Consider the following 144,179-nt stretch of genomic DNA (forward strand, 5'->3'; position numbering starts at 1 on the left):
AACAAAAAATGGGGAGGAAATTAACAAGAAGTTGGAAATTAAATACAAAGAACAAAAAGTATCGGGCAATACAGGCAGAAAAGTTGAATTAAAAGCAGAAATAAACTTACATGTGAAAGTAAGAAAGAAAGTCCATGAAAGTCTAATAGAAGTCATTGATCCAAGGAAACAAAAACTTTACTGGGAAGAAATCTAAAAAGAAAGGAAAATCTAATGAAAGTAAGATAAATGGTGAAGGAGAAAATTGCTTTTCTTTTCAGAAGTTGCAAAAGATTGCATTACTCACTTTTACGTATTTAGTCATACTTGTTGTCATTAAGTATTGAATGACACCACTTAGACTTTATACCATAAGTAAGGTTAAAAAATACATTCAGGAAAAGTAAGGCCCTGTTTTAAGAGTCTTCCAAGCAGGAACCACATGATCTTCCTTTATTGCACCTATAAGACGAACCCCTTGCTGAGGCCTATTCAGTTCTTTCAATCAAAGGAAGCATGTTAGCCTAAGGAACTAAAAAGAAACACATTGACCAGTCCCCAGAAGGTATAGTCCATGATTATATAACAATGCAAATTTTTAGGCATTCGTTTATTTGTGGGGGTTGGTGAAAATTTCTTGACTAGTAAGCTGAATATGAACTTTATTTAAAAATATAAAACAAGCCAGATTGTTTTAAAACAAGAATAATTTAAAAACTTTTAAAAAGGTGAAAATGCGACAAACAAGTTTTGTTAGCTATAAATAGGTAAGCTGTGCAGTACAGATCTGTAGCCCTGAAGTAATATTGTGTAGCATTAGCATATGGATGTCTAACACATTTGTCTGAAATTCCTGTCTCTGCCATTGTAGGCAGGCTGGGGCCATTGGAGGGAGCAGCATGCAGCAGCCCGGCCCGGAAATTGGCGCGGTCACGGCCTGCAAGACCATGAGCAGGCCGGGGCCATTGGAGGGAGCAGTATGTGGCAGCCCGGCCCGGAAATCGGCGTGGTCCCAGCCTGCAAGACCATCATCAGGAGGGGCGAAGGAACGGCAAGAGTCTGCAGAGGGAAGTGACCAGGGCCCAGGAGAGGTGTGAATCTGGGACCCAGAAGAGGCGAGGGCCCAAGGGTAGTATGGGCCAGCTCACACTGCGATATGTGTGCATGCTCGGTCTGTGCAGCAGAGCTGGTCTCCAGTTAGTCTTGGGTAATCCTTGCCACTGGACCAAGATCTAACTCTGTCAAGCCCATGTGGTGGCTGGTGTGCAATGGCCACCACATGTTAAAAAAATCCAAGCACAGGCATCTTCCACCCTTCACGATGTAGTTCTGGATCTGGAATATTAGGTCCTTCTTTGAAACACCAGTGAACTCATCTCTTTCTGGCATGGAAGCAAGTCATCCTCGCTTCGAGAGACTGCCAATGATGATGATGATGAGATGTATTAATTGGGTTAATGCCTCTGCTGGAATAGTGGAATGAGGAATTTTAAAAAACATACACTGTGTTCATGGACTTACTTATTTCCTACAGTGTAATAGTATAAATTAAGTTCTCTGAACTCACACCCAACAATACTCCAAATAAGTACAAGGTGAGGAAAGCAGAATATATAAGCTTAGAAACTCATTGTAGAAATTACAGGCATAAAATGGACATCTAAGCATGCAAAACTATGGACAATATGGCGCACATTCTGTGCCAGAAGTGCATTGCCCGCCATATTGAGAATTGCTCCAGTATAGGCATCCAGGCTCCGCACCTGAAACAGATGTAAAGCCTTTTGCATATGCTAAAATGACTGTTTTAGGACTCCTTCCCCAAACTGGGATATCCTGAACACAGCCAGTGTCGGATGTTCTGTGTTCAAGGAAAAGCAGCCTAACCAGCTGTCCTTAAAAGGATCGCTGGAGGCCTCCACCAAAAAGGTATGCTTTCCAAAAAATACTTGCCTGAATGTGGTGCAGGGAGGAGCTGGAGTGCTCCTCCAGGTTCCACAGCAGTTCCGAAGACCAATGCTGGGCCCCACTTGGCCCTTTCCCGGTTACCCCCGCTCTTCCAGGACCTACCTGAGAACTGCTGCCGGCATCACAGCGGTCTGAAATTGATGTCCAATTTGCCGGTGAGCTGCCTGGGGACACACATCTGGTGTCCGCAGCTAATTTAAATGAGGCTCAAAGCCCAATTATGATCGGGCCTCTCACCTACCCGTTCTGGTGCAGGGATCAGTCCCAGACCCCAGTTCCCCCCACCAGGCTGGCTTAAACCCGATTAAAAGAAAGATAAATACTACAGCTAAACTAGAGATCTTTGTTGAAATGGCACCATCAAACAATTCCTTGTTATGACAAGTAGGCTTCGGAACATAGGAATGTGCATGACTGGAAGAGACCATTTTAGTCAATCTGGCTGCCCCAAGGGTTGAAAATCAGAATGCACTGTTCATGAGTTATATCCCTCAAATCATTTTCTCTGCAACTGCCTGTCCAACTCCCTCTTAAAATTACTGATGTTATCAGATGCAATCACTTACCTGGTCAATCCATTCCAAACATTTACAATGCTCTGTGTGAAATAGTTATATCTTTTAGTTTACATTCCCTCTTCTGAACTTCAGGTTGTGGACTCAAGCTCCACTCCAGGACTTGAGCAAGCAATCTAGGCTGACACTTCAATGTAGTACTGAGGGAGTGCTGCATTGTCATATTGAAGCATTAAACCATTTGCCTGTTCAGGTGGATGTAAAAATCCCACAGCACTACTTGAAGAAGAACAGGGTTCTTTCCAGTATCTCTCAACCAATGCCAACAAAACAGAATAACTGACCATTTATTTCATTGCCATTTGTAGACTTCGTTGTGCACAAATTGTCTGGTACGTTTGCCTACAAATCAAAAGTGACTCCACTTGAAAGTAATTAATTGACTGTAAAGTGCTTTAGGACATACTAAGGATATGAAAGGTGCTATATAAACTGCAAGTTCCTTCTTTCTTCTCCAATGTCTCCTCGTTGTTGCTGTCAGGGCCATGGGAAACAGTTTCTCAGGATTCAATTTGCTGATATCCTTAAGTATCTTGAATACCTCAATAAAAACCTCTAAATCTTCTCTAATGTCAATAAATGCAGCTTCTGTCATCTCTCCTTGTAGTTCAGTTGTCTGAAGTCAAGTATCAGATGGGGAGCCTTTTCTTACCTTGATAATATGATAACCAGAGATGCACACAGTACTCCAAATAGAAATGAACCAATCAGGTTTACCCCTGTATGAGCTCAGAATCACACCCTGTGATTTATGTTATATTTTGCGCACTATTCAACTTGAGATCCGAAATTCCTTATAAAACACTGCCACACACTAGTGCCTCTGACATGTCTTCCATTTTCCTCAACCAAGGATTCTTCTCCGCTGTGGTTAACGTGGCCCTCGACCATGTCCGTTCTATTTCCCACACCTCTGCTCTCACCCCTTCCCCTCCCTCTCAGAACTACAACAGGGTTCTCCTTGTCCTAACCTGTCACCCCACCAGCCTTCACGTTCAATGGATCATCCTCCTCCATTTCTGCCACCTCCAGCATGAACCCACCATCAATAACATCTTCCCCTCCCCTCTCAACATTCCGAAGGGACCGCTCTCTCCGTGACACCCTGGTCCATTCCGCAGTCACCCCCAGCAGCCACTCCTCTTCCCACGGCACCGTCCCGTGCAAGCGCAGGAGATGCATCACCTGCCCTTTTACCTCCTCCTTTCCCACTGTCCAGGGCCCCAAATACTCCTTCCAGGTGAAACAGCGATTTACTTGTATTTCTTTCAATTTAGTATACTGCATTCGCTGCTCACGATGTGGTCTCCTCTACATTGGGGAGACCAAAGCGTAGATTGGGTCACCGCTTTGCAGAACACCTCCATTCAGTCGGTAAGCAGGTCCTTGAGCTTCTGGTCACCTGTCACTTTAATTCCACCTCCACTCCCACTCCGACATCTCTGTCCTCGGCCTCCTATACTATTCCAATGAAGCTAAACGCAAGCTTGAGGAACAGCACTCATCTTTTGTTTAGGCACTTTACCGCCTTCTGGACTCACAATCGAGTTCAACATTTTCAGACCATAACCTCTGACCAACTTTACTCTCTTTCCTCCTTTTTTTAAATTCCCCCCTCCCCACCCGATCTTATCTTTTTAAAAAAAAATTAGCTGTTTCCCATGGCAGCTGGCAATTATTCCGCCATTCACACCCTATCTAGACTAATCTCTTTCTAACTTCTGCCATTACCATCTCAAGTCGGCCCATCATCTCCTTTGTCTCTCTAATCTCTCCTGTCTTCTACCCTACCACAGACCTTGGCTTTTGTTCTTTCCTCTCTTCCTCCTTTCAGTGCTCCTTAAGAATCTGTTCATTTCAAACAATCGACAGTTCTGACGAAGAGTCATCGAACTGAAACGTAAACTCTGTTTCTTCTCCACAGATGCTGCCTGATTCACTGAGATTTCCAGCATTTTCTGTTTTTATTTCAGATTCCAGCATCCGCAGTATTTTGCTTTTGTATTGCCACACACTGCGTTGACTGGTTCAATGACCTATCCACCAATACCCCCAAATCTTTTTTCCATTCTTCAGCCAACTTCCAAATCGATTCATTTGCACCTGATCAGCCTGCTTTTGAATCTTTGACTGACAATTTTCTCTGTAGTATCTGTAATGAGTATAATACACAGGTTAGATTTGCTTAAAATAATTTAAATATACTGAACATGTTGTCATTTGTACTATCTACCTCATTCATGTGCTCCAAACTCCCATCCTCTTTAAACACCTCTTGAATCAATCACCTAGATGATCTCATCTGTCACAAATCATAGAATTCAAATGCATCTGTCTAACTCAAGTACCACATTTGGTTTTCGTGTCTCCTCATTTGAAATTGCAGAATTATGTACTTCTGAAGTCTTGTCTCCCATGTGTGAACTTGTGACTGAGGCCCACATTAGATGGATCCACTTATCAAATACTTTCACCCATTAATTGGTCTTTCGTAACATGTGAGATTACGCATTCCTGCTTCTCTGCTGTATCTGGGATACCTATTTCGAGCAAGGAGGCTCATCTTGAAATGATCTCATTAAATGTAATTTCCCTGAGTTACAACAGATAGAGGTCCATTGCCACTCTGTTCTCTTTTGTCGAGCCCATGGGTCCAATTTTTAAACTTCCACATTGGCCGCTGCACAGATCACAAGTATTTTGAGCCCTAAAAGGAAGCCCCGATTAAACACTGAAATTTGCATTGTTTATATAATATTTATAGGCCTAGAAATTTGGGTCATTTGTACCTCCGATTAGCACCCCTGGGGCAAATGACTTTGCGACCAGGCGCAATGCCGCGAATGACTTCCGCTAAATTTGGCGGGAGTTTAGCGGCGGCGATAACTCGTAGTGCCCCGCTCCGCTGTGCCGGCGATGCTGATGTCATCACCGTGCGCAGCACACTGTTAGCACCCTGGACCCTAAATTGGGTATCGCCCCCGAAAGCTGCGTCGGGTATTGACAGTGACTGCTTCAGGGGACGCTTACCCGGCAGCCGGCCACTCACGGAGCGAAACTTTAAGGGGAGGTGGGCTGCATTTTTTTTTTTAAATTATCTAAATTTTTCCCGCTGGTGCTTTGAACGCAGGGTCTGTACCGCGATTGATCAGCCCAGCACCCCAGCTTTCCAGTGGTCCAGATAGGACCCTTTTTTTGCTGCAGAATATGCAGCTTGGGCCCTTCCCTTTAATTAAATGAAGAGCCCCCCTATGCAGCAGCGCTACGCAGTCCAGTGCATAGCGCTGTGCCCTGCTCCAGAAGCGTCCGCCCCACTACCACCCCAGAAAGGAAGAGGAGCGCTTTATTTTGTGCACCACTTCCTTTCAGGGGTGGGAACCCCAGTTTCTCATGAGAGGCAAGACTTCTGCACCTGGCACAAAGTCTCGCGCCTTGCGAGTGTTAGCGTCCAATTTTTCCACGATAATGTCTTTACATTGTTCTTGTTGCTTTGTTCTTTGGAATAAATTTTTAAATTTCACTGCTGAAAATGAAAAAAAGAATCAAATGATCAAAAACCAACTGTATCCAAATAACACTAGGCCTTGTAACTATGTGCAGATGTCTGTAAGATTTGCTGATTCTTTAAAATTTAATGGGGGTGAAATTGATTTTGGGCAGCAGTGCAAAATGGGCGATAGCAAATCAGCAAACCATTTTATACACTACCTAATTTTCTTCTCCATTGAAGTCACCCCAACGAATCATTCAACCATTTTGAATCATCATAATGTTTTCAAATGTATTTTATCTATAATTTTACATACTAAAAGTGGCCAAAAAGAGACATTAATTGTAGGATTACAAAGCATCGTGTATTATTGAATAAGCTATATTCACAGGTGTAGTAGGGTAACTGCGATGAATACAATGTCACACTTACCGTGTGAAAAGAGTGCAATAAGATAGCATGATGCCTGTGATATTTGTTGTGTAATTCTCTTGTCATTATATTGGTTTGTATGAGCAAGGTAGGGATGAAAACTGAAACTAAAGTGTTAAATTGATCTAATGTAATTATACATTTCTTCATATCTAAATTGGGAGTAGTTTGTACCATTTTGTTTTGAAGTGTTCTTTAAATGGCCTTTCTCTTCAAAACTCAATGGTGTTTAAGCAGGTCTGATGACCGAGTGAATCCCTTCCCACACTCCGAGCAGGTGAACGGTCTCTCCCAAGTGTGAACTCGCTGATGAGTCAACAGGTTGGATGACTGAGTAAATCCCTTCCCACACTCAGAGCAGGTGAACAGTCTCTGCCTGGTTTAACCCGCTGGTGCTTTAGAAGTGTGGATGACAAAGTGACTCCCTTCCCACCCAACCTGCTGAGACACCATCGAGTTCACAAGTGACTGCGCTGGATTGGATTCTGCTGTTATTGCTGCTGTTATTCACATCCCTACAGAATCGCGTTCATTCTGTTAGTTGGTGTTTGTTTCTGCTGATGTTAATAACCCTTCAACAAGGCTGGAGTTTAATATTTTGATTTTTCAAACAACAGTGTGTCGATATTTGATGTCTCCAAGATAAGAGTAGACTAATTGATATCCTGTTACTGACTGCTCCATTTTTGATCGGGGCGGAGGAACGGTGAGGGATCGGGGCCCAGAAGAGGCGAGGGCCCAGAGGCAGCACAGGTCAGCCCACACTGCGATCTATGGATAGTAGATAGTATGGATAGTAGATAGCATGGAATGCGCCTGCGTCTGCGCACATTCTGAGGCTGAGCTCCAGGATATAGTCAATGTATTCACTGAGGCATATGAAAGCATGGGCCTTAAGCTTAACATCTGTAATACAAAGGTCCTCCACCAGCCTGTCCTCGCCGCACAGCACTGCCCTCCAATCATCAAGATCCACGGTGCAGCCCTGGACAACGTGGACCATTTCCCATATCTCGGGAGCCTCTTATCAACAAAGGCAGACATTGATGCAGAGATTCAACACCGCCTCCAGTGCACCAATGCAGCCTTCGGCCATCTGAGGAAAAGAATGTTTGAAGACTAGGCCCTCAAATCTACCACCAAGCTCATGGTCTACAGGGCTGTAGTAATACCCACCCTCCTGTATGAATCTGAGGCATGGACGATATATAGAAGACACCTCAAGTTGCTGGAGATATATCACCAACAATATCTCCGTAAGATCCTGTAAATCCCCTGGGAGGACAGGCGCACCAACATCAGTGTCCTTGACCAGGCTAACATCCCCAGTGTTGAAGCACTGACCACACTCGATCAGCTTCGCTGGGCAGGCCACATAGTTCGCATGTCAGATATGAGACTCCCTAAGCAAATGCTTTATGCAGAGCTCCTTCATGGTAAATGAGCCAAAGGAGGACAGCGGAAACATTATAAGGACACCCTCAAAGCCTCCCTGGTAAAGTGCGATATCACCACTGACACCTGGGAGACCGTGGCCGAAGACTGCCCGAGTTGGAGAAAGTACATCCGGGAGGGCGTTGAGTTCTTCGAGTCTCAACGCAAAGAGCATGAAGAGACCAAGCGCAGGCAGCGGAAGGAGCGCGCGGCAAACCAGCCCCACCGACCCCTTTCCTCAACGAATGTCTGTCCCACCTGTAACAGGGTCTGTGGCTCTTGTATCAGACTGTTCAGCCATCAAAGAACTCATTTTGGGAGTGGAAGCAAGTCTTCCTCGATTCCGAGGGACTGCTTATGATGATGATGAGTAAGAGCATGTGTGCTCACTAGGTCTGTGCAGCAGAGCTTAGTCTCCAGTCATCTTGGTTAACCCTTGCCACTGGATCAAGACCTAGCTTTGTCAAGTACGTCTGGTGGCTGGTGTGCAACAGCCACCTCACGTTAAAAGAATCCACGCACAGGCATGTTCCACCCTTCAATATGTATTTCGGGACCAAGAATGTCAGGTCCCTCATTGAAACACCTATGAACTCATCCTTTTTTGGTGTGGAAGCGAGTCATCCTCGATACAAGGGACTGTCTAATACTATACTAATCTCTTCAAAAAAAGCAAGACACATGCAGTGTGCCATTTTTTGGTGAGGCAAAGATTTTTATGATGAATATTGATGACTGGACCTAGGAATGGTGCCTGCTATTTTTGGTTGTTGCTTTCTTGAAGTGGTTTGATTCTATTTTTCTAGTACAGGTTGAACCTCCCTTATCCGGAATCTGGCCTGTTCTGGATCAGAGTTTTTTCTGGACGAGGGGTGGCCATGTTAAGTTGGATGCTACAGGTACTGAGAGCAAGGGGGTATCTGGGCTGGCTGGCTTGGGGCTGGGACTGCAGCAAAAAGATCATGGGGGGTGGAGCCAGGGTCCATGGATCGCGGGGTCAGGCCAGCGATTGCGGGAGTCGGCAGCGAGGAAGGACTTCAATTTGTTCCTGTCGGAGTTCTGCACATGTGCCACCTGGTGGCCGGGAATGGTTCTGGACGAGGGGTGGTTCCGGATAAAGGAGTTCTGGATAAGGGAGGTTCAACCTTTAGTTTTTACCTATATTCCTTTGGCGTCCACTGGAAGGATGTGAAATGCATGCAAACCCTAACAATCTAGTGTTGGGTATGCAGCAGATGTGATTTTATGAAGGGTCTTCCTGTAAACAACTTGTTTCATTTAAATCTGAAATTAGAGGATCTGAAGGTTGGACCTTTTAAAGTCGAATTTCTCAGTGCCTTGCCTCCAAATAATGTATAAAAATAGATGCAATGTGGAAGAAAAATGGGCGCTGGTCCTTTGCTCCCATTTTGTTCCCGAAGAGAAACTAGCAGCAGCCTGATCTTTGTTCACTGTTCACCGGAAGACTCTTCGCATCAGGGGTGTCTCAGGCCTCACCAGTCAGACGCAGGGACCCTACCCAAATTTCAGGCCTACATGTGTGATTATGTAAAGTGCAGAGTAATTTTTTTAACTGACTTTAAACAGTTAACAAATTGACAGCTCGGGATTCTATATGTTACTGCTTGAAATATAAATTTCCTCGAACTGAGTGCAGGGTAGTATTTATCATATTTAAATGGAAGTATATCTAATATAAAATATGTAAATTATAGTAATTATACATCACAATACATTTGTGCTACACAGTCTGAAAATGGCAGCTATTCAAAGTAGTTAATGTTTGGAGTGCACTAACAATTTTAGTGTGACTGAGTACTGCTGATAGCAAGCATACTCTTGTGAGGTTAAGTACTGCCATGTGATTATTCACAGTTTTGTTCATACCACTGACTATTGAGTTATGGAAACAAGTATGTCCTCATCTCAGGACTTAAGTATCGCATGCAGCATTTGAAAAAAAAGAACAATAATCATTTTTTTACATTAACCATTTTGCTGAAAAAAGAAAATTAAAATTATAATTGCTTTGTGTAATTTAGATTCTTCATTTCCCTAAATAGGCATCCCAGCTGCTTAATATTGTAAGTTTAGTTGCAGCTCAAGAGCCATTCTTATATTCTGGATAAGTATTACATTCTGAAAATGTAAATAAGCAGCAAATCAGAAGGGACAAAAAAGGAATGGGAATAATCACAGTAGAACCAGATACAATATGATGCAAATAATTTCATTAAAGCTACATTCAAAATATGTATGCAGTGTACACATGCATGCCACACACCTACACCCACACATAATAAGGTAAAGAAGTCACTGGTGGGAGTAATCTATAGGCCCCCTAACAGTAGCTACATTGTAGGACAAAGTATAAATCAAGGAATAACGGAGGCTTGTAAGAAAGGTACGGCAATAATCATGGGTGATTTTAATCTTCATATTGATTGGACAAATCAAATTGCCAAAGGTAGCCTTGAGGAAGAGTTCATAGAGTGTATTCTGGATGGTTTTTTAGAACAATACATTGCGGAACAACCGGGAGCAGACTATTTTAGATCTGAGACTAGATTAATTAATGATCTCAAACCAAAGGAACCTCTTGGGAACAGTGATCATAGCATGGTAGCATTTCAAATTCAGTTTGAGGGTGAGAAAGCTAGGTCTCAAGCTAGTGTCCTGAACTTAAATAAAGGTAATTACAAAGGTATGAAGGCAGAGTTGGCTAAAGCGGACTGGGAAAATAGATTAAAGGGTAAGACGGTAAATGAACAGTGCCAACCATTTAAGAAGATATTTCATAACTTACAGCAAAGATATATTCCAGTGAGAAAAAAAGACTCTAAGGGAAGGATGCACCATCCGTAGCTAACTAAGGAAATAAAGGATGGTATCAAATTGAAAAAAAAGGTATACAATGTTGCAAAGAATAGTGGAAGGCCAAAGGATTGAGATTTTTTTAGAAACCAGCAAAGGACAACTAAAAAATAAAGAGAGAGAAGATAGATTCAGAGAGTAAATTAACAATAAATATAAAAACAGACGGTAAGAGCTTCTACAGGTATATAAAAAGGAAGCGAGTAGCTAAAGTAAACTTTGGTCCCTTAGAGGATGAGACTGGGGAATTAATCATAGGAAACAGTTAAATGGCAGAGATTTTGAACAAATATTTTGTATCTGTCTTCACTGTAGAAGACACTAAAAGCATCCCAATAATGGATAATCAAGGGGCTATAGGGAGGTGGGGAGCTTAAAACAATCACTATCACTCAAGAAAAAGTATTAGGCAAATTAATGGGACTAAAGGTGGATAAGTCCATGGACCTGATGGCCTGTATCCTAGGGTCTTAAAAGAAGTGGCTGCAGAGATAGTGGATGCATTGGTTGTAATCTACCAAAATTCTCTGGATTCTGGAGAGGTCCTAGTGGATTGGAAAAGAGCAAATGTAACGCCCCTATTTAAGAAAGGAGAGAACAGAAAGCAGGCAACTATAGAGCAGTTAGCCCAACATCTGTCATTGGGAAATTGCTGCAGTCCATTATTAAGGAAGTGGTAGCAGGACATTTAGAAAATCATAATACAGTCAAACAGAGTCAGCATGGTTTTATGAAGGGGAAATTGTGTTTGACAAAGTTGCTGGAGTTCTTTGAGGATGTAATGACGTGGATAAGGGGGAACCAGTAGATGTCGTTTATTTGGATTTCCAGAAGGCATTCGATAAGGTTCCACATAAAAGGTTATTGCACAAGATAAGAGCTCATAGAAACATAGACACATAGAAAATAGGTGCAGGAGTAGGCCATTCGGCACTTCGAGCCTGCACTGCCATTCAATAAGATCATGGCTGATCATTCCCTCAGTACCCCTTTCCTGCTTTCTCTCCATACCCCTTGATCTCTTTAGCCATAAGGGCCATATCTAACTCCCTATTGAATATATCCAATGAACTGGCATCAACAACTCTCTGCGGCAGGGAATTCCACAGGTTAACAACTCTCTGAGTGAAGAAGTTTCTCCTCATCTCAGTCCTAAATGGCCTACCCCTTATCCTAAGACTATGCCCCCTGGTTCTGGACTTCCCCAACATCGGGAACATTCTTCCTGCATCTAACCTGTCCAGTCCCGTCAGAATCTTATACGTTTCTATGAGATCCCCTCTTTTCCTTCTAAACTCCAGTGAATAAAGGCCCAGTTGATCCAATCTCTCCTCATATGACAGTCCAGCCATCCCTGGAATTAGTCTGGTGAACCTTCGCTGCACTCCCTCAATAGCAAGAACATCCTTCCTCAGATTAGGAGACCAAAACTGAACACAATATTCCAGGTGAGGCCTCACTAAGGCCCTGTACAACTGCAGTAAGACCTCCCTGCTCCTATACTCAAATCCCCTAGCTATGAAGGCCAACATACCATTTGCCTTCTTCACCGCCTGCTGTACCTGCATGCCAACCAAGCTCAAGAGGTTGGGGGTAATGGATAGAGCATTAGCAAACTAACAGAAACAGAAAATTGGCATAAATTGGTCATTTTCAGGTTGGCAAACAGTTAACCAGTAACTAGTGCGGTGCCACAGGGATCAGTGCTGGCACCTCAACTATTTACAATCCATATTAATGATTTGGATGGAGAGACCGAGTGTAATGTAGCCAAATTTGCTGATGATACAAAGATAGGTGAGAAAGCAAGTTGTGAGGAGGACACAAAGAATCTGCAAAGGGCTACAGATAGGCTAAGTAAGTGGGCAACAATTTGGCTGATGGAGTATTTAAATTGAAAGAGATTACAAAATGCTGCAGTCCAAGGGCATCTGGGGGTCCTTGTACATGAAGCACAAAAAGTTAGCATGCAGGTACAGCAATTAATTAGGAAAGCAAATGGAATGCTGACCTTTATTCCAAGAGATTTGGAGTATAAAAGTTGGGAAGTGCTGCTGCAACTTACAGGGCATTGGTGAGACCATACCTGGAGTACTGCGTACAGTTTTGGTCTCCTTATTTTAGTGCATTGGAGGCAGTTCAGAGAAGGATCACTTGGATTATTCCCGAGATGAAGGGTTGAGCAGTTTGAGCCTATACTCATTGAAATTTAGAAGAATGAGAGGTGATCTTATTGAAACATATAAGATTCTGAGAGGGCTTGACAGGGTAGATGCAGAGAGGATGTTTCCCTTCATGGGGGAATCTAGAACTAGGGGGCGTAGTTTCAGAATAAGGGGTCGCCCATTTAAAGCAGCAATGAGGAGGAATTTCTTCTCTCAGAGGGTCGTGACTCTCTGGAATTCTCTACCTCTGAGAACTGTGGAGGCTGGCTCATTGAATATATTTAAGGTGGAGAAAGAGATTTTTGAATGATAAGGGAGTCAAGGGTTCTGGGGAACGGGCAGGGAAGTGAAGTTGAGGCGGAGCAGGCTCGAGGGGCCAAATGGCCTACTCCTGTTTCTATTTCTTACGTTTCTTATATTCTCTCGCACACGCATGTATATGGGGGGGTGGGGGGGAACGGGGCAGGGCAGTGTTTATGGTGGAGTGAACTTTCACAGTGCTTCACCCGATCTTCCATTATAACTTTGGCGGAAGAACCATAGAGACCCGGGAATCCGTTGTTTTTCCAAGCTTTCCGCAGCTCTTTTGTCGAAATTATGATGAATGTGTGAAAAACCACCTGAAGCTTCAAACCCGTATAGGCACGGAAAAGTAAATATGCCACTAATTTCCACAAAAATTCTTCTAATCAATCACTGTAACGTCAGGGGAAAATCCACAACAATGCAAACAGCATTCATGCTGAAGTGGCAAGAAATATTTGGGAGAAGTCCCATGGAAATTCAACCCCAATGAGTATTTTAACTCAAGGCTTCAATCAAAGAATCTTCTGTGGAAGGAAAAAGAATACATGCCCTGATAACCCATTTTAAGTGGTAAAATGGAATTTTTCAAAATCTTTGCAAAAGCATTCCCTAATTAGGTTTCTTTGCTTTGATGTATTTCCCTAAAAGAGATTTCTTTTAGTCAAACTCATGCTGTAAAATGCAATATCTGCTATATTGATGCAGTATGTTGGTACATTGTTGATCCAATACATACAATTCCTCACCAACAATGTGTTCTTTTATTCCTGCAACATTTCCATCTCCAGCCCATCTCTCCCCATCTACAAAAAGGTTAAACCATGCTTTTGTCACCTCACAGACAGACTTTATGCTGGTCTGCCCATTTCATGATTCATAATATGCAAAGGATTGATTATCCCTCCATGGGATCATAATCATAAGAGGCTGGCTGACAGTCCACACCGACAGTCCACACCGACAGTCCACACCGACAGGCCACACCGACAGTCCACACCGACAGTCCACACCGACAGTCCATACCGACAGACCACACCGACAATCCACACCGACAGTCCACACCGACAGACCACACCGACAGTCCACACCGACAGTCCACACCGACAGTCCACACCGACAGTCCACACCGACAGACCACAACGACAATCCACACCGACAGTCCACACCGACAGTCCACACCGACAGTCCACACCGACAGACCACACCGACAGACCACAACGACAGTCCACACCGACAGTCCACACCGACAGTCCACACCGACAGTCCACACTGACAGACCACACCGACAGACCACAACGACAATCCACACCGACAGTCCACACCGACAGACCACAACGACAATCGACACCGACAGTCCACACCGACAGTCCACACCGACAGTCCACACCGACAGACCACACCGACAGTCCACACCGACAGTCCACACTGACAGACCACACCGACAGTCCACACCGACAGTCCACACCGACAGACCACACCGACAGACCACACCGACAGACCACACCGACAGACCACACCGACAATCCACACCGACAGTCCACACAGACAGTCCACACAGACAGTCCACACCGACAGTCCACACCGACAGACCACACCGACAGACCACACCGACAATCCACACCGACAGTCCACACCGACAGACCACACCGACAGACCACACCGACAGTCCACACCGACAGTCCACACCGACAGTCCACACCGACAGACCACACCGACAGACCACACCGACAGTCCACACCGACAGACCACACCGACAGACCACACCGACAGACAGTCCACACCGACAGACCACAACGACAATCCACACCGACAGACAGTCCACACCGACAGACCACACCGACAGACCACACCGACAGTCCACACCGACAGCCCACACCGACAGTCCACACCGACAGACAGACCACACCGACAGACCACACCGACAGACAGTCCACACCGACAGACCACACCGACAGACCCCACCGACAGACCCCACCGACAGACCCCACCGACAGACCACACCGACAGACCACACCGACAGTCCACACCGACAGACCACACCGACAGACAGACCACACCGACAGACAGTCCACACCGACAGACCACAACGACAATCCACACCGACAGACAGTCCACACCGACAGACCACACCGACAGACCACACCGACAGTCCACACCGACAGCCCACACCGACAGCCCACACCGACAGTCCACACCGACAGACAGTCCACACCGACAGACAGTCCACACCGACAGACAGACTACACCGACAGTCCACACCGACAGACCACACCGACAGACCCCACCGACAGTCCACACCGACAGACCACACCGACAGACCACACCGACAGACAGACCACACCGACAGACCACACCGACAGACCACACCGACAGTCCACACCGACAGACCACACCGACAGACCACACCGACAATCCACACCGACAGACAGTCCACACCGACAATCCACACCGACAATCCACACCGACAGTCCACACCGACAGACCACACCGACAGACCACACCGACAGACCCCACCGACAGACCACACCGACAATCCACACCGACAGACAGTCCACACCGACAATCCACACCGACAGTCCACACCGACAGACCACACCGACAGTCCACACCGACAGACCACACCGACAGACCACACCGACAGTCCACACCGACAGACAGACCGACAGACCACACCGACAGTCCATACCGACAGTCCACACCGACAGACCACACCGACAGTCCACACCGACAGACCACACCGACAGTCCACACCGACAGACAGACCGACAGACCACACCGACAGTCCATACCGACAGTCCACACCGACAGACCACACCGACAGTCCACACCGACAGACCACACCGACAGTCCACACCGACAGTCCATACCGACAGTCCACACCGACAGACCACACCGACAATCCACACCGACAGACCACACCGACAGACCACACTGACAGACCACACCGACAGACAGACCACACCGACAGACAGTCCACACCGACAGACCACAACGACAATCCACACCGACAGACAGTCCACACCGACAGACCACACCGACAGACCACACCGACAGTCCACACCGACAGCCCACACCGACAGCCCACACCGACAGTCCACACCGACAGACAGTCCACACCGACAGACAGTCCACACCGACAGACAGACTACACCGACAGTCCACACCGACAGACCACACCGACAGACCCCACCGACAGTCCACACCGACAGACCACACCGACAGACCACACCGACAGACAGACCACACCGACAGACCACACCGACAGACCACACCGACAGTCCACACCGACAGACCACACCGACAGACCACACCGACAATCCACACCGACAGACAGTCCACACCGACAATCCACACCGACAATCCACACCGACAGTCCACACCGACAGACCACACCGACAGACCACACCGACAGACCCCACCGACAGACCACACCGACAATCCACACCGACAGACAGTCCACACCGACAATCCACACCGACAGTCCACACCGACAGACCACACCGACAGTCCACACCGACAGACCACACCGACAGACCACACCGACAGTCCACACCGACAGACAGACCGACAGACCACACCGACAGTCCATACCGACAGTCCACACCGACAGACCACACCGACAGTCCACACCGACAGACCACACCGACAGTCCACACCGACAGACAGACCGACAGACCACACCGACAGTCCACACCGACAGACCACACCGACAGTATATACCGACAGTCCACACCGACAGACCACACCGACAGACCACACCGACAGTCCATACCGACAGTCCACACCGACAGACCACACCGACAATCCACACCGACAGACCACACCGACAGACCACACTGACAGACCACACCGACAGTCCACACCGACAGACCACACCGACAGTCCACACCGACAGTCCACACCGACAGACCACACCGACAGACCACACTGACAGACCACACCGACAGTCCACACCGACAGACCACACCGATAGACCACACCGACAGTCCACACCGACAGTCCACACTGACAGACCACACAGATAGACCACACCGACAGTCCACACCGACAGACCACACCGACAGACCACACCGACAGTCCACACTGACAGATCATACCGACAGTCCATACCGACAGACCACACCGACAGTCCACACCGACAGACCACACCGACAGACCACACCGACAGTCCATACCGACAGACCACACCGACAGTCCACACCGACAGACCACACCGACAGACCACACCGACAGTCCACACCGACAGTCCACACCGACAGACCACACCGACAGACCACACCGACAGTCCACACTGACAGACCACACCAACAGACCACACCGACAGTCCACAACGACAGACCACACCGACAGACAGACCTCACCGACAGACCACACCGACAGTTCTCACCGACAGACTGACCACACTGACAGACCACACCGACAGACCACACCGACAGTCCACAACGACAGTCCACACTGACAGACCACACCGACAGACCACACCGACAGTCCACACCGACAGACCACACCGACAGTCCACACCGACAGTCCACACTGACAGACCACACTGACAGACCACACCGACAGACCACACCGACAGACAGTTCACACCGACAGACCACACCGACAGACCACACCGACAGTCCACACTGACAGACCACACCGACAGACCACACCGACAGTCCACAACGACAGACCACACCGACAGACAGACCTCACCGACAGACCACACCGACAGTTCTCACCGACAGACTGACCACACTGACAGACCACACCGACAGACCACACCGACAGTCCACAACGACAGACCACACCGACAGACCACACCGACAGACCACATCGACAGACAGACCACACCGACAGACCACACCGACAGACAGTCCACACCGACAGACCACACCGACAGACCGATCACACCGACAGACCACACCGACAGACAGACCACACCGACAGACAGTCCACACCGACAGACCACACCGACAGACCGATCACACCGACAGACCACACCGACAGACCGATCACACCGACAGTCCACACCGACAGTCCACACAGACAGACCACACCGACAGATCACACCGACAGACAGACCACACCGACAGATCACACCGACAGACAGAACACACCGACAGACCACACCGACAGCCCACCAACAGAATATACTGACTGCAACGCCACGTTTCCGCCTGGAATGTGATATTCGGTCCTGCCCTCTGCTGCATCGCCGGGTGTCAACAACGATGGCAGCAGGAGGCATTGTCATTTCGGTTGGCCACTTGAGGAGCAATATTTGAAGGCAGTGGTGGTCAGGTCGGGCAAACTTTATTCCCCGCACTTGTCTGATGCCTTCTGATTGATTTTCACCGATGATTTTTGCTCGATTACTCAGCTCACCACTCTCTTAGAATGCTTGGGGCTGTAATGCAAGTCAAGCAAGTCCCTTGATCCCACAGAGATAGCAATAAGAATATTTAAACCCATCATTGGTTCTTCCCTTTAAGCGAGGGAAGGAGCCTCCAATGCCGTCAGCATTGTACTGAACATTGTTCAGTGCTCTGCAGCTACCACCTCTCTCACACACTTTAGTGCTCTAAGGGAAGTGGTAGCACTTGATTTAATGCTCCAATTCCCTCTTGGAGCTCTAAAGCTGAAGTTCCCGGGAGTAGAAAATTATTTTCGCCAGGCTAGAGTTTCCCTAACCTGTTTTTCTGGCGCCCTCACCCAAGGTGCACCGCTTTTGTCCGCCTCCAAGCACGCCGAAAAAAGACGTCCATATTCTGGCCGCTCCCCAGCCTCTCTTTGGTCATGGCGCAGCGTGGCCCAATGGATTGGAGGCGGAGCCAGGTCCCGGCACTGTTTTCAGTGCCGGGACCTCTGCACATGCGCACTAGAGTCTGCGTGCATGTGCAGTAGATCCTGGCAGGCCGTTTCTGCAAACACGCGCTGCAGGCTGTGTAGGAAGGGTTCAAAGCATGCGTCCCTAGCGCTGGCCGAATGGGCTCCCTCATCGGTGGCCCGCTTCATTCCCTATTTTTTATTTGTTATTTACTGATTGATTTTGGTGCTTTAGGTACAGGGTTCCTTCTATTTTTTTATTTGTTATTTATTGATTGCTTATTACTTTGGTCTTGGTACTTTAGGTGCAGGTTCCTTCTATTTTATTTGTTAATTAATTGCTTATTACTTTTTGTGCTTTGTTTGGTGCTTGGTGGTGCTTTAAATGTAGTTACTTGCGCCGATTCCTTAACTCTAGGTAAGGTTTTTCTGTGCGGACAAAAGTGGCAACATACGCTGGCCTAAGTTAGTTTGGAGCAACTATTTGCTGGCCAAATGCCTAAAACAGGGTTAAGTGGCTGGGAACGCTCCCTTTTGAAAAAAAAACTGAACTAAAAAAAAACCTAACTAACTCGCTTACACTGACGCAAATTAAATGGCATAATTGCAACTTAAAAGATCGTCCAGAAAAATCAAGTTGCTCCAAAAAAAAGGAGCAACTCCTGGGGAAACTTTGGCCATAGTGATACAATGATGTCATCATGTCAACAATTGCTTCAATCGCCCTTCATTATTACTATTCTGTCCAAAAGCTATACATTATTTTATCAGAATTATTATGTACCTTTAATTCTAAGATCTAATATTTAGCAAATTAACATTATAAATCAAAGTAATAAATATGCAGATCTATTTATATCATACTCATATTTTTCACTCGTATTGTTACTCTGTTGCTTTGATTTAAATTGGACAGAATTCTCCTTTAGAATGAAAATAAAAGTATTAATCAAAGTTGCAGCATAGAATTTGGCTACTTAGCCAGAAAAGGTTTGAATCATGTTTGTGGGGCTAAAACTTAAAACACTTCAAATTGTTCTGGTGGAATCATAAGTGTGACTTCTTCGCAAAGATAAATAATGCTAGTATGATGCTACTGTTCTAATTCAAAGATAAATTAATCTAGCAGAAAATCTGCATAGTTATTAAAGGAAGTTATGACATACTTGTTCACTAAAAGCATCTGGAAATTAACAGAAATACACTTGTACATCACATGTTTAGTCAGGAAGCAGATTCTCTATTCTTGTATAAAATCCAAGTGAAATTTTCATCTGAATATTAGTGACAGACCTCTTATGGCAATCTTCTATATTCTTCAAATATGAGGCTTTGATAGATGTGATGACAATTAGTTGAAATGATACAGAATTTCAATTTCCACTACATTGTACCCACATTAAGTGCATGGTCTCTCTGGTTTATTTTCATTTTCAGTTCACTTTTTTTTCTAAAAATGTCTCATCAAACCATTGAAGGAATTCAAGTGTACATTTCCATGCATTAATGAAAACCACATGCATGACTAGTACTTCATTTGAGAATGAATATGGTCCATAATTTGACTTCAACAATTACTGTGCACTCCAAAACATTACTGAACGGCCATGAAGTATTACATGCATAAAAAACACTGCATTTCATAAATCTATTTTCAGTTTATAGAATGGAATGCACAGTTAGATTATTTGCCACAAGCAAAGGAGTGTGCATCTAATTGACCATGGATAGAACTATATCTTAAAATGTAAAAATTACTCCACAGGAGGTGTAAAATTCTGTCTTTTTTCTTCTTTGTAAGATCTATTTATAATCAATTTAAAATATGTACAATGATAAAAATTTGTGTTTGTTAAACCAAAAAAAATCATTTTAGTTTGAAAGAATCCCTGGGATATAACAAATGCGTCAGATAACAGAACAGAACATTTTTTTAAATTACAACTCAGATCTTCTGCTAATATTTTCTTTCCAATACATTGCACTTACAAAGTCTGCAGAAATAGTATCTATTCTCAGATTCTATAGGCTTAATTATTTAAAAAATGCACACAGAGCAATTCTTTGAACTTTCTGTTTTGGCAAAAAAAGATTGAAATGCAGATCACATTGTATGGAATGCTACAGGTTATTATTGGCAACGAAAGATCATGCCTGGTTGTTTCCTTATAACTCAATGCGGCTAATTGGAGTAAATTCTTCAGGTTAATTTTCTGTTTTATAAACACAATTTTTTCATCTTCAAAGCTTACTCTGTGATTTGATGTTGATGTTGTTTCTTGGTAGGTGACTATAGGGAAGGCAAGCGTGAAATGTATCAAATACTATAGGAAGGGGCAATTTGAGGGTATTATGGTATTTGGTGGACAGTGGGGAGTTAATACCTGTTTTTCCATCAAAATAAACCTTCCTAGTTAGGGACAAACCGCAAACTAAATTCATAAACCTGGAAGATCAGCATTGCTTTCTTATCAAAACAATTACAATTAACCTTTGGTCCAGGAAACACAAGTCTACTCATTCGTGCTTCGTTGAGGGCGACAGCAAAACTTATTTTTCCATCAGCAGCCCTTCCTGTTTTGACATGTGTTTAAGAATCAGAGACTGCATATGATATGACCCAGTAAATCTTCATTTTGGGGCTTTTGATTGGCTGAAACAAATGGCCTTTGTAGATCTTTTGCAAGTTCCCCCCACCTCCAAAAAGGGTAGAGGGAGCCAGGAAGAAATACAAGGTAATGAAAATATTTTAACATTGGTCTTCATAAGAAAATGTTGGAATAAGTGGTCTGGATAGAAAAAAGTAAACCTAATCTTGAATATTAGAAATAAGGAGAATGGAGGGCAAACAGAAATAATTAGTTTATTTTTTACATTTAAAACAGCTTTTATTTATTTTTGGAGTGTAGTGTTAATATTACAGTAATATTACCATAATGTTAGTGTCTGTTTCAATGCCAGGGTATGTAAGCTGGAAACTTAAAAAAAATCACCTGCCCACAGAGACTCCCATTTACTTTCACTAGTCTAAGAATTCATATATATCTTTAAATATTAAAGGATAGAATTTCCGCAGGGGGTTCTCCAATCTCCTATCGTAACATCAATGGAAGATTGGTGAACTCCAGAGAAATAGCATCAATGATTATTTATGTAATTGCTCCAAGGTTTCCGTGGAGATCAGAGAATCTCCTTCTCCAGTGCTGCAACACTCTTATCTCTGGACCACCCTCCCAATACTACCAAACCACACGACCCCTCCCAATCCCCATTTATAAATCTCTCCGCACTTGTCAGACCCCACCACCTCGCTTCCAGTGCTGTCAGGCCCCAGGATCATCTTTACAATGCTACTTAAGCATGCTGTAGCCATTTCCCCACTCCACACAATATCTACAACTTACCTACCTGCATCCTGGTACATCTTCCCTACCTTCCTTGGCTTTAAACAGAAATGTAAGAGAGAAAATTAACTATTTATTTAAATGATCATATAATTACAAACAATTTCCACACAGTTCAGGGAATTCAACCTGAAAACACTTCTACAATATTGTGAAATTAAAATATTATTTAACTTACTGAGTCACTATAAATCAGTGATCTGGATAGTATGCTGTAACACAGGGATAAAACAACATATACTCACAAGAGAGCTTCTAGTTTTTACTTATTATGCACAAGTCGCAAAAGCAGAATACTTAATAGAGATCTGTGGAATACCAAATGAATCCCATTCATGACAAATGCATTAATAATTCACTCCTAAATCTGGCACTGATCAGTAATTACATTTTCTTATACATATGCATATTTTCTAAGCTATAGCATCTGAATTGTTGAAAATGTTGGTACATTTATAATCATGCACATTGTAATGGCAGCAATGCATGCGTCCTAATTGCCAATAGCCTTTGAATTATGTAAAAATATTTAACCTGGACATGCTCTAGTTAATGCATAATCTCAATTAAAACACCATTTTCAATGATATAGATTGTATATATATAATGTTACGGTCTCAAGATTACAAAGGTACTGCACCAAAGGTAACATTATAGACTGATTTTACTTTAAAGTTTTGTGGGTTTGCGAGCAGGTGGGCAGTTAAAAGCGCTGAAATTGACAGCGCGTCAGGAAGCCAGCTTCAACCCAGCAGCTTCAACACGGCAGCTTCCATCTTTAACTCGGGCGCATTAATCAGCGCATGAGAGATGCCCTTGGGAGAGGTGGGTTACCTAATTATAGCAATTTACAGCTAGTTAAGAAGCTTTTAACAGCTGTTTTACCTGGTTTTGCAGCTATTACTGGATGTCCACAGGATTCCTGGGCTTGCTGAACCTCGCCAGTGAAAGTAAGACGAGACCACAGGGGCCATTGTGGGAGCTGAACAAATTAAATGTAAAACAATCACATAAATACTCACACATGCTTTCATGCCTTAGCGAAAGGCTCTTGCTGACACCTGATGTGTTGAGAGTTTGCTTTCAGGAGTTTGCAGGTGATTTCTACAACTTTTGAAGTCACTTTCACTATATTGGAAGTCACTGGGGGAAACATTTGTCCTCTTAGTGCCTCCCGTTAGCGCCAGTAGATGGTGCTAATGGAGCGTTAGGCCAGTATTGGCGGGGCGAGGCAAATTCAGTGCCACACGCCAAATCTGTCCTCCCCCTCCCCCCATATCACCGGGAACATCAACACCAGGTGAATTGTAACATCAGTGAGTGTGCAATGCTCACTGACCACCCGATTTGCTAAATTGATTCTCACCACTTACCTCAGCACCCGGAGTAAACACCAACAGGGAAGTTGGCATGAAACACCAGGAAGCCGGCTCCAGGGACAATATTTAAAGGGATCATCAGTAATCGTTCACAGCTGTCAGGTTAGTGCAGTTTCAGTGCTTTCTTGTCAGTTTCGTCCACTGCAACAGGTCATTCAATAATTTTAATGTTCTTTTGTATTAGGAGTCTTCTGTCAACTAAAATGTAGCTACGTTTATTCTTCAAAGATTTAAACTGTTATACTTGGTAACATTATGGGGGCTGAACTGGCATGCCTTCTCACCCTCCAGGATCCATGGCGGAGGGAGTGTAGGCAGCGAGACATGCACGCAAAGAGATGAGGAGGGACATCAGGGCTCTCATCAGGAAGCCTTACTCTCCGAGGGTATTCCGAGAGCACTTCTCCTACTTTCAATTAAGTGACAAGCAGTGTATTAGACGGCTCAACTTCATAAAGGAGGTGGTCACAGCCACCTCCTCCAAACAGACCTCCAGCCTCACACCAGGATGACTTAAAGCCCAGATAACGTTTGTGCACCACATCCCCATCATTCCATCCCTCTTGCACCGCAAAGCTGAAATGATAGACACCACAGAAGAATGGTAGGTGAACTAATAGGTTTATCAAAAATCAGCGAACAAATATTTACACCAAAAATATTAACTATTCACCCTTGTGCCTGTCGTTACTGTGCCTTTGCCTACTCCAGTGCTCCTACGAGTTGTTGGCACAGTGGCTGCAGCAGGTCAGGTGGAAGACTGCTGAGTGTCCATGCGGATACTTCAGATGGTCTTGCAGGATGCTTTCGACCAGCTCTGGGCCTGGAAGGACCGATTGTAGACTGCACCACCTCAGCATAGGTGGCAGCAGTCTGGGCTGGCTGGATGATAGGCAGCGATAAGGGCAATAGCGGAGTGGCATGGGAGCAGGAATGCTGCCATCCTGAGAGAGGACAGCAGGTTCCTACTCCATTGGCCCACTGTCGCTCCCCCGGGGCAGCGCCTCAGCAACCCTAGCAATCTTTTGGAGCACAGATTGTTGGCTTACTGCGACACGGTGAAAGCCAAGATGGCAGCAGTCAGAGCTTGCATGACATAACGCTGAGACTGCATGAGAGCAGTCAGAGATTGGATGCCACCAAGCATAGACTGCATTACAGTACTAAGATGTTGCGTCGCTTCCACCTGTGCTACAATGAAGCTGTCAGATCGCACGCAGCATCAGGTCTGGGTCACCACGGTCTCTCTGGGAGTCTACCATTCTTTGCAGACTGGAAATAATAAGCTCCATGGTGCACGCAGAGGCTGTGTAATGTTGGAGATGGACTCCTCCATGCTTCGTATCATTGCCAAGAGGCTCTCGGGCACTCTTGCCATTGCACCTATCATCTCCGTGTGCATGCCCATCTTCCTTCTTCTAAAGGCCTCCCCATCGAGGTCCTCATCTGAGTCCTGTGCATCAGAACTAGCATGCAAACTTGCCCTCAGAGGAACTGGCCCCCGAGCTAGCCTTTCCCCCAGCCTTGCTGCAGCCCACTCATCCCCGGTGCCTCACCTTGTGCAGATCCTGCTACTATACTAGGCTCTAAAGAATGCATAGTGCCAGTATCTGAGCAGGTGTCTGCAGGTGGGAGCAAGAAGATAACTAAAGAAAGAGTAGGGCCTATTAGAGACCATAGAGGTAATCTGTATGTGGAGGTGGAAGGCGTGGATATGGTTCTTAATGAATACTTTGCATCTGTTTTCACAAAAGAGAGGGGCAATGCAAACATAGCAATCAGGGAGGAGGAGTGTGAAATATTCGATGAAATAAACATAGAGTTAGAGGAAGTATTAAGGGGCTTAGCAGCTTTGAAAGTGGATAAAACCCCAGGCCCGGATGAACTGTATCCCAGGTTGTTAAGAGAAGCAAAGGAGGAAATAGCAGAGGCTCTGACCAGCATTTTCCAATTCTCTCTGGCTACAGGTGTGGTATTGGAGGATTGCTAATGTTGTACCTCTATTTAAAAAGGGAGAAAGGGATAGACCGAGTAATTACAGGCCAGTCAGCCTAACTTCGGTGGTGGGAAAATTATTGAAAGAAATTCTGAAGGACAGGATAAATCTTCATTTAGAAAGACACGGATTAATCAAGGACAGTCAGCGTGGATTTGTTAAGGGAAGGTCGTGTCTGACTAACTTGATTGAATTTTTTGAGGAGGTAACAACGAGGGTAGTGCATTTGATGTAGTGTATATAGATTTTGGCAAAGCTTTTGATTAGATCCCACATGCCAGACTGGTCACAAAAGTAAAAGCCCATGGGGTCCAGGTCAAAGTGGCAAGTTGGAACCAAAATTGGCTCAATGGCAGGAAGCTAAGGGTAATGATTGATCGGTGTTTTTTGACTGGAAGGCTGTTTCCAGTGGGGTTCTGCAGGAAGATATCAATGAACTTGTCAGGTGGGCAGAACAGTGGCAAATGGAATCCAGAGAAGTGTGAGGTAATGCATTTGGAAAGGGCTAATAAGGCAAGGGCATGCACACTAAATGGTAGGACACTGAGAAGTGTAGAGAAACAAAGGGACCTTGAAGTGTATGTCCACAGATCCCTAATGGTAGCAGGCCAGGTAGATAAGATGGTTAAGAAGGCAAATGGAATATTTACCTTGGTATAGAATGAGGTATAGAATACAAGAGCAGGGAGATTATGCTTGAACTCTATAAAACACTAGTTAGGCCACAATTGGAGTACTGCATGCAATTCTGGTCACCATGGGCCCAAGTTTCTCTCGGAGTTGCTCCTTTTTTTTGGAGCAACTAGATTTTTTTGGAGTATCTTAAAAATCGCATTCTCCCCATTTAATTTGCTAAAGTTTGCATAGTGCCAGTTTTTCTTTAGTTCAGTTTTTTTTCAACAGGGGGCGTTACCAGCCATTTACACTTGTTTTGGCCATTTAAGCAAGCTTAGTCAGCGAAAAGTTACTCCAAACTAACTTAGGCCAGCCTATGTGGCCACATTTGTACGCTCAGAAAAACCTTGCAGAGATTTAAGAAATCAGCGCAGGTAGCGAGAGATTGAGGGGGGGCGTGGGGGAGAAGGGAAGTGAGAGGATTTTGCAAAGCACTAAACACCTTCACAACAATATTAAAGAAGCATAAAAACCATCATCAATAATAAATGAAAAATAAATCAATTAATAAAAAATAGAAGTCCAACCGCCAACTGCAGCACACAGCGGCAAGCCCTTCAACCAGGGCTAGGGGCGGGATCTACACAAGTAGCACCGGGAGAGCCCTCAGGGGCAGGACACACAGCAATGGCAAGCTGCGTGGCCAGGGCTAGGGGCGGCAGGAGACACGCAACAAGCAGCAGGCTTTACCTTTAAAAATGGCCGATTGCCAATGTTAGTGAGCCATTGCCCATGCGCGCATGCTCCAACGCGCATGCGCAACACTGCTGGCACTCAGAAACACGCTGGGCCCTAACCCCGCACTCCTGCCAGCTGTGTTGACCCAGCACAGCCCTAGTTCCGCCCCCCCACTGGTTCTGCTGCGCTACGCCAAGGGCCTGCATCGTTCCAGCTGCGGGGAGAATACCATGGTAACTATTAGGCGCGGTTTTTGTTCTAAAAAGTCGGCGCACTTTATTTGCGTGGGGGTAAACTTGGACCCCATATTACAGGAAAGATGTGAAAGGGTACAAAGGAGATTTACGAGGATGTTGCCTGGACTGGAGAATTTTAGTTATGAGGAAAGATTGGATAGGCTGGGTTTGTTTCCTTTGGAACAGAGGGGATTGAGGAGAGACCATATTGAGGTGTATAAAATTATGAGGGGCCTAGATAGAATGGATAGTAAGGACCTATTTCTCTTAGCAGAGGGGTCAACAACCAGGGGGCATAGATTTAAAGTAATTGGTAGGAGGTTTCAAGGGGATGTAAGTGGAAATTTCTTCACCCAGAGGGTTGTGGGGGTCTGGAACTCACTGCCTGAAAGGGTGGTCGAGGCAGAATTCCTCACTACATTTAAAAAGTACTTGGGATGTGCACTTAAAGTGTTGTACCCTACACGGCTACAGACCAAGAGCTGGAAAGTGGGATAATGCTGGATAGCTCTTTGTCGGCCGGTGCGGACACGAAGGGCTTAAATGGCCTCATTCCGTGCTGTAAATTTCTATGATTCTATGCAGTGACGCGGTGTGTTCTACCTCCTCCTCTTCTCCCATATCGCTCTCTACAGTGCCCTCAAGGACAGGCTGCTCAGGTGCTTGCTGATTATCTGAAAGCATAAGGCACAAGAGTCAGATTAAGGTGAGGGGAGTGCGGCAGGAAGGGAGAAATGCATGCATACAGCATGATTAGCTGACAAGTGCAAAACACCTGAGGGGTGAGGGGGAAGTGGGATGTGAGAAGAAGGAGTAGGGATGAACATACCGTTGTTGTCCCCAAGGGGGTCAATGTAGCCGGTGGCCACACACCCACCACTCGGCGCCCAATAATCTGCAGCACTCGATGCTCCAGTGCACACAGTAGTTGGGTATCAGCTTGTCACCCACCTGTACGCTCTTGCTCCCTCCTGTTGTGAGCCATCTTGGTTTGCAAGAGAAAGGAAAGTGTGGGAGTGAGTGTGGAGCAATGTGTTTGGGTGATGTGCCGGCCATAGTTGAATAGCTGTCATTATGTGCAAGGTGTGAGATGTGGGTGTGAGTGTTTCTAGGTAGAGATTGTTGGTGAGTGAGTGCTGGGGGTGTGGTGCTTTGGGTAGTGTGTGAGGACAGTGGTTCCCTTGGTGGTATGTAGCATTTGTTGAAGCATTCACTCACCCTGACCACCCGAGTGAGGTTGTTAAATTTCATCCTGCACTGTGTGTGGGTCCTGGGGACAACAGTGCTGCCTGAGACATGCTGCGCTACCTCTCTCCACGCGGTGCGGAAGACTTATGGCGAGGGGCTCCTGTCACTTGTCGGGTAGAGCACTGCCCTCTGTCTCTCCACAGCAAAAAACAATGTTTAATTGGAGAATTACATAGGTTTACATAGGACATACAACACAGAACCAGGCCATTCAGCCCAACCAGTCCATGCCGGCCTTTATGCTCCCCTCGAGCCTCCTTCTGTCTGTCCTCATCTAAATCTATCAGCGTAACCCTCCATTCCCTTCTCCTTCATATGCTTGTCTAGCCTTCCCTTAAATGCATCTATATTATTTGCTTTAACTACTCCCTGTGGTAGCGAGTTCCACATTCTCACCACTCTTTGAGTAAAGAATTTTCTACTGAATTCCATATTGGATTTCTTGGTGACTATCTTATATTGATGGCTTCTGGTTGTGCTCTGCCCCACAAGTGGAAACATCCCCTCTGTATCCCTTCTACCAAAACCTTTTATAATTTTAAAGACCTCTAGTAGTTCACTCCTCAGCCTTCTTTTTTCAAGAGAAAAGAGACCCAGCCTGTTCATCCTTTCCTGATATGTATACCCTCGCATTTCTGGTATCATCCTTGTAAATCTTTTTTGCACCCTCTTCAGTGCCTCTATATCCTTTTTAAAGTATGGCGAGCAGAACTTTATACAGTACTCTAAAAGTGTGGTCTAACCAAGGTTCAATATAGGTTTAGCATTACTTCCCTACTTTTCAATTCTATACTTAAGCTGCGGGCATGGATCTGCCATGAGCACACCTGGTTCAGTCCTCTGGCTCCTTCGCCATGTTCTGCTTCTGCTTACTGAGACAACTGCACAGCTAGCAATGCTGAGAATGAAGTGCTGCAGCATCGATGAACCTCCCCTTTAAGTAATGAAAAAAGTTTGCAGCAATCATGACTTGCGACTAGACTGCACCTGATATTGGTCCACCCTTTGAGTGTAACGCCAATGAGCTTGGGTTTTAAGACTTGAATTAGGGCTCCAATCATTTTATTGAGCAGTGAACACAAATTCTGTGTGTAACCTGCTGCTAATTCTCTAACTTTTCTACTGACATCGACAATTCCTTGGCTAAAATGAATTTCTAGCCCACATTGGAGGATTGTGCCTCAGATCTCCACTTTACTTCTGTATATATCAGATCATTACACTGTTTCACCTTGGACCTCAGATGCGGACCAAGATGAGCACCAGCAGCAACAACACCAACAGCAGCCTTCACCTTACCGACATGCTGCTCCTCAGGAGAGAGGGGTGAGCACAGGGGTGTACCTCTCGGGAGGTGATACCCTCAACACTGGGTATATAGGCAGAGGATCAGCTTCCTGAACATGACTGAACTGCAGTGCCTCAGGAGCCTCAGGCTATCACGTCAGGACGTGGAAGACAATTGTAGCCTGCTGGAAGAAGACCTGCTGCTAAGTGGACCTGGTGGACACACCTTACCAGTGGCTGTCAAAGTCACCACGACCCTCAACTTCTTTGCCTCAAGCTCCTTCCAGGGATCTCCTGCAGACATTTGCAGGATTTCACAGTCGGCTGCTCACAAATGCATTACCCAGGTGACTGATGCCATGTTTGACAAGTCAGGCACTTATGTACACTTTGCTACTGATGAAGCCAGTCAGACTGAGCAGGCGCTCGGCTTTGCGGCCCAGGCTGACTTCCCTCAGGTGCAGGGTGTCATCGACTGCACACATGGCCATCAAGGCACCCCCACATCACCTAGGAGTGTTCATAAACTGCAAAGGCTTCCACTCCCTCAATGTGCAGCTTGTCTGCAACCACAAAAAGATTATCATTCATGTGTGCCAGATTCCTGCGGAGCTGTCATGATTCATTCATCTTGCGCCAGTACACTCTCCCTCAGCTCTTCGCACCTCCAATTAGACTTACCGGTTGGCTGCTTGGAGAGAAGGGCTATCCACTGAAGATGTAGCTGATGACACCCTTGAGAAGGACAAGCAATGAGATCAAAGAGCACTAAAATCAAAGGCAGATGATGACGTGATGTGTAATAGAGCAAGCAATCAGGATGCTGAAGATGTGTTTCAGATGCCTGGACAGATATGGAAGAGCCCTTCAACACGCATCAGCCAGGGTCTCCAGAATGATTGTGATATGTTGGGCAGCACAACATAGCGCAGCAGTGAGGATTGGAGCTGCAGGAGGGTAGCAAAGCACAGAGCCTCTTCGGAGGAAGATCAGGAGGAGGAACAAAAGGAATATGAGGAAGAGAAGGAAACTGAAGTGAACATGGCACCAGCAGCGGCACACATTGCTACCCGGAAACTCCGGGATGGCCTCATAATGGCACAATTTAGTTAAATTGCACCAGTGGCACCCAGATGCTGAACTAACTTTCTCCGTTCCAACCACAAAGCATTTCTAAAATGACCAAGCCATTCCTGTCATACATACGCATTGCTTGAAAGTAAGTAATGCCTCATCATTCAATCCAAATGACAAGGCCATTTTCCAGATCGCAGGCAGAAATGGACAAAATGGGAATGTAGTGCGTAGAAATAAATTTATGTGACTCATAAAGTGAACAGAAACTTAACTCTTTAACATTTTGGAACACACCCATGTGTATACCTTGTGTATCTGGAATTGTTTATTTTATGTATATGGGCGCCAAGTTTCCACACGCGGCAAAACAGGCGCCCCTCCGAGCTGGGCGCCCGTTTTTTGTGCCGAAAACGGCGCCTGAAAAAAAACGCGCTATTCTCGAGCGCTTTGCAGCTCGATGTCAGCTTGGCGCGGCACCGAGGGGGCGGAGCCTACCACTCGCGCCGATTTTGTAAGTAGGAGGGGGCAGGTACCATTTAAATGAGTTTTTTTCATGCCGGCAACCCTGCGCGTGCGCATTGGAGCGTTCGCGCACGCGCAGTGTGAAGGAAACATTGGCACTCGCCCATTTTTGTAGTTCTTTGTAGCTGTTCAATTTTTAACATTTTTTAATAAAACCACTTTGCCCTTCCATGATCAGCACTGAGGCTTCTTGCAGCTTTCTCCCACTGCCGTCGGTCGGGCCCTCACTGCCTCCCCCCCGCTCCGTCAGTCGGGCCCTCACTGCCTCCCCCCCGCTGCCGTCGGTCGGGCCCTCACTGCCTCCCCCCCGCTGCCGTCGGTCGGGCCCTCCCTGCCTCCCACCCCCTGCCGTCGGGAACGGCTGCCTCAACTTGTGAGGCTTCCTGCAGCCTTCTCCCTGCCTGAAAGACCTGCCTGAAGCACTTTCACACAGGTAGGAACATGGTTTATTTAATCTTTTCTTTGCTTATAAATTTTTATTCAGGTTGGATTTATTTGTATAATATTTGTATAAGTATAACTAAGGATTTATTGTAGAATGTAATGACTTCCCTTCCCCCCCCCCGACCTCGTTCCGGACGCCTAATTTGTAACCTGCACCTGATTTTTTAATGTGTAGACAAGGTTTTTTCAAGCCTACAAAAATCTTCACTTGCTCCATTCTAAGTCAGTTTGGAGTACGTTTTCACTGTGGAAACTTTCAAATCAGGCGTCAGTGGCCGGACACGCCCCCTTTTGAAAACAAAATTCTGTTCAAAAGTGAAACTGTTCTACCTGACGAGAACTGCAGAAAACTTAAATGTGGAGAATTCCGATTTCTAAGATACTCCGTTCTCCACCAGTTGCTTCTAAAAATCAGGAGCAAATCATGTGGAAACTTGGGGCCGTAATAACGCGATAGACTGAATACTGTAAATGAACACAGGTACAAACCTGGCTCTGCTTTATTAAGGCCCAAAGTGATTACATTACATGATGGCTTGCCTTTTATACTTGGGCCGCGCACACGTGCGTAAAGCCCAATGACCTCAGACAGTGGCACCACCTGCTGGCTAGTAACTCCAAGCATACATATATGACAATATCTCCCTTTAAGATATTAGTAACAGTCTTTTTACAAATTGAGACGGTCCGGGGCTTTCCGCTCCCAAGGTGATTGTCTCAGTTCAACTCCAGCCTTGTAAAGTAAACTCTAACATTGTTATTACCAATTTAAGGGTATCTAAGGGTTAAGGCATGGCAGGAGAGCTCGGTCACGTGATATGCTCCTCCTGTGCCATGTGGGAACTCAGGGACGCTTCCGGTGTCCCTGACGACTATGTGTGTAAGAAGTGTATCCGCCTCCATCTCCTGATGGACCGCGTTGTGGAATTGGAGCTGAGGGTGGATTCACTCTGGAGCATCCACGATGCTGAGAATGACATAAGTGGCACGTGTAGTGAGTTGGTCTTACCGCATGAGAAGGATCCACAGCCAGCTAGGGAATGGAAGACCAGCAGGAAGAGTAGTACAAAGAAGGTAGTGCAGGGGTCCCATCTGGTCATCCCCCTGCAAAACAGATACACTGTTTTGAGTGCTGTTGAGGGAGATGACTCATTAGGGGAGAGCAACAGCAGCCAAGTTCATGGCACCGTGGCTGGCTCTGTTGTACAGGAGGGCATAAAAAAGAGTGGGAGAGCGATAGTGATAGGGGATTCAATCATAAGGGGAATAGATAGGCGTTTCTGCGGCCGCAATCGAGACTCCAGGATGGTATGTTGCCTCCCTGGTGCAAGGGTCAAGGATGTCTCCGAGCGAGTGCAGGACATTCTGAAAAGGGAGGGAGAACAGCCAGTTGTCGTGGTGCACATTGGTACCAACGACATAGGTATAAAAAGGGATAAGGTCCTACGAGATGAATTTAAGGAGCTAGGAGTTAAATTAAAAAGTAGGACCTCAAAAGTAGTAATCTCGGGATTGCTACCAGTGCCACGTGCTAGTCAGAGTAGGAATCGCAGGATAGCACAGATGAATACGTGGTTTGAGCAGTGGTGCAGCAGGGAGGGATTCAAATTCGTGGGGCATTGGAACAGGTTCTGGGGGAGGTAGGACCAGTACAAACCGGACGGTCTGCACTTGGGCAGGAACAGAACCAATGTCCTAGGGGGAGTGTTTGCTAGTGCTGTTGGTGAGGAGTTAAACTAATATGGCAGGGGGATGGGAACCAATAAAGGGAGACAGAGGGAAACAAAAAGGAGACAAAAACAAACGACAGAAAAGAGATGAGTAAAAGTGGAGGGCAGAGAAACCAAAGGCAAGAAACAAAAAGGGCCACTGAATATAAAAGGGCTGCAGGAGGGGTCAAAATTAATAATCATGGTTTAAAAACTAGGATGAAAACACTCTACCGAAATGCACGCAGCATTAGAAATAAAGTAAATGAGTTGACGGCACAAATCATTACAAATGGGTATGATTTGGTGGCCATTACAGAAACATGGTTGCAAGGTGGCCAAGACTGGGAATTAAACATACAGGGGTATCTGAAGATTCAGAAAGATAGGCAAGAAGGGAAAGGAGGTGGGGTAACTCTGTTAATAAAGGATGATATCAGGGCAGTTGTGAGGGATGATATTGGCTCCAATGAACAAAATGTTGAATCATTGTGGGTGGAGATTAGAGATAGTAAGGGGAAAAAGTCACTGGTCGGCGTAGTTTATAGACCCCCAAATAATAACTTCATGGTGGGGCGGGCAATAACCAAAGGAATAATGGAGGCATGTGAAAAAGGAATGGCAGTAGTTATGGGGGATTTTCACCTACATATAGATTGGTCAAATCAAATCGCAGGGGTAGCCTGGAGGAGGAATTCATAGAATGCATACGGGATTGTTTCTTAGAACAGTATGTAACAGAGCCTACAAGGGAGCAAGCCATTTTGGATCTGGTCCTGTGTAACGAGACAGGAACAATAAACGATCTCCTCGTAAAAGATCCTCTCGGAATGAGTGATCACAATATGGTTGAATTTGTAATACAGATTGAGGATGAGGAAGTTGTGTCAGAAACGAGCGTACTATGCTTAAACAAAGGGGACTACAGTGGGATGAGGGCAGAGTTGGCTAAAGTAGACTGGAAACGAGGACTAAACGGTGGCACAATTGAGGAACAGTGGAGGACTTTTAAGGAGCTCTTTCATAATGCGCAACAAAAATATATTCCAGTGAAAAAGAAGGGCGGCAAGAGAAGAGATAACCAGCCGTGAATAACCAAGGAAATAAAAGAAAGTATCAAATCAAAGACCAATGCGTATAAGGTGGCCAAGGTTAGTGGGAAACTAGAGGATTGGGAAAATTTTAAGCAACAGCAAAGAATGACTAAAAAAGCAATAAAGAAAGAGAAGATAGATTACGAAGGTAAACTTGCGCAAAACATAAAAACAGACAGTAAAAGCTTTTACAGATATATAAAATGGAAAAATGTGACTAAAGTAAATGTTGGTCCCTTCGAAGATGAAAAGGGGGATTTAATAATGGGAAATGTGGAAATGGCTGAGACCTTAAACAATTATTTTGCTTCCGTCTTCACAGTGGAAGACACAAAAACCATGCCAAAAATTGCTGGTCATGTGAATGTGGGAAGGGAGGACCTTGAGACAATCACTATCACTAGGGAGGTAGTGCTGGACAGACGAATGGGACTGAACGTAGACAAGTCCCCTGGTCCTGATGAAATGCATCCCAGAGTATTAAAAGAGATGGCGGAAGTTATAGCAGATGCATTCGTTATAATCTACCAAAATTCTCTGGACTCTGGGGAGGTACCAGCGGATTGGAGAGCAGCTAATGTAACGCCTCTGTTTAAAAAAGGGGGCAGGCAAAAGGCAGGTAACTATAGGCCGGTTAGTTTAACATCTGTAGTGGGGAAAATGCTTGAAACTATCATTAAGGCAGAAATAGCGGGACATCTGGATAGGAATAGTGCAATCAAGCAGACGCAGCATGGATTCATGAAAGGGAAATCATGTTTAACTAACTTACTGGAATTCTTTGAGGATATAACGAGCATGGTGGATAGAGGTGTACCGATGGATGTGGTGTATTTAGATTTCCAAAAGGCATTCGATAAGGTGCCACACAAAAGGTTACTGCAGAAGATAAAGGTACGCGGAGTCAGAGGAAATGTATTAGCATGGATAGAGAATTGGCTGGCGAACAGAAAGCAGAGAGTCGGGATAAATGGGTCCTTTTCCGGTTGGAAATCAGTGGTTAGTGGTGTGCCACAGGGATTAGTACTGGGACCACAACTGTTTACAATATACATAGATGACCTAGAAGAGGGGACAGAGTGTAGTGCAACAAAATTTGCAGATGACACTAAGATTAGTGGGAAAGCGGGTTGTGTAGAGGACTCAGTGAGGCTGCAAGGAGATTTGGATAGGTTAAACGAATGGGCTAAGGTTTGGCAGATCGAATACAATGTCGGAAAGTGTGAGGTCATCCACCTTGGGAAAAAAAACAGTAAAAGGGAATATTATTTGAATGGGGAGAAATTACAACATGCTGTGGTGCAGAGGGACCTGGGGGTCCTTGTGCATGAATCCCAAAAGGTTAGTTTGCAGGTGCAGCAGGTAATCAGGAAGGCAAATGGAATGTTGGCCTTCATTGCGAAAGGGATGGAGTACAAAAGCAGGGAGATGTTGCTGCAACTGTATAAGGTATTGGTAAGGCTGCACCTGGAGAACTGCATGCAGTTTTGGTCACCTTACTTAAGGAAGGATATACTAGCTTTGGAAGGGGTACAGAGACGATTCACTAGGCTGATTCGAGAAATGAGGGGGTTACCTTATGATGATAGATTGAGTAGACTGGGTCTTTACTCCTTGGAGTTCAGAAGGATGAGGGGTGATCTTATAGAAACATTTAAAATCATGAAAGGGATAGACAAGATAGAGGCAGAGAGGTTGTTTCCATTGGTGGGGGAGACTAGAACTAGGGGGCACAGCCACAAAATACGGAGGAGCCAATTTAAAACTGAGTTGAGAAAGAATTTCTCCTCCCAAGGGTTGTGAATCTGTGGAATTCTCTGCCCAAGGAAGCAGTTGAGGCTGGCTCATTGAATGTTTTCAAGTCAAAGATAGATAGATTTTTAAGCAATAAGGGAATTAAGGGTTACGGGGAGAGGGCGGGTAAGTGGAGCTGAGTCCACGACCAGATCAGCCATGATCTTATTGAATGGCGGAGCAGGCTCGAGGGGCTAGATGGCCTACTCCTGTTCCTAATTCTTATGTTCTTATGTTCTTGGGCGAGCGTTGTGAGTCTGTTATGACTGGGGGCCGGATAGCCGATCTGATAGGAGTGGCAATGACCATGTCAGTGATAGTCCAGATTCATTGATGACAGCGAAGTCCTCTGATTACTGAGGATAGGTTGGTTGGTCACTGATTGTGTCTTCCTCAGACTGTTCTGGTTCATCCATGTGCCGCAGCTTCATCTGATCGACATGTTTCCTGCATGTTTGCCCATTCTTGAGCTTAACGATAAACACTCTGTTACCCTCCTTGACTGTAACAGTACCGGCGATCCACTTGGGACCTTGACCATAATTTAGTACATACACAGGATTGTTAACAGAAATGTCGCGTGACACAGCAGCGCGATCATGATACCACTGCTGACTTTGACGTCTGAATTCAACATGATCGTTCAAGTCAGGGTGGACAAGAGAGAGCTTGGTCTTGAGACCTCTCTTCATCAATAGTTCAGCAGAGGTGACCCCGGTAAGCGCATGGGGTCTTGTCCTGTAACTAAGCAATATGCATGACAAGCAAGTCTGCAGTGAACCTTGAGTTACATGTTTCATACTCTGCTTGATGGTTTGGACAGCACGCTCTGCTTGACCATTAGATGCAGGTTTGAATGGTGCTGACCTCACATGTTTGATACCATTGAGTTTCATGAACTCTTGAAACTCCAGACTAGTAAAGCAAGGTCCATTGTCGCTTACAACGATGTCAGGCAGACCATCCATAGTAAACATGACATGGAGGCTCTTAATGGTAGCTGTGGATGTACTGGATGACATGATTATACACTCTATTCACTTGGAATATGCATCCACCACAACTAAAAACATCTTTCCCAGGAAGAACCTGCAAAGTCGATGTGGATCGTGGACCATGGTATAGATGGCCACGACCACAGACTCAGCGGCGATTCCGCTGGTGCTTTACTTAGCTGCATGCAAGTGTTGCACTGATGCACACATGATTCCAGATCAGAGTCAATTCCAGGCCAGCATACATGAGACCTGGCAGTGGCTTTCATCTTGACAATACCGGGATCAGTGCTATATAGATCATGTACAAATTTCTCCTGCCTTTCTTAGGCATAACAACACGATTACCCCACAGTAAATAATCTGACTGAATGATAGTTCGTCTTTGCGATGGTGGTAAGGTTTGGTCTCATCACCCATTTGCTTGGGTATGGCAGACAAATCACCACTAAGGACACAACATTTCACAATCGATAATATCGCGTCCTGGCTGGTCCAGGTCTTAACTTGTTGAGCCGTGACAGAGATTCCTTCACTTTCAAAAGCATCCATAACTAACAGTAGGTCTGCAGGTTGTGGCGTCTGCACCTCCGGTGTGGGCAACGGCAGATGGCTCAGTGCATCAGCACAATTCTTGGTGCCAGGTCTATGGCAAATGACATAATCATAGGCAGATAATGTCGGTGCCCACCTCTGGATGCAGGATGATGCATTGGTATTGATATCTCTGTTTTCTAAAAACAATGAAATGAATGGCTTGTGATCTTTTTCCAGTTCAAACCAGAGACCAATCAGGTACTGATGCATTTTTTTAACCCCATACACACAGACTAATGCTTCTTTTTCTACCATGCTGTAGGCTCTTACCGCCTTTGACAAACTTTTAGAAGCATATGCAACAGGTTGTAGTTTATCTGACTCATTAGCTTGTTGGAGCATGCAACCAACTCCATATGACGAAGCATCACAGGCCAATACTAGATGCTTACACGGATCATAATGTACCATCAGCTTGTTAGAGCAAAGCAGATTAGTAGCTTTCTCAAAAGCTCTGTCTTGAGACATACCCCAAACCCAGTTGTCGCCTTTTCTTAGCAGCATGTGCAGTGGCTCTAATAAAGTGCTCAATCTTGGTAGGAAATGAACAAAGTAGTTGAGTCGAGCAAGGAACGAATGCAGCTCCGTCACATTCTGAGGCTTGGGTGAATTTTTGATGGCCTTGGTTTTCGAGTCCATAGGCTTAATGCCGTCAGCAGCAATTTTCCTTCCCAGGAATTTGACTTCCGGTGCCATAAAGACGCACTTCGAACGTTTCAGTCTGAGTCCCACTTTGTCCAGAAGATCTAGAACCTCTTCCAGGTTGTTCAGATGTTCGGCGGTGTCACGACCTGTGACCAGGATGTCATCTAGGGACGGACTTCAGTAGACTTGCCATGTTCCTCTGAAATATGGCTACAGCCGAGTGAATTCCGAAAGGACACCTGTTGTGGATAAACAGTCCTTTAGGAGTGTTGATGCACGTAAGTTTCTTCGACGACTCGACCAGCTCCTGTGTCATGTAGGCCGATGTCAGATCCAGTTTAGTGAATGACTTCCTCCCGGCTAGTGTTGCAAACAGGTCATCAGCCTTCAGTAGCGGGTATTGATCCTGTTTCGAAACTCGGTTGATCGTAACTTTGTAGTCGCCACAGATCCTGACGATGCCATCACTCTTCAACACAGGAACAATGGGGCAGGCCCATTTGTTAAATTTGACCAGTGATATGACTCCTTTACACTTGAGTCTGTCCAGTTCGAATTCGACCTTCTCCCTCATCATATACGGAATCGCCCGAGCTTTATGATGGGTCTTGCATCCGAGCCAACGAAGATCTGTACCTTGACTCCCATGAAATTGCCGATGCCTGGTTCAAACAGCGAGGGGAACTTGCTCAGCACTTGAGCACATGGAGTATCATCTTCCGATGAAAACACTTTGACATCGTTCCAATTCCATTTGATTTTTTTCTAGCAAATTCCTGACGAACAGCGTTGGACCATTGCCTGGAACAATCCATAATGGTAAATCATGAGCTGTACCATCATACGATACCTTGACGACTGCACTGGCAATCACCGTTATGAGTTCTTTAGTGTACGTAAGCAACTTGGCATTGACTGGACTCAGCTTCGGCCTCACAGCCTTTACAAATGTACTGTTTAAACCGACAATGATGAGACCGATTATTGCCCCACAATGCCAACATGGTGAAATCGGATTAATTCCCGTGGGCGGACTTTGGGCAGCCACAGGTTTCACATACGCAGTCGAATAGGCCCTGCCATATACAGCTCTGCCAAAGGATGATACAATCTTGCTTACAGTACTTGCCGAGTTGCGACTTTTCGATGATATCTGCTTTAAGTTTTAGTCCGTCATCAGGCAATTGTGATTGCCTTGCTCAAATCCAGCGTCTCCGCCGCCAGTAGCTTATGCAGGATCACCTCGTGGTTGATGCCAATTACAAAGAAGTCCCGCAGTATGTCTCCCAGCGCGTTTTTGAACTTACACGATCCAGCTAGATGTCTTAGGTCGGCAATGAATACCGACACATCCTGGCCCTCAGAACGAATGTGCTTGCAGAATTGATATCGTGAGATGATGATGCCTTCTTCTGGTTTGAGCTGGTCACGTACCAGAGCACACAATTCCTCATAGTTCTTGTCCGTTCGACTTGCAGGCGAGAGAAGATTCTTTATGAGTCCATAGATTTTCGGACCACAAACCGTGAGGAAGACCGCCCTGTGGCTAACTGCGTCAGTGGGTTCCTCCATTTTGTTGGCCACGAAGTACTGGTCCAGGCGAGCTACAAAATCTGCCCAGTCTTCTCCCTCCATGAATCTCTCCAGAATTCCAATTGTGCTCATTTTTTTGCATGCAAAGGTTCTTAAGTTACCTCGTCGCCAAATGTTATGTATGTAATAACTCGATAGACTGAATACTGTAAACTAACTCAGGTACAAACCTGGCTCTGCTTTATTAGGGCCCAAAGTGATTATATTACATGCTGGCTTGCCTTTTATACCTGGACCGTACACACATGCGTATAGCCCAATGCCCTCTGACAGTGGCGCCACCTGGTGGCTAGTAACCTCAAGCATACTTACATGACAGTTTAATCTTCCTTTTCCTATAACTCCAACGCCATGCAACCACTGTGCCTTCAGCAGAGGTAGAGGCAGGCTGGTCATTCCCTGCTCTGACTGCTTAGATACATTTTCCGGATGTTCTCTGGGTTTTGGAGCCTGTGATGGCCTCACCAATGACTGCTCCTCCTGCACCTGTGCAGAGGCAGACTTGGCCATCAGGATCCGAAGCAGCATGTGAGGCTCTGACTGAGGGGAAGGCAATGGGTGAGAAGTGTGAGTGCTTTGAGAAGAGCCCCTACTATCATGTCACATCCCAACATCATCTCTCTCATGACTCATCTGCACTTCCTTGCTAGCGAGGAGCTGGGGAGCACTTTGCTGCACATCAGTGGGGCGATGAACAGCCAACTCTAGGTTCCTACCATCCTAGATAAGGTTGCGTTCAGAGTCTACAGGCTGTTGGTTAGAGCAAGCATGCACTCATTTGAATGACAAGTTTGATGCTCCATGCAGGTGGCCAACCTTTCCATGGACAAATATATCATAGCTGTGGCCTGCAACATCATCCCAGTCATACTGGAGTTGGACTCCTCCATTGTCCGTGCAAGTGAGCGCATCATGGCTGGAACACCTGCCAGAGCCTTCTGCATTTTCTGTTGCTCCTCAACAAACATCTACTTTGTTGACTGCCTCCGAGGTTCAGCATTTTTGTTCAGATCATATTTCACTGGCCGCTTGAAGCATCCTGCACCCTCCGGTCAGGACACTCCACTGTTGCCCTATCTCCACCATCTGCCCCTGTCCACATGTGATGTGTGAAATACCAAATGACGGCACTACTTTCTGACTTAGTGGACCCACCAATGTGTGTATCCAGTATGTGTGTATCTGCACTGGTGCTTGGTGTGCATGGGGCACTTTTAGAGTCTGCAAACTCCTCTAAGGACTCGTCTTCCTCCTCTGGATGGACATTGGGGGGAACACTTGATGGGCCTGTGGAAGAATAACGACATGAATTAGAACTGTTATGATAAGAATATTTTAAGTTAACATTATGCACATGATCATATTTCACTGGCTGCTGACATCAAGTCACTATGAGTGACTGTTGTATGCCATGTGGCTCTATGATAGTTAATTCTGTCACCAGGTAGCTGGGAGCTCCCCCTCTTTCCATCTCCCACCAGCAGCTCCGCAAATTGGCTCGACTCCAGCGCCTCCTCCTCTGCTGAAGTGAATGGTGGAGGGCCACCACCGGTTCGCTGCCTCTCCTGTGTGTTCTGTGCTCTCTTCCCCTGTAATGAGGGAAACAAGAGTTCTTTGAGTGAGAGCCATGGAATGAATGGAAGGGATGGATGGGCAACAACTGTTGAGAGTGAATATGAGGGAGAGGCGTAACATTACATTAAGATGAGGGTGAGTGTCAGTGGTGGACGATCAGATGAGGATGTGCATAGGTGTGTAATGGGTGATGATGCATGTTGTAGGCATTAGGCACCTGCTGAATATATCAAAACCTAGGGCAACGGCACCTGTAGCATAAGGTTAGAACTACACCTGTAGTATAAGGTTAGAACTAAATATGTAACTCTAATACCATAAATGGCTACCCGTGAGTCCTCAAGGGATTTCTGTTAGCTGAAATGGACCGCATTCCTGGAAACTGATAATTGTTGTTTCCCACACACAGGAATAACAAGCAAATTCTGCAGATTCAGGCCTCCGAAGGAGAATGTTCTGGTGGATGTAAGAACAATACGACTCTGTAACAGAATTAAAATAAGGAGGCTACCCAAGGACAGTAAGATAAGGGAGGCCTGGACTATGTCTCAGGATACATGAATCGTTCCTAGCAACACACTCCTTAGCAACACATCTCTTAGCAACACATCTCTTAGCAACACATGAGCCATTTTATGTTTAGAAACTAACTCTATCTATTGGGCTAGTTGAATTCATAATCTATATGATTGGATAGTATCCAGCCGAAATGGGTTGATGTAACTGTAGTAAAAACTGTTGTAAAACATATAAAGATCCATGAAACCCTTTGTTCTGCGGAGAGAAGTGCCTGGATCCAGTCCTGAGGCTTCCTCCCCGCTGGCGTTAATAAAGGCCGCATTGGCGTTGGAACCAACTCTGAGTGTTGAGTGATTCTTCTGATAAAACACTAACACTAACAGTGCACCCGCAAGGTAGGTTGGTGTGAGAAGGGATGTGTAGGAGTAGGCTTGGGAAGATAAAGTAATGGGGTCGGGGTGATATGCACATCAGGATGTAGGGTAATCACCTTTCCTGACCTCATGAGGTCGGTAAAGTGTTTTCTACACTGTATCCAGGTCCTGCCAACAACACTCCAGCTGTCCATTTCTTCAGAGATCTACAGCTATGCCATCTTTGTCTGGCCAGCTGGCTTCTTCCTCCCATCAGTAGGGAACAGGATGTCCCTGCGGACCCTAACTCCTTGCAGTAAGATTTCCAAGGAGGCATCACTAAATCTTAGGGCAGTTTACTGTCTTCGAGTCTGCATTTTTCAGTTTAGAGTTTTAACAACCTTTTCTCAGAGAACAAACACACTATTTCACTCCAACAATCTGTCTTCAACTGACATCTGTGTATTGTTCCTTTAACTAGCTCAGCTGAAGACAAGTCAGACATGATGTAATCAGACCCGCTCCAGTTAATTGGTCAAAAAACCCAGAACTCTGATTCAATTGCAGTGGCTTTGTTAAGCTCTCCTCTGACATTGCGCCTCCAAGGTAAAAATTCAGCCCAATGTAACACATTGATATCAATGGGATCCAACCTACTATTACGAGACAGCCCAAATGGCACCTTGAATAAGAACATAAGAACATAAGAAATAGGAGCAGGAGAAGGCCATGTGTCCCCTCAGGCCTGCTGTGCCATTTAATGAGATCATGGCTGATCCGATCATGGACTCAGGTCCACTTCCCTGCCCGCTCCCCATAACCCCTTATTCCCTTATCGGTTAAGAAACTGTCTATCTTTGTCTTAAATATATTCAATGACCCAGCTTTCACAGACCTCTGAGGCAGCGAATTCCACAGATTTACAACCGTCTGAGAGAAGAAATTCCTCCTCATCTCAGTTTTAAATGGGCGGCCCCTTATTGTAAGATTAGGCCCCCTAGTTCTAGTCTCCCTTATCAGTGGAAACATCCTCTCTGCATCCACCTTGTCAAGCCCCCTCCTAATCTTATATGTTTCTATAAGATCACCTCTCATTCTTCTGAATTCCAATGAGTAGAGGCCCAACCTATTCACACTTTCCTCATAACTCAACCCCCTCATCTCCGGAATCAACCGAGTGAACGTTCTCTAAACTGCCTCCAAAGCAAGTATATCCTTTCTTAAATATGGAAACCAAAATTGTACGCAGTATTCCAGGTGTGGCCTCACCAATACCCTGTATAACTGTAGCAAGACTTCCTTGCTTTTATACTCCATCCCTTTTGCAATAAAGGCCAAGATTCCATTAGCCTTCCTGATCACTTGCTGTACCTGCATCCTATCCTTTTGTGTTTACCATGCACCAGGACCCTCAGGTCTGCAGCACTTTGCAATTTTTCTCCATTTAAATAATAACTTGCTCTTCGATTTTTTTATGCTAAAGTTCATAATCTCATACTTTCCAACATTATACTCCATCTGCCAAATATTTGCCCACTCACTTAGCCTGTTTATGTCCTTTTGCAGATTTTTTGTGTCCTCCTCACACATTGCTTTCCCCCCCATCTTTGTATCATCAGCAAACTTGGCTACGTTACACTTGGTCCCTTCATCCAAGTCGTTAATATAGAGTGTAAATAGTTGGGGTCCCAGCACTGATCCCTGCGGCACCCCACTAGTTACTGATTGCCAACCCAAGAATGAACCATTTATCCTGACTCTCTGTTTTTTGTTAGTTAGCCAATCCTCTATCCATGCTAATATATTACCCCCAACCCCATGAACTTTTATGTGGCACCTTGTCAAATGCCTTCTGGATGTCCAAATCTACCACATCCACTGGTTCCCCTTTATCCTCCCTGTTCGTTACACCTTCAAAGAATTCCAGCAAATTTGTCAACATGACTTCCCCTACATAAATCCATGCTGACTCTGCCTGATTGAATTATGCTTTTCCAAATGTCCTGCTACTGCTTCTTTAATAATGGACTCCAACATTTTCCCAACCAGAAATGTTAGGCTAACTGGTCTATAGTTTCTTGCATTTTGTCTGCCTCCTTTTTTAAATAGGGGTGTTACATTTGCAGTTTTCCAATCTGATAGGTACCTCCCCAGAATCCAGGGAATTTTGGTAAATTACAACCAATGCATCCACTGTCCCTGCCGTTACTCCTCTTAAGACCCAAGATGCAAGCCATCAGGTCCAGGTGATTAGCCACATTTAGTCCAATTATCTTACTGAGTACCACCTCCTTAATCATTTTGATTGTGTAAAGTTTCTTCCCCCCGCCCCCCCCTACAGCCCCTTGACTATCAACTGTTGGGATATTTTTAGTGTCCTCTACTGTAAAGACTGATACAAAATATTTGTTCAACATTTCTGCCATCTCCGTGTTCCCCATTGTTAATTCCCTGGTCTCGAGCTCTAAGGGACCAACATTCACTTTAGTCACTCCTTTCCTTTTTATATACCTGAAAAAACTCTTGTTATCTGTTTTTATATTTCGTGCTAGTTTACTTTCAAAGTCTATCTTCCCTTTCTTAATCATTTTTTTAGTCAATCTTTGCTGGCTTTTAAAAACTTCCCAATCTTCTGTCCTCCCACAAGTTTTGGCCACTTTAGTTTAATTGGATACCATCCCTTATTTCTTTAGTTAGCCATGGATGGCTATCTTTTCTTTTACACCCTTTCCTCCTCACTGGAATATATTTTTCTTGAGAGTTATGAAATTTCTCCTTAAATGTCCGCCACTGTTCATCAACCGTCCTACATTTTAATCTATTTTCCCAATCCACTTTAGCTAACTCTGCCCTCATACCTTTGTAATCTCCTTTATTTAAGCTTAGTCCGCTGGTTTGAGATCCAACTGTTCTCCTCACAAAACAGTCAATAATATTGGCAACACAGGGACCGTCAGAAGTTGCATATAGCACTGTCAAACACTATGGGGTAGATTTTCAACTTATTGCCCAGGGGTAAAACTCATGTTACAGGTCAGCCATCTGTACAGAAACTGTCCAATTTTAATCTCCACTGAAATTAATGGAAAGAAAAATCGGGTGGTTTCTATAATGGGCGTCGATCCGCAACACTAGGTCGCAAGTTAAATAATCTAGCCCATTCATGATCATTGTTCCAGTAAACATAAAAGAAAATCAAAAGAATGCATGGAAATAATTAAAAGCCTGCCACTAATGGAGAAAAGAATAATCCAGTGGAGGTCCTACGCAAGTTGCTGGTTCAGATAGAAATGTAAACAGAAGACAAAGAAGCAGAAAGTTCAAAAGTTTCCCTGCACAAAGAATTTCGAGGTTGACTTGTATGGTTTCAGCAGAGAACCATCAAGAGAACAGATGGAAAGACCAAAATTGTGCCCAACTTCTATCTAGCCACCATCCACCCACTGAACATGTTTACCTTACAGCTGCCATCACCCTAGGACAGTCCCACACCTAGGGGTCAAGCTTCCACAGGAGCTGCTTCTATTTTTTTGGAGCAACTAATTTTTTTTGGAGTATCTTAAAAGTCGCAATTCTCCACATTTAGTTTGCTCCAGTTTCAGTGAGTTAGTTCAGTTTCTTTTTAGTTCAGTTTTTATTTTCAAAAGGGGGCGTTACCAGCCACTTATACCTGTTTTGGCCATTTAAGCAAGTTTAGACAGCCAATAGTTACTCCAAACGAACTTAGGCCAGCGTATGTGTCCACTTTTGTACGCTCAGAAAAACCTTGCGGACACTTTAGAAATCAGGCGCAGGTAGCCAGAGATGGGGGAGGGGGGGAAGGGAAGTTAGAGGATTTTCCAAAGCACTAAACACCTTCACAACAACATTAAAGAAGCATAAGTACATTTAAAGCACTAAGCACTAAACAAAGCAATACATTTAAAGCACCAAGCACTAAACAAAGCACAAAAATAAACATTCAATAACAAATAAAAAATACAAGGAAAGCACCAAGACTTACAAAGCACTAAACAAAGCACAAAAAGTAATAAGCAATTAATTAACAAATAAAAAATACAAGGAACCCTGCACCTAAAGCACCAAGACCAAAGTAATAAGCAACCAATCAATAACAAATAAAAAATAGAAGTCATACCTTTATGTGAAGAGAAAGTATTTCTGTCAGCCTCTCTCTGTGTTTCTGTCCATGTCTCTCTCTGTGTTTCTGTCAGTCTCTCTGTGTTTCTGTCAGTCTCTCTGTCAGTGTCTCTCTCTCTGTTTCTGTCAGTGTCTCTCTGTGTTTCTGACAGTGAGGGATGGGGAGAGGGGGAGGGGGGAGGGGGGATTTTTTGAGGTAAAGAGAGACACACACACACGAAGTGTATTCAATTTGGTCAACAAAATAGCGCCGCGAACCTATATTGGATTGGTGCCAGCAGCTGTTGGTTGTTTGCCTTGGTTCGTTCAAAGATTGCTTTTCTGGCCTCAGCCAGCTTCGTAATTCAGCGCGAGCCAGGTCCCCATCTGCCTCGCCCCCTCTTGGCCTGTTCCTTCGCTTTCACACACTGCATGAAGCCGTCCCCACTCTCTGAATGCTTCATGTGCCCCACGCGCACAGGAACCCTGTTGCCGAGCATCTCCTGCCTTTGACTTGCTGGTTGACAATAATGCCTTCGGCAAGTTATGCTGTAAAGATCCCAATCTTGTCATAAAATATTCAAGATACTTTAAATCAAAGCGTGCGCCTCCACATAGGCACAGCCACTGAAATAATTCTGCTAGGGCCATTGGGGGCCTGCTCACATGAACGCGGCATTGGGGGAGCTCATTCGGCCAGGGCTAGGGGCAGCGTGCTTCGGGCCCCTCCCACACAGCCTGCAGCACATGCACACAGAATCTGGGGGCGAGGAGTTGCTGCACACTCTAGCACACGCTAAGGATTAGGCATGCTTTTTGTTCCAGAAAGTTGGCGGATTTCATGGAGGTGTGCTTTTCCAAGGGTCGATGGAAACTTGGCCCCCTAGTGACTGACATCCCAGCCAGCCCAATAGCCCACCGAGGGTATATTTGTCCTCCCACTCAATATGAATCCTGGACAACAATGCTCTCTGCTCAAAGTGAATCAAAACCTGCGAAGAGGATGGTACATTCCACTAAAGATGAAAATCTGGAGCGAGTGGAGGGAAGAGAAGTTCAGTTGTTCGCCACTGATGTAGATTCTCTGGCTTTGCTCCTCTGTTCCCATCTTCCTCCCCTGTTCCACCTTTTACTCCATCTCTTCTTCACTTTCTTCCCACTCTCACTCTCCCCTTCCTGTCCAACTCCCCCATCCCTTTTCCCCACCCTCTTTCTCTGGCTCCTCCCCTGCCTGGGTCCAATTATTTTCTTCTTGACCTCAATACTGCACTTGGTCTGGGTTGATTTTAACTTTAGGCCAGCTAATCGGAAGAGCATGCTGACCACCCACCTGTTCCTATTAACAGGAGGCCCAAGCTATTTCAAAGTCTGAGCCTCAATTCCAAGGAGCTGGCAAGCTGCATGCACTGAATGGGTGTTCCATTGCAACTTGCCGGTTTCAGTCTGGTGCAGTATCAGGTGGCTCGAGCTCTGTGCTGGCCCACAGATTGGTCCTGGAAGGGGGGAGAGGACAAAGTGGAGAGGGATGAGCCCAGACTGGCACTCCTGCTCCTCTTAGCTCCACAAAAATATTAGTTGGAAAAAGTTTTGGGACCATTTTCGGAGCAGCCAGCAGTGGTTCCTTTAATGACTGTGGGTTAGGCCTGTCCATGCCAGGACATAAATGTGGAACGCGCTCGATCCATGTATCCCTGAAAATTGCAATGGGGCCGAAACTATGTTATAGGAGCCTGATTTGAATACTAAAGAGGCCTAATGCTGAAACAGATGGGCTCTAGAGGCTGCCAACGGGAAGATCCATTTAAAAATGGCAGTGTCCGGGTTATCACTGTTATAGGGTTAGTAAGTCTTCCAATGCCATCATGAGACCATTTATGCCATATTATTTCAGCTAGTTAAAATCAGACCTCACCTCATGTGCAACACCACAGTGACAATGGACTTCATAAATAACTTGTGCTTGCAGCTTGTCAGTTATTTGGTCCAGTATTACTCACTATTGTCTTTTTCCCACACACTCTCTTATATCTCCTCTACCTTTTAATTATTGCTGGTTTGCAAAGCATTATTGTTAAGTTTTCTAAGCGGGACTTTAAACACATTGCCTTACAGTTCCTTCGATATTTCAATCATGATTAGAGGTATAAGGTAAAATGTTTGAGTACAAATTATAATAAAGAATGCTTCAGGTCTTTAGCTTTTGCATAATTTTTTTTTGTACCTTTTTTCAATTCAGATTCCATTTGATCATTAATAATTATCAGTAACCTGTAAATGCTATAATACAATGAACACAAGAAGACCCCTTTTCTTGTTCTTCAATGTTGAAATTCAGTTAACCTAGTCAAGAGTTTAGCCTTTGCAATCTATCATGAGAGAGCATTGTTCATGTGTAAATCATATGTAGGCATTTCCAAATGCTTTTATATTTTAATATAAAGTACACTCGCATATAACCCATACTTAACCACAAATTAGCCCATCTCTTTATAAGGCTCTGCAGTATTTAAAGAGATTTTCAGATACAACACTTGGTTGGAACAATTTCCTCTCAACACTGGGGATTGAATTTAAATCTATCCGTACCGATGAGATAAAAAAATATTCCTCTTTGCTGGCTATAAGGGTCCTAAAATGAAATAAGTTTGGTCAGTTTTATTTATGGCATAAACATTGCTTAAGCTTTTTTTCCCCAGGATTTCTGTAGCTCTTCAATTTAATGTACGGTGGGCAAGCAGGTAACCTCCACAAAAATGTACTTTGTTATGTTTTCCTTGAGGAATTCAGGTACATTAACGGTGGCATTTATATATTGGAATAGAACTTGCTGAAAAAATAATGTCTTCTTAACGTCGCATGCCATTATTAATGTGCAAATCAGTTAGCAGGTTCAGGAGATTATGAGACATGCTGTGAGTTGCTAATCTCCACAACTTGCTGGTTGATTTAGGCCACTACGCCATTTACGTCACACAAACAGCATCTCGCTCTTAGCCTCCCTGTGATTTTTAAGAATATGCTGGATTTACACGTTAATTGTCCATTAAAATCACCACAGAAATTTTAACAGTGTGATAATTGTTAATCTCTGGCCCAGGAAGTAAACAATTTAAACTGTGGAATCTAATTCCTTCAGGTAGTCAATTGTTATTGGAGATTTTTAAAATGTCAAATTTTAAAATTGTCATTTTTTTTTCTCACTTTTTCTTTCCTTTTTTTTTCTCTCTCTCAATCCAATGTTTTTCGCTCTTATTTCCTTTCTGTACATGATTTGACTCTAATTCTTAATCAAATGAGGTACACAAAGAAAAGTAGAGAGATGGAAAGAAAGATTGTCTGCAGCCCAGAGTACTTAAGGAAGTGGCCCTAGAAATATTGGATGCATTGGTGGTCATTTTCCAACAGTCTATCGAATCTGGATCAGTTCCTATGGACTGGAGGGTAGCTAATGTAACACCACTTTTTAAAAAAGGAGGGAGAGAGAAAACGGAGAATAATAGACCGGTTAGCCTGACATCAATAGTGGGGAAAATGTTGGAATCAATTATTAAAGATGAAATAGCAGCGTATTTGGAAAGCAGTGACAGGATCGGTCCAAGTCAGCATGGATTTATGAAAGGGAAATCATGCTTGAGAAATCTTCTGGAATTTTTTGAGGATGTAACTAGTAGATTGGACAAAGGAGAACCAGTGGATGTGGTGTATTTGGATTTTAAAAAGGCTTTTGACAAGGTCCCACACAAGAGATTGGTGTGCAAAATTAAAGCACATGGTATTGGGGGTAATGTACTGACGTGGATAGAGAACTGGTTGGCAGACAAGAAGCAGAGAGTCAGGATAAACGGGTCCTTTTCAGAATGGCAGGCAGTGACTAGTGCAGTGCCGCAGGGCTCAGTGCTGGGATCCCAGCTATTTACAATATAAATTAATGATTTAGATGAAGAAATTGAGAATAATATCTCCAAGTTTGCAGATGACACTGAATTAGGTGGCAGTGTGAGCTGTGAGGAGGACACTAAGAGGCTGCAGGGGGATTTGAATAGGTGAGGTGAGTGGGCAAATGCATGGCAGATGCAGTATAATGTGGATAAATGTGAGGTTATCCACTTTGGGGGCAAAAACACGAAGGCAGAATATTATCTGAATGGTGGCAGATTAGGAAAAAGGGAGGTGCAATGAGACCTGGGTGTCATGGTACATCAGTCATTGAAAGCTGGCATGCAGGTACAGCAGGTGGTGAAGCAGGCAAATGGTATGTTGGCCTTCATAGCTAGGGGATTTGAGTATAGGAGCAGGGAAGTCTTACTGCAGTTGTACAGGGCCTTGGTGAGGCCTCACCTGGAATATTGTGTTCAGTTTTGGTCTCCTAATCTGAGGAAGGACATTCTTGCTATTGAGGGAGTGCAACGAAGGTTCACCAGACTGATTCCCGGGATGGCGGGACTGACATATGAGGGGAGACTGGATCGACTGGGCCTGTATTCACTGGAGTTTAGAAGGGTGAGAGGGGATCTCATAGAAACATATAAAATTCTGATGGGACTGGACAGGTTAGATGCAGGAAGAATGTTCCCGATGTTGGGGAAGTCCAGAACCAGGGGACACAGTCTAAGGATGAGGGGTAAGCCATTCAGGACTGAGATGAGGAGAAACTTCTTCACTCAGAAAGTTGTTAACCTGTGGAACTCCCTACCGCAGAGAATTGTTGATGCCAGTTCATTGGATATATTTAAGGGGGAGTTAGATATGGCCCTTACGGCTAAAGGAATCAAGGGGTATGGAGAGAAAGCAGGAAAGGAGTACTGAGGTGAATGATCAGTCATGATCTTATTGAATGATGGTGCAGGCTCGAAGGGCCGAATGGCCTCCTCCTGCACCTATTTTCTATGTTTCTATATTTCTATTGGTTTAAGAGAGAAAAACAATCAGAAAAGTAAAGTAAGAAAAAAAATAAATGTTTAATTTTTACATTTTAAAATCTCCTATAATAGTTCACACTTATAATTGTTCACTTTCTGCACAAGACAGGTTAATTAGCAGTCATTAACAATTATCATGTCATTAAAAGGGTAATTATGCTGTTATTTACTAGACTTAACATTCCATGGTGAGTTTAATGGATAATTGATGTCCAAATGGAGCAACTCCATGAAAATCACAAGGAAGTTAAGGGCAAGATGGACCATGCAACTCGGCTGGCAACTTATGGTGAATCGCAATTCACTGGGCTTCTCTAATTCACTAAAAGTTGCTGGCTGATTTGCACATTAATAATGGCATGCGTTGTTCAGACTCCGTTTTGAAAATAAATAAAATCTGGCCCTTCTGCATTCATTGATTTTTTTTTGTCATTTTTTTCTCAGTAACTGAAATTTCTATGTGCAAATTAAGATTTAAAAATATATTTTTACAAACAATTAGAGGTTTTGCTTTTAAAATTCAACTTATTTTTAAAAACTTAAATTAAGATGAGCAAAGACTGTCTTTCTCCCTCTGCCTGTTTTCCTACCATCTATGTGTCTCTCTTTCACTCTGTCCCTACCTGACTTTCCAGACCCCTGTTTAGCATGGGAATAGCAGATGCCCCTGCTACTAGAGGCGCATCCAAGGTGCCTGCCATCTTTGAAGGCCCTTAATCTTGCAGAGGATTTGCCAGTGCCCCATGGAAAGACTTATAGGTATCCTTATGAATGAGACTGAATATATAAACTGGAGATTTTTTCTTCAGGGGTCTAGGCCTTCATCCCAGCTTAAACCCCCGGCTGGCCCCAAAAAACATAATTTGTCAGAGAGACACACCAGGGCCGAAATTGCCCCTCTCCTTAAGGCCTGTTACCACCGCAAATCGGCGGCCACGCTGCGGAGTGTAGTAGCCGTTGACTTTTGGTGGAATGGCCGCTGCTAGCCCAATTGCCCTCCCAAGTTTTCCTGCCGGTGTCCCGATCCCCCCCTCCCCACCGCTCTGCTGCTGCCGATCTGTGGTAAGCACGTCATCACCATATGCAACGCTGATCTGACCGCCCGACTGAGACATTCCCCTCTGAAAATCTTCGGCTTGCTCGACGGTGCCAAAGCAAGCTTTTTCCCAGTGTTCCAGCGAGGCTGTGACCTTCTGCAGTGGCGGTGCGGCTTCCCTTAAAGGGGAGGATGCACTGCCGCTGCCACCATGTTTGTTTTTTTGTCAGCCGGCTTCCATGTCAACCCGACAAATACGCCCCTGGGTTTGGACGGGCCACCAACAGGCAGCCTGGCACCCCTTCTTGGGTGTCAGGCCGCTGGACCGGCCGAAACCCTCCCTGGTGGCCCAGTGGCCCAGTTTAAAAATCGCGGAGGCTCTCCCCTTTAAGTGAAGGGTAAAGCCGTGGTGACACGGCGCCGTGATGACGTTATCATGGCGGTGACTCCGCTCTGCATCCAACTTCCGCCCCCATTATGATCGAGTTTTGGATGCATGGAAAAAAAAACAACGAAGAGCTGAATGTCGCGCAAGAGTCAACCTGAGTCGGCTGCGATAAAAATCATCAAAGCGGGGTGGGAGTGCCCCGTTTCGGGTGGAGGGCAATTTCTATCCCATCTTGTCTAACTCTAAGCCAGAGCTTACCTTCAAAACTTGTTGGCAGAGTTTTGCAACAACTGTATCAGAAAACTGAGTTTTCTGGCCGGTTAAGACTTTCAATAAAACAACTAAGGTTTAAAATGCGAGCTTCCAAAACCGCTTGCTATTTTCTTTTCATCACAGTAGTTCTCTGAAATTTGAGGTTATTGGTATTCATTTCTGTGTAAAGACATGTGTCGAGTGCCAGCAGGGAGCCTCACCTCCAGGCTGTGCATATCGAGCAACTTGCTGGCACACAGCCCACAATTAGTGGATATATATGGCTTGCAGGCAACTCCCACTGGCTGCATAAACTTGAACAAGAAGCTCCATTCATTCTATGTCCAGACGTTCAAGAAAGGCTGAGATCTTCAAATAAAAACATTAATGATGTGACTCAAAAACACAAAGTACAATTTTATTGATATGATTAATTGTGTTGTTGTGAAGTATATGTATTTTTTATGTCCTTATTAACTTAGAAAGCTTATTTTGGACATTGGAAATATCAGTTACCAAGAAAAAAATGCGAGCTGAAAACATTTTTTTGAGCAATTTATCGGTTGGGTTTCAGGTTTGGTAAATTTTTATGGGCTGAATTTTACCTAGGTTCTGTGGCGTGCGACGTCTGTGATGGGTCCTGGCCTCGCTGTTGACTCCAGTCCACTGTGCAGAATGATTTTCCCCTGATTGGGCTGCATTTGCCGGCCAATTGAAAAGAAGCGGGTCTGATGATGTCATTTGATGATGCGTCATCAGCTGGTTTCTGTAAGGGGGAGATGGGAAGGCTTCCTCTCCCACGAGCGGGCCAACTGATATAGAGGGTCGACGCTCGCCCCAGCCCACGTAGCAATTCTCGAAGTTAGCAGACAGAGACGGATGGCAAAGTATAACGATCTTTATTACGAACGTCGGGGAACACTTCTTATCACAGTCGCCTGTGAGTGGAGATGCTCCCCGAACAGCACAATCATACAACTTTTATACATTTCAAAACCCCTCTGTTCCCGGACAAGACCTCCCTAGATTTCTAATTGAACTACCTTATCAGTGCTACTTCTCTAATTGGACTACCTTATTAGTGCTACTTTGGATTGACAGGCCAAGACCCTCGTGACCGCTTTAGGCCGTGACTAGAATGACTTCATTAGGTCGGAATTTGTTATACATTTCCTTGGTGCCTGTGAGTCACCTCGAGCCTCTTCGCAAGGTCTTATCAATGTCTGTTTAGGTTCTCACATCGTATCCTGTCGGAATATTATTGAATTGATAACTTCTGGAGCCTTGGTACAAGGCCGAAAATAGGCCTTTTACCTCCTTATGGGCCATTGCAGGAACCAGCATTTTAACTCTTGTCCCGCTGGTACCCCTAATGCCAAATTTCTCTTACAGTTTCCTTATAGGGACCGTGTGCAAATTCATTTTGACATTTGTGCTGTCACTATTCTACAGCATTGGAGTGCTGCAAACACTGACAAGCAGTGCACAGAGGTGCTTGGCTACACCTAGGCTCTCCCATGACTCCCTCTATATACTTATGGAGGGATTCACAGCATGCAGGGAGGTTTTCTTCCCTTCCATGCAGACTGGTTGCACATTGCACAGAAGGACACAAGAAGGGATGGCATTAGGAGGACCAGCTGCAGTGGTGCAAACCTCTCAATGATCTCAATAGATCACAAAATGTTACTGCAAAGCCATACTCATCTTCATGCTGCTGTGCCACTCATCACATCCTCCTCACTCTACCTTCCCTATCTTACTCCTGCACATCCGTACTCACACCAACTTACCTTGCACCTCCACCCATCCCTCTCTATCTACAATTTCACTTCCCCATCTCACGAGCCACTCCTCACACTCACCCCATCCTAGTCCAATCATATCAACTAACAACACACAAGGGTAGGCAATTTTGAGTTTTAGCCAATGTTCATGTGAAGTTTCTGTTAATGTGGTGTCAAATATTGAAATCTTTATTTTCAACACTTTGTGTTCTTGGACAGATTGCTGTGCACCTTTGGAAGTGGCTTAGTGGGTTGCAGTGAATGGTGAGACATACCGGAACCCTCCGCAATGCTAATAGTGTGAAAGGAATAGCTTGGGCATTGTAGGGATGCTTTATGTTGTTGGTATGAGGTGGTGCCAACCTGGAGCATCATGGGGCAGCCAGGATATACAGTGATGTAAATCTGGCCATGCTGAGTCCATCCCTGGCGTCCCTGGCAACAATGTGGTCGGGTGTTGATGCCCTGTGTCCTGTGCGGCATCAGTTGATTGCAGAGAAGGTTGGTGCTGCTGGTGTGACTGGTGCTGCTGGTATTGGAGCTGATTTTGTTGGGATTCTGAGGACCAAAGTATGACAGTATAAAAGGCACCGATGCTGATGGAATATTTGGCAGGTGAAACAGAGATGACATGCGTTCTGTCAATGGTGGGGGAGGTAATGAGGTGAGCCTGGATGCTGACTTGTGTAAAGACTTGCAACATTCTGAATCTGTAATGAAAATGCAGTTTAGAGAAGCTAGTGCCTTTAGGGAACATTTCTCAGTCAGCCGACAGCTTTGACTTGACATTTCAAGTTGTCAACTCATCAGCTGAAACAATGACAAATGACCTCCAGCCTCAGCTTCACAGACGAAGTCTAGGCACAGCGGGAAACCAGTGGGTGACCTGTCAAAGTCAAAAAGCTGGGAAAAAAGCATTGTTAAGTGGTTGTAAACAAGCCACTAATGATTTCAATTGCCTCTCCCGTCGCTGTGTATCGAGTTGGCTCAATGCTGACAGACCCGACATTTGGTAAAGGCATGTAGTGACGGGTTGACAGTAAGGTCGGGAGCCGCTGTCAAAAAAAAAGTAATGTCCCACCCGACCCGCCACCGATTGCGTCTGCTGCCCACATGTTTAAATTACCATCCCTATGGGCTTAATTTTGCCCAAAGCTGTTTTTTGCCGTATTGCCAGAGTTATGCCCATTTTTCTAGGCCACAACTGCACCAAAAATAAATGTGCGAAGTTTTCCCGCTCTATTTTTTTAAAGTGGCGCCGTACAGCCTGTCCTATAGCCTCGGGGGGGTGGAGCCAAATGTCTGCGCTGAAAAAACGATGCCGCCCCTTTTGCGCATGCACGGATAAAAAAGGGATGTTGTTCACGTGACTGCTATGGGTGCACATGCCCAGTACAGCTCCCGGTCTGCAATTGGCCATTTTTAAAGATCCAGTTGTGTGTGAGAACTTTAATTCTCATTGGAAAAATCAGAGGTGCAATACAAGATGTAACGTGGCACAAGGACCAAGAATTTCTTACAGGATGAAGTGGAGGCACTAGTTACTGTGATTGAGCACAGATGACAGGAGCTATACACCAGCAAAGGGCACATAAAACTTCCACCCAAAGAAATGAAGAAACGCTGGAACCAACTTGCAGAAGATCCCGAGGTCTGGAGGCCAGTGCAAAAAGGAGTGGCAGGATCTTGGTCAAGTAGTTAGTGTAAGTAATAATTTCATTTTTCAATGGAATTGCAATTGTAAATGTGACCATCTGTATATGTCCCACCCAGCAGAAAGACACCTTCTCTAAAAAGTTGTATTTTCATCTTGTAGAAGAACGTGGCACACAATAAATGAGAAAGAACTGAAACAGGAGGAGGCGCGGCAAATCTGCACTCACTGACACCCTTGGAAGAGAGGGCCGCTGCTTTGATGGGTCCTGCCTGGAGAAAAGCAATCATCACTGCACAAGCTGAGCCCATGCTCGAGGGAGAGGGGAGGTCCTGCAAATTCCACAGTCTGGCTTTCCTAAATGTTAAGTACTGCACGGGCTAGCCATGATTCGGTTCATGGGGATGTCTCCCTCAGCTCCGCTTCGGTTGATGCAATGTGCTATCATTCATTGTGGTCCTTCAAATCAGCCTGCTGCCTGCGCTGTGTGAGCCTACTCATGCTACCCTGCCCCCTCCTCTGCTGCTAACCATTTGTCTGTTTAGTTATATTTGGCAGAACTTGAGGCCAACCCTGATGATGCAGAAGAAGATTCAGATGAGGATGCGCCTGCAAAGAAGAGTGATAGTGATAGGGGATTCAATTGTAAGGGGAATAGATAGGCGTTTTTGCGGCCGCAACCGAGACTCCAGGATGGTATGTTGCCTCCCTGGTGCAAGGGTCAAGGATGTCTCGGAGCGGGTGCAGGACATTCTGAAAAGGGAGGGTGAACAGCCAGTTGTCGTGGTGCACATTGGCACCAACGATATAGGTAAAAAAAGGAATGAGGTCCTACGAGACGAATTTAAGCAGCTAGGAGCTAAATTAAAAAGTAGGACCTCAAAAGTAGTAATCTCGGGATTGCTACCAGTGCCACGAGCTAGTCAGAGTAGGAATCGCAGGATAGCTCACAGGGAGGGGCATTGGAACCGGTTCTGGGGGAGGTGGGACCAGTACAAACTGGACAGTCTGCACCTGGGCAGGACCGGAACCAATGTCCTAGGGGGAGTGTTTGCCAGTGCTGTTGGGGAGGAGTTAAACTAATATGGCAGGGGGATGGGAACCAATGCAGAGAGACGGAGGGAAACAAAATGGAGACAGAAGCAAAAGACAGAAAGGAGATGAGTAAAATTGGAGGGCAGAGAAACCCAAGGCAAAAAACAAAAAGGACCACTGTACAGTAAAATTCGAAAGCGTCAAAGTGCAATAAATAGGCAAGCCTGAAAGCTCAGTGCCTCAATGCGAGGATTATTCAGAACCCAGGAGAGGGCTCTGAGCTAGTTAGAGTGGGTGAGGGCTCAGGTGAACAGGACCCCAAGAAAGAATGCAAAAGACAGGAGGCAACAGAGCAGAGTAGCATGGGGTAAGTGTAAACCTCAAGGTGATAGGAAGGGACAATATGTATGAATATAAAGGGGCTGCAGGAGGGGTCAAAACTAAAAATCATGGTTTAAAAACTAGTATTAAAACACTCTACCTAAACGTACGCAGCATTCGAAATAAAGAAAATGAGTTGACAGCACAAATCATTACAAATGGGTATGGTTTGGTGGCCATTACAGAAACGTGGTTACAGGGTGGCCAAGACTGGGAATTAAACACACAGGGGTATCTGACAATTCGGAAAGATAGACAAGAAGGGAAAGGAGGTGGGGTAGCTCTGTTAACAAAGGATGATATCAGGACAGTTGTGAGAGATGATATTGGCTCTAATGAACAAAATGTTGAATCATTGTGGGTGGAGATTAGAGATAGTAAGGGGAAAAAGTCACTGTTGGGTTTGTTTATAGGCTCCCAAATAATAACTTTACAGTGGGGCGGACAATAATCAAGGGAATAATCGAGGCATGTGAAAAAGGAATGGCAGTAATCATGGGGGATTTTAACCTACATATCGATTGGTCAAATCAAATCGCACGGGGTAGCCTTGAGGAGGAATTCATAGAATGCATACGGGATTGTTTCTTGGAACAGTATGTTACAGAACCTACAAGGGAGCAAGCTAGCTTAGATCTGGTCCTGTGTAATGAGACAGGAATAATAAACGATCTCCTCGTAAAAGATCCTCTCAGAATGAGTGATCACAGTATGGTTTAATTTGTAATACAGATTGAGGGTGAGGAAGTAGTGTCTCAAACGAGCGTACTATACTTAAACAAAGGGGACTACAGTGGGATGAGGGCAGAGTTGGCTAAAATAGACTGGAAACACAGACTAAACGGTGGTACAATTGAGGAACAGTGGAGGACTTTTAAGGAGCTATTTCATAGTGCTCAACAAAAATATATTCCAGTGAAAAAGAAGAGCGGTAAGAGAAGGGATAACCAACCGTGGATAACCAAGGAAATAAGGGAGAGTATCAAATTAAAAACCAATGCGTATAAGGTGGCCAAGGTTAGTGGGAAACTAGAAGATTGGGAAAATTTTAAACGACAGCAAAGTATGACTAAGAAAGCAATAAAGAAAGGAAAGATAGATTACGAAAGTAAACTTGCGCAAAACATAAAAACAGATAGTAAAAGCTTTTACCGATATATAAAACGGAAAAGAGTGACAAAAGTAAATGTTGGTCCCTTAGAAGATGAGAAGGGGGATTTAATAATGGGAAATGTGGAAATGGCTGAGACTTAAAAAAATTATTTTGCTTCGGTCTTCACAGTGGAAGACACAAATTCCATGCCAAAAATTGCTGGTCACGGGAATGTGGGAAGGGAGGACCTTGAGACAATCACTATCACTAGTGGGGTAGTGCTGGACAGGCTAATGGGACTCAAGGTAGACAAGTCCCCTGGTCCTGATGAAATGCATCCCAGGGTATTAAAAGAGATGGCGGAAGTTATAGCAGATGCATTCGTTATAATCTACCAAAATTCTCTGGACTCTGGGGAGGTACCAGCGGATTGGAAAGCAGCTAATGTAACGCCTCTGTTTAAAAAAGGGGGCAGACAAAAGGCAGGTAACTATAGGCCGGTTGGTTTAACATCTGTAGTGGGGAAAATGCTTGAAGCTATCATTAAGGAAGAAATAGCGGGATATCGAGATAGGAATAGTGCAATCAAGCAGACGCAACATGGATTCATGAAGGGGAAATCATGTTTAACTAATTTACTGGAATTCTTTGAGGATATAACGAGCATGGTGGATAGAGGTGTACCGATGGATGTGGTGTATTTAGATTTTCAAAAGGCATTCGATAAGGTGCCACACAAAAGGTTACTGCAGAAGATAGAGGTACGCGGAGTCAGAGGAAATGTATTAGCATGGATCGAGAATTGGCTGGCTAACAGAAAGCAGAGAGTCGGGATAAATGGGTCCTTTTCGGGTTGGAAATCGGTGGTTAGTGGTGTGCCACAGGGATCGGTGCTGGGACCACAACTGTTTACAATATACATAGATGACCTGGAAGAGGGGACAGAGTGTAGTGTAACAAAATTTGCAGATGACACAAAGATTAGTGGGAAAGCGGGTTGTGTAGAGGACACAGAGAGGCTGCAAAGGGATTTAGATAGGTTAAGCGAATGGGCTAAGGTTTGGCAGATGGAATACAATGTCGGAAAATGTGAGGTCATCCACCTTGGAAAAAAAAACAGTAAAAGGGAATATTATTTGAATGGGAAGAAATTACAACATGCTGCGATGCAGAGGGACCTGGTGGTCCTTGTGCATGAATCTCTTTTGAGTTTACCTGAAAATAAACATAAACATTAAACCGTGCCACCCGCCTGGGTGACACAGCAGACATTTTCAAGGCCCCTTTTTTTCCTTTGTTTTTTTGGTTTTTTTTTTGGGGCGCTAAAATCAAATTTTTTCCAGTGTCCCCTATAAAAGGGGAGGGGGACACTAAAAGCACCGGCAATTAAAACAAATTAAACTTTAAAATGTAAAATCAAATTAAAATTTGGTTGCCGGGCGTGATGATGCACTCCAGTCCCTCCGGTGCCCACCTCTCGCGGAAGGCCGCGAGCGTACCGGTGGACACCGCGTGCTCCATCTCCAAGGACACCCTGGACCGGATGTAAGAGCGGAAGAGAGGCAGGCAGTCAGGTTGAACGACCCCCTTGACCGCCCGCTGCCTGGACCGGCTGATGGCACCCTTGGCCGTGCCCAGGAGCAGTCCTACGAGGAGGCCTTCGGACCTACCCGCTCCCCTCCGCACAGGGTGCCCAAAGATCAGGAGAGTGGGACTGAAGTGCAGCCAGAATTTCAGGAGCAGCCCCTTCAAATAATAAAAAAGGGGCTGCAACCTTGTGCATTCCATAAAAACATGGAACACGGACTCTTCCAGACCGCAGAAATTGCAGGCGGCCTGGGAGTCCGTGAACCGGCTTAAAAATTTGTTGCACGGCACTGCTCCGTGCACCACCCTCCAGGCCAAGTCCCCGATGAATAGTGGGAGGACCCCTGCGTAGAGTGCCCTCCATCGGGGACCCCCGCCTCCTCCGGACGGCAAGATGGTACGCCATGGCGTGTCCGGACGGCCGGCGAGGATGGCAAAGTTGAGGGTGTGCAGGAGCAGCCCGTACAGGAAACCCCTCCGCGCGGAACTGAAAGGCACGGAGGGGATTTCCCCGAGGCGGCTCAAGTTGTGAGGCGCCGGCCCCCGAGGGAGGTTCCGGGGTTTGGCGCCGATGAGGAATTCCGTCCGGACGGGGGTCAGTTCGGACGGGATCTCCCCACGTGCTTGAGCCTCCTCGATGCACCTAATGGAGTCAGGGCCCAGAGCTGTTTTTAGCGACTCGATGGCATCGGCCGCGTGGCGGACGTTGGCAGAATTTGGCGCCGCGCCAGCGTGTCTGGCGCCATCCAGCCCGCTCCTCCGCCATCGAGCAGGTCCCTGACCCTGGTCACCTCACCAGCCACAGCCCTCTCTTCCGACCGCCACATAAAACCTCGGCCGTGGAGGTACGGATTCCCGAGCAGCGGTTCCTGCAGGACGGCCGCCACTCCAGCCGGCGGAGAGCTGCGCTTGGTGGAGACTTTGTTCCAGACCCTGATGAGTTCCCTGTAAAAGACAGGCAGCTCCCGGAGGGCGGTCCTGGCACCCCCCAAGTTCACAAACAGGAGCTGCGTGTCATAATTGAGGTCGCGCTGCTGGCGGAAGAAATACCTCGCCAGAGCACACCACCTAGGAGGGGGCTCGACGTAAAGGTATCTCTGCAGGGTCTGAAGACAGAAAGTCGCGAGCTGGGCGCTGACGCACACCAACGACTGACCGCCCTCCTCAAGCGGGAGACTCAAGACCGCAGCAGAGACCCAGTGCTTCCTGTTGTTCCAGAAGAAGTCCACCAGCTTCTTCTGTATCTTGGCGACAAACGCAGGGGGAGGGGTCAAAGTGACCAGCCGGTACCACAACATTGCGGCCACCAGCTGGCTTATGACTAGCGCTCGACCCCTGTAGGACAGCACTCGGAGCAGTCCTGTCCAGCGCCCTAGGCGAGCGGCGACCTTGGCCTCCAGCTCCTGCCAGTTCGCCGACCAGGCTCCCTCGTCGGGGCTAAGGTAGACTCCCAGATAGAGGAGATGGGTCGTGCTCCAGGCAAAAGGCCTGAGCTCCTCCGGCAGGGAGTCCACCCGCCACTGACCCACCAGGAGTCCGGAACATTTCTCCCAGTTGATCCTGGCGGAGGACGCGGCCGAGTAAATCTCCTGGCACTCACGCATCCTCCGCAGGTCAGCGGGATCCTCTACCGCGAGGAGCACGTCATCGGCGTAAGCCGAGAGGACGACCTCCACGCCCGGCCCTTGCAGAGCCAGTCCCGTCAACCTCGTCCGCAAGAGGCGCAGGAAAGGCTCCACGCAAACGGCGTATAACTGGCCGGACATGGGGCATCCCTGGCGCACCCCTCTTCTAAAGCGAAGGGGCGCCGTCAAGGACCCGTTAACCTTAATCAGACACTCCGCGGCGGCGTACAAAAGTCGGATCCGGGCGACGAAATGCGTCCCGAACCCGAAAGCGCGCAGAGTTCCGAGCAGATAGTCGTGATCCACCCTGTCGAACGCCTTCTCTTGGTCGAGGGATAGGAAGGCGACCGACAGACCAGCCTCCTGGGAACAATGGATGAGGTCCCGGACCAGATGGATGTTATCGTGGATTGTCCGGCCCGGGACCGTGTAGGACTGGTCGGGGTGGATCATGTGATCCAGCACGGCACCAAGGCGAGCAGACATCGCCCTGGCGAAGATTTTGTAGTCCGTGCTGAGGAGGGAGACCGGGCGCCAGTTCTTAAGGAGGCGGAGATCGCCCTTCTTAGGCAGCAGGACGATGACTGCCCTGCGCCAAGAGAGGGGCATCTCCCCGGTCGCCAGACTTTCCCCCAGGACCCGCGCGTAGTCGCCCCCCAGTACGTCCCAGAACGCCCTGTGGAACTCCACGGTCAGCCCGTCCAGCCCCGGGGATTTTCCCCTCGAGAGCCGGTCGAGGGCACCGGTCAGCTCCGCCAGGCTTAGCGGAGCTTCCAGATTTTCGGCGCCCTCCGGGCTAACCTTCGGCAGGTCCTCCCACAAAACTCTACGCGCTTCCTCGCTGGACGGATCCGAAGAGAACAGAGCCCCGTAATATTCACGGGCCCTGTTGTTGACGCCCTCCGGATCCGAGACGAGAGAGCCGTCGTCGGCCAGCAGCGTCAAGAGCTGCTTACGGACACTCTGCCTTTTTTCCAGCGAGTAGAAGAAGGGGGAGCCGCAGTCCAGATCCCGCAGGAACCGGATCCGCGACCTCACGAACGCGCCTCGGGACCCGACGAGCTGCAGGTCCTTCAGCGCGGCCTTCTTCGCTTCGTACACCGTCCGCAGGGCCGGGTCCTGGACGACTTGACCGAGACGGGCTTCCAGGTCGAGCACCTCTTTTTCTAGGCGCCCGACTCTGGCCGCCCGCCTCTTGGTCGACCCCCTCGCGTACTCTTGACAGAAGACGCGGACGTGAGCCTTGCCCACGTTCCACCATAGCCTCAAGGAGGGGAAGCCCCCCTGCTTCCTTCTCCAGTCGGACCAGAATCGACGGAACGAGTCCTGGAACCGCACGTCCTCCAGCAGCCGGTTGTTAAAGTGCCAGTACTCGGACCCTGTCCTCGCGCGGAGCGAAGCGAGCTCCGCCCACACCAGGTGGTGGTCTGAACATGGCACCGGCCGCATGGAGGCCGCCGGGACGCAGGAAACGTACGCCCGAGACATGTAAAGGCGGTCGACTCCAGACCATCCTACTCCAGGCCTCACCCAAGTAAAGGCGCTGGAGTCGGGGTGGAGATTTCGCCAGACGTCCACCAAGTCGAAGGACCCGACCAGGTCCCTCAACTTCTCCATCGCCGTCATGCACTGCGGGGCACCGGAGCGGTCCCTCGCCTCGAGGGTGCAGTTAAAATCCCCCCCGAGGACAATGCAGTCGCCGACGTCGACGGAGCCAAGAATAGCGGACACCTCTTCAAAGAAGCGCGTTTGCTGCGGGCCGGGCTGAGGGGCGTACACGTTCACGAGATGGAGCGGCACGTCCCCCAGGCGAACCGTTACGTGCAGCAAGCGGCCTGGCACGGGCTCCTCGACCCCCAAGATCTCCGGCTGAAAATGCGGGCCCAGCAAGATGGCCACCCCACTAGAAATGGCGGTGAGGTGGCTCATGCGGACCTCTCCTTGCCATTCCAGGAGCCACATGGCTTCGTCTCCTGGAAGCACACCGCATATTTCCCCTCCCGCAGGAGCGAAAAATTGTCAAATCTACGGCGTGCCCCTCTGCCGCCGTTGATGTTGAGGCTGGCTATGGTTATTTTCATGGCAAAAGCATAGTGCAACCTCTACCTTAACCTATTGTGGGGGAGGGAGCGGAGTCTTTTGTTGAACTCCGCTCCCTCCGCAGCCCAGCGAGGAGTCCCTCGAGCTCGCGCAGCTCAAGGTGTTGCGCCTTTGTCAAGGGCCCGCCCGCGGCCAAGATTTTAACGGCGGCGCGGACGGACCCCTTGATCAGCTCTGGCTCGGACCATTTTTCCAGGGCCAGTCGGGCTTGGTTGCAGTGACCCCGGCTCTGGGCCAAAAAGTCCCGGAGTTCCTTTGCAGGAATGAGGATGGTCTCGGCGGCGGCCGTGAGCAGATCCACCGCCTCGCTGGCGGTGGTCTCTAGGTCTTTGCCCGCGTCCCCCACCGAGTCCCCGTCCTCCTCCGGGAGGTGGCCGCCAGCAGCCGGCCCATCGACCGCACAAGGTACGGCAAATGAACCGGCCGCTCCAACCGGCCCTGGCTCTGCCCCGATCCCACCCCCAGGATCTTCGGCAGAGGAGTCCCCACTGGGCTCTTTTAAAAATGGTGCTGGGTCGGGAAATGACAGCGGAAGGGGTTCCCCCTCCGCCCCAGGAACCGGGGAACAAGGAGAGACCCGGCCATAGGAAATCCCCAGGCTCTCCAAGTGCTCCAGCTCCACAGCAAGAGGCGAGGGTGGGTGTTCCTCCCCCTCCCCGCTGCCACCCCCCGGCCCAGCATCTACAGTTTCATTAAAATCAATCATTTGTGTTTCTGCCGGGTCGAGCGACTCCCGGGGGAAGTTGATTAACAGCTGGGCGGGCTCAGGTTCGGCCTTTTCGGTCCCGCCCGCCTCAGTCCCCGGGACGCCCGACCTGGCGGCAATGCATTCCTCCGCTATCCCCACGCCCCCCACGACAGGCAGATCTTCCACGCCATCCCTGGGAGGCAGAGGCTGGGCAGCCTCGACTGTCTCACCCTCCCCGGGGACAGACTCCTCTCGCCTACAGCGCAGCTTGGAGGCGCTGGTTGGGGACGCGGGACACGCGGCGGGCACCGACTCCTCCGCGGAGGGATGTTGTTCCCCCTCCGCCTCATCGGAGCCGCGCCTCCTTTTGTTCCTGGGCAGCGAGACCTCCATGTCTGCCGAGGCCTCCCGCTCCGCCCCCCCTTTTCCTTTTCTTGCCCGCGCCCGGGCCCCTCTGTGGTGTTGTTCAAGGGCTCGGGCATGGGCTTAAAAATTTGTTGCACGGCACTGCTCCGTGCACCACCCTCCAGGCCAAGTCCCCGATGAATAGTGGGAGGACCCCTGCGTAGAGTGCCCTCCATCGGGGACCCCCGCCTCCTCCGGACGGCAAGATGGTACGCCATGGCGTGTCCGGACGGCCGGCGAGGATGGCAAAGTTGAGAGTGTGCAGGAGCAGCCCGTACAGGAAACCCCTCCGCGCGGAACTGAAAGGCACGGAGGGGATTTCCCCGAGGCGGCTCAAGTTGTGAGGCGCCGGCCCCCGAGGGAGGTTCCGGGGTTTGGCGCCGATGAGGAATTCCGTCCGGACGGGGGTCAGTTCGGACGGGATCTCCCCACGTGCTTCAGCCTCCTCGATGCACCTAACGGAGTCAGGGCCCAGAGCTGTTTTTAGCGACTCGATGGCATCGGCCGCGTGGCGGACGTTGGCAGAATTTAGGCGCCGCGCCAGCGTGTCTGGCGCCATCCAGCCCGCTCCTCCGCCATCGAGCAGGTCCCTGACCCTGGTCACCTCACCAGCCACAGCCCTCTCTTCCGACCGCCACATAAAACCTCGGTCGTGGAGGTACGGATTCCCGAGCAGCGGCCCCTGCAGGACGGCCGCCACTCCAGCCGGCGGAGAGCTGCGCTTGGTGGAGACTTTGTTCCAGACCCTGATGAGTTCCCTGTAAAAGACAGGCAGCTCCCGGAGGGCGGTCCTGGCACCCCCCAAGTTCACAAACAGGAGCTGCGTGTCATAATTGAGGTCGCGCTGCTGGCGGAAGAAATACCTCGCCAGAGCACACCACCTAGGAGGGGGCTCGACGTAAAGGTATCTCTGCAGGGTCTGAAGACGGAAAGTCGCGAGCTGGGCGCTGACGCACACCAACGACTGACCGCCCTCCTCAAGCGGGAGACTCAGGACCGCGGCAGAGACCCAGTGCTTCCTGTTGTTCCAGAAGAAGTCCACCAGCTTCTTCTGTATCTTGGCGACAAACACAGGGGGAGGGGTCAAAGTGACCAGCCGGTACCACAACATTGCGGCCACCAGCTGGTTTATGACTAGCGCTCGACCCCTGTAGGACAGCACTCGGAGCAGTCCTGTCCAGCGCCCTAGGCGAGCGGCGACCTTGGCCTCCAGCTCCTGCCAGTTTGCCGGCCAGGCTCCCTCGTCGGGGCTAAGGTAGACTCCCAGATAGAGGAGATGGGTCGTGCTCCAGGCAAAAGGCCTGAGCTCCTCCGGCAGGGAGTCCACCCGCCACTGACCCACCAGGAGTCCGGAACATTTCTCCCAGTTGATCCTGGCGGAGGACGCGGCCGAGTAAATCTCCTGGCACTCACGCATCCTCCGCAGGTCAGCGGGATCCTCTACCGCGAGGAGCACGTCATCGGCGTAAGCCGAGAGGACGACCTCCACGCCCGGCCCTTGCAGAGCCAGTCCCGTCAACCTCGTCCGCAAGAGGCGCAGGAAAGGCTCCACGCAAACGGCGTATAACTGGCCGGACATGGGGCATCCCTGGCGCACCCCTCTCCTAAAGCGAAGGGGTGCCGTCAAGGACCCGTTAACCTTAATCAGACACTCCGCGGCGGCGTACAAAAGTCGGATCCGGGCGACGAAATGCGTCCCGAACCCGAAAGCGCGCAGAGTTCCGAGCAGATAGTCGTGATCCACCCTGTCGAACGCCTTCTCTTGGTCGAGGGATAGGAAGGCGACCGACAGACCAGCCTCCTGGGAACAATGGATGAGGTCCCGGACCAGATGGATGTTATCGTGGATTGTCCGGCCCGGGACCGTGTCGGACTGGTCGGGGTGGATCATGTGGTCCAGCACGGCACCAAGGCGAGCAGACATCGCCCTGGCGAAGATTTTGTAGTCCGTGCTGAGGAGGGAGACCGGGCGCCAGTTCTTAAGGAGGCGGAGATCGCCAGACTTTCCCCCAGGACCCGCGCGTAGTCGCTCCCCAGGACGTCCCAGAACGCCCTGTGGAACTCCACGGTCAGCCCGTCCAGCCCCGGGGATTTTCCCCTCGAGAGCCGGGCGAGGGCACCGGTCAGCTCCGCCAGGCTTAGCGGAGCTTCCAGATTTTCGGCGCCCTCCGGGCTGACCTTCGGCAGGTCCTCCCACAAAACTCTACGCGCTTCCTCGCTGGACGGATCCGGAGAGAACAGAGCCCCGTAATATTCACGGGCCCTGTTGTTGACGCCCTCCGGATCCGAGACGAGAGAGCCGTCGTCGGCCAGCAGCGTCAAGAGCTGCTTACGGACACTCTGCCTTTTTTCCAGCGAGTAGAAGAAGGGGGAGCCGCGGTCCAGATCCCGCAGGAACCGGATCCGCGACCTCACGAACGCGCCTCGGGACCCGACGAGCTGCAGGTCCTTCAGCGCGGCCTTCTTCGCTTCGTACACCGTCCGCAGGGCCGGGTCCTGGACGACTTGACCGAGACGGGCTTCCAGGTCGAGCACCTCTTTTTCTAGGCGCCCGACTCTGGCCGCCCGCCTCTTGGTCGACCCCCTCGCGTACTCTTGACAGAAGACGCGGACGTGAGCCTTGCCCACGTCCCACCATAGCCTCAAGGAGGGGAAGCCCCCCTGCTTCCTTCTCCAGTCGGACCAGAATCGACGGAACGAGTCCTGGAACCGCACGTCCTCCAGCAGCCGGTTGTTAAAGTGCCAGTACGCGGACCCCGTCCTCGCGCGGAGCGAAGCGAGCTCCGCCCACACCAGGTGGTGGTCCGAACACGGCACCGGCCGCATGGAGGCCGCCGGGACGAAGGAAACGTACGCCCGAGACATGTAAAGGCGGTCGACTCTAGAACATCCAACTCCAGGCCTCACCCAAGTAAAGGCGCTGGAGTCGGGGTGGAGATTTCGCCAGACGTCCACCAAGTCGAAGGACCCGACCAGGTCCCTCAACTTCTCCATCGCCGTCATGCACTGCGGGGCACCGGAGCGGTCCCTCGCCTCGAGGGTGCAGTTAAAATCCCCCCCCGAGGACAATGCAGTCGCCGACGTCGACGGAGCCAAGAAGAGCGGACACCTCTTCAAAGAAGCGCGTCTGCTGCGGGCCGGGCTGAGGGGCGTACACGTTCACGAGATGGAGCGGCACGTCCCCCAGGCGAACCGTTACGTGCAGCAAGCGGCCTGGCACGGGCTCCTCGACCCCCAAGATCTCCGGCTGAAAATGCGGGCCCAGCAAGATGGCCACCCCACTAGAAATGGCGGTGAGGTGGCTCATGCGGACCTCTCCTTGCCATTCCAGGAGCCACGTGGCTTCGTCTCCCGGAACGGTGTGGGTTTCTTGCAGGAAGCACACCGCATATTTCCCCTCCCGCAGGAGCGAAAAATTGTCAAATCTACGGCGTGCCCCTCTGCCGCCGTTGATGTTGAGGCTGGCTATGGTTATCTTCATGGCAAAAGCGTAGTGCAACCTCTACCTTAACCTATTGTGGGGGAGGGAGCGGAGTCTTTTGTTGAACTCCGCTCCCTCCGCAGCCCAGCGAGGAGTCCCTCGAGCTCGCGCAGCTCAAGGTGTTGCGCCTTTGTCAAGGGCCCGCCCGCGGCCAAGGTTTTGACGGCGGCGCGGACGGACCCCTTGATCAGCTCTGGCTCGGACCATTTTTCCAGGGCCAGTCGGGCTTGGTTGCAGCGACCCCGGCTCTGGGCCAAAAAGTCCCGGAGTTCCTTTGCAGGAATGAGGATGGTCTCGGCGGCGGCCGCGAGCAGATCCACCGCCTCGCTGGCGGTGGTCTCTCGGTCTTCACCCGCGTCCCCCACCGAGTCCCCGTCCTCCTCCGGGAGGTGGCCGCCAGCAGCCGGCCCATCGACCGCACAAGGTACGGCAAATGAACCGGCCGTTCCAACCGGCCCTGGCTCTGCCCCGATCCCACCCCCAGGATCGTCGGCAGAGGAGTCCCCACTGGGCTCTTTTAAAAATGGTGCTGGGTCGGGAAATGACAGCGGAAGGGGTTCCCCCTCCGCCCCAGGAACCGGGGAACAAGGAGAGACCCGGCCATAGGAAATCCCCAGGCTCTCCAAGTGCTCCAGCTCCACAGCAAGAGGCGAGGGTGGGTGTTTCTCCCCCTCCCCGCTGCCACCCCCCGGCCCAGCATCTACAGTTTCATTAAAATCACTTATTTGTGTTTCTGCCGGGTCGAGCGACTCCCGGGGGCAGTTGATTAATAGCTGGGCGGGCTCAGGTTCGGCCTTTTCGGCCCCGCCCGCCTCAGTCCCCGGGACGCCCGGCCCGGCGGCAATGCATTCTTCCGCTGGCCCCACGCCCCCCACGACAGGCAGATCTTCCACTCCATCCCCAGGAGGCAGCGGCTGGGCAGCCTCGACTGCCTCACCCTCCCCGGGGACAGACTCCTCGCGCCTGCAGCGCAGTTTGGGAGCGCTGGTGGGGGACGCGGGACACGCGGCGGGCACCGCCTCCTCCGCGGAGGGATGTTGTTCCCCCTCCGCCTCATTGGGGCGGTGCCTCTTTTTGTTCCTGGGGGCGCGCGAAGGCAGGGAGACCTCCATGTCTGCCGAAGCCTCCCGCTCCGCCCCCCCCTTTTCCTTTTCTTGCCCGCGCCCGGGCCCCTCTGCGGTATTGGTCAAGGGCTCAGGCACGGGCTCAGGGCTCCCCGCGCTCGCCGGTGACGGGGTTGGGCTGAGCGCGGTGGTCAAATTTTCTGGCGCACTGAGGGGATCCGCCTCTGGGTGTTTTGCCTTCTTCCGCGCCTTCTTACCGGTCGGACGCTCTCCCTCCCCCCCGCCAGAGGCCGTGAAAACAAAGGCCCCCGACGATGCCCGCGCACCCATGGCTCCCGGCACGCGGACGCAACTAGGGGGAGGGGTGGCGGCGGCGCCAGCCTTGGCCGCCTTCGGTGGTTTGGCGGCCTTGGAGGCGGGCAGTTCTTGCGAACGTGCCCCACCTCCCTACAGGCATGGCACCGCACGCCGTCCGACGTCCAGAAGATGCGGTAGGCAGTCCCCTCGTGCACCACATTAAAATAACCCTCCGTCGTCTCCTCCCGCGCCAGCCGGACAAAGAGCTGGCGGCGGAAGGAGAACACGTGGCGCAGGCTGTTCTCCCGGAGGCCAAGCGCTTTGGGGTTGATCCCCGACCTTACCTCCCCCAGTTGGTGTAGGTGAGGGAGGAGGAGCTCAGTGGGAACAAAGGGCGGGACGTTCGATACGATGACCCTCTGCGCGGTGGCCTCGAGAGGTTCCACCGGCAGGAACGTCCCGCCCACCGTGAGCCCCTTTTCGAGGGCCAGGGACACCGCCCGCTCCGACCCCAGGAAGAACACGGCCTTCCCAGACATCTTGGAGGCTGCGACAATGGCCGAGGGGCCGACTACCCCAGCCATCGCCCGCACGCACTCCTCAATGCTCATTGTGGGGTGAGTGTAGCTCTTGACCCCGTGTTTTTTTGTAATTAGTCTGAATGGTGGCAGGGCAGCGGGTGGCGCAGGTGGTGCCGTGGAAGCGGTTGCCACCTGCGCATATGTCTTCGCTGGCCCTGCCACCGGCGGGGTCCCTTTAAGGGCTACACCCACCCCAAAGTCACAGGCCTTAATGGTCTTTATTGGCCTCGTATATTAACTGAGCAGAGGAGCCCTTAACGAGGCACCTCTCCCCTAGTTGGCAATTGGGGAGGGGCCTTGCTCCCTCTGCTCAGTTGTCTCAATTGTTTTTTAAAAAAATTAGGAGAAAGGGGCCTCAGAGAGAGAGGGGAGAAACAGAGTAACAGAGAAAGAGAGAGGGGTTGGGAAGGGGGGGGGGAACTGCGAGGGCAGGTCTCCCCTCGCAGCTGTGGGTGGGTGCAATCCCCAGATGGCAAAACACACAAGCACAGTCTTTGGGTTGATCTTCAGGTGGGGGGAGAAGATGTCTTCACCAGGGGCAGCTAGAGCCACCAGGCACACACTCCTAACGATATTCAATTGGTGATTTAAAGAAACTTCAGCCTGGTAGCTCCAGCTATCCCAGGCTAGGCAATTGGGGGCGGGGGGGTCAAATGTGTGTGGGGCCTAGTTGTAAGCAAGGCCCCCACACACACTTTCCACACACACACACCCCCCGCGATGTTCCGGCCCTCGGTGGTCTTCTTTCCTCCCCCCACCGATTCAACAAAGTCTTTTTGGGACTGCACCAACACCCACCTGTAGAATGGTAGAGTCTCCCTCCTTCCACACTGGATGTTGTTGATTTTTCCCCCTCTCCGATGAGCTGCAGGTCCTTCAGCGCGGCCTTCTTCGCTTCGTACACCGTCCGCAGGGCCGGGTCCTGGACGACTTGACCGAGACAGGCTTCCAGGTCGAGCACCTCTTTTTCTAGGCGCCCGACTCTAGCCGCCCGCCTCTTGGTCGACCCCCTCGCGTACTCTTGACAGAAGACGCGGACGTGAGCCTTGCCCACGTCCCACCATAGCCTCAAGGAGGGGAAGCCCCCCTGCTTCCTTCTCCAGTCGGACCAGAATCGACGGAACGAGTCCTGGAACCGCACGTCCTCCAGCAGCCGGTTGTTAAAGTGCCAGTACGCGGACCCCGTCCTCGCGCGGAGCGAAGCGAGCTCCGCCCACACCAGGTGGTTGTCCGAACACGGCATCGGCCGCATGGAGGCCGCCGGGACGAAGGAAACGTACGCCCGAGACACGTAAAGGCGGTCGACTCTAGAACATCCAACTCCAGGCCTCACCCAAGTAAAGGCGCTGGAGTCGGGGTGGAGATTTCGCCAGACGTCCACCAAGTCGAAGGACCCGACCAGGTCCCTCAACTTCTCCATCGCCGTCATGCACTGCGGGGCACCGGAGCGGTCCCTCGCCTCGAGGGTGCAGTTAAAATCCCCCCCCGAGGACAATGCAGTCGCCGACGTCGACGGAGCCAAGAAGAGCGGACACCTCTTCAAAGAAGCGCGTCTGCTGCGGGCCGGGCTGAGGGGCGTACACGTTCACGAGATGGAGCGGCACGTCCCCCAGGCGAACCGTTACGTGCAGCAAGCGGCCTGGCACGGGCTCCTCGACCCCCAAGATCTCCGGCTGAAAATGCGGGCCCAGCAAGATGGCCACCCCACTAGAAATGGCGGTGAGGTGGCTCATGCGGACCTCTCCTTGCCATTCCAGGAGCCACGTGGCTTCGTCTCCCGGAACGGTGTGGGTTTCTTGCAGGAAGCACACCGCATATTTCCCCTCCCGCAGGAGCGAAAAATTGTCAAATCTACGGCGTGCCCCTCTGCCGCCGTTGATGTTGAGGCTGGCTATGGTTATCTTCATGGCAAAAGCGTAGTGCAACCTCTACCTTAACCTATTGTGGGGGAGGGAGCGGAGTCTTTTGTTGAACTCCGCTCCCTCCGCAGCCCAGCGAGGAGTCCCTCGAGCTCGCGCAGCTCAAGGTGTTGCGCCTTTGTCAAGGGCCCGCCCGCGGCCAAGGTTTTGACGGCGGCGCGGACGGACCCCTTGATCAGCTCTGGCTCGGACCATTTTTCCAGGGCCAGTCGGGCTTGGTTGCAGCGACCCCGGCTCTGGGCCAAAAAGTCCCGGAGTTCCTTTGCAGGAATGAGGATGGTCTCGGCGGCGGCCGCGAGCAGATCCACCGCCTCGCTGGCGGTGGTCTCTAGGTCTTTACCCGCGTCCCCCACCGAGTCCCCGTCCTCCTCCGGGAGGTGGCCGCCAGCAGCCGGCCCATCGACCGCACAAGGTACGGCAAATGAACCGGCCGCTCCAACCGGCCCTGGCTCTGCCCCGATCCCACCCCCAGGATCGTCGGCAGAGGAGTCCCCACTGGGCTCTTTTAAAAATGGTGCTGGGTCGGGAAATGACAGCGGAAGGGGTTCCCCCTCCGCCCCAGGAACCGGGGAACAAGGAGAGACCCGGCCATAGGAAATCCCCAGGCTCTCCAAGTGCTCCAGCTCCACAGCAAGAGGCGAGGGTGGGTGTTCCTCCCCCTCCCCGCTGCCACCCCCCGGCCCAGCATCTACAGTTTCATTAAAATCACTCATTTGTGTTTCTGCCGGGTCGAGCGACTCCCGGGGGCAGTTGATTAATAGCTGGGCGGGCTCAGGTTCGGCCTTTTCGGCCCCGCCCGCCTCAGTCCCCGGGACGCCCGGCCCGGCGGCAATGCATTCCTCCACGGTCCCCACGCCCCCCACTACAGGCAGATCTTCCATGCCATCCCCGGGAGGCAGAGGCTGGGCAGCCTCGACTGTCTCACCCTCCCCGGGGACAGACTCCTCCCGCCTACGGCGCTGCTTGGGGGCGCTGGTGGGGGACGCGGGACACGCGGCGGGCACCGACTCCTCTGCGGAGGGATGTTGTTCCCCCTCCGCCTCAACGGAGCGGCGCCTCCTTTTGTTGCTGGAGGTGCGCTGAGGCAGGGAGACCTCCATGTCTGCCGAGGCCTCCCGCTCCGCCCCCCCCTTTTTCTTTTCTTGCCCGCGCCCGGGCCCCTCTGCGGTATTGGTCAAGGGCTCAGGCACGGGCTCAGGGCACCCCGCGCTCGCCGGTGGCTGGGTTGGGCCGAGCGCGGTGGTCAATCTTTCTGGCGCACTGAGGGGACCCGCCTCTAGATGTTTCTTCTTGTTCCGCGCCTTCTTTCCGTTCGGACGCTCTCCCTCCCCCCCGCCGGAGGCCCCGAAAACAAAGGCCTCCGACGATGCCCGCGCACCTACGGCTCCCGGCACGCGGACGCAACTAGGGGGAGGGGTGGCGGCGGCGCCAGCCTTGGCCGCTTTCGGTGGTTTGGCGGCCTTGGAGGCGGGGCAGTTCTTGCGAACGTGCCCCACCTCCCTGCAGGCATGGCACCGCACGCCGTCCGACGTCCAAAAGACGCGGTAGGCAGTCCTCTCGTGCACCACATTAAAGTTCCCCTCCGTCGTCTCCACCCGCGCCAGCCGGACAAAGAGCTGGCGGCGGAAGGAGAACACGTGGCGCAGGCTGCTCTCCCTGAGGCCGAGCGGTATGGGGTTGATCCCCGACCTTACCTCCCCCAGTTGGTGTAGGTGAGGGAGGAGGAGCTCAGCGGGAACAAAGGGCGGGACGTTCGATACGATGACCCTCTGCGCGGTGGCCTCGAGAGGGTCCACCGGCAGGAACGTCCCGCCCACCGTGAGCCCCTTTTCGAGGGCCAGGGACACCGCCCGCTCCGACCCCAGGAAGAACACGGCCTTCCCAGACATCTTGGAGGCTGCGACAATGGCCGAGGGGCCGACTACCCCAGCCATCGCCCGCACGCACTCCTCAATGCTCATTGTGGGGTGAGTGTAGCTCTTGACCCCGTGTTTTTTGGTGATTAATCTGAAAGGTGGCAGGGCAGCGGGTGGCGCAGGAGGTGCCGTGGACGCGGTTGCCTCCTGCGCATACGTCTTCGCTGGCCCTGCCACCGGCGTGGATGGGGTCGCCATCACGGGGTCCCTTTAAGGGCTACACCCACCCCAAAGTCACAGGCCTTAATGGTCTTAATTGGCCTCGTTTGATTAGACTGAGCAGAGGAGCCCTTAATGAGGTACGTCTCCCCTCGTTGGCAATTGGGGAGTGGCCTTGCTCCCTCTGCTCAGTTGTCTCAATTGTTTTGTTTGTTTGTTTTTTTTTGAAAAATTAGGAGGAAGGGGCCTCAGAGAGAGAGGGGAGAAACAGAGTAACAGAGAAAGAGAGAGGGGGGTGGGAAGGGGGGGGGGACTGCGAGGGCAGGTCTCCCCTCGCAGCTGTGGGTGGGTGCACTCCCCAGATGGCAAAACACAAAAAAAAAACACAGTCTTTGGATTGGTCTTCAGGTGAGGGGAGAAGATGTCTTCACCTGGGGCAGCTCGAGCCACCAGGCACACACTCCCAACGATGTTTAATTAGGTGATTAAGAAAAATCTTCAGCCTGGTAGCTCCAGCTATCCCAGGCTAGGCAATTGGGGGGGGGGGTTCAATTGTGGGGGGGGCCTAGTTGTAAGCAAGGCCCCCACACACACTACCACACACACACACCCCCCGCGATGTTCCGGCCCTCAGTGGTCTACTTTCCTCCCCCCACCGATATAACAAAGTCTTTTGGGAAATGCACCCACACCCACCTGTAGAAATGTAGAGTCTCCCTCCTTCCACACTGGATGTTGTTGGTTTTTCCCCCTCTCTCCAACTCTTTGCAGAAGTGGTAAAAAGATGTACAAAGTTTTCTGCTTTTTCCTCCTCTCCCTCTGGGTGAAGTTGGTGGTGAAGCCCCTTCCTTCCTTCTCTTCCTGGGCTGGTCTTAGGGCTCTCCAGGCAGGAGCTAAAGTTGATAGCTGCTCTCCTCACTGCTCACAGCTCCAACTGAGCAGGACACGCCTCCACTGCTCCACAATTGGTCCTTGTGCATGAAACTCTTTTTGGAGTTCACCTGCAAAACATAAAACATTAAAACTGTGCCACCCGACCTGGGTGACACTCCAGACATTTACAAGGCCCTTTTTTTTTTTCCCCCTTTTTTTGGGGGGGTTTTTTTTTCTGGTTTTTTTTTGGCACTAAATTCACAATTTTCCCCAGTGCCCCCTATAAAAGGGAAGGGGGACACTAAAAGCACCGGCAATGAAAACAAATTCAACTTTAAAACGTAAAATCAAATTAAAATTTGGTTGCCGGGCGTGATGATGCACTCCAGTCCCTCCGGTGCCCACCACTCGCGGAAGGCCGCGAGCGTACCGGTGGACACCGCGTGCTCCATCTCCAAGGACACCCTGGACCGGATGTAAGAGCGGAAGAGAGGCAGGCAGTCAGGTTGAACGACCCCCTCGACCGCCCGCTGCCTGGACCGGCTGATGGCACCCTTGGCCGTGCCCAGGAGCAGTCCTACGAGGAGGCCTTCGGACCTACCCGCTCCCCTCCGCACAGGGTGCCCAAAGATCAGGAGAGTGGGACTGAAGTGCAGCCAGAATTTCAGGAGCAGCCCCTTCAAATAATGGAACAGGGGCTGCAACCTCGTGCACTCAATAAAAACATGGAACACGGACTCCTCCAGACCGCAGAAATTGCAGGCGGTCTGGGAGTCCGTGAACCGGCTTAAAAATTTGTTGCACGGCACTGCTCCATGCACCACCCTCCAGGCCAAGTCCCCGATGAATAGTGGGAGGACCCCTGCGTAGAGTGCCCTCCATCGGGGACCCCCGCCTCCTCCGGACGGCAAGATGGTACGCCATGGCGTGTCCGGACGGCCGGCGAGGATGGCAAAGTTGAGGGTGTGCAGGAGCAGCCCGTACAGGAAACCCCTCCGCGCGGAACTGAAAGGCACGGAGGGGATTTCCCCGAGGCGGCTCAAGTTGTGGGGCGCCGGCCCCCGAGGGAGGTTCCGGGGTTTGGCGCCGATGAGGAATTCCGTCCGGACGGGGGTCAGTTCGGACGGGATCTCCCCACGTGCTTGAGCCTCCTCGATGCACCTAACGGAGTCAGGGCCCAGAGCTGTTTTTAGCGACTCGATGGCATCGGCCGCGTGGCGGACGTTGGCAGAGTTTAGGCGCTGCGCCAGCGTGTCTGGCGCCATCCAGCCCGCTCCTCCGCCATCGAGCAGGTCCCTGACCCTGGTCACCTCACCAGCCACAGCCCTCTCTTCCGACCGCCACATGAAACCTCGGCCGTGGAGGTACGGATTCCCGAGCAGCGGCTCCTGCAGGACGGCCGCCACTCCAGCCGGCGGAGAGCTGCGCTTGGTGGAGACTTTGTTCCAGACCCTGATGAGTTCCCTGTAAAAGACAGGCAGCTCCCGGAGGGCGGTCCTGGCACCCCCCAAGTTCACAAACAGGAGCTGCGTGTCATAATTGAGGTCGCGCTGCTGGCGGAAGAAATACCTCGCCAGAGCACACCACCTAGGAGGGGGCTCGACGTAAAGGTATCTCTGCAGGGTCTGAAGACGGAAAGTCGCGAGCTGGGCGCTGACGCACACCAACGACTGACCGCCCTCCTCAAGCGGGAGACTCAGGACCGCGGCAGAGACCCAGTGCTTCCTGTTGTTCCAGAAGAAGTCCACCAGCTTCTTCTGTCAGCAAAGAGTAGGAGTAAATGGGTACTTTTCAGAATGGCAGGCAGTGACTAGTGGGGTACCGCAAGGTTCTGTGCTGGGGCCCCAGCTGTTTACACTGTACATTAATGATTTAGATGAGGGGATTAAATGTAGTATCTCCAAATTTGCGGATGACACTAAGTTGGGTGGCAGTGTGAGCTGCGAGGAGGATGCTGTGAGGCTGCAGAGCAACTTGGATAGGTTAGGTGAGTGGGCAAATGCATGGCAGATGAAGTATAATGTGGATAAATGTGAGGTTATCCACTTTGGTGGTAAAAACAGAGAGACAGACTATTATCTGAATGGTGACAGATTAGGAAAAGGGGAGGTGCAAAGAGACCTGGGTGTCATGGTACATCAGTCATTGAAGGTTGGCATGCAGGTGCAGCAGGCGGTTAAGAAAGCAAATGGCATGTTGGCCTTCATAGCAAGGGGATTTGAGTACAGGGGCAGGGAGGTGTTGCTACAGTTGTACAGGGCATTGGTGAGGCCACACCTGGAGTATTGTGTACAGTTTTGGTCTCCTAACCTGAGGAAGGACATTCTTGCTATTGAGGGAGTGCAGCGAAGGTTCACCAGACTGATTCCCGGGATGGCGGGACTGACCTATCAAGAAAGACTGGATCAACTGGGCTTGTATTCACTGGAGTTCAGAAGAATGAGAGGGGACCTCATAGAAACATATAAAATTCTGACGGGGTTAGACAGGTTAGATGCAGGAAGAATGTTCCCAATGTTGGGGAAGTCCAGAACCAGGGGTCACAGTCTAAGGATAAGGGGTAAGCCATTTAGGACCGAGATGCGGAGGAACTTCTTCACCCAGAGAGTGGTGAACCTGTGGAATTCTCTACCACAGAAAGTTGTTGAGGCCAATTCACTAAATATATTCAAAAAGGAGTTAGATGAGGTCCTTACTGCTAGGGGGATCAAGGGGTATGGCGAGAAAGCAGGAATGGGGTACTGAAGTTGAATGTTCAGCCATGAACTCATTGAATGGCGGTGCAGGCTAGAAGGGCCGAATGGCCTACTCCTGCACCTATTTTCTATGTTTCTATGTTTGGCGACAAACGCAGGGGAGGGGTCAAAGTGACCAGCCGGTACCACAACATTGCGGCCACCAGCTGGTTTATGACTAGCGCTCGACCCCTGTAGGACAGCACTCGGAGCAGTCCTGTCCAGCGCCCTAGGCGAGCGGCGACCTTGGCCTCCAGCTCCTGCCAGTTCGCCGGCCAGGCTCCCTCGTCGGGGCTAAGGTAGACTCCCAGATAGAGGAGATGGGTCGTGCTCCAGGCAAAAGGCCTGAGCTCCTCCGGCAGGGAGTCCACCCGCCACTGACCCACCAGGAGTCCGGAACATTTCTCCCAGTTGATCCTGGCGGAGGACGCGGCCGAGTAAATCTCCTGGCACTCACGCATCCTCCGCAGGTCAGCGGGATCCTCTACCGCGAGGAGCACGTCATCGGCGTAAGCCGAGAGGACGACCTCCACGCCCGGCCCTTGCAGAGCCAGTCCCGTCAACCTCGTCCGCAAGAGGCGCAGGAAAGGCTCCACGCAAACGGCGTATAACTGGCCGGAAATGGGGCATCCCTGGCGCACCCCTCTCCTAAAGCGAAGGGGTGCCGTCAAGGACCCGTTAACCTTAATCAGACACTCCGCGGCGGCGTACAAAAGTCGGATCCGGGCGACGAAATGCGTCCCGAACCCGAAAGCGCGCAGAGTTCCGAGCAGATAGTCGTGATCCACCCTGTCGAACGCCTTCTCTTGGTCGAGGGATAGGAAGGCGACCGACAGACCAGCCTCCTGGGAACAATGGATGTGGTCCCGGACCAGATGGATGTTATCGTGGATTGTCCGGCCCGGGACCGTGTAGGACTGGTCGGGGTGGATCATGTGGTCCAGCACGGCACCAAGGCGAGCAGACATCGCCCTGGCAAAGATTTTGTAGTCCGTGCTGAGGAGGGAGACCGGGCGCCAGTTCTTAAGGAGGCGGAGATCGCCCTTCTTAGGCAGCAGGACGATGACTGCCCTGCGCCAAGAGAGGGGCATCTCCCCGGTCGCCAGACTTTCCCCCAGGACCCGCGCGTAGTCGCTCCCCAGGACGTCCCAGAACGCCCTGTGGAACTCCACGGTCAGCCCGTCCAGCCCCGGGGATTTTCCCCTCGAGAGCCGGGCGAGGGCACCGGTCAGCTCCGCCAGGCTTAGCGGAGCTTCCAGATTTTCGGCGCCCTCCGGGCTGACCTTCGGCAGGTCCTCCCACAAAACTCTACGCGCTTCCTCGCTGGACGGATCCGGAGAGAACAGAGCCCCGTAATATTCACGGGCCCTGTTGTTGACGCCCTCCGGATCCGAGACGAGAGAGCCGTCGTCGGCCAGCAGCGTCAAGAGCTGCTTACGGACACTCTGCCTTTTTTCCAGCGAGTAGAAGAAGGGGGAGCCGCGGTCCAGATCCCGCAGGAACCGGATCCGCGACCTCACGAACGCGCCTCGGGACCCGATGAGCTGCAGGTCCTTCAGCGCGGCCTTCTTCGCTTCGTACACCGTCCGCAGGGCCGGGTCCTGGACGACTTGACCGAGACAGGCTTCCAGGTCGAGCACCTCTTTTTCTAGGCGCCCGACTCTGGCCGCCCGCCTCTTGGTCGACCCCCTCGCGTACTCTTGACAGAAGACGCGGACGTGAGCCTTGCCCACGTCCCACCATAGCCTCAAGGAGGGGAAGCCCCCCTGCTTCCTTCTCCAGTCGGACCAGAATCGACGGAACGAGTCCTGGAACCGCACGTCCTCCAGCAGCCGGTTGTTAAAGTGCCAGTACGCGGACCCCGTCCTCGCGCGGAGCGAAGCGAGCTCCGCCCACACCAGGTGGTTGTCCGAACACGGCATCGGCCGCATGGAGGCCGCCGGGACGAAGGAAACGTACGCCCGAGACACGTAAAGGCGGTCGACTCTAGAACATCCAACTCCAGGCCTCACCCAAGTAAAGGCGCTGGAGTTGGGGTGGAGATTTCGCCAGACGTCCACCAAGTCGAAGGACCCGACCAGGTCCCTCAACTTCTCCATCGCCGTCATGCACTGCGGGGCACCGGAGCGGTCCCTCGCCTCGAGGGTGCAGTTAAAATCCCCCCCCGAGGACAATGCAGTCGCCGACGTCGACGGAGCCAAGAAGAGCGGACACCTCTTCAAAGAAGCGCGTCTGCTGCGGGCCGGGCTGAGGGGCGTACACGTTCACGAGATGGAGCGGCACGTCCCCCAGGCGAACCGTTACGTGCAGCAAGCGGCCTGGCACGGGCTCCTCGACCCCCAAGATCTCCGGCTGAAAATGCGGGCCCAGCAAGATGGCCACCCCACTAGAAATGGCGGTGAGGTGGCTCATGCGGACCTCTCCTTGCCATTCCAGGAGCCACGTGGCTTCGTCTCCCGGAACGGTGTGGGTTTCTTGCAGGAAGCACACCGCATATTTCCCCTCCCGCAGGAGCGAAAAATTGTCAAATCTACGGCGTGCCCCTCTGCCGCCGTTGATGTTGAGGCTGGCTATGGTTATCTTCATGGCAAAAGCGTAGTGCAACCTCTACCTTAACCTATTGTGGGGGAGGGAGCGGAGTCTTTTGTTGAACTCCGCTCCCTCCGCAGCCCAGCGAGGAGTCCCTCGAGCTCGCGCAGCTCAAGGTGTTGCGCCTTTGTCAAGGGCCCGCCCGCGGCCAAGGTTTTGACGGCGGCGCGGACGGACCCCTTGATCAGCTCTGGCTCGGACCATTTTTCCAGGGCCAGTCGGGCTTGGTTGCAGCGACCCCGGCTCTGGGCCAAAAAGTCCCGGAGTTCCTTTGCAGGAATGAGGATGGTCTCGGCGGCGGCCGCGAGCAGATCCACCGCCTCGCTGGCGGTGGTCTCTAGGTCTTTACCCGCGTCCCCCACCGAGTCCCCGTCCTCCTCCGGGAGGTGGCCGCCAGCAGCCGGCCCATCGACCGCACAAGGTACGGCAAATGAACCGGCCGCTCCAACCGGCCCTGGCTCTGCCCCGATCCCACCCCCAGGATCGTCGGCAGAGGAGTCCCCACTGGGCTCTTTTAAAAATGGTGCTGGGTCGGGAAATGACAGCGGAAGGGGTTCCCCCTCCGCCCCAGGAACCGGGGAACAAGGAGAGACCCGGCCATAGGAAATCCCCAGGCTCTCCAAGTGCTCCAGCTCCACAGCAAGAGGCGAGGGTGGGTGTTCCTCCCCCTCCCCGCTGCCACCCCCCGGCCCAGCATCTACAGTTTCATTAAAATCACTCATTTGTGTTTCTGCCGGGTCGAGCGACTCCCGGGGGCAGTTGATTAATAGCTGGGCGGGCTCAGGTTCGGCCTTTTCGGCCCCGCCCGCCTCAGTCCCCGGGACGCCCGGCCCGGCGGCAATGCATTCCTCCACGGTCCCCACGCCCCCCACGACAGGCAGATCTTCCATGCCATCCCCGGGAGGCAGAGGCTGGGCAGCCTCGACTGTCTCACCCTCCCCGGGGACAGACTCCTCCCGCCTACGGCGCTGCTTGGGGGCGCTGGTGGGGGACGCGGGACACGCGGCGGGCACCGACTCCTCTGCGGAGGGATGTTGTTCCCCCTCCGCCTCAACGGAGCGGCGCCTCCTTTTGTTGCTGGAGGTGCGCTGAGGCAGGGAGACCTCCATGTCTGCCGAGGCCTCCCGCTCCGCCCCCCCCTTTTTCTTTTCTTGCCCGCGCCCGGGCCCCTCTGCGGTATTGGTCAAGGGCTCAGGCACGGGCTCAGGGCACCCCGCGCTCGCCGGTGGCTGGGTTGGGCCGAGCGCGGTGGTCAATCTTTCTGGCGCACTGAGGGGACCCGCCTCTAGATGTTTCTTCTTGTTCCGCGCCTTCTTTCCGTTCGGACGCTCTCCCTCCCCCCCGCCGGAGGCCCCGAAAACAAAGGCCTCCGACGATGCCCGCGCACCTACGGCTCCCGGCACGCGGACGCAACTAGGGGGAGGGGTGGCGGCGGCGCCAGCCTTGGCCGCTTTCGGTGGTTTGGCGGCCTTGGAGGCGGGGCAGTTCTTGCGAACGTGCCCCACCTCCCTGCAGGCATGGCACCGCACGCCGTCCGACGTCCAAAAGACGCGGTAGGCAGTCCTCTCGTGCACCACATTAAAGTTCCCCTCCGTCGTCTCCACCCGCGCCAGCCGGACAAAGAGCTGGCGGCGGAAGGAGAACACGTGGCGCAGGCTGCTCTCCCTGAGGCCGAGCGGTATGGGGTTGATCCCCGACCTTACCTCCCCCAGTTGGTGTAGGTGAGGGAGGAGGAGCTCAGCGGGAACAAAGGGCGGGACGTTCGATACGATGACCCTCTGCGCGGTGGCCTCGAGAGGGTCCACCGGCAGGAACGTCCCGCCCACCGTGAGCCCCTTTTCGAGGGCCAGGGACACCGCCCGCTCCGACCCCAGGAAGAACACGGCCTTCCCAGACATCTTGGAGGCTGCGACAATGGCCGAGGGGCCGACTACCCCAGCCATCGCCCGCACGCACTCCTCAATGCTCATTGTGGGGTGAGTGTAGCTCTTGACCCCGTGTTTTTTGGTGATTAATCTGAAAGGTGGCAGGGCAGCGGGTGGCGCAGGAGGTGCCGTGGACGCGGTTGCCTCCTGCGCATACGTCTTCGCTGGCCCTGCCACCGGCGTGGATGGGGTCGCCATCACGGGGTCCCTTTAAGGGCTACACCCACCCCAAAGTCACAGGCCTTAATGGTCTTAATTGGCCTCGTTTGATTAGACTGAGCAGAGGAGCCCTTAATGAGGTACGTCTCCCCTCGTTGGCAATTGGGGAGTGGCCTTGCTCCCTCTGCTCAGTTGTCTCAATTGTTTTGTTTGTTTGTTTTTTTTTGAAAAATTAGGAGGAAGGGGCCTCAGAGAGAGAGGGGAGAAACAGAGTAACAGAGAAAGAGAGAGGGGGGTGGGAAGGGGGGGGGGACTGCGAGGGCAGGTCTCCCCTCGCAGCTGTGGGTGGGTGCACTCCCCAGATGGCAAAACACAAAAAAAAAACACAGTCTTTGGATTGGTCTTCAGGTGAGGGGAGAAGATGTCTTCACCTGGGGCAGCTCGAGCCACCAGGCACACACTCCCAACGATGTTTAATTAGGTGATTAAGAAAAATCTTCAGCCTGGTAGCTCCAGCTATCCCAGGCTAGGCAATTGGGGGGGGGGGTTCAATTGTGGGGGGGGCCTAGTTGTAAGCAAGGCCCCCACACACACTACCACACACACACACCCCCCGCGATGTTCCGGCCCTCAGTGGTCTACTTTCCTCCCCCCACCGATATAACAAAGTCTTTTGGGAAATGCACCCACACCCACCTGTAGAAATGTAGAGTCTCCCTCCTTCCACACTGGATGTTGTTGGTTTTTCCCCCTCTCTCCAACTCTTTGCAGAAGTGGTAAAAAGATGTACAAAGTTTTCTGCTTTTTCCTCCTCTCCCTCTGGGTGAAAGTTGGTGGTGAAGCCCCTTCCTTCCTTCTCTTCCTGGGCTGGTCTTAGGGCTCTCCAGGCAGGAGCTAAAGTTGATAGCTGCTCTCCTCACTGCTCACAGCTCCAACTGAGCAGGACACGCCTCCACTGCTCCACAATTGGTCCTTGTGCATGAAACTCTTTTTGGAGTTCACCTGCAAAACATAAAACATTAAAACTGTGCCACCCGACCTGGGTGACACTCCAGACATTTACAAGGCCCTTTTTTTTTTTCCCCCTTTTTTTTTTTGGTTTTTTTTTTCTGTTTTTTTTTTTGGCACTAAATTCACAATTTTCCCCAGTGCCCCCTATAAAAGGGAAGGGGGACACTAAAAGCACCGGCAATGAAAACAAATTCAACTTTAAAACGTAAAATCAAATTAAAATTTGGTTGCCGGGCGTGATGATGCACTCCAGTCCCTCCGGTGCCCACCACTCGCGGAAGGCCGCGAGCGTACCGGTGGACACCGCGTGCTCCATCTCCAAGGACACCCTGGACCGGATGTAAGAGCGGAAGAGAGGCAGGCAGTCAGGTTGAACGACCCCCTCGACCGCCCGCTGCCTGGACCGGCTGATGGCACCCTTGGCCGTGCCCAGGAGCAGTCCTACGAGGAGGCCTTCGGACCTACCCGCTCCCCTCCGCACAGGGTGCCCAAAGATCAGGAGAGTGGGACTGAAGTGCAGCCAGAATTTCAGGAGCAGCCCCTTCAAATAATGGAACAGGGGCTGCAACCTCGTGCACTCAATAAAAACATGGAACACGGACTCCTCCAGACCGCAGAAATTGCAGGCGGTCTGGGAGTCCGTGAACCGGCTTAAAAATTTGTTGCACGGCACTGCTCCATGCACCACCCTCCAGGCCAAGTCCCCGATGAATAGTGGGAGGACCCCTGCGTAGAGTGCCCTCCATCGGGGACCCCCGCCTCCTCCGGACGGCAAGATGGTACGCCATGGCGTGTCCGGACGGCCGGCGAGGATGGCAAAGTTGAGGGTGTGCAGGAGCAGCCCGTACAGGAAACCCCTCCGCGCGGAACTGAAAGGCACGGAGGGGATTTCCCCGAGGCGGCTCAAGTTGTGGGGCGCCGGCCCCCGAGGGAGGTTCCGGGGTTTGGCGCCGATGAGGAATTCCGTCCGGACGGGGGTCAGTTCGGACGGGATCTCCCCACGTGCTTGAGCCTCCTCGATGCACCTAACGGAGTCAGGGCCCAGAGCTGTTTTTAGCGACTCGATGGCATCGGCCGCGTGGCGGACGTTGGCAGAGTTTAGGCGCTGCGCCAGCGTGTCTGGCGCCATCCAGCCCGCTCCTCCGCCATCGAGCAGGTCCCTGACCCTGGTCACCTCACCAGCCACAGCCCTCTCTTCCGACCGCCACATGAAACCTCGGCCGTGGAGGTACGGATTCCCGAGCAGCGGCTCCTGCAGGACGGCCGCCACTCCAGCCGGCGGAGAGCTGCGCTTGGTGGAGACTTTGTTCCAGACCCTGATGAGTTCCCTGTAAAAGACAGGCAGCTCCCGGAGGGCGGTCCTGGCACCCCCCAAGTTCACAAACAGGAGCTGCGTGTCATAATTGAGGTCGCGCTGCTGGCGGAAGAAATACCTCGCCAGAGCACACCACCTAGGAGGGGGCTCGACGTAAAGGTATCTCTGCAGGGTCTGAAGACAGAAAGTCACGAGCTGGGCGCTGACGCACACCAACGACTGACCGCCCTCCTCAAGCGGGAGACTCAGGACCGCGGCAGAGACCCAGTGCTTCCTGTTGTTCCAGAAGAAGTCCACCAGCTTCTTCTGTATTTTGGCGACAAACGCAGGGGAGGGGTCAAAGTGACCAGCCGGTACCACAACATTGCGGCCACCAGCTGGTTTATGATTAGCGCTCGACCCCTGTAGGACAGCACTCGGAGCAGTCCTGTCCAGCGCCCTAGGCGAGCGGCGACCTTGGCCTCCAGCTCCTGCCAGTTCGCCGGCCAGGCTCCCTCGTCGGGGCTAAGGTAGACTCCCAGATAGAGGAGATGGGTCGTGCTCCAGGCAAAAGGCCTGAGCTCCTCCGGCAGGGAGTCCACCCGCCACTGACCCACCAGGAGTCCGGAACATTTCTCCCAGTTGATCCTGGCGGAGGACGCGGCCGAGTAAATCTCCTGGCACTCACGCATCCTCCGCAGGTCAGCGGGATCCTCTACCGCGAGGAGCACGTCATCGGCGTAAGCCGAGAGGACGACCTCCACGCCCGGCCCTTGCAGAGCCAGTCCCGTCAACCTCGTCCGCAAGAGGCGCAGGAAAGGCTCCATGCAAACGGCGTATAACTGGCCGGACATGGGGCATCCCTGGCGCACCCCTCTCCTAAAGCGAAGGGGCGCCATCAAGGACACGTTAACCTTAATCAGACACTCCGCTGCGGCGTACAAAAGTCGGATCCAGGCGACGAAATGCGTCCCGAACCCGAAAGCGCGCAGAGTTCCGAGCAGATAGTCGTGATCCACCCTGTCGAACGCCTTCTCTTGGTCGAGGGATAGGAAGGCGACCGACAGACCAGCCTCCTGGGAACAATGGATGAGGTCCCGGACCAGATGGATGTTATCGTGGATTGTCCGGCCCGGGACCATGTAGGACTGGTCGGGGTGGATCATGTGGTCCAGCACGGCACCAAGGCGAGCAGACATCGCCCTGGCGAAGATTTTGTAGTCCGTGCTGAGGAGGGAGACCGGGCGCCAGTTCTTAAGGAGGCGGAGATCGCCCTTCTTAGGCAGCAGGACGATGACTGCCCTGCGCCAAGAGAGGGGCATCTCCCCGGTCGCCAGACTTTCCCCCAGGACCCGCGCGTAGTCGCTCCCCAGGACGTCCCAGAACGCCCTGTGGAACTAGGGGGCACAGCCTCAACACACGGGGGAGCCAATTTAAAACCGAGTTGAGAAGGAATTTCTTCTCCCAGAGGATTGTGTATCTGTGGAATTTTCTGCCCAAGGAAGCAGTTGAGGCTAGCTCATTGAATGTATTCAAATCACAGATAGATAGATTTTTAACCAATAAGGGAATTAAGGGTTATGGGGAGCGGGCGGGTAAATGGAGCTGAGACCACGGCCAGATCAGCCATGATCTTGTTGAATGGCGGAGCAGGCTCGAGGGGCTAGATGGCCTACTCCTGTTCCTAATTCTTATGTTCTTATGTTCTTATGTAACATCTTCCAATCCCACCTTCCAGACCAAGAGCATGGGGTGAGGGGGAAGGGGAGGGGATGGATGAAGCCCCCACTGTTTTACTCACTTTAGAGGAAGTGCAGGTGCCTCCCATTGAGATGCTAGCCCCTTCCCTGAGTGGTTTGAGTTTCGGTGGGACACTCCATGGTTTCCCACCATCCCAGGCTGTGGGTCCCAGTGGGATGCAGCGAAGCACACCCAGGGCTCCACCGTCCCAGGCTGCGGGTCCCGGTGGGATGCAGCAAGGCACACCATGGGCCCCACCGTCCAAGACTGCGGGTCCCACTGGGATGCTACGAGCCACACCCAGGGTGAGGATGGGAAGGAGAGCTCGACCGAGCTCTCCTGAAGTGCAGGATCTAACAGATGTGGTTCACATGATGGCAATGAGTGGGGAGAGCATTGACCTTACCCGATCACTCCTGGACACCATCACTGGGGTGGGGTGATGAGGTATCGGACTGTCGGTTGAAGTAACAACACTCTCACGAGAAATGGGAACGCTGTCCGGGAACATGAGGTAGGGAATATCTCAGTTAGCAGAAGTAATGTCGGTGCACATGAGGGAGGGAATGTCGCAGGTTGCTGATGCACTGTCACTTAACATGAAAGAGGGAATGTTGCAGGTAGTTCAAATACTGTCAGTGACCATGGGGGAAGGAACGTTGCAGGTAATTGACACACTTTTGCTGAACATGAGGGAGGGCATGTAGGTGAGACACTGTCGGCGAACCTGAGGGAGGGAATGTTGGAGGTAGTTGAGACACTGTCAGGGCACATGAGGGAGGGAATGTTGGAGTTAGCTGCTGCGGTTCCCACTGGGCATACCCAGGCCGATTGACAGAATCAACTGTCACTCCCACTCCAATCCCTAGACCAGCCTCTGAAGAGGCCCAAGGCGGGCCTTCCACATTACCGGCTGCCGCCCCCCGCTCCCCCCCCCCCACCCCAGCCATCAAGAAGTGCGTATTACCCAAGGTGTTTGAAAGAATAAGCTTGGTACCAACCCGAAAAATACTGCGCCATCACCCGCGGGCAGGTGTGGTGAAGTCACCAAGACCAAGCGCAGTGGGCGGTCTTAGAATAAGGTGGAGGAGAGATGGGTGCAGCCTTTCTTTGCTGCTGTTGTTGTTATTATTATTGTTGTTATTGTTGTAACTGTTCTTAACTTAAAAGTTTTTTGTAAGTTATGTAAATTTATAAGTTAGTAAAAGATAGTCAGTGATTTTAAAGTTTTTAAGTGATCTTAGAGTTTGTAAGTGATCTTAAGTGAAAACTTTAAAGTTTGATATCAGAATATGTTTATTAAAGTTAATTTAATACAAACAAATGTTTGTTAAACTTTTGAATAAAATATATTTTAAATTATAACTGAATAATTTACATTATTTGTTCCATTGTTAACACAACTTTTGGAACTCAAGAAGAATCATATCCATTATGAATCATTTCCATCATTTGTTCCATTAACACAATACAACATTACGGAACAAGTCAAAACAGTAAACATGCTCCATCCGGAATAGTTGCCGCTGAACCTTCAGGCAGCAAAGCATTCATGGATGAGCTGCTGGCACAAGGCTCGAGGAATCGTTAAAGGGGCATGACGGCACGCCCTCCTCCGCTGTCATGCTCTGGATTCAGGTAGTTACATGGCTTCCTCATTCTCCTCCTCCTCTTCATCATCTGCATCTTCCTCATCATTATCATCAGTCACTCTCACCTCAGGTGGGTCATCTACTACCAGCTGTTGCTGCCTCATGATGGCTAAGTTATGCAGCATGCAGTACACAACAGTAAACAGTGACCGACAATCTCAGGGCAGTATTGCAAGTAGCCTCCAGAATGGTCCAGGCATCCAAAACGCTATTTCAAGATGCCAATAGTCTTCTCTATTATGCTGCGTGTCACAATCTGCGACATGTTCTATTCCAGGTCAGCTTTCGTCCAGGTTATACGTAGGTGAGTCATGAGCCAGGTGGTGAGGCCATACACTTTGTCTCCCAGTAGCCAGCTCTGCCCTTCTGGCTGCTGCTGAAACATGGCAGATATAATGCTCTTGTGTATTATGAACACATCCTGGGTGCTCCTAGGGTAACTTACATCAACTGACATGATGCGATGCATGTCGTGCACACATGAGCTGCACATTAATGGAGTGGAAGCCTTTTCTATTCCTGTACATCTCGGAATCCTCCAAAAGTGATGTGAGTACAATAATTGCAGCCCTGTATCTTTGGGAAGCCAGCAATCCTGGAGATGCCCACAGCCCTTTCACGCATTGCCTGGCTGGTATTGGGGAACTTTGTGCAGTCATTCTTCTGGGCATATAATGCAGCAGTCACCTGCCAAAAGCAGATATGTGTTACATGTTGAGAAATGGCACACACATCCCCAGTTGTCGCTTCGAACGATCCGGATGCAATCGAATGAAAGTGCAGCTGTAACCTTCATTTCAACTGACAAAGCAGTCCTCCTGATGCTTCTAGGTTGCAGGTCTGCTTTTACCAACTCGCAGATCTCGGTTACAACTTCTTTGCGGAAAAGCAGCCTTCTGACACAATCTCCATCACTCAGGTGCAGGTATGAACGCCTGTCTCGATATACCTGACGTGGGTAAGGCCTCCTGCCCATCACCCTATGGGCTCCAAGGTTCCTCATGTGATGATGTCGATTCAATTGTCTCCGCCACAGCACCATCATGCAAAAGGCTTGCACAAGGTGTGGCATTGTCAGTATTGCCCCAATGCTTACATTTTCCTTTTGCAAAATGATCAAAAATGGCAGACAGGCAGAACAATGTTCTTTGTTCTCTCTCCCTACAAGATCTGTGTGGACCACACCCAGGTCTGAGCAGGCGCAATGATCAGGAACCCGCACCCCCCTCCCAACCCCCTATGCTGCATTTGATGCATAGTGCAGGCTTCTGATGCCTTCCACAACCCCCCACCCTCCGCCTGAGCTTCTTTTGCAGCCAAGTCCCAAGCCCCTTTGTCCGGGCGTGGGACCGATTCTGCCAGCCGACGCTCCAACCCTTGAGTCCTGTTTGCAGACATTCGGTGGAGGCGTGGCAGTTGAAAAAAAATGAACATTTATAGAATTTCATCAAACTTCCATTTACTGCATTGTAAGATAGAAATATTGAATCTTTATTATACATCTTTATTATACAGTGATCTTGACTCCCTCCAAAACTTCGCTGAGAAACAATGGCGTCTTTCTACGCCGATTTTTTAATGCGCGCTGGTTTTTCTTAACTCACCAGAAGGTTTTGCGGGAGTGGTCACATACGCCAACCTAGGAGAAATTTTTTTGGAGCAAACTTAAATAATTGACAAAAACTGGCACAGACATCGGGTTACACAATGATACACAAAAAACTAACCTAAAAAAATCATAACTAACTGTGTTACGCTGGCGTACATTCCTTGGGGAAACTTAAATTTTTTAACTTATGCCAAAAAAAACGGCGCACATCACTAAGGAAATTTGAGCCCTATATGTCTGCATAGTTACAAATGAGTTGGGATAGTTAGAGAAAGGTGATTTCGTAAAATTTCTATCAATTGAAAAGTATAATGTCAGAGCATGATTCCAGAGCTACTATTCCATTTTTAATGGCCCAGAAATTCCACTTTCTCCTTCCTGCGGGCGTTCAACTAGATTTTAGAGAAAAAATACGCACCTACCTGAAGCTGTTGCCCTTGCTCAACTTTCCGATGCACAGGCCTCCTCTTGCTGCGCATTGCAGCGCGTGCATGTTGGGACGTGCGCAGGCCTGGAGCTGGAGTCACATGGCTCTGGGCAGCCAATCAGGCATAATATATTCTCATTCATAGTAATAGGAGTTTCGTAAGTCTGAAGCTCCTATTGGTATGAATGAGAAACCCCCTCAAACACCCAAAACACTAATAAAAAAATAGAAAATATGCACTACATATTTAAGATTCATTTAAATTAAAGTTATTAATGTCTTATAAAAAATATTTTCCTGATTTTTAAAAAAGTTTTTTTAATTATGCCTTAAAATAAACTTACCATTGTGGGGAGGGTTTTAAACAATAAAATATGTTTTCATCACTTTATTTTTATATGTTTTTGTGTGTTTAAAAAACTTGCACCTGTAAAAGTAGGCCATGCGCCTGTTTTTTCAGACGCAAGATTTTTGAAGACATTTGTATGCGTAAATATCACGTAATGCATGCTGAAAACCGACTTTTCCGATGTATTCCCGGGTCCGTAGAAACTTCCTACGGGCCTGGGGATGTCGGAATTTCAGGCTCAATATATTACTTGTTCATCACCTGTGGCCTTGCTCACAAGAAGTCAGAAGGCACAGTACTTATCGGGACATGGGGCAAGATTTTACACTTTTATGCAGATCGCCCAAAAATGGGCATGGGTGGTAGAAATGGGTTTTCAGTTCACCCATTCTCAAAGCCCCTAGTCTCCATTTTTTAAATTGGGCGTTACCGCGAGCGATCTGAAATGGGCAGTAGTGTTAAATCTGTCTGACCTTCTGCCGTAAAGTGTCACCGCCCTTAGCAACGGCGTGGCAACGCTCTATTCCTGTAATTCAGGAGGTCAAAGGTCATCATGACATGTGCAGAAGAGGAGACAGAGAGAGAGGGAGTTGAGAGGGAGTGAAGGCGTGTGTGGGTGTGGTGTGGCTGCTTTGGGAGGAAGGAGGGAGCGTTAAGAGCTTTAGAGTAAATTGGGGAAAAAAAATTAGCTGTTACCAGCCAGATATTTGCCCGAATTTGGTGCCTATAATGGAGGGAAAGGAGGAGGCGATACAGCACGCTGCGGCGACTGATGCTAGTGAGAGCAGTGAGCTGGGAGAGGAACACATTGGAAGGTGCAAAAAAACAAGGCGGTTCTCAGACGAGGCAAATGCCTCCTTCCTGCAGGAGGTCGAGTTACACTGGGGTGATTTGTCCCAGGGAGGGCGTGGGAAGCCCACCCCAAAGGCCTACCAGAAGATATGGGCCGAGATAGCAGAGGTGGTCTCGTCGGCGACCAACGAGGGGCATGAGAGCAACCAATGCCGCAAACGATGGAACGACCTTGTCGGATCCGCAAGAGTAAGTATTACATTTATTTACATGTACTTATGTATTTATATAATTTGATTTGTAAGAGTCACAAATGACTATTAGCAGATGTGAGGTCTTTCACTTTTACCGGGAATGTTCTACTCAAAGCCTGCGGTCACGGTGCATGTCTTTAGGTAAAGAATGATAATGATCATAATAATCATGATTACATCTGTCAGTTATGTGTTGTATTAGTCTCTGTGACAGTACCTAGCAATGATATCACGCAATGATCTCATGGCATGTCGTCCTGTTACCTTTTACAGAAGGAGCTATATCGACGATGAGGTCCATGCAGAGGCGAACAGGTGGGGGGCCACCAGTCGCAGCGACATCACTGAGATGGAGGAGCGGGTGCTCGCACTCATGGGAAAGCACCCCCGGACGGCCAGGCAAGCAGATGCAGACCCTGAAGTGATGCCACGTGAGTAAAGTTGACACCATTGCATGATGTAAAGTCAATAGTTGCCACACCCACTCATATCCGAACAATCATATATGATAAATGATTTCTAAAATTGTTCGATAAATAATGCAGGCCTAATAAAAATCATTGCAATGTAGATTGTGTTGATGGTCATGAAATGTGATATCTATGATAATTTTGATAGTGGTGGTGCTTTTGTCGTGCACATGCTGCGTGTAGCACTGGAATCACCTTGTGACCCTAGCACCCCCTTCTCCTCAAATAACCTCATTGGTGTTTTGCAGCTCAGCCAGCAGCACGGCCCCAGGCAAGACCACAGAGGCCAGAAGGTGGGGTCGCAGGGCCGGACTCTCCGGACATCTGGTGCTGAGGAGGTCCGATTCTCGCCTGTCAATCCGCTGGGTCTGTTCTCTACGGATGAAAGCACGGACTTCGAGGAACCTGCATCGCCATGCTCCAGAAGCCATTCCACCCCAAGGCTCCTCCGGCCATACCCATCTTCACACTGGAGGTACCGGGCCCAAGCACCTCGCCACAGGGCACCCCATTTGTCCGCAGGACGGCACCGACCCCGCGGAGGTTTCGTGGACGCGTTAGTTCAGGTCCACGAGCACCACATGAGAGCGGAGAGATGGTACAGTTGTCCAGGAGGACTGTAGACATTGGTGACCAGATCCTCCATGCATTGGGGGGCACATCCCGACAGCTAACCACAATAACTGAGTACGTTCCGTGGATAGGAAGCCTGGAGGCAATAGCCAGGTACACTGCTGGCACAGGCCTCCCAGTGATCCCGGAGAGCGGCACTCCACCCCTAGGTTCCGCACCACGAGTGCCAATGACACATGAGAGGCAGGACCAAGATCCTGTTTCTGGATCAGAGAATGTTCCCACCTCGGCACCCCCCGCTCCCATACCCATGCAACCACCACCTCTGCCTTCATCCCCCCCAATGAGGCACCACCTGAGGAGTTCTTCAGCCAGGCAGCATGGAGCGAGGAGAGGGCGGAGTAGAGGTGGGGAGAAGAAGGGGAGGGGGGAAGGAAAGTGAGATGCCTGTCCGCAGGTGATGGTTGTGTTATATCTCCATCTCGGTGTATGCAATTTGTTGTAATGTATGGGGGGAGGGGGTCACCCTCCTGCTTTGCATTTGTATTCTGTGTTGTTGGACATGTTGACCATTTGATTGGTGTCAATGGTCGAAAAAGTGGGGTGGGCGTGGAATGTTTTTCCCATGCTACTTATGATTTCAGACCAATGGTCGTATAAAATGTTTTTTATTCAACATAACCTTGTTGTGCATTGTCTCAGATAGCTGGACCGTTAAACACTAGTGATTCCTTATCATGAAAGGGTTAAATAAAACTTAACTTGAATCAACTTAAACTTTAACTGATACCAAGGTGATGCCCACCATTGATGTCTGAGCTGCACACACACAGCAATGTGTTAGCGTTGTCAATCACAGCAATGTTCTTTCAGGCAAATCGTTCAGTTATGAGCTCCTGGCGTAAGAGTCTTACAGCTATATAGCCACCACGGGCCCTTTCCTGTGGTCTGGAGGGGATCGTGGGCATGGTTGCATAGTCAGCCTGATTGTCTGGCCCTAGCTCAGAGTCCAGCCCCCTCATCCTCTTCTTCCTCTCTCTCCTGAGGTGGACCATCAGTCCCTTCTAGCAATTCTTGTCCCCTCCTGATAGCCAGATTGTGCAGCATGGAGCACACGACCACAAATTTACCTACTTGCTCAGGGTTATATTGTAGCTGCACTCCTGAGTGGTTCAGACATCTGAAGTGCTGCTTATTGTTTTCTGGACCAAATTGCATTGTGTCTCTGTGGCTCTGGTTGTATCACTTCTCGGCTTCAGTGTGAGTGTACGCAGGGAGGGGGATCATCAGCCAGGTGCTAGGCCATATCGGTTGTCACCAAGAATCCAGCATTGTCCTTGTGGCTGACTCTTAAACATGTCCGAGACAGCGCTCTCATGCAGGATGTGAGCCTCATTGAAGTTGCCCGGACATTTGGCATTCACTGCCATTATTATCTGGTTGTGGTCGACAACTAATTGGACCTTAAATGAGTGAAATCCTTTTCTGTTATGAAAAAGCTTCTGGTCTTGAGAAGGTGTCCGCATGGCGATGTGAGTGCACTGTATTGCTCCCTGCATCCTGGGGAACCTAGCAATTCGATAGAATGCTCCAGCCCTGTCAGTTTGAGCCTCCGTGGTCATGGGGAAGCTGATAAAGTCCATCCTACACATGTACAGGGCCTCTGTGACCTGTACAATGCAGTGATGTGTGGCATTGTGAGACGGAGGGGAAATCTCGACAGCGGAGGCCCGAAAGGAACCGGACGTGTAGAAAGACAGTGCCGTGGTGACCTTGACCTCGACCAACACTGATGTCCTGATGGCAGGCTGCATATCTGGCCTGATGAGCTCACATATTTCATTGATCACCACTTTGTAGAAGCACAGTCTCTGAAGGCAGGTGTGCTCTGACACATCAAGGTAAGACCTCTTCTCCATGTAATTGCGTGGTGTGTATGGTGTGGACCTCCTCCTCATCCTGGTATGTCTTAGATTGGCACATAATGATGTGCATCACACATTGAGCCATTTGCACTCTGCAGCATCTGCGTATTGATCGATGCGGGCTGAGTAATGGCTGGCTCCATTCCATTGAAAGTATAATAGCGATTGATCAGAAGCAATAATTTCCACACTAAAATACACCTACAGTAAACCCCAATCATCCAGAGTCTGAAAAGATGTCTGATGAGATGGTCACTTCACCTGAGAAGAACTCGAGAGTCAATCCAAACGCCCCTGAAGTTGAAGCAGCCTTTTGAATGAAGCGACCTGCGATTTGAAAAATGGCGCCCATACCGCTATGATTCATTCAGAACAGTTCCACTTTTTCAGAGCGGTGTTTTGGGCGAGCGATATTGAGGGTGAGATGTGTGCGAGGTGGTGAAAGTGACGCTGGGCGATCTCCTGGGCAAATGTGCTCTTTACGACAAAAAAGAAGTGGGCGGTCGGTATTATTGAATCTCGGCATTAATTACGTGCGGAAAATAATGTTGGGCGATATTATGGGCATTGGTTTCGCCCATTCTGATGATTCTGCCCCAAAAAAGTGGGCAGGCAGTATTATTTTTTCCCGGCTTTACATACATGGGGAAAATAACACTCACCGATAAATGTCCGAAAAATGGGCGCTAGTTTCCATTTTGTGGCTAAATGGGCAATATCTGGGCATTATACCTCATTTTAGCGGTAAAATGGATGTGAATGTGGGCGTTATGCATGCAAAAATAATGGACAATCTAGCCCATGGTTCTTTCGTGACTTTATGACTGTAATTGAGAGAAAATGTTATTTAGGAAAAGGGTGCTGTGTTTGTAAGGAGTTGGAAGTGATGTGAGTGCAGTTAAGGGAAGTTGGGGAATTGAAAGCTGTGGATGGATACTGAGTAATTTGGGGAAAGTACTGAGTAGGAGAAAAGTAGTGAATATTTGGAGCAGTGTGAAAGTGAGCAGTTGTGGAGGATGGAGGGTGTTTTGAGGCACTAGTGGGTACTTAGGCCAAAGGAGTGAGTAGTGAAGGGGCAGAGAGGGACAGTGACTGGTTCTGGGAGGTGTGAGTTTTTGAGGAATTGAAGAAGTTATTAGTTGAGGTGGGAGCATGGGATGGTGAATATTTGAGCTGCTGCTTAGGCATGTGAACAGTAACTGGGTCGGAAGTAATGACTATTTCGGGGGAAAGTAATGAGTATGTGGGTAGTGAGTAGTTGAGGATGTCTGTTGTGGGAATTGTTATAGTAGACTTTTGAAGGGGTGGATTAGGAATGTGGAGGGTGGTCTGTGAGCATTCAGTGATATTTGGCACTTGGGGGCAAGTGAAACATAGAAACATAGAAAATAGGTGCAGGAGTAGGCCATTCGGCCCTTCGAGCCTGCACCGCTATTCAATGAGTTCATGGCTGAACATGCAACTTCAGTACCCCATTCCTGCTTTCTCGCCATACCCCTTGATCCCCCTAGTAGTAAGGACTACATCTAACTCCTTTTTGAATATATTTAGTGAATTGGCCTCAACAACTTTCTGTGGTAGAGAATTCCACAGGCTCACCACTCTCTGGGTGAAGAAGTTTTTCCTCATCTCGGTCCTAAATGGCTTACCCCTTATCCTTAGACTGTGTCCCCTGGTTCTGGACTTCACCAACATTGGGAACATTCTTCCTGCATCTAACCTGTCTAAACCCGTCAGAATTTTAAACGTTTCTATGAGATCCCCTCACATTTTTCTGAACTCCAGTGAATACAAGCCCAATTGATCCAGTCTTTCTTGATAAGTCAGTCCCGCCATCCCGGGAATCAGTCTGGTGAACCTTCGCTGCACTCCCTCAATAGCAAGAGTGTCCTTCCTCAAGTTAAGAGACCAAAACTGTACACAATACTCCAGGTGTGGCCTCACCAAGGCCCTGTACAACTGTAGTAACACCTCCCTGCCCCTGTACTCAAATCCCCTCGCTATGAAGGCCAACATGCCATTTGCTTTCTTAACTGCCTGCTGTACCTGCATGCCAACCTTCAATGACTGATGTACCATGACACCCAGGTCTCTTTGCACCTCCCTTTTCCTAATCTGTCACCATTCAGATAATAGTCTGTCTCTCTGTTTTTACCACCAAAGTGGATAACCTCACATTTATCGACATTATACTTCATCTGCCATGCATTTGCCCACTCACTTTGTAGTTGTGTAATCGACTTTAGGGACACAGGCCATTGTGGATACTGGAGGGTGAAGGGGCAGACATTTTAGCTCACAAGGGTCAGCCGTGGCTCAGTCGGCAGCACGCTCGCTTCAGAGTCAGAAGGATGTGGATTCAAGTCCCACTCCAGAGACTTGAGCACAGAATTCTAGGCTGATGCTCCGGCGCAATACTGAGGGAGTGCTGCACTGTCGGAGGTTCTGTCTTTCAGATGAGACGTTAAAACTGAAGCCTTGTCCGCTCTCTCAGGTGGACGTAAAAGTTCCTATGGCATTATATCGAAGAAGATAATTAGTGCGGGGGTTGGATTCACGTCAGCAAAAATTTAAAAAGTCAAACAACGAGGAGAAGGCAACAGATCAGGGTAGCACTGGGGGAAATGAAAACCAGAGCATGCCAAGAATGTATAAACATAAAGGTGAATCAGAAAGTGGGGTCAAAGCAGGCAAAAATGGTAAAAAAACAAATTTAAATGCTCTTTATCTCAATATATGTAGCATTCATAACAAAATAGATGAGTTGACGGCACAAATAGATACAAATAGGTATGATTTGATAGCCGTTACAGAGATGTGATTGCAAGGTGACCTGGACTGGGAACTAAATATTCAGGGGTATTGGACAATTCGGAAGGACAGGCAGAAAGGAAAATGAGGTGGGGTAGCACTGTTAATAAAGGATGAGATCAGTGCGTTAGTGAGAAACGATATTGGCTCAGAGGATCAAGATGTTGAATCAGATTGGTTGGAGATAAGGAATAATAAGAGGAAAGAGTCGCTGGTGGGTGTAGTCTATAGGCCCCCGAACAGTAGCTATGCTGTTGGACGGAGTATAAATCAAGAAATAATGGAGGCTTGTAATAAAGGAACGGCAATAATCATGGGCGATTTTAACTTTCATATTGATTGGACAAAGCAAATTGGCCAGGATAGCCTTGAGGATGAACTCAATGTGTGTCCGGGATAGTTTCCTTGAACAGTACATTGCAGAACCAACCAGAGAGCAGGCTATTTTAGATCTTGTGCTGTATACTGAGACAGGATTAATAAATGATCTCGTAGTAAAGGATCCTTTAGGAATGAGTGACCTTAACATGGTTGAATTTCAAATTCAGTTGGAGGGTGAGAAAGTTGGCTCTCAAACCAGGGTCCGAAGCCTAAATAAAGGAGACTACAAAGGTATGAGGGCAGAGTTGGCTAAAGTGGACTGGGAAAATTGATGAAAGTATGGGACGGTTGGCAGGAGATATTTCATAACTCGCAACAAAAATATATCACAATGAGAAGAAAAGACAGTAAGAGATGGGATAACCATCCGTGGCTAAGTAAGGAAATAAGGGATGGTGTCAAATTGAAAACAAGGGCATACAATGTGGCCAAGACTAGTGGGAGGCCTGAGGATTGGGAAACTTTTAAAAGCCAGCAAAGAAAAATGAAAAAAATTATAGAGGGAAGATAGATTATGAAAGTAAACTAGCACAAAATATAAAACAGATAGTAAGAGTTTCTATACGTATATAAAAAGGAAAAGAGTGGCTAAAGTAAATGTTGGTCTCCTAGAGGATGAGACTGGGGAATTAATAATGGAGAACAGGGAAATGGCAAAGACGTTGAATACATATTTGTATCGATCTTCAAGGTAGAAGACACTAAAACCATCCCAATAGTGGATAATCAAGGAGCTATAGGGAGAGAGGAAATTTATACAATCACTATCAATAATGAAGTAGTACTCGGTAAAATAATGGGGCTAAAGGCGGACAAGTCCCCTGGACCTGATGGCTTACATCCTCGAGTCATAAAAGAAGTGGCTGCAGAGATAGTGGATGCATTGGTTGTAATCTACCAAAATTCCCTGGATTCTGGGGCGGTCCCAGCAGATTTGAAAACCGCAAATATAACGCCCCTATTTAAAAAAGGAGGCAGACAAAATGCAAGAAACTATAGATTAGTTAGCCTAACATCTGTCATCGGGAAAATGCTGGAGTCCATTATTAAGGAAGCAGTAGCGGGACATTTGGAAAAGCATAATTCAATTAAGCAGAGTCAGCATGGTTTTATGAAAGGAAAATCATGTTTGACAAATTTTCTGGAGTTCTTTGAGGATGTAATGAACAGGGTGGATAAGGGGGAACCAGTGGATGTGGTGTATTTGGATTTCCAGAAGGCATTCGATAAGGTGCCACATAAGAGGTTATTGCACAAGATAAAAGTTCACGAGGATGGGGGTAATATATTAGCATGGATAGAGGATTGGCTAACTTACAGGAAGCAGAGAGTCGGGATAAATGGGTTATTTTCCAGTTGGCAAACAGTGACTCGTGGGGATCAGTGCTGGATCCTCAACTATTTACAATGTATGTTAATGACTTGGATGAAGGGACCGAGTGTAATGTAGCCAAGTTTGCTGATGCTTTAAAGATGGGTGGGAAAGCACATTGTGAGGAGGACACAAAAAAATCTGCAACGGGATATGGACAGTGTTGGGGTAAAAAGGAAGCTTCTCTCCTTCAAGGTGGACTAACTGATATAGTTAATCGACACCTGCCCGTCTTCCGCTGTATAAGGACCACGGAAGTAAACAAACAAAACCTCAGGATTACCGGTTTTATTACGAACAATGCACGGGAAGGTTCAGCCGAAAATCTCCAAAATACAAGAGGTTTCAAGTACATTTGTACAAGTTTTGGAGAGGAGCACCCTCCTACAAAACCCTCGATAGGTCTAATTTTATCAGCCAAGTTACATTGATTTGTCGACTCTTATCAAACTGTCCCTGAGTGGTACATGCAACTGTCCATCTCTCATCATTGTTTTATTCCATTTTGCCCTCTACCCCAGTCTATCCGACACCTAGCATGGTTGTACTGGCTTCTTTATCTCTTCCTCAGGGACTTTTAAACAAAACTGCTGACTTTGGCTGTTTAAGTGTTACTAAGGTTAAGCTATAGTTTAATGTGTATAAGTGTGCTATACCTTTATAAGCAAGTGTTACATACATAGGTAATTTATAAGTTCACTAACCAGCATAATTCTGACACCCTATCTGCAACCTTACAATTTATCCCTTACAGACAGGTTAAGTGAGTGGGCAAAAATTTGGCAGATGGAGTATAATGTGAGGTTATCCACTTTGGCAGAAAAATTAGAAAAGCAAATTATAATTTAAATGGAGAAAAATTGCAAAGTGCTGCAGTACAGAGGGACCTGGGCGTCCTTGTGCATGAAACACAAAAAGTTAGTATGCAGGTACAGCAAGTAATCAGGAAGGTAAATAGAATGTTGGCCTTTATTGCAAAGGGGATAGAGTATAAATGCAGCGAAGTCCTGCTACAACTATACAGGGTATTGGCAAGGCCGCACCTGGAGTACTGTGTACAGTTTTGGTCTCTGTATTTAAGGAAGGATATACTTGCATTGGAGGTTGTTGAGAGAAGGTTCACTAGGTTGATTCCGGAGATGAGGGGTTTGAATAATGAAGATAGGTTGAGTAGGTTGGGCCTATACACATTGGAGTTTAGAAGAATGAGAGGCGATCTTATAGAAACATATAAGATAATGAGGGGGCTCAACAAGGTGGATGCAGAGAGGATACTTCCACTCTTAGGGGAAATTAAAACTAGGGGACTAAGGGCTAGCTTTTCCACTTTCGTGCATATCGCCCAAAAATGGGCGTTATTTCCGGCGTGGGCGGTAAAAAAGAGTTTTCAGATCGCTGGCTTCTCGACCATTCTCAAAGCCCCTAGTCTCCATTTTTTAAAATGGCCGTTGCCACGAGCAATATGAAATGGGAGCTAGCGTTAAATCTCGCTGACCTTCTGCCGTAAAGTGTCGCCATCCTTAGCAATGGCATGGCAACCCTCGATTCCCATGATTCAGGAGGTCAAGGGTCATCATGACATGCACAGAAGAGGAGACAGAGAGAGAGGGAGTTCAGAGGGACTGAAGGTGTGTCTGGGTGTGGTATGGCTGCTTTGGGAGGAAGGAGGGAGACTTTAGAGCTTCACAGTAAGTAGGGAAAGAAAAATTAGCTGTTACCAGCCACATATTTGCCCAAATTTGGCCTATAATGGAGGGAGAGGAGGAGGCATCACAGCACGCTGTGGAGACTGATGCTGGAGAGAGCAGTGAGGTGGGAGAGGAGCACATTGGAGGGCGCAAAAGAGCCAGGAGGTTCTCGGACGAGGCAAATGCCTCCCTCCTGTCGGAGGTCGAGTTATGCTGGAGTGATTTGTCACAGGGAGGGTGTGGGAAGCCCAACCCAAAGGCCTGCCAGAAGATATGGACCGAGATAGCAGAGGTGGTCTCATCAGCGACCAATGAGGAGCATGAGGGCAACCAATGCCGCAAACGATGGAACGACCTGTTGGATCCGCAAGAGCAAGTGTTACATGTACTTATGTATTTATAGGTCTCTGCAGAGGCGAACGGTTGGGGGGGCCACCAGTCCCCAGTGACATCACTGAGATGGAGGAGCGGGTGCTTGCACTCATGGGGAAGCACAACCGGACAGCCACGGAAGCATCTACAGACCTGAAGTAATGCCACTTGAATAAAACTTACACCACCATTCTGTAATGTAATATCAATAGATGCTACACCCACTCATATCTGAACAATCATATATGATAGATTATTTCTAAAATTGTCATAGAAATAATGCTGGCCTAATGATAATCATTGTAATGCAAATGTGTTGATGGTCATGAAATGTGATGTATGTGATGATTTTGAGAGCGGTGGTGCTTTTGTCGTGCATATGCTGTGTGTAGCGATAGACTCACCTTGTGACCCTAGCACTCCCTTCTCCTCTAATAACCTCATTTGTGTTTTGCAGCTTAGCCAGCAGCGCGGCCCCAGGCAAGACCACAGAGGGCAGAAGGTGGGGGCGCGAGGCCCGACTTTCCGGACAATCCTACATCTGGTGCTGATGAGCTCCGATTCTTGCCCGCCAATTTGCTGGTTCTGTTTTCCGTGGATGAGAGCTCAGACTTCGAGGAAACTGCATCACCATGCTCTAGAAGCCGTTCCAGCCCAAAGCAATCTACTGGTCCTCTGGTCATTCCCGCCTCCACTCTGGAGGCACCAGCTCCAAGCACCTCGCCACAGGGCACCCCATTTGTCCCCAGGACGGCACCGACCCCGCGGAGGCCTCGTGGACGCAGCAGGTCTGTTCCACGAGCACCATATGACAGTGGAGAGATGTGACAGTTGTCCAGAAGGACTGTAGCCATTGGTGACCAGCTCATCGAAGCATTTGGGGGCATATCCCGACAGCTGGCCACCATGGCTGAGTACATTTGGCGGCTGGCGGAGTCCCTGGGTGCGATAGCCAGGAACACTGCTGGAACAGGCCTCCCAGTGGTCCCAGAGTGCAGCACTCCACCCCTAGGTTCTGCACCACCACTGCAAATGACAGATGAGAGCAAGGACCAAGATCCTGCTTCTGCATCAGAGAATGTTGCCCCCTCGGCACCCCTCACTCCCGTACCTGTGCAACCACCGCATCTAACTTCATCCCCCCTCAATGAGGCACCGCCTGAGGAGCTCCTCGGCCAGGCGCCGTGGAGTGAGGAGGGGAAGGGGTAGAAGTGGGGAGAAGAAGGGAGGGAGGAAGCAAAGTGAGGTGCATGTCCGCAGGTGATGGCTCTGTTATATCTCCATCTGGGTGTATGCAATTTGTTGTAATGTATGGGGGGAGGGGGCCACCCTCCTGCTTTGCCTTTGTATTCTGTGTTGCTGGACATGTTGAATGGTTTGATTCATGTCACCGGTGGAAAAAGTGGGGTGTGGGCGGGGGTTGGGTGTTATTGCCTGTGACACTTGTGATTTCAGGCCAATGTTTGTGTAATTTTGTTTTTATCGAACATAACCTTGTTGCGCATTGTCTCAGATAGCTGGACCATTACACACTGGTGATTCCTCAACATGAAAGGGTTAAATACAACTTAACTTCAATCAACGTAAACTTTAACTGGCACCAAGATGATGGGCACCATTGATGTTTGAGCTGCACACACACAGTGTGTCAGTGTTATCACTCACACCAACGTTCTTTCAGGCAAATCGTTCAAATATCAGCTCCTCACATAAGAATCTTGCAGCTATGTAGCCACCAGGGGCCCTTTCCTGTGGTCTGGAGGGGGTCGTGGGCATGGTTGCATAGCAGCCTGATTGTCTGGCCCTAGGTCAGCATCCAGCCCCTCGTCATTCTCTTCCTCTCTCTCCTGAGGTGGAGTATCAGTGCCTTCTGGCAATTCTTAGCCCCTCCTGATAGCCAGGTTGTACAGCATCGAGCACACGACCACAAATTTAGCTACTTGCTCAGGGTTGTATTATAGCTCCCCTCCTGAGTGGTCCAGACATCTGAAGCGCTGCTTCATCACAGTTATTGTTTTCTGGCCTACATTGCGTGTGTCTCTGTGGCTCTGGTTGTATCGCTTCTCGGCCTCGGTGTGGGTGTCACGCAGGGAGTCATCAGCCAGGTGGCTAGGCCATATCGGTTATCACCAAGCATCCAGCATTGTCCTTGTGGCTGACTCTTAAAGATGTCAGAGACAGCACTCTCAAGCAGGATGTGAGCCTCATCGAAGGTGCCCAGACATTTGGCATTCATTGCCAGTATGATCTGGTTGTGGTCGACAACTAGTTGGACCTACAGGGAGTGAAATCCTTTTCTGTTACGAAAACGCTCCGAATCCTGAGAAGGTGGCCACATGGCGATGTGAGTGCACTGTATAGCTCTCTGCACCCTGGGGAACTTAGCAATGCGGTAGAATGCTCCCGCCCTGTCAGTCTGAGCCTCCGTGGTCATGGGGAAGCTGATAAAGTCCATCCTTCGTGCGTACAGGGCCTCCGTGACCTGTCTAATGCAGCGATGAGTTGCATGGTGAGACAGAGGGCAAATCTTGGCCACGGAGGCCCAAAAGGAAACGGATGCGTAGAAAGACAGTGCCACGGTGACCTTGACCTCGACCGACACTGATGTCCTGATGGCAGGCTACATATGTGGCCTGATGAGCTCACATATTTCATTGATCACCACCTTGTGGAAGCGCAGTCTCTGAAGGTAGGTGTGGTCGGAGACGTCGACCTCTTTTCCTTGTACGTGTGGGGTGTGTATGGTCTGGCCTTCCTCCTCATTTTGCATGTCTTAAATTGGGGACATAATGATGTGTATCACACACTGAGCCATCTGCATTCTGTAGCATTTGTGTGTTAATTGATGCAGGTTAAGAAATGGCTGGCCCCATTGCAATGAAATAGCGATTGATCAGAAGCAATGATTTCCTCACTAAAATACACCTAGAGTAAAGCCCCCAATATTCCAGAGTCTGAAAGTATGTCTGTTGAGATGGTCACTTCACCTGAGAAGAACTCTAGAGTCAATGCAAACTCCCCCGAAGTTGAAGCAGCCTGTTGAATGAAGCGACCTGCGATTTTAAAAATGGCAGCCACACCGCTGGCTTTAGTTCAAACAGTTCCACTTTTTATGGCCGTTTTTTTGGGCAAGTGATATTGTGAGTGATATGTGTGCGAGGGGGTGAAAGTGATGGTGGACGATCTCCTGGGCGTTAGTTTCGCCAATTGTGCTCTTTACGACAAAAAAAAGTGGGCGGTCAGTATTATTGAATCTCGGCGTTAATTCCGCGTGGAAAGTAACGCTGGGCGATATTATGGGCGTTGATTTCGCCCATTCTGATGACTCCGCCCCAAAAAAGTGGGCGGGCGATTTTATTTTTTCCCGGCGTTAAGCACATGGGACAAGTAACGCTCGCCGATAAGTTCCAGAAAAATGCCCATCAGTTTCCATTTTGTGGCTAAGTAGGCAATATATCAGCGTTATACGTCATTTCAGCGGTAAAATGGGCATTAAGTGGGCGTTAAGCATGCAAAAAAATGGAAAATCTAGCCCATAGTCTCAGAATAAGGGGTCGCCCATTTAAAACTGAGATGGGGAGGAATTTCTTCTCTGAGGGTTGTAAATCTATGGAATTCTCTGCCACAGAGAGCTTTGGAGGCTGGGTCATTGAATATATTTAAGGCAGAGATAGACAGATTTTTGAGCAATAAGGGAGTAAAAGGTTATGGGGAGCGGGCTGGAAAATGGACCTGACTCTATGATCAGATCAGCCATGATCTTTTTGAATGGCAGAGCAGGCTCAATGGGTCAAATGGCCTACTGCTGCTCCTACTTCTTATGTTCTTAAGTTCTTATGTAAGAGCAGGGTAGTTATCCGTGATGTCCTGACGAATATTTATCCCTCAATCAACATCACTAAAACAGATTATCTGGTCATTATCATATTGCTGTTTGAGGGAGCTTGCAGTGCACAATTTGGCTGCTGTGTTTCCTACATTACAACAGTGACTACACTTCAAATGTACCGTATTGGCTGTAAAGCACTTTGGGACATCTTGTTGTCATGAAAGGCGCTATATAAATGCAAGTCTTCCTTCCTTTCCCTGCATCAACATACAGAGCCAGTACAGCGAAAATTAATTTGAATCTTTACATTATCTGTTATAGCCTGGACGGTTTTAATATTCAATTCATAAAAAACCTCAAACTAGGGTGACGAAAGAAAGTGGGCGAAATTGGACCTTGATTTACTCATTTTTCGGGCTCACAAGATACCAATCTAGAGCCTTGATTGTAGGTGACCGAAACACACCGGAATGACCCAACAATGCAGAGTCAAATCTAAGAGTGCAGGACTGAATAAAGGTAGGAGGAACTAGAAGGAATGCATGAGAACAAAGCTGTCACTCCCCGGAGACAGCAGAAATAAGTGCCATTAGCTGAGGAGCCTAAGGATCAAGAGCTGAGATGCCCAACTTTTAAAAGATCTATGGTTCAGCAGCATAGATCACAGATGTGGAATTGGTCTTCGGCAGTAGCGCAAGCCTGGCAATAACGAAACAGCAGCTCATTTTACACCCCACCCAGTTTTCTTTCTATTGAAGTCAATGCGCCCTCTCCAATTGGTGTCTCCTTTCCAATGTCAAAATTATAAAGGTGTTTCCCCTGGCAAATACACTCTCAGTCAGATGCTTTATAATGGTATGAATTTCAGATAGCTTTATCTGTCCCCTGTGGTGGCCTGGAAAGATCTTGCAGCACAAAAGCTTAATGACATTGTGACCTCAAGCCACAGAAAAGGCCATTTTGGTCCTTAAAGTTGTCTGTAAGTCAGCTGGCAGCAGATGGCATCGCTCGATCCCTGCCTCTGCAATGGAGGCAGTGACGGCAGACCTCGTCTGGCATGGTCTATAAATATGAGTCCTTGGGTATTTGATGAGAAGAAACATATTGCCTGAGGTCTCAATAAAACTGAAGATTTTAACCCCTCATGAAATGGTCCTCTAATTCATGCAGCATAATGAGAAGACGCAAAGGGATTCCCATCTTCCCAACGTTGTTGCTGAAAGTTGGAATGCAACTCCAATTGAAAATACTGCAGGAAGATGGAAGACAGAAAAAGAAGAAAACAAACAATTTCAGTTTTATTTTCTGAGTATATTTTAGTTGTAGAGCACTGATGTGACAGTTGTAAAGCTACTATTTATATTTGAATTGATTTTTGTTGTTACATATTTATATTATTTTCAGTATTAAAATATAAGCTAAAAACTCACAAAGCTGGTCGGCCAAATGAGACAGAATTTTTCCTGTTCTTACCAGCAGTCTAAGGGTTAAGTGTAGCTAAGGTGGATGGATCTGGGTAAAAGGAAATTAAAGCTGATAGTGACACAGTACCAGAGCATAAATGGCAGCAAATATCTGATATTATAATAAGAATTGTCTTTCAGTGTTGCATGGTATATAAATAATTTGATATCTACAGTTTAAGATATTATTTTCCTCTGTAAGTCTCATCTATATAAACAAATGTTTACATTCATAACATGCATCAATATTGTGTTAGCTGTCATATTTTGTTAGTGAATGCAGAACTATACCATTGAACTCTAAAGGTTAGTTAGATTATATCTTGTAGCATTACAGATTGCACCAAAAGGTCATGATACAGATGGTCCCTATGTCCTTGGAAGATGGAATTTAAATATTTATAGTTTAATAGATTACAGTGTTGAAGTGACTTTTTGTGCCCTCTCCTGGTAAAAATCTGAAATATGCCTGTAAGTCCCAAACTTTCGTTATATCTGATGCCACAGTGCATAATGCAGTGTTATGTGATGTTTAGTTCTGTTTATTCCACTTCTTCAGTCTCACAAATATAACTGGTTACCTAGATATAGTCACATAAAGGAAGAAAAGTAAATCTGTATTTTATTTTAACGAATAAAATGTAAAATGGTTATAACTTCTTTTGGGAAACAGTAGAAAAATATGGATTTGTATTACATCCAGCTCCATTTCCTCGCATTCTTTGCTATTTATGTATATAATTTCTGGTGCTTCTTAAAGTAGTGATATTTGCAGTATATCCGATTGCAAGTCTCAATATAGTTCACATTTTGATAACCCTAATTGTTTTATGACCTTCCATTGTCCTGTCCAGAGATTTTCAGATAACTGGATTATACCACATAGAGTGCATGGCTTCCATCAATGCGTTCACGTATTTACACTTTGAGTGCTTATTTTCTTATTCTACCTTGACACACAATTTTCTATAGAAACATTTTTTGATATAAATATTCAAAATAATGCTTAAAGCGACGGAAGATTTCTGTAAAGTACAAGTCACAATAAACAAATGCATGCAATTAAGGGATGATGCCCCATCAAAGTCTGTTGGATATTAAAGGACAGAATAGCAAGGAGGTAGTTTGTGCTGAAATGCATTAGATAAGTGAGTTGTAACTGATTTTAATTTTTGATTTTTCCAACCAATTCCATAGATATATATGTTTGCATACACACATAGATTTATAATACATATTAGCCTGGGTGAATTGCTTAATTCATTCAAATTGCTAGGTTTTGGTCAAAAAGATTGCCTGATGAAAGCATTTAAAGGAGTTTGTATTTGGTTACACAAATGAATTGATAATTTAATTTATTAGTGCATTTTTCATGGTGTTGCTCATGGTGAGTCAGAGGTTAAACTGTTGCAAAAAGGAGTGCTGGGATGGGGGAGGTGACAGAATGGGGAAGAATTGTACATGGCCACTGAAAGGATTTGGACAGCACATTATGAGAGATGCGCGTAGAGGCAGTAAGTGTTTTTTTTACGTTTGTAGCAAATTAATAAATAGTATTGTCTTTAACAAATTCAGGTACATACATAAATAAAGAAATAAATAACTTCATATACCACAGCTACATAAATACAGTTGCGTCCATAACATGCGTAACAATGGTGATTCAGGCGAGAAAAGAGCAGCTGAGGAGAAAGAAAGACAGGTCAGGAGCATATGGTTGCGTAATTCTTTTGTCCAGTAGAGTGATGTAGAGGATGGGGCAAAGTAATAATATGTTCAATTGCTAATCAGGTTTAGAGAGAATGCAGGAAGCCCACAGGCTCCAGGCACCTAAACACTGGGAACAAAAGTAGAATAATATTTCTGAGAGAAGGTTAGGAATGTGACTGTGAGAATGGAAGGAGTCTGTCTCTGGAACATTAAATAAACATTATTTCTGCAATATGCATTAATAGCATAATTTTTTAAAAACCCTTGTGTATAATTACTTACATATTTTTTCCTGTCAAAATTAAAGTTCAAAAGATCATCCTTTAAATTGATTTGATGTTTTTATATACATTAAAAATTCATAGGACTGGAATTTCCTTGGAGTTCTTCCTGCTCCCCTACTGTAACTTTTCCGGAAATACAATGGAAACTCCATTTGCCCACATAAATTAAATGAGGCCCAGGAGTTAAAATACTTGAGCCTAAAACTTGAGCATTTTTACACTCACCACTGCCCCCTCCATCTCCCTGAAACCTGCACAGGGTTAAAATCAAACCCTTTGTTTTTTCAACCAATGACACTTAGTGACATTAAATTGCACCTGGCACCTGTGTACCCATTTCACTAATATGTCTATGTCATCGGATTTCTTTTACAGTTCTTCTCATTGCTTGTTAAATCTCTCACTGTGGTATGATCAGCAAATTTAACGGTGGTGTTTAACATGCGCAAGTCCAAATCATTGCAATATACTGAGAACCAATAGTGTGACCAGCACTAATCCCAAGTACACCGGATCCAAACCATCAATACATATAAGCAACACCTATTTACCCTAATTCTTGTGATCAATTTAACCTTACCCACCTGGCAGGAAACTGATAGAATCAGATTGGTTGCCCATTTTACAATCCCGATTTTAATTACCATTGACTTCAATGCTGATCTGATCCCATCAGTTTCCTACCAGCCGGGTTAGGTTAAAATGACTCCCTTTGTTTCCTGTCCTATTGTCTATCCATGCTGTTACATTTCCTGTTACATCACAAGCCTGAATAGGATGGCAATGTTAGTAAAGGATTCTTTCACAGTGCTACAACATAAGGATGTTCTAGAGGATTGTAGGTATAAGACAGAATTCAAAGGGGTAGAGTTAGGAAATTGGAAGCGAATGGTACAATTTTTGGTATTTATTACAGGCCACCAAACTGTGCAGATGACATAGAGGTGGAGATCTGCAGCGAATTCAGAGAGATATGTAAAAACAAAAGAGTTATAATATTATGTGACTTTAATTATCCTAAGATAGATTGAAATACATTTAATCCACGTGGTCCAAGTTGAGAATACATTTTAGAATGCATTCAGGATTGTTTCCTAGATCAGCATGTTTCTAATCCAACAAGGAAAGAAGCATTGATCGATTTAGTTCTGGGAAATGAAGTGAGGTCATTAATTTGATGTAAGAGTAGGAAAAACAATGGGGAAATATTGACCACAATATAGTTAGCTTCAACCTATGAATAGAAAAGGGTAATGAAGTCAAATATAACGGCCTGTACTGGAAAAAATCAAAATTCAATGAGATGAAAAGGAATGTAACCCAAAATTAGATAGGGCAGAAAATTTAGCAAACAGGTCATTGGACAAAATGAATGGCTTAATCTGTTTGTTTTAATAACCAATTAACTATAAGGACTGGTTAAAAAGTCCATAGCATACTTTGTTTTTTTTCCAGTCATGCACTGATCAATCATCTGATCTTCATGATAGAATAGCTTTTGGTCAGTATTTTCTGTTCTGTTTTCATGTAAGATACTTAGGCCTTGATATTGCACTGTGTAATTATTGGCATATGAGTACTAAATGTTAAAATAGACAGATTAATGGCTCTGTTAAAAAAGCAATCAACAGAATTTTCCATAAACATATTAAACATTTGCACACCCATATTCGCAGAGCAAAATTTCAAACTTTAATCCTGGTTTCATCATTTTCCAATATTACTCCAATACTCTGGTGCAGCAACCGATGTTTCAACAGCACTCCAGTTATGTCCAACAATGGAGACAAAACTTCCAGGATTTAAAAAAATAACTATCAAAAGATATATGAAAAAAGAAAAGATCTATCCTCTTAGGGCTGATTGACCTTTCTTCCAGCAAGACTGCCTGTTGTAATATAAGTTATAAATCTGTATTATAATGAATAGAGATGTGAATTCTCATTTCTCAGTATTCGTCTTCAGAAGTCACAAAATTCAGGTATTTGCAAAGCTGAAACTAGAGTTTTAGTCCTAACCCTACTGGAAAATTGATGCATGCACATGTGGCATCTGGCTAGGAATAGAGTGAGTATTGTCCCCAACTGATTAGCCCACCAGTACTAAGAGAAAATATTGATGTTCACTGTTGGACTACTAGGGATTGGTTGCCCCACTAACTATGGCAAAGCCTGTAATGCTGGGTTTTATGTGTAGCCAATGTCAGAGGCTCAATCACCAAGCCAAAACCTAGTTATAAAGACTAACCCCACCTTCTATGCCTAGATAGTTAGAACAGTTGCAATTTAATGTTAATCATGAGCATAGCTTTAGTAAAATATAAAGTTATGATTCACTTTACGCATGATTTGTAGTAGGGGCGGTGTATTCAGTCGATAATAGGAGTTTTTAGCACAGTTGATCTACCTGACAATGTTTGGCCTCCTTCTTATGGCAGTCACTTCTTACTTACTTTATTGTCTTCTTTTGGAATGGGGTTCAAAAGTGAGGAAATGATGTTTCAGTTGGAGAGTGCCTTGGTCAGACCACACCTGAAGTACTGTGCTCAGTTTTGGGCACCAAACCTCAAGAAAGATATATTGGCTTTGGAATGGGTAAAAAGAAAGAAAGACTTGCATTTTTTATTGTGTCTTTCATGACGTCAGGAGAGCCCAAAACGCTTTACAGCCAATGAAGTATTATTGAAGTGTAGTCACTGTTGTAATATAGGAAATGGGTGGCCAATTTGTGCACAGCCAGCTCCCACAAACAGCAATATGATAATGACCAGATAATCTGTTTTTAGTGATGTTGATTGAGGGATAAGTACTGGCCAGGACACTGGAGATAACTCTCCTGCTCTTCTTCAAAATAGTGTCATGGGATCTTTTGCATCCATCGCGGTTTGCGGTCCGAAAATCTATGGACTCATAAAGAATCTTCTCTCGCCTGCAAAGCCACAGTACATTTGTAAAGGCTGTTCGAGACTGGGGCATCCCCAGCGCATGTGTCCGCAACTGAGCAAGCGTGCTGTGACACATCCCGTGGAGGATGATGACCAGTATAGCGCGGATCCGGATATGCAACCCGAGATACCAGAGGAGGAAGTGTATGGACTATATTTGTTCCTAACAAAGAGCCAACCGATAATGATTAGTATAAAACTTAATGGTGTGCTGGTATCGATGGAATTGGACACGGGTGTGAGTCAATCAATAATGAGCCAGAGAACATTCGACAAGCTGTGGGATACTAAGGCTGTGAGGCCTAAGCTGAGTCCAGTCAATGCCAAGTTGCGTACGTACACTAACGAACTCATAACGGTGATTGGCAGTGCAGTAGTCAAGGTGTTGTATGATGGTGCGGTTCATGATTTACCTTTATGGATTGTTCCAGGCAAAGGTCCAATGCTGTTCGGTAGGAATTGGCTAGGAAATATCAAATTGAATTGCAACGATATCAAAGTGTTGTCGTCGGAGGATGTGCTCAAGTGCTGAGCAAGTTCCCCTCACTGTTTGAACCAGGCATTTGCAATTTCACGGGAGCCAAGGTGCAGATCCACGTGGACTCGGGCGGTTCTGTACATGTTGAGGAAGAAGGTCGAAATCAAACTGGACAGACTCGAGTGTGAAGGGGTTGTTCTGTATTTAACCCCTTGCAACCTGTATTATACTATCACCAGAGGGCCTACCTGTTGGAGTGCCAAGGGATCCCAGCATCCCTTTGGAGCACGGTATATAAGCAGGCCACCCACGAGGTACCTGCACTCTGGAGTCTCATTTAAGGAACTAAGGTCACACTTGCTCATTGTACACAGTACTCAGTTTCATCCTTTATTATGAACTCATCAATTGGCGACGAGGTAATGAACAACTACGCAAAAATGCAAAGAACAGTTGGTATCCTGGAGAAGTTCTCAGAAGTGGATGATTGGGAGATCTTTGTGGAGCAACTCGACCAATACTTTGTGGCCAATGAGCTGGAAGGGGACGAGAACGCTGCCAAACGAAGGGCGATCCTTCTAACTGTCTGTGGGGCAACAACCTATGGCCTTATAAAGAATCTCCTAGCTCCGGTAAAACTAACAGCTAAATCCTATGAAGAATTGTGTACGCTGGTCCGGGAGCACCTAAATCCTAAGGAAAGCGTTTTGATGGCGAGATATCGGTTCTACACGTGTCAACGGTCGGAGGGCCAGGAAGTGGCGAGCTATGTCGCCGAATTAAGGCGCCTCGCAGGACATTGCGAATTTGAGGGATTCCTAGAACAAATGCTTAGAGACTTTTTTGTACTGGGCATTGGCCATGAGGTAATCCTTCGTAAACTGTTGACTGTTGAAACTCCGAATCTAATAAAACCATAACAATAGCCCAGGCATTTATGTCCACCAGCGACAACACCAAACAGATCTCGCACAGTAAAAATGTTTTGGCCTGTACTGTGCACAAAGTAATGTCGTTTTCGAGCAGGAATATACGTGGCAGAACGGACACACCGGCTGCTGCTGCTCGACCTCAGATGACCCAGAGTCTGCCATCAATCATTAATGCGAGGTGCTGTGGAGGTGATCATTGGCCCCCTCAATGCCACTTCAAGCACTATGCGTGCAACGGTTGCAGAACAATGGGACACCTCCAGCGCATGTGCAGGTGAGCTGCAAACCCTGAAACCACCACGTTGCAGAGGAAGATAGATCCACTGTGGACCAGGCTGAATTGGAGACTTGTACCAAGGAGACAGAAGTGTATGGGGTACACACATTCACCACGAAATGTCCACCAATAATGTTGAAAGTTGAACTGAAAGGAATTCCATTATCTATGGAACTGGACACGGGTGCGAGTCAGTCCATAATGAGTAAAAAGGTCTTCGACAGGCTTTTGGGCAAAAAGGCACCAGGCCCAAGCTCAGCCCCATTTACACCAAACTAAGGACTTACACCAAGGAACCAATCCTTGTAATTGGCAATGCAGAAGTAAAAGTCTCCTTTGATGGAGCAGTACACGAAATCCCGCTGTGGATTGTGCCAGGGGATGGCCCCACATTGTTTGGCAGAGGCTGGCTGGGAAAAATCCACTGGAACTGGGATGACATTCAAGCGCTTTCGTCCGTTGACGACGCCTCATGTGCCCAGGTTCTGAGCAGGTTTCCATCGTTGTTCGAGCCAGGCATTGGAAGCTTCTCGGGGGCAAAAGTGCAGATCCATTTGGTTCCTTGTATGCAACCCATCCACCACAAGGCACGGGCGGTACCATATATGATGCATGAGAAAGTGGAAATTGAGCTGGACAGGCTGCAGCGAGAAGGCATCATCGGGCCGGTGGAATTCAACAAGTGGGCCAGTCCGATTGTGCCGGTACTTAAAGAGGATGGCATGGTCAGAATTTGTGGGGACAATAAAGTAACGATTAACCGTTTTTCGCTGCAGGACCAGTACCCGCTACCCAAGGCAGACGACCTATTTGCGACCCTGGCTGCAGGGAAGACGTTCACCAAGTTGGACCTGACTTCGGCCTACATGATGCAGGAGCTGGAGGAGACTTCGAAAGGCCTTACCTGCATCAACACGCACAAAGGTCTATTCACCTATAACTGGTGCCTGTTCGGGATTCAGTCGGCCACGGCAATCTTCCAACGGAACATGGGGAGCCTGCTAAAGTTGGTTCCTCGCACCATGGTTTTCCAGGATGACATACTGGTTACAGGTCGGCACACCATTGAGCACTTGAAGAATCTGGAAGAGGTTCTTAGTTGGTTGGATCGCGTGGGACTCAGGTTGAAACGCTCAAAGTGTGTTTTCCTGGCACAGGAGGTCGAATTCTTGGGAAGATGAATCGCAGCAGAGGGCATCAGACCCACCTATGCCAAGCCGGAGGCCATCAAGAATGCAGCGAAACCACGGAACGTGACGGAGCTGCGGTCGTTCCTGGGACTCCTTAACTATTTTGGTAATTTCCTACCTGGGTTAAGCATCCTGCAAGTGCCCCTGCATACGCTACTGCACAAGGGAGACTGGGTATGGGGGAATTCACGAGAGGCTGCCTTTAAGAAAGCCAGGAATCTGTTGTGTTCTAACAAACTGCTCGTCTTGTATAAGCCGTGTAAACAATTAGTGCTACCTTGCGATGCGTCGTCATATGGGGTCGGGTGCGTGTTACAACAGGCTAACGAAGCGGAGATTTTGCTTATGTGTCCAGGAGTTTGTTCAAGGCCGAAAGGGCCTACAGCATGATTAAAAAAGAGGCTCTGGCGTGTGTTTACGGGGCAAGGAAAATGCACCAGTACTTATTTGGCCTCAAGTTTGATCTTGAAACTGACCACAAGCCGCTCATATCACTGTTCTCTGAGAGCAAAGGGATTAATATTAATGCCTCTGCCCGCATCCAAAGATGGGCGCTCATGTTGCCGGCATACAACTATGTAATCCGCCACAGACCGGGCACAGAGAACTGCGCTGATGCTCTCAGTCGGCTGCCATGCCCACCACCGGCATTGAAATGGCACAGCCTGCGGACTTGCTCATGGTAATGGATACATTCGAAAACGAAAAGTCCCCCGATATGGCCCGCCAGATCGGGACCTGGACCAGCCAGGATCCTTTATTATCCTTGGTAAAAAACTGTCCTCCATGGGAGCTGGTCCAGCATCCCAACGGAGATGCAGGAGGCAATTAAGCCGTTCCACAGGCGCAAAGACAAAATGTCCCTGCAGGCGGACTGTCTGTTGTGGGGCAATCGCGTGGTCTTGCCCAAGAAAGGCAGAAATACGTTCATTTGTGAACTGCACAGCACCCACTCAGGCATTGTAATGATGAAAGCCATAGCTAGATCCCATGTGTGGTGGCCCGGCATCCACTCAGATTTAGAGTCATGCGTGCACCAGTGCAACACTTGCTCTCAGCTGAGCAATGCACCCAGAGAGGCACTGCTAAGTTTGTGGTCATGGCCCTCCAAACTGTGGTCAAGAATCCACGTGGACTATGCGGGCCCATTTCTAGGCAAAATGTTCTTGCTTTTCGTGGATGCTTATTCAAAATGGATTGAATGTGCAATAATGTCTGTAAGTACGTCCACGGCCACTATTGAAAGCCTACAAGCCATGTTTGCCACGCACGGTTTGCCTGATGACCTAGACAGCGACAATGGGCCGTGTTTCACCAGTGCTGAATTCAAGGAATTCATGACCCGAAATGGGATCAAGCACATCACATCTGCCCCGTTCAACGGCCAGGCAGAACAGGTAGTTCAGATCATCAAGCAAAGCTTGAAATGCGTGTTGGAAGGCTCTCTGCAGAACCGGCTTGCCCGAGTGCTGCTCAGCTACTGCACCAGATGTCACTCACTCACTGGTGCTCCCCCAGCTGAGCTGCTCATGAAAAGGGCGCTCAAAACAAGGCTCTCTCTTGTCCAGCCTGATCTCCATGATCACATGGAGGGCAAACAGCATCAACAAAGTGTGTGCCATGACCGTGCGAATTTGTCACGCGATATTGAGGTTAAGGATCTTGTGTTTGTACTCAATTATGGACTTAGTCCCTAATGGCTCTCTGGCACGGTCATAGCCAAAGAGGGGAGTAGGGTGTCTCAGGTCAAATTGGCCAATGGACTAACATGCAGAAAACATTTGGACCAAATCAAATTGCGGTTCACCAACAGCTACGAACAACCTGAAGATGACACCACCAACTTTGACCCTCCAACACATACACAAGTGGCAACTAACATCATGGTTGACCACAAAGCCAAATTCACCATCCTCAGCAGCCCGGCGAGGCCGGCTACCCAGTAGCCCAGTGAAGAACTAATTAACTCACCCACACCCGCATTTGTACCGAGAAGATTGACAAGGGAGCAAAGAGATCATCTCACCTTGTAAATAAGTGTACTATTGACTTTACAGGGGAGTGATGTTATGTATTTAACCTCTTGCAGCCTGTATTACACTACCACCAAGGGCCTACCTGTTGGAGTCCCAAGGGATCCCAGCATCCCTTGGGAGCATGGTATATAAGCAGGCCACCCACGAGGTACCTGCACTCTGGAGTCTCATTAAAGGAGCTAAGGTCACACTTGCTCATTGTACACAGTACTCAGTTTCATCGTTTATTATGATCTCATCAGGGGTCATATCACCGGTCGAATTTAACGAATGGGCCAGCCCATTGAAGAGTGATGGCTCTGTCATGATTTGTGGAGACTACAAGGTTACGATCACCGAGTTTCGAAACAGGATCAATACCTGTTTCCAAAGACTGATGACCTGTTTGCAATGCTAGCCGGGGGTGGGGGGGAAGTCATTCACTAAACTGGATCTGATGTCGACCTACATGACACAGGAGCTGGTCGAGACGTCAAAGAAACTTACATGCATCAACACTCATTGAGGACTGTTTATCTAAAACAGGTGTCCTTTCGGAATTCGCTCGGCTGCAGCCATATTTCAGAGGTACATGGATAGTCTACTGAAGTCCGCCCCTAGAACCATCGTGTTCCAAGATAACATCCTGGCCACAGGCATGACACCACCAAACATCTGAACAACCTGGAAGAGGTTCGACATCGCCTGGACAAAGTGGGACTCAGACTGAAACATTCGAAGTGTGTCTTCATGGCACCGGAAGTCGAATTCCTGGGGAGGAAAATTGCTGCTGATGGCATCAGGCCTACGGACTTGAAAACCAAGGCCATCAAAAATGCACCCAAGCCTCAGAATGTCACGGAGCTGTGTTCGTTCCTTGGTCTACCCAACTACTTCGGTAATTTCCTACCTAGATTGAGCACGTCATTAGAGCCACTGCACATGCTGCTAAGAAAAGGCGACAACTGAGTTTGGGGTGCATCTCAAGATAGAGCTTTTGAGAAAGCTACTAATCTGCTTTGCTCGAACAATCTGCTGGTACAGTATGATCCGTGTACGCGTCTAGTATTGGCCTGTGATGCTTCGTCATATGGAGTTGGTTGCGTGCTCCAGCAAGCTAATGAGTCGGGTAAACTACAACCTGTTGCGTGTGCTTCTAAAAGTTTGTCAAAGGCGGAAAGAGCCTACAGCATGGTAGAAAAAGAAGCAATAGCCTATGTGTATGGGGTTAAAAAGATGCATCAGTACCTATTTGGTCTTTGGTTTGAACTGGAAACAGATCACAAGCCACTCATTTCATTGTTTTCGGAAAACAAAGGTATCAACAGCAATGCGTCGTCCCGCATCCAGAGGTGGGTGCTGACATTAACTGCCTATGATTATGTCATTTGCCAAAGACCTGGCACCGAGAATTGTGCCAATGCACTGAGCCATCTGCTGTTGCCCACACCAGAGGTGCAGACGCCACAACCTGCAGACCTACTGTTAGTTATGGATGCTTTTAAAAGTGAAGGAACCCTGTCACGGCTCAACAAGTTAAGACCTGGAACAGCCAGGATCTGATATTATCGATTGTGAAACGTTGTATCCTTAGTGGTGATTGGTCTGCCATACCCAAGCAAATGGATGATGAGACCAAACCTTACCACCGTCGCAAAGACGATCTATCCATTCAGTCAGATTGTTTACTATGCTGGAATCGTGTTGTTATGCCTAAGAAAGGCAGAGAGAAATTTGTACATGATCGATATAGCACTCATCCCGGTATTGTCATGATGAAAGCCATTGCCAGGTCTCATGTATGAAAGGGAAATCATGCTTGACAAATCTTCTGGAATTTTTTGAGGATGTTTCCAGTAGAGTGCACAAGGGAGAACCAGTTGATGTGGTATATTTGGACTTTCAGAAGGCTTTCGACAAGGTCCCACACAAGAGATTAATGTGCAAAGTTAAAGCACATGGGATTGGGGGTAGTGTGCTGACATGGATTGAGAACTGGTTGTCAGACAGGAAGCAAAGAGTAGGAGTAAATGGGTACTTTTCAGAATGGCAGGCAGTGACTAGTGGGGTACCGCAAGGTTCTGTGCTGGGGCCCCAGCTGTTTACACTGTACATTAATGATTTAGACGAGGGGATTATATGTAGTATCTCCAAATTTGCGGATGACGCTAACTTGGGTGGCAGTGTGAGCTGCGAGGAGGATGCTATGAGGCTGCAGAGTGACTTGGATAGGTTCGGTGAGTGGGCAAATGCATGGCAGATGAAGTATAATGTGGATAAATGTGAGGTTATCCACTTTGATGGTAAAAACAGAGAGACAGACTAGTATCTGAATGGTGACAGATTAGGAAAAGGGAGGTGCAACGAGACCTGGGTGTCATGGTACATCAGTCATTGAAGGTTGGCATGCAGGCGGTTAAGAAAGCAAATGGCATGTTGGCCTTCATAGCAAGGGGATTTGAGTGCAGGGGCAGGGAGGTGTTGCTACAGTTGTACAGGGCCTTGGTGAGGCCACACCTGGAGTATTGTGTACAGTTTTGGTCTCCTAACTTGAGGAAGGACATTCTTGCTTTTGAGGGAGTTCAGCGAAGGTTCCCCAGACTGATTCCCGGGATGGCGGGACTGACCTATCAAGAAAGACTGGATCAACTGGGCTTGTATTCACTGGAGTTCAGAAGAATGAGAGGGGACCTCATAGAAACGTTTAAAATTCTGATGGGTTTAGACAGGTTAGATGCAGGAAGAATGTTGGGGAAGTCCAGAACCAGGGGTCACAGTCTAAGGATAAGGGGTAAGCCATTTAGGACCGAGATGAGGAGAAACTTCTTCACCCAGAGAGTGGTGAACCTGTGGAATTCTCTACCACAGAATGTTGTTGAGGCCAATTCACTAAATATATTCAAAAAGGAGTTAGATGAAGTCCTTACTACTAGGGGGATCAAGGGGTATGGCGAGAAAGCAGGAATGGGGTACTGAAGTTGCATGTTCAGCCATGAACTCATTGAATGGCGGTGCAGGCTAGAAGGGCCGAATGGCCTACTCCTGCACCTATTTTCTATGTTTCTATGTTTCTATGGCCTGGAATTGACCCTGATCTGGAATCATTTGTGCATCAGTGCAACACTTGCATGCAGCTAAGTAAAGCACCAGCGGAATCGCTGCTGAGTCTGTGGTCGTGGCCATCTGAACCATGGTCCAGGATCCACATCGACTTTGCAGGTCCCTTCCTGGGAAAGATGTTTTTAGTTGTGGTGGATGCATATTCCAAGTGGATAGAGTGTATAATCATGTCATCCAGTACATCTACAGCTTCCATTGAGAGCCTTTGTGTCATGTTTGCCACTCATGGTCTGCCTGATATCGTTGCAAGCGACAACGGACCTTGCTTCACTAGTCTGGAGTTTCAAGAGTTCATGAAACTCAATGGTATCAAACATGTGAGGTCAGCATCATTCAAACCCGCATCTAATGGTCAAGCAGAGCGTGCTGTCCAAACCATCAAACAGAGTATGAAACGTGTAATTCAAGGTTCACTGCAGACTCGCTTGTCATGCATATTGTTTAGTTACAGGACAGGACCCCACATGCTTACCGGGGTCACCCCGCTGAACTATTGGTGAAGAGAGGTCTCAAGACCAAGCTCTCTCTTGTCCACCCTGACTTGAACGATCATGTTGAATACAGACGTCAAAGTCAGCAGTGGTATCATGATCGCGCTGCTGTGTCACGCGACATTTCTGTTAACGAACATATGTATGTATTAAATCATGGTGAAGGTCCCAAGTGGATCGCCAGTACTGTTATGGCCAAGGAGTGTAAAAGAGTGTTTATCGTCAAGCTCAAGAATGGGCAAACATGCAGGAAACATGTTGATCAGATAAAACTACGGCACACGGATGAACCGGAACAGTCTGAGGAAGACACAATCAGTGACCAACCAACCAACCTACCCTCAGTCATCAGAGGACTCTGCTGTCATCAATGAATCTGGACTTTAAATCCCTGACATGGTCAATGAATCTGGACTTTCAATTCCTGACATGGTCATTGCCACTCCCATCAGATCGGCAACCCAGCCCCCAGTCATAACAGACTCAGAACGCTCACCCAAGGCTGGAGTTGAACTGAGATGATCAATTCTGGAACTGAAAGCCCCGGACTGTCTCAATTTGTAAAAAGACTGTTACTAATATCTTAAAGGGGGATATTGTAATGTATGTAAGCTTGGGGTTACTAGCCATCAGGTGGCGCCACTATCCGAGGTCATTGGGCTGTACGCACATTTGTGCGGCCCAGGTATAAAAGGAAAGCCATCATCTAATGTAATCACTTTGGGCCCTAATAAAGCAGAGCCAGGTTTGTCCCTGTGTTAGTTTACAGTATTCAGTCTATCGAGTTATTACATACATAACATAAATTACACTCAGTACTGAACTACTGTCAGCCTAGATTTTTGTGTTTAAGTATCGAGAGTGGGACTTGAACACACAACATTCTGACTCTGAGATGAGAGTGTTACCCACTGAGCCACAGCTGACAGTGGATACAGTGCATATTCCCAGAATTATACCAGGGCTTAAAGGATAAAATTATGAGGACAGATTGCATAAACTTCGCTTGTATTTCCTTGAATCTAGATGGTTGTGGGGTGATCTAATTGAAGTATTTAAAATGATTGAGGGTTCAATAGGGGAGTGCGCAGCACAATGAAATCTCTCGGACCTGATTCTTCACTTCCTCCCTTCTTAAATAATGGAGTGACATTTGCAATTTTACATTCCGAAGGCACAATTCCAGAATCTAGAGAGAACAAAAATGAGGGACATTGCTGCTAATGTAACTTTCCAAGCATGAACACAAATAAGATCTGCAAATTAAAATCTCCTTGCAATGATAGAGAACAGAAACTATAACATGAGGCTATTGGTGTGTGAATTATCTGTTAATAGGAATTAAAATGCTTGAGGCTTAAATGCAGTAATAACATGAACATGTATATGCAGAACCTCAAAATGCTACATATATACATGGGGTGGAAATTCAGTCACACCTCTGTTGTGGCCTTAACCCAGGCAGAGTGGTCAATTTTGCGCCGGAAAATGGTTTGTATCTCCAGCTGCAAAATTTACCAGCTGGGCCCTGAATATGGAGTGGAGCACTAAGGGAGGGCATTCACAACTCTTTTAGGTGTTAGGCCAGCTGAGCAAATGAAAATCCCGAGATAAATAGCCGGTCTCCAAGCACCCTAAAAGAGGTTTCCATGAAATAAAAACTGAAAAATAAGCAACAAAAACATTCTCAATATTTTCCTGATGCCACATCCACACAAATCGCAAAAATAACAAAATAAAAAACAATCACACTTGCCTTAGGTAGGCATTCCTTTCCTCACTGCGGCCGCTACAGCTGGAACCACCAGCTTTCACAGGCGGTCCCACTAGGGCGCGCTGCGGGGCGCTATGGATTGGGCAAGTTTCAAATTTTGAGCTGGTGTCGCAACCAGGGGCGTTGCACATTGGCTTGCCTCTCCTGGGTGGTACTGCTCCGCGCCCCCACAAACCCGGCACCGAATGTCCCAGCAACACATTGGAAATGGGCCATCCGCCCGGAAATGCTTTCCACCGCCATCACCGCGCCCCCGGGGAGCAAACAGAGGCAGCCACGGACCAAAAATTCAGCCGATAGTATTTTCAATTTGAGAGATGAAATTGCATTTTTTTTTAAAAGGTCTGCACTTGATTAGCAGCCATCTCCAATTAAGCACAGTTTCACATAACTAAAACTATACAGTTCAGTGTAATAATTAGATTTGAAGGAATGAAAATGTGCAACACAATCAGCAAATCTCTGAAGGTTGAAGGATAAGTATTCTTAAAATCTAGTTAAACTCCACTTTGGAGGCTAAAAAGGAACTAAATAATCAGCACCATACTTTAAGCACACATAGGAACCGAAGAACATAGGAACAGGAGTGGGCCATTCAGCCCCTTCACCCCGTTCTGCCATTCAATGAGATCATGGCTAATTTTGACCTAACTCCATAGATCCCCCTTTGGTACATATCCTTTAATGCATTTGGTTAACAAAAATTTCTCAATCTCAGATTAACAATTGATCTAGCATCAATTGTCATTTGCAGAAGAAAGCTCTAAACTTTTACTACCCTTTGTGTTTAGAAGTTTTCCTAATTTCAGTCCTGAAAGGTCTGGCTCTAATTTTTAGACTATGATCCTTAATCCTAGAATCACCAACCAGCAGAAATAGTTTCTCTCTCTTTACCCTACCTGTTCCCCTGAATATCTTGAAAACTTCAATCAGATCACCCTTAACCTTCTAGATTCTAGGGAATAAAATGCTAATTTGAATAATCTTGCTTCGTAATTCAACACATGGAGTCTGGGTATCATTCTGGTAAATCTACGTTGCACTCCCTCCAAGGAGAATATATCCTTCCTATGGCATGGTGCCCAGAACTATACAGTACAGAAGAAGAAGGCAAATGGTACGGGGTTTTGAGTACAGGAGCAGAGAGGTATTACTGCAGTTGTACAGGGCCTTGGTGAGGCCTCACCTGGAATATTGTGTTCAGTTTTGGTCTCCTAATCTGAGGAAGGACAGTCTTGCTATTGAGGAAGTGCAGTGAAGGTTCACCAGACTGATTCCCAGGATGGCTGGACTGACATATGAGGAGAGACTGGATCGACTGGGCCATTATTAACTGGAGTTTAGAAGGATGGACGGGGATCTCATAGAAATATATACAATTCTGATGGGACTGGACAGGTTAGATGCAGGAAGAATGTTCCCGATGTTGGAGAAGCCCAGAACCAGGGGACACAATCAAAGGATAAGGGGTAAGTTATTTAGGACTGAGATGAGGAGAAACTTCTTCACTCAGAGAGTTGTCAACCTGTGGAATTCCCTACCGCAGAGAGTTGTTGATGCCAGTTCGTTGGATATATTCAAGAGGGAGTTAGATGTGGCCCTTACGGCTAAAGGGATCAAGGGGTATAGAGAGAAAGCAGGAAAGGGGTACTGAGGTGAATGATCAGCCATGATCTTATTGAATGGTGGTGCAAACTCGAAGGGCCGAATGGCCTACTCCTGGCCTATTTTCTATGTTTCTATGTTTCTATGTCTACTCCAGGTGTAGTCGAACCACGGCTTTGTGTAGCTGCAGCATAATTTCTGTCCCCTTGTATTCTAGGTATAAAGACCAGCAACCAGCATTTCATTAGCCATTTTGATTATTTTCTGCACCTATTCATGACATTTTAATGATCTATGTACCTGGACCCCCAAATCATCTTTGGACCTCCACTGTTTTTAGCCTTTCACCATTTAGAAAGTACCCTGTTCTATCCTTTTTAGGTTCAAAATGGATGACCTCACATTTGTGTATATTGAAATCCATTTGCCTCAGTTTTGCCCATTCACTTAATGTATTGATAGCGCTTTATAATCATATGCTTTCATCTACACTACCTACAAAGCCGCCTATCTTTGTGTCATCGGCCAATTTGAATATATGGTTTTCTATGCCATTAGCTAAGTCATTAATAAATACTGTGAATAGTTGAGGCCCTAACACAGATCCCTGCAGGACACCACTAGTCACATCCTGCCAATTAGAATGCCTATCGATTATCCCTACAGCTTGATTCCCGTCGCTCAGCCAATTTCCTAACCAGGTCAATAATTTGCCTTCAATTCCATGGGCTTCTACTTTAGTTAACAGTCTCTTATGTGGGACTTTATTTACTGCCTTCTGGAAGTCCATATAAATAACATCCATAGTCATTCCCCTGTCCACTACTTTAGTCACCTCCTCAAAAAAATCAATCAGACCTATCTTTCACAAAATGATGTTGGCTCTCTCTGATCAATTGAACATTTTTGAGGTGTGCAGTCACTATATCGTTAATTATAGACTCTAGTAATTTCCCGACAACAGATGTTAGGCTAACTGATCTATAATTTTCTGGTTTCCATCTCTCGTCATTCTTAAATAGCCGAGTGACATGCACAATTTTCAAATCTAAAGGAATGGTTCCTGAATCGAGAGAACTTTGGAAGATTATAGTTAGAGCATCTGCAATGTGCTCACCTACTTCCTTTAAACCCTGGGATGGAAACCATCTGGTGCTGGGGATTTGTCACTCTTTAGTGCCATTATTTTCTTCATTATTGTTATTTTACTTATATTCATTTTATTGAGTCCCTGTCCCTTATTCAATATTAGTTTCCTTGGGATTTCTGGCATGCTATCCTCTTCCTCTACTGTAAATACTGATGCAAAGTAATTATTCAGCATGTTCACCATTTCCTTATTATCACCGATATCAGTTTTTAAGGGGCCAACATTGCTCCTGACTACCCTCTTTTTCCTAATATAATTGTAAAAGTTCTTTGTATTGAGTTTGATATCCCTTGCAAGTTTCTTTTCATACTCCCTTTTTGTAGCTCTTTCTGTCTATTTTGTGACCTTTGCTGTTCTTTGTATCTTTCCCATTCACCAGGATCTGTGCTATTTTTTGCATTTTGGGGGGCTTTTTCTTTTAGTTTTATGTTGTCCCTTAGTTCTTTAGTTGTCTATGGCTATTTTGGGGCAAGTAGAGTTCTTGCCCTCAGGGGTATAAACTGGTTCTGTATCACAATAAATTATGTTTTGATCTCCCACTGATCTTCTGTCATTTCACCCATTAATAGAGTTTCCCAGTTTACTGTGGATAGTCTCTATCTCATTGCATTGAAGCCGGGAAATTTAGAATCTTCGTAGCTGTTTCGCGTTTCTCCCTTTGAAACATTACGTTGAACTCGATCATGTTATGATCGCTATTGGATAAATGTTCACGCACTATTAGGCTGTTAACTAAATCTGGCTCATTACTAAATCTACTATGACATGCCCCCTTGTTGCTTCTATGACATATTGTTGTAGAAAACTATCCCGGACACATTCAAGAAATTCACTACCTTTCTGCTAGTCTGCTTATCCCAATCTTTCTGAAAGTTAAAATACTCCATTAAAACCACTCTGCATTTACTACATGCTTGTCTAATCGCTGCAATTATACAATCTAGCCCTTCACAGTTGCTACATGGGGGCCTATACAGAACTCCCACTACAGTCTTAAATCCAAGTCTCCACTGCCTGCTTACCTCTCTTTATATCCTCTCTTATCATTGACGTGATTTCATCCTTAATCAATAAGGTTACTCCTCCCGCCTTAGCCATTTTCTCTTTCTTTCCTGTAGACCTTCTAACTTGGTATATTTAGTTCCCAGTCCTGACCATCTTCCAGCCATGTCTCAGAAATGGCTACCATGTCAAACTCTCCAATTTGAATTTGCGCTTGCAGTTCATTTAATTTATGCATAATACTCCATTGTATTGATTGGAGCCAGTTTAATTCTGGACACAGTTGTTGTCATGAAGTACTCCAGCCACAGGGTGGTGTTTTTCCAATTGGACAGAAAAGAACAAAGAGAAAGCAAAACCAAAGAGGAAACCAACACAACAGGCAGGGAAAACAGCATCCATTTTAGCTCAGACTGTAATTTTTAGGGATTTTTCATTGTACAGGTTTCTGTCAGAGAGTAGCGTAATGTGAGCGTAGCTCTGATTCTCCAGCTAGCTTCAACACGACATCAAGAAATATGGCTAAAGGTTAGAGCTTCAGAATCCAAATCCTTTAATAATGTAGTGTGAAAACTGTTGATAAAGAATAAAAGACAGATCTAACATTCTTGTAACTCAACATTAACAATCGAATAAAAGCAGTAATAAAGAGAAGTTACTTATCTCTTACTGTACATCACATATAAATAAATACAACAATTCCAGAACAATTGGATGAGGAAAAGTTATTTACATCACTGTACTTCTGGGAAGGTTTGATACAACAGAAGGTTCGTTTCTAATCACTAAAAGTTACAGACAGTCTGAGCTCAAATGGATGCTGTTTTCCTTGCCTGCTGTGTTAGTTGCCTCTTTGGTTTTGCTTTCTCTTTGTTCTTTTCTGTCCAATCAGAAAAACACCACCCTGTGACTGGAGTACTTCATGACAACTATTGTGTCTGGAATTAAACTGGCTTCAACCAATACACTTCCCGTCTTAAAAATAACAAGGATTACATTGTTTACCAGTTAGATTTCAGTTCCTCTTAGTTCGTGAGATGGCTTCGAAGCAGGCGTCGTCTGTATATGTACATGTTCAGGCTCATGTAGCTGTGACGCGTGCCATCACTGCAGACCCTAGCCTCCACCTTACATACCTTTCTTTCCTTGGTGGGGTAGGACGCGGAAGCACGTACAAGTGGCCAGTCGTTCCGGGAAAATTCTTTCTGCCAGAGGAGAATGATATCCCTGACAGAAGTGTCCGGCTTTGTCTCGTCCATTTTGTGTTGAGGCTGCTGGCATTTCTTCTGCCGTCGAATCTGGAGTTGATCTGCAGGTCATTGGGCCCGTCATCATTGTCATTACCCATACGAATCTTCCTGCCTAGTTTCCAGGTGGTGCCTTGAGGGGCTGAGGTTTGTTGTGGAGAAGTGGAGGGAAATCCGAGTTTCTCTCTGAGTTAAAGTGAGCACCTTTTCTCACGCTCTTAAGTGAATGTTGGTGTCGGATGGACATGGCCTTCGGTGTCTGAAGGATAGTATGGTTGACAGAGACATGGATTTCTCATTTGCCTGGCTTGGGCCAACCTGTCCGGAGACTGTCCAGCCTAGGTCTGTACGTTGTGCCCAAGATGTTCCTCTTGGCCCGTTGCGAGACTCCCTGATCTTGAGGGGCTGAGGGCAGTTTCTTCCAATGAGGAGGATGATGGGAACATCCTCTCTTGGCTCGGATATCTTATCCGCCACTGACCTGAGGTGGGGAAACTGTTCGTAGAAATCAGGATGTGGGATCTCACTTCTGTCTCCAGGGATGTGGGCATTCTCGAGGATGGTAGGCAGCTGCTCTGTCTTTCCATCTACCGCTTCTACGACGAGACCACCTGCTCATCTCCCATTTGCCGTGATCCTGTCTCCACCACAGGTAGCAAGCTCATGCGGGAAGGCTGGATCCAAGAGGTCTAAAGCATCAAAAATTTCAGGGTCTCCAAAACAGGCATTAGGTTGGTCGTCCAGCACCGCATAGCCAAGGATACATTTCGAGGGACGCTATCTGTGGTTGAACTTGCAGAAAACGATCTTACAACAAGATCGTGCACAAGGGCAGCCAGGTATCTGGTGCACTTTGTGATGGCCTGTATGACCTATGGCTCGTCCGTTGGTCTTTCGCTGTGGGCCTCCCTGCCATGAGTCTCCCCACCATGGGTCTCCCCGTCATTCTGTCTCGGCCTTGTGTGCACGAAGGAGGCATGCTCTGTGCCTTGGCATTCCTTGCAATGCACTTTGGTCCAGCAGTCTTGCATTCTGTGGTGGTTGTCACACCTAAAATACAAGCCGTTGGCTCAGCAGAAGTCTCTTCATTCATGAATGGGCTTTCGGCTGAAAGTGATGCAATCCGAGAAATGATAACCTCGCTCCTCATGGTGGAAGCATATATCCGAGGCTAGCTACATGGGCGCCAACTTCAAAGGTGCAGATGTTGCCAAGATGCGAAGGGAAGAGCTGGAGCTTCTGCTCATTGTCATCCTCTCCGATTTTGGCTTACTGGGGCTCACTGCGTAAAGGCCGCTGTCACTGTGCTGTCAGGCTTTTTTTCCCAGAAATTTAGCCAGCACGTCTAAGGGACGGTAGCTGCCGGTATCGGTCTTATGCTCCGATACACGTTTCCTCCATGTGTTGCATAAGTAGGTAGGGAGTTTTTCGAGTGTCGGGTGAAGATAGTGGGGATAGTTGAGCAGCCCCAATTCGGGCAAGTCTTCCATCTGTGCTGCGATGTCCGTGCATAATTCGGCAAGTTCACGAAGCTTGTGGCCTTCGTTCGCCCTGAACTTCGGAAACTTGTTGAGCTTTTGAAGGACGGATGTTGTGATCCTCATCATGTTGCCAAACTCTCTTCTAGTTCATTCCACGCTTCCAGGTAGGCCGTTTCAGGATCCGCAACGTACCGGTGTCAGAACCTGTCTAACAATTCCTTGACCTTGTCCTTTGTGTACTTGACGAGAAAGGTGAGCTTCTGTGTGGCTGGTGTGTCGGCCTAGTCTACCATGGCTTCGAATGCGTCGCGCCATGGTTGAAACATGATAGGGTCCCCATCATAAACATCGGGCTCGTGTACAGGCTGGCGCTGACGAGTGAGAGTGTTGGTAATAACCTTTGTCAGGTCGAGGGTTGGCTCCCCCCTGTTGGTTGCCGGCTCGAGAGGACTGCTATGCTGCTGGCTGGTGAGAGAGCTCTTCATTCCATTCCGGATGGCTGAAAGATTGGGGCCGCTGGCCGAAGCCGGAATACAGAGGCAGACTTAACCGACCTGTCTGCGAGGTGCTGGAATTGTGAGGCATGGTCATTTGAGGTCTGTTCTGGTGAGGTTCGGACCCGATGCCTCCGTGCCTCTTGCTCGGCTCACTCCATCTCCTCTAGCCTTGCTTGCTGTATGGCGACGGTTTTCCTGGCTTGAAGTATCTTGAGGTCCACCTCGGCCTTCGCTCCTGACACTTTCGACTCAGCCATTTGTCTCACTTCTGCCGCTTTCAACACAGCCTGAAATCTCTGGAGGTCCGCCTCGGCCTCCGTTTCTGCCGCTTTCGACTCGGCCTGAAGTCTCTCTATGACCTCCTCGAAATCTGCATTCTTTGCGACAGTGGCAGCATCAGCTCGAGTGTTGATCAAGGTAGTCCGACTTGAGGACGATGTTCTGGAGCTCCTTGTCGAGTGTCCCGACCGTCTGCTGACGCTCGACCTGACGCTCGACCGTAATTCCAGGGACTCAGGGTGGAGTCGCTCCGTCATGTGGGCGATGGCGCTGTCCATGAGTTCACAGTTCTCTAGGAAGTTTGACTCAGTTTGTTGAGCATCTTCCTTGAATGTCCCCACTTTATCTTGAGTGTAGAAGTCACAGAGCACAGCCCATAGCTCCTGGTACATCTGGAGTGCCGAGCAAACCTCGCCTGTGGATGTTTGAAGAACGTTCTCATCGTCTTGGGTTCTCCGCCAGTGATGATGTAATTTATTTTTCCTTGCTTCTATGTCATTGCTGAGGGCTTTTAGGGTAGGGCACCTTTCTCTCCATGATCGACTCAGAGGTTCTGGCTCGGGGGAGAGATCTGCTCCAACTCTGAGCATAGAATTTCCTTGTGCAGGGTATTTGTGCTATCAGGAATGCTTGACATGATGATCTTCTGCTGGTGACCTGCGCGATTACTCGGGGTAATTCTTAGGTTGTGCTTCGCAGTGATTTCTCACTGTACCGGTTTCTGTCAGAGCATAGCTTAACATGAGCATAGCTCTGATTCTCCAGCTAGCTTCACACTACATTATTAAAGGATTTGGATTCTGAAGCTTTGACCTTTGACCATATTTCTTGGTGTAGTGTTGAAGCTAGCTGAATCAGAGCTACGCTCGCCTTATGCTATGCTCTGACAGAAACCGGTACATCCATGCATTTGTATAAAGAACATTTATTTGGTCCACACACTCTAGCCTTCATTTCCAACATTTTTCTCACGTTTCTTATTTCTCTCTCCTGGTTTAATCACTTTACATCGCTTAGTTTTCCCTTTACCTATCGTGCCTAAAGCACAATTTCACAAAAGTACTGGCACTTTCTATTTCCTAAATTGTGCAGCTGCCTAAAAATTTCAGATGGTTCTTGCAATATTGTGAGTAAATATTAGCTGTGAGCTCACTGCACAGTGGATAAATGTTGGTTCATAGCAAATAAACCACCTCACGGGAACAACAACACACAACAACAACTGCTTTGTTATAAAAGGTTCATTAATCTGATGAAACAAAAGCAAAATACTGCGGATGTGGAATCTGAAATAAAACAGAATGCTGCAAATCTCAGCGGGTCAGGCAGCATATGTGAAGAGAAAAACAAAGCTAACGTTTCAGGTCGACGACTCTTCGTCAGAATTGCTGAATATTTGAAAAGAGCACATTCTTAAGCACTGAAAGGGGGAGGGGAAGTAAGAACAAAAGGGAAGGTATGTGATAGGGTGGAAGGCAGGAGAGATTAGAGAGACAAAAGGGATGATGGGCCGAATTGAAATGGTAAAGATAGTTAGAAAAAGGTTAATCTGGATAGGGTGTGTATGGCGCAGTAATGACCAGCTGCCATCATAGACAAAGAGAAAAAAAGAGAAGAGAAGAAAAGAAGAAAAAAAACATAAGGTGGGGGGAGGGGTTAGGAAAATGGAGCCAAAGATGGTCAGAGGTTATGTTCCGAAATTGTTGAATTCGATGTTGAGTCCAGAAGGCTGTAAAGTACCTAAACGAAAGATGAGGTGCTGTTCCTTGAGCTTGCGTTGAGCTTCATTAGAACAATGCAGGAGTCCGAGGATGGAGATATCAGAGTGGGAGTGGGGTGGAGAATTAAAATGACAGGTGACCGGAAGCTCAGGGTCATACTTGTGGACTGAATGGAGGTGTTCAGCAAAGCGGTGACCCAATCTATGCTTGATCTCCCCGACTACATCGTGAGCAGCGAATACAGTATATTAAATTGAAAGAAGTACAAGTAAATCGCTGTTTCACCTGGAAGGAGTATTTGGGGTGCTGGATAGTGGGAAGGGAGGAGGTAAAAGGGCAGGTGTTGCATCTCCTGCGCTTGCACGGGAAGGTGCCGTGGGAAGGGGAGCAGTTGCTGGAGGTGACTGCAGAATGGACCAGGATGTCACGGAGGGAGCAATCCCTTCGGAATGCTGAGAGGGGAGGGGAAAGGAAGATGTGATTGGTGGTGGGATCACGCTGGAGGTGGCCGAAATGGCGGAGGTTGATCCATTGAATGTGGAGGCTGGTGGAATGTGAGGACAAGGAGAACCCTGTTGTGGTTCTGAAAGGGAGGGGAAGGGGTGAAAGTAGAGGTGCGGGAAATAGAACGGACATGGTTGAGGGCCATGTTAACCACAGCAGAGGGGAATCCTCGGTTGAGGAAAAAGGAAGACATGTCAGAGGCACTTGTGTGAAAGGTGCCGTCTTCAGAGCAGATGCAATAGAGACGGAGAAATTGGGAGAATGGAATGGAGTCCTTACAGGATGCAGGGTGGGAGGAAGTGTAGTCCAGGTAGCTGTAGGAGTCAATGGGCTTAGAGTGGATACTGGTTGAAAGTCTATCCCCAGAAATGGAGACAGAGAAATTGAGGAAGGGAAGGGAAGAGTCGGAGATGGACCATGTGCAGGCGAGGGAAGGGTGGAAATTGGATTCAAAGTGAATGAAATTTTCAAGTTCAGGGCGAGAGCAGGAAACGGCTCCAATACAGTCATCAATGCACTGGAAAAAGAGGTGAGGGAGGGAACCCGAGTAGGTCTCCAATGAATACTGCCCTCCGGCTGATGTTATAGAGATCCACAGTGAATTAAAAAAAAATTTGTTCCTGGGATGTGGCCATCGCTGACAAGGGCAGCATTTATTGCCCATCCCTAATTGCACTTGAGAAGGTGGTGGTGAGTGGCATTCTTGAACCGCTGCAGACCTTGTGGTGATGATACTCCCACATTGCTGATAGGGAAGGAGTTCCAGGATTTTGACCCAGCGACGATGAAGTTGCGCCGATATATTTCCAAGTCACGATGGTGTTTGACTTGGAGGGGAATGTGGAGGTGGTGGTGTTCCCATGCGCCTGCTCCTCTTGTCCTCCTAGGTGGTAGAGGTCGTGGGTTTGAGAGGTGCTGCCGAAGATGCCTTGGCAGTGCATCTTCTAGATGGTACACACTGCAGCCATGGTGCACTGGGGGTGGATGGACTGAATGTTTAAGGTGGTGGATGGGATTCCAATCAAGTGGGCTGCTTTGTTCTGGATGGTGTCGAGCTTCATGAGTGCTGATGGAGCTCCAGTCATCCAGGCAAGTGGAGAGTATTCCATCACACTCTTGACTTGTGCCTTGTAGATGGTGAAAAGGCTTTGGGGAATTAGGAGGTGAGGCACATGCCACAGAATATCCAGCCTCTGACATGCTCTTGTTGCCAAAATATGTAGCTGGTCCAGTCAAGTCTCTGGTCAATGACGGCCTCCAGGGATCCACAACTATCCGTCCCACCTATGACAGAGTCTATGGCTCTTGTATTGGACTGTTCAGCCACCAAAGAACTCACTTCAGGAGTGGAAGCAAGTCTTCCTTGATTCTGCGGGACTGCCAGGATGATGATTACGGTGGGGGATTCGGTGATGGTAATGTCATTGAATGTCAAGGGGCAGTTGTTAGACTCTCGCTGGTTGGAGATAGTCATTGCCTGGCACTTGTGTGGCGTGAATGTTATTTGCCACTTATCAGCCCAAGCCTCAATGTCATCCAGGTCTTGCTGCATGTGGGCATGGACTGCTTCATTTTCTGAGGGGTTTTGAATGGAACTGAACACTGTAATCATGAGTGATCATCCCCAACTCTGACCTTATGATGGAGGGAAGGTCATTGATGAAGCAGCTGATGATGGTTGGGCCAAGGACACTGCCCTGAGGAACTTCTGCAGTGATGTCCTGGGGCTGAGATGGTTGACCTGAATGCCTGAAATAAACCTGTGTTATAGAAGTTAAGGGCAGTGGTCACCTTCATAACCATAGAGAGAGCATTACGAGCAAATGAGCATGACTGCAGGTCTCCATGCAGCAGGTCTCAGAGATGACCTATTGCATCTTTGATGTAGTCCGTTCTTCTTTATGCACGGGGCGTCACATGGCCTGTGCAGCCTGAGTATTCTTTGGGGATGGAGGTGGTACCTGGAGGACTGCGTTCTTCTTGAATGGTAACTGACTCTTCTCAGCTCCATCCTTTGCTGCTCCTCTTCCATGATAGACTGCAGCCCACGGAGGGAGATAAAAGGAGCAGTACTGGGAGCTCGGAACCGGGAGCATCCCCAGGAGCTCGGAGCCGGGAGCAGCACCGGTAGCTCAGAGCCGGGAGCGGAGCCAGGAGCTCGGAGCCGGGACCGGAGCCAGGCGCTCGGAGCCGGGAGCTGGGAGCCAGGAGCTCGGAGCCGGGAGCACTGCTGGGAGCAGTGCCCCGAGGGAGCAGTGCGGGAGCATGGAGCCGGGAGCTCGGAGCCGGGAGCTCGGATCCGGAAGCAGAGCCGGGATCTCGGAGCCGGGAGCAGTGCCGGAAGCTCGGAGCCGGGAGCAATGCCGGGATCTTGGAGCTGGGAACTGTGCCGGGAGCAGTGCTGGGAGCAGTGCTGGGAGCTTGGAGCCGGGAGCAGTGCAGGGAGCTCGATCCGGGAGCTCAGAGCCGGGAGCAGTGCCGGGAGCTCGGAGCCGGGAGCAGTGCCGGAAGCTTGGAGCCGGGAGCGCGGAGCTGGGAGCAGTGCCGGGAGCAGTGCCGGGAGCTCGGAGCCGGGATCAGTGCCGGGAGCTCAGAGCCGGAAGCAGTGCTGGGAGCAGTGCCATGAGCTCGGAGCCGGGAGCTCGGAGCTCGGAGCAGTTCCGGGAGCTCGGAGCTGGGAGCTCGGAGCCAGGAGCAGTGCCGGGAGTGGTGCCGGGAGCAGTGCCGGGATCTCGGAGCCGGGAGCAGTGCTGGGAGCAGTGCTAGGAGCAGTGCCGGGAGCTCGGAGCTGGGAGCAGTGCCGGGAGCAGTGCCGGGAACTCGGAGCTGGGAGTAGTGCCGGGAGCGTTGCCGGGAGTGGTGCCGGGAGCAGTGCCGGGATCTCGGAGCCGGGAGCAGTGCTGGGAGCAGTGCTAGGAGCAGTGCCGGGAGCTCGGAGCTGGGAGCAGTGCCGGGAGCAGTGGCGGGAACTCGGAGCTGGGAGTAGTGTCGGGAGCGTTGCCGGGAGCAGTGCCGGGAGCTCAGAGCCGGAAGCAGTGCCGGGAGCAGTGCCATGAGCTCGGAGCCGGGAGCTCGGAGCTCGGAGCAGTTCCGGGAGCTCGGAGCTGGGAGCTCGGAGCCAGGAGCAGTGCCGGGAGTGGTGCCGGGAGCAGTGCCGGGATCTCGGAGCCGGGAGCAGTGCTGGGAGCAGTGCTAGGAGCAGTGCCGGGAGCTCGGAGCTGGGAGCAGTGCCGGGAGCAGTGCCGGGAACTCGGAGCTGGGAGTAGTGCCGGGAGCGTTGCCGGGAGTGGTGCCGGGAGCAGTGCCGGGATCTCGGAGCCGGGAGCAGTGCTGGGAGCAGTGCTAGGAGCAGTGCCGGGAGCTCGGAGCTGGGAGCAGTGCCGGGAGCAGTGCCGGGAACTCGGAGCTGGGAGTAGTGTCGGGAGCGTTGCCGGGAGCAGTGCCGGGAGCTCGGAGGCGGGATCAGTGCCCAGCGCTCGGAGCTGGGAGCAGTGCCGGGAGCTCAGAGCCGGGAGCAGTGCCGTGAGCTCGGAGCCGGGAGCTCGGAGCTCGGAGCAGTTCCGGGAGCTCGGAGCCGGGAGCTCAGAGCCAGGAGCAGTGCCGGGAGTGGTGCCGGGAGCAGTGCCGGGATCTCGGAGCTGGATGCTCGGAACTGGGAGCAGTGCTGGGAGCAGAGCCGGGAGCTCGGAGCCGGAGCAGTGTCCAGAGCTCAGAGCCGGGAGCAGTGTCGGGAGCTCGGAGCTGGGAGCAGTGCCATGGGCAGTGCCGGGAGCTCGGAGCTGGGAGTAGTGCCGGGAGCTTGGAGCTGGGAGCTCGGAGCCAGGAGCAGTGCCGGGAGTGATGCCGGGAGCAGTGCCGGGAGCTCGGAGCCAGGAGCTCAGAGCCGGTAGCAGTGCCAGGAGCAGTGCCGGGAGCTGGGAGCTCAGAGCCGGGAGCAGTGCTGGGAGCAGTGCCGGGAGCTCAGAGCCGGGAGCAGTGCTGGGAGTTCGGAGCCGGGAGCAGTGCCAGGAGCAGTGCCGGCAGCTCGGAGCTGGGAGTAGTGCCGGGAGCGTTGCCGGGAGCAGTGCCGGGAGCTCAGAGCCAGGAGCAGAGCCGGGAGCTCGGAGCCGGGAGCTCGGAGCTGGAAGCAGTGCTGGGAGCAGTGCCGGGAGCAGAGCCGGGAGCTCGGAGCTGGAGCAGTGTCCAGAGCTCGGAGCCGGGAGCAGTGTCGGGAGCTCGGAGCTGGGAGCAGTGCCGGGAGCTCGGAGCTGGGAGTAGTGCCGGGAGCTTGGAGCCGGGAGCTCGTAGCCGGGAGCAGTGCCGGGAGTGATGCCGGGAGCAGTGCCGGGAGCTCGGAGCCAGGAGCTCAGAGCCGGGAGCAGTGCCAGGAGCAGTGCCGGGAGCTGGGAGCTCAGAGCCGGGAGCAGTGCTGGGAGCAGTGCCGGGAGCTCGGAGCCGGGAGCAGCGCCGGGAGCTCGGAGCCGGGAGCAGTGCTGGGAGCAGTGCTGGGATCTTGGAGCCGGGAGCAGTGCCGGGAGCAGTGCTGGGAGCTTGGAGCCGGGAGCGGAGCCAGGAGCTCGGAGCCGGGACCGGAGCCAGGAGCTCGGAGCCGGGAGCTCGGAGCCAGGGGCTCGGAGCCAGGAGTACTGCTGGGAGCAGAGACCCGAGGGAGCACTGCCGGGAGCTTGGAGTCGGGAGCTCGGAGCCGGAAGCTTGGAACCGGGAGCAGTGCCGGGAGCAGTGCTGGGAGCAAGGAGCCGGGAGCTCAGAGCCGGGAGCTCGGAGCCGGGAGCAGTGCCGGGATCTCGGAGCCGGGAGCAGTGCCAGGAGCAGTGCTGGGAGCAGTGCCGGGAGCTTGGAGCCGGGAGCAGTGCCAGGAGCAGTGCCGGGAGCTCGGAGCCGGGAGCAGTGCCGGAAGCTCGGAGCCGGGAGCTCGGAGCTGGGAGCAGTGCTGGGAGCAGTGCCGGGAGCAGTGCCAGGAGCTCGGAACCGGGAGCAGTGCCGGGAGCTCGGAGCCGGAAGCAGTGCCGGGAGCACTGCCGTGAGCTCGGAGCCGGGAGCTCGGAGCTGGGAGCAGTTCCGTGAGCTCGGAGCCGGGAGCAGTGCCAGGAGTGGTGCCGGGAGCTGTGCCGGGATCTCGGAGCCGGGAGCAGTGCTGGGAGCAGTGCTAGAAGCAGTGCCGGGAGCTCGGAGCTGGGAGCAGTGCCGGAAGCTCGGAGCCGGGATTACTGCCGGGAGTGTTGCTGGGAGCAGTGCCGGGAGCTCGGAGCTGGAGCAGTGTCCAGAGCTCGGAGCCGGGAGCAGTGTTGGGAGCTCGGAGCTGGGAGCAGTGCCGGGAGCTTGGAGCCGTGAGCTCAGAGCCGGGAGCAGTGCCGGGAGTGATGTCAGGAGCAGTGCCGTGAGCTCGGAGCCAGGAGCTCAGAGCCGGGAGCAGTGCCAGGAGCAGTGCCGGGAGCTCAGAGCCAGAGCTCAGAACTGGGAGCAGTGCCGGGAGCTGGGAGCTCAGAGCCGGGAGCAGTGCTGGAAGCAGTGCCGGGAGCTCGGAGCCGGGAGCAGTGCTGGGAGCTCGGAGCCAGGAGCAGTGCCAGGAGCAGTGCCGGGAGCAGTGCCGGGAGCTCGGATACGGGAGCAGTACCAGAGCAGTGCTGGGAGCTCGGAGCTGTGAGCTTGGAGCCGGGAGCAGTGCCAGGATCTCGGAGCCGTGAGCAGTACCGGGAGCTCGGAGCCGAGAGCGTTGCCGTGAGCAGTGCCGGGAGCAGTGCTAGGAGCTTGGAGCCAGGAGCAGTGCCAGGAGCTCGGAGCCGAGAGCGTTGCCGAGAGCAGTGCCGGAAGCTCAGAGCCGGGTGCAGTGCCGGGAGTTTGGAGCCGGGGGCAGTGCTGGGAGCAGTGCCGGGAGCTCGGAGCTGGGAGCAGTGCCAGGAGATCGAGTCGGAGCTCAGAGCTGGGAGCAGTGCCGGGAGCCCGGAGCCGGGTGCAGCGCCGGGTGCTCGGAGCCGGGAGCTCAGAGCTGGGAGCAGTGCTTGGAGCAGTGCCGGAGCAGTGCCGGGAGCTCGGAGCCGGGAGCAGTGCCCAGAGCTCGGAGCCGGCAGCAGTGCCGAGAGCTCGGAGCCGGAAGCAGTGCCGGGAGCAGTGTCGGGAGCTCGGAGCTGGGAGCAGTACCGGGAGCAGTGCCGGGATATCGGAACCGGGAGCAGTGCCAGGAGCTTGGAGCTGGGAGCAGTACCGGGAGCAGTGCCGGGAGCAGTGCCGCGAACTTGGAGCCGGGAGCATTGCCAGGAGCTCGGAGCCGGGAGCTCGGAGCCGTGAGCGTTGATGGGAGTGTTGCCGGGAGCAGTGCTGGGAGCTCGAAGACGGGAGCACTGCCGGGAGCTCAGAGCCAGGAGCAGAGCCAGGAGCTCGGAGCCGGGAGCTCGGAACTGCAAGCAGTGCTGGGAGCATTGCCAGGAGCAGTGCCGGGAGCTTGGAGCCGGAGCAGTGCCCAGAGCTCGGAGCCAGGAGCTCAGAGCCGGGAGCAGTGCCATGAGCAGTGCCGGGAGCTCAGAGCCAGGGCTCAGAACCGGGAGCAGTGCCGGGGGCAGTGCCGGGAGCTGGGAGCTCAGAGCCGGGTGCAGTGCTGGGAGCAGTGCCGGGAGCTCGGAGCCGGGAGCAGTGCTGAGAGCTCAGAGCCAGGAGCAGCATCAGGAGCAGTGCCGGGAGCTCGGATCCGGGAGCAGTGCTGGGAGCATTACCGGGAGCAGTGCCGGGAGCTCGGAGCCGGGAGCAGTGCCAGGAGCTCGGAGCTGGGAGCTTGGAGCCGGAAGCAGTGCCGGGATCTCGGAGCCGAGAGCAGCGCTGGGACCTCGGAGCCGAGAGCGTTGCCGAGAGCAGTGCCGGGAGCAGTGCTGGGAGCTTGGAGCCGGGAGCAGTGCAAGGAGCTCGGAGCCGAGAGCGTTGCCGAGAGCAGTGCCGGGAGCTCGGAGCCGGGTGCAGTGCCGGGAGTTTGGAGCCGGGGGCAGTGCTGAAAGCAGTGCCGGGAGCTCGGAGCTGGGAGCAGTGCCAGGAGCTCGAGTCGGAGCTCAGAGCCGGCAGCAGTGACGGGAGTTCTGAGCCGGAAGCATTGCCGGGAGCAGTGCCGTGAGCTCGGAGCCGGGAGTTCGGAGCTGGGAGCAGTTCCGGGAGCTCGGAGCCGGGAGCTCGGAGCCGGGAGCAGTGCCGGGAGCAGTGCCGGGAGCAGAGCCGGGAGCTCGGAGCCAGAGCAGTGTCCAGAGCTCGGAGCCGGGAGCAGTGTCGGGAGCTCAGAGCTAGGAGCAGTGCCGGGAGCAGTGCCGGGAGCTTGGAGCTGGGAGTAGTTCCGGGAGCTTGGAGCCGGGAGCTCGGAGCCGGGATCAGTGCCGGGAGTGATGCCGGGAGCAGTGCCGGGAGCTCAAAGCCAGGAGCACAGAGCCGGGAGCAGTGCCAGGAGCAGTGCCGGGAGCTCAGAGCCAGAGCTCAGATCCGGGAGCAGGGGCAGTGCCGGGAGCTCAGAGCCAGAGCTCAGAAACGGGAGCAGTGCCGGGGGCAGTGCCGGGAGCTGGGAGCTCAGAGCCGGGAGCAGTGCTGGGAGCAGTGCCGGGAGCTCGGAGCCGGGAGCAGTGCTGGGAGCTCGGAGCCAGGAGCAGTGCCAGGAGTAGTGCCGGGAGCAGTGCCGGGAGCTCGGAACCGGGAGCATTGCTGGCAGCAGTGCCGGGAGCAGTGCCGGGGGCTCAGAGCCAGGAGCAGTGCCGGGAGCCCGGAGCTGGGAGTTTGGAGCCGGGAGCAGTGCCGGGATCTCGGAGCCGGGAGCAGCGCCGGGAGCTCGGAGCCGTGAGCACTGCCAGGAGCAGTGCCGGGAGCTCAGAGCCAGAGCTCAGAACCGGGAGCAGTGCCGGGGGCAGTGCCGGGAGCTGGGAGCTCAGAGCCGGGAGCTCGGAGCCGGGAGCAGTGCTGGAAGCTCGGAACTGGGAGCAGTGCTGGGAGCAGTGCCGGGAGCAGTGCCGGGAGCTCGGAACTGGGAGCAGTGCCGGGAGCTCAGAGCTTGGAGCTTGGAGCCGGGAGCAGTGCTGCGATCTCGGAGCCGGGAGCAGCGCCGGGAGCTCGGAGCCGTGAGCAGTGCCGGGAGCAGTGCTGGGAGCTCGGAGCTGGGAGCAGTGCTGGGAGCTCGGAGCCAGGAGCAGTGCCGGGAGCAGTGCCAGGAGCTCGGAGCTGGGAGCTTGGAGCCGGGAGCAGTGCCGGTATCTCGGAGCCGGGAGCAGCGCCGGGAGCTCGGAGCCGTGAGCAGTGCTGGGAGCTCGGTGCCGAGAGCGTTGCCGAGAGCAGTGCCGGAAGCAGTGCCAGGAGCTCGGAGCCGAGAGCGTTGCCGAGAGCAGTGCCGGGAGCTCGGAGCTGGGTGCAGTGCCGGGAGCTTGGAGCCGGGGGCAGTGCTGGGAGCAGTGCCGGGAGCTCGGAGCTGGGAGCAGTGCCAGGAGCTCGAGTCGGAGCTCAGAGCCGGGATCAGTGCCGGGAGCTCGGAGCCGGGTGCAGTGCCGGGTGCTCGGAGCCGGGAGCTCAGAGCTGGGAGCAGTGCTTGGAGCAGTGCCGGAGCAGTGCCGGGAGCTCGGAGCCGGGAGCAGTGCCAGGAGCAGTGCCGGGAGCTCGGAGCCGGGAGCAGTGCCGGGAGCAGTGCCGGGATATCGGAACCGGGAGCAGTGCCAGGAGCTCGGAGCCGTGAGCGTTGCCGGGAGTGTTGCCGGGAGCAGTGCCGGGAGCTCGTAGCCGGGAGCACTGCCGGGAGCTCAGAGCCAGGAGCTCGGAGCCCGGAGCTCGGAACTGCGAGCAGCGCTGGGAGCAGTGCCAGGAGCAGTGCCGGGAGCTCGGAGCCGGGAGCAGTGCTGGGAGCTCGGAGCCAGGAGCAGCATCAGGAGCAGTGCTGGGAGCTCGGATCCGGGAGCAGTGCCAGGAGCTCGGAGCTGGGAGCTTGGAGCCGGAAGCAGTGCCGAGATCTCAGAGCCGGGAGCAGCGGCGGGAGCTCGGAGCCATGAGCAGTGCCGGGACCTCGGAGCCAAGAGCGTTGCCGATAGCAGTGCCGGGAGCAGTGCTGGGAGCTTGGAGCCGGGAGCAGTGCCAGGAGCTCGGAGCCAAGAGCGTTGTCGAGAGCAGTGCCGGGAGCTCGGAGCCGGAAGCAGTGCCGGGAGCAGTGCCGGGAGCTCGGAGCCGGGAGCTCGGAGCTGGGAGCAGTACCGGAGCAGTGTCGGGAGCAGTGCTGGGATCTCGGAACCGGGAGCAGTGCCGGGAGTAGTGCTGGGAGCAGTGCTGGGAGCAGTGCCGCGAACTTGGAGCCGGGAGCAGTGCCAGGAGCTCGGAGCCGGGAGCTCGGATCCAGGAGCGTTGCCGGGAGCGTTGCCGGAAGCAGTGCTGGGAGCTCGGAGCCGGGAGCACTGCCGGGAGCTCAGAGCCAGGAGCTCGGAGCCGGGAGTTCGGAACTGGGAGCAGTGCTGGGAGCAGTGCCAGGAACAGAGCCAGGAGCTCGGAGCCGGGAGCTCGGAGCCAGGAGCTCAGAGCCGGGAGCAGTGCCATGAGCAGTGCCGAGAGCTCAGAGCCAGAGCTCGGAGCCGGGAGCAGTGCCGGGAGCTCGGAGCCGGGAGCATTGCCAGGAGCAGTGGCGTGAGCTCGGAGCCGGGAGCTCGGAGCCGGGGGCAGTGCCGGCAGCTCGGAGCTGGGAGCAGTGCTGGGCGCAGTGCCGGGAGCTCGGAGCTGGGAGTAGTGCTGGGAGCGTTGCCGGGAGCAGTGCCGGGAGCTCAGAGCCAGGAGCAGAGCCGGGAGCTCGGAGCTGAAAGCAGTGCTGGGAGCAGTGCCGGGAGCAGTGCTGGGAGCTTGGAGCCGGGAGCAGTGCCAGGAGCTCGGAGCCGAGAGCGTTGCCGAGAGCAGTGCCGGGAGCTCGGAGCCGAGTTCAGTGCCGGGAGCTTGGAGCCGGGGGCAGTGCTGGGAGCAGTGCCGGGAGCTCGGAGCTGGGAGCAGTGCCAGGAGCTCGAGTCGGAGCTCAGAGCCGGGAGCAGTGCCGGGTGCTCGGAGCCGGGTGCAGTGCCGGGTGCTCGGAACCGGGAGCTCAGAGCTGGGAGCAGTGCTTGGAGCAGTGCCGGAGCAGTGCCGGGAGCTCGGAGCCGGGAGCAGTGCCCAGAGCTCGGAGCCGGCAGCAGTGCCGGGCGCTCTGAGCCGGGAGCTCGGAGCTGGGAGCAGCACCGGGAGCATTGCCAGGAGCAGTGCCGGGATCTTGGAACCGAGAGCAGTGCCGGGAGCTCGGAGCTGGGAGCAGTGCCAGGAGCAGTGCCGGGATCTCGGAACCAGGAGCTCGGAGCTGGGAGCAGTGCTGGGAGCAGTGCTGGGAGTAGTGCCGCGAACTTGGAGCCGGGAGCAGTGCCAGGAGCTCGGAGCCGGGAGCTCGGAGCCAGGAGCGTTGCCGGGAGCGTTGCCGGGAGCAGTGCCGGGAGCTCAGAGCCGGGAGCACTGCCGGGAGCTCAGAGCCAGGAGCAGAGCCAGGAGCTCGGAGCCGGGAGCTCGGAACTGGGAGCCGTGCTGGGAGCAGTGCCAGGAGCAGTGCCGGGAGCTTGGAGCCGGAGCAGTGCCCAGAGCTCGGAGCCGGGAGCAGTGCCGGGAGCTCGGAGCAAGGAGCTCAGAGCTGGGAGCAGTGCCATGAGCAGTGCCGAGAGCTCAGAGCCAGAGCTCGGAGCCGGGAGCAGTGCCGGGAGCTCGGAGCTGGAAGCATTGCCGGGAGCAGCGCTGTGAGCTCGGAGCCGGGAGCTCGGAGCTAGGAGCAGTGCTGGGAGTGGTGCCGGGAGCAGTGCCGGGATCTCGGAGTCGGGAGCAGTGCTGGGAGCAGTGCTAGGAGCAGTGCCAGGAGCTTGGAGCCGGGAGCAGTGCCGGGAGCTCGGAGCTGGGAGCAGTGCCGGGAGCATTGCCGGGCATCTCAGAGCCAGGAGCTAGAGCTGGGAGCTCGGAGCCGGGTTCTCGGAGCTGGGAGCAGTGCTGGGAGCAGTGCCTGGAGCAGAGCCGGGAGCTCGGAGCCGGAGCAGTGTACAGAGCTCGGAGCCGGGAGCAGTGTCGGGAGCTCGAAGCTAGGAGCAGTGCCGGGAGCAGTGCCGGGAGTGATGCCGGGAGCAGTGCCGGGAGCTCGGAGCCAGGAGCTCAGAGCCGGGAGCAGTGCTGGGGGCAGTGCCGGGAGCTGGGAGCTCAGAGCCGGGAGCAGTGCCAGGAGCAGTGCTGGGAGCAGTGCCAGGAGCCGGGAGCAGCGCTGGGAGCTCGGAGCCAGGAGCAGTGCCAGGAGCAGTGCCGGGAGCAGTTCCGGAAGCTCGGAGCCGGGAGCTCGGAGCTGGGAGCGTTGCCGTGAGCAGTGCCGGGAGCTCGGAGCCGGGAGCAGTGCCGGGAGCTTGGAGCCGGGAGCAGTTCTGGGAGCAGTGGCGGGAGCAGTGCCGGGAGCCTGGAGCCGGGAGCAGTGTCCAGAGCTTGGAGCTGGGAGCAGTGCCGGGAGCTCGGAGCCGGGAGCAGTGCCGGGAGCAGTGCCGGAAGCTCGGAGCCGGGTGCTCGGAGCTGGGAGCAGTGCCGGGAGCAGAGCCGGAAGCTTGGAACCGGGAGCTCGGAGCCAGGAGCTCGGAGCCGGGAGCAGTGCCGGGAGTGATGCCGGGAGCAGTGCCGGGAGCAGTGCCGCGAGCTCAGAGCTGGGAGCTCAGAGCCGGGTGCAGTGCCGGGAGCTCAGAGCCGGGAGCTCAGAGTCGGGAGCAGTGCCGGGAGCTCGGAGCTGGGAGCTCAGAGTCGGGAGCAGTGTTGGTAGCAGTGCCGGGAGCTCGGTGCCGGGAGCAGTCCCGGGAGCTCGGAGCCGGGAGCAGTGCCGGGAGCTCGG

This window comes from Pristiophorus japonicus, chromosome 3, assembly GCF_044704955.1.
Source record: "Pristiophorus japonicus isolate sPriJap1 chromosome 3, sPriJap1.hap1, whole genome shotgun sequence".
Classification (NCBI taxonomy): domain Eukaryota; kingdom Metazoa; phylum Chordata; class Chondrichthyes; family Pristiophoridae; genus Pristiophorus; species Pristiophorus japonicus.